Consider the following 144179-nt stretch of genomic DNA (forward strand, 5'->3'; position numbering starts at 1 on the left):
TTTAATTGAATTTATTATTTAAGTTATCACAGTATTGAGGAAAAACTTTAAGCAAAGTATAAGCAAAAAATAATAAAAACAAGATAAGACTAAACTCCACAATTTAACACTCTTATTGCACATCGTAAAATTGTTCATATTAGTTTGCTATAACAAAGGCACTGGCCTATTAAAATTGTGATTTAAAACAGACCTATTTTTTATGGTTTTATAGTTCAGTGTTTTATAATACAGGCTTCACCCTGATAAATATGAAAAAGTGATTTGGCCTTAGGAACACCTGAGAACAAACTGGAATAATCCATCTTCTGCACAAGAAAAGCAGAGAAATGTGATATGGGTGTCTGAGGGCAAAGACAAAGCGCTAGAAGTTGGTTGAGCAATAATTTCTGGTGTCAGCTCATTGAAGACAATAATAGGTGATTCAGTCTGAGTAATGAACTTATAGCACAGGTGTTGTCACCACCTGGAAGGATAACATTGATTTAATTACATCAGCCATGGATGCCAAAAGAGTGTTTGCACGAGAAATGCTTTTAGTTCTCAAACAACAGCACATCTGTTTGGAAACAACAGTCAAAATGTATTTTGTCTGCCGGCGTTAAACCAAAGTATTTTACAATGAACTCTTCAAAACACATGATGAAACCGTGCCAAGGAAATGAAGCAAAATAGTGTCTCATTTTGCATCCACTATAGAGTTTAGTTCCCTCCTGGACAACCAGCTGCATCTGTTGATGTATCTTCAAGTCACTTCATCTTGTCAGTTACATATAAAACCAGATGGAAACCACCCCGGGGACGTGGCCCTGCTAATTCAATTAGACAGGCCTCCGCCGTGGCCCCAGATATAGGCAGTCAGCGGACACCCTGAAAAATGGCAGATTCATCCCCACTGCCACCCTGAAGGCTTAGGGCCCATGATTGATCAGACATTGATTTGATTTGAAGTGAGAGTGAAGAGCACTTTCCTGGGCTCTAAGTAAGAGGTCTGAACAAGATTTCCCTTGTCAAATCGCCTGCGTCTTGTGAAGTGACTTTGGCTGTGAATAATAGGGGCTTACAGTTGTGCAATTCGAGCACGATTCAAAACACACTGCTGTGAGTTAGTCAGAACAGAAGATTGTGAAATTTTGAGAATCGTACAGCCTCCAATATCACTAGATGCTGTACAAGAATTCTGTTAATTTTCAGCCTATCTATTATATAGACGTGAAAACCCGCTGCCTTGATTTTTAAGTACAGTCAACTTGGATATTTAAGTAATTTCAACGTAAATTATTAAATTCATGGCAAAAAAAAAAAAATAGTTGAATCTTGTATAACTTATCAAAATAGGTTTAGGTATTTTCAACTTGGAGTTAAAGCCATATGACAACATGGTCTCAAAACACTGTTAAAATGTATAAAACTGTGTATTTTTGTAATGATTGCTTTCGAGGGGGTTCAAGCCTTAAATGACACTTTGTTAAATGTGAACAAACAATGCTTATATCAGGATTATATTTTGGCTATTCACAGCAATGCTCTAAGTTTTGCTGTCTGGATCCTGTCGTCAACTGGTTTTATCGGTGAAGACATCTTAGTATTAACAAGTCATAACAGGAAAAAAAGGGAAACTGTGGCGTGAAATACAATACAAAATAAACCAAGGGCCGTTACTTAGGAAAACCATTCTGGGAGTAAGATTCCCTGTCTGTCCACAGAAAAGGTTGTCTCTCCACAGTTTAGCCTGGGGGTCCTCTGTTTACCTTTCTTAAAACAAAAAGCCTCATGGGGATATCCTTTCAGTTTCAGACTTTCATACTTTAAATATACCAAGGCAGTATTATCTGTTGAAATGAGTCATTTAAATAGTGTACATTGAATATAAATGTCAACACTATAAGCAAAAGAAGCATGTGCGCATGTGTGTCTCAATGAAAAGTACATTCTTTAAATACTTGTATCTGTGAGTACTTGGCCTTGCACAGCAGTCGGGTGTCAGAATTTGGAGTTCAGACAGAAGCCAATAGTTTCATGTCAAGAGTCTCATGGTGTGACCTGTCATAGCATACAGCATATTATATTGAGGAACAAAAACAAGTCATGTTAACAGGTGCTTGTTTTTCTCCCCTTTGTCTCTCTCTCTCTCTCTCTCTCTCTCTCTCACTCTCACTTCCAGACAGAGAAAAAGTGTTTCTGCACGTCAGAGCTCTGTATACATGCAGCAGCAGTTAGTGTGAATGTCCTTGATGCATTATGGTGTTCATGTTGGTGATTCATTGTGTCCAGTACTTCATTCTTTACACAAAAATGTCCTCTCTATCTGTCTGAGATTAAAATTATTTTATAAAGATTCTAAAAATATATTTTAAAGAACATTTATTTTTAATATTTAGTTTTTTTCTAAAAACGTCCTAGTACCTTAAGTGACCTTAAGTGGATGTGTCAACTCTGCACTTCCTCTTGGCTTCCTATAAATATACAAAATCTTAGACTAAGTTAGAGGATATGATTTTTGAAGCATTTTTTTTTAACTAATGATGAGCTTCCGCTTCACTCAATCTGGACTGACTATACCTCAAATAGGACATGGGACTAATAACACAGCAGTAACCTAATAAATAATGAACATGAAATGCATTGTGGGTGCTCTGAACGCTCATTAGCAGCATGCCTATGACTCTTCCGTTCACCCATTCATGGGTTCTTATGAGCTGTCATCTGGTGCACCGTCCCTCTTATCTGAGTCAAGTCAAGCAGAATTGAGCGGACCATGTGTTTGATGTGCTCTTTCTCCTCTACTTAAGCCACTCCGGCCATATGGGTGGATTCAGAGCAGGGGACACTTGAAAGGGGGCAAAAGGAGTTGCTCCCCCTCGACCCTTCTGTCACAGATAGTCATCATGCTCTTCTGCTGAATGCACACAATGGCTCTGTTGACAGACAGGTATATCTGTAAATAAAACATATCTGCAAATAAATGTAGGTTACAACTGATTGTTTTGATTGTTTTGTTATGGAGTGGATTGTTAGGTCATTTCCCTCTGATAGAATAACAGACAACGAGAAGCTGTACCTATGCTCTTTTTAAGTGAACAATTGCTTGGGAATGTTCTGGCTTACATGGAAAGGTTTTCTCAAATATTAAATAATATGTTGCTTTGCCATGGGCCTCAAAAGGGATTGTAAATGCTAAAAATTAAGTGTTATATATTTTTTTTCTTTTGTGCAAGATTACAGTTTTTTTTTAATTGCTAAATCCCTAAACCCCATTCTCTGAACCAAATTCTTAATATAGCCTAAACCAATTTGTTGAATAAATCACTCTTTCTGTAAAACATTAAACAAGTTCAGGTGGTTAAAGCACTGTTTGAAAATCTCTTGCCCTCTTTTTTTGTAAAACTCTAAAACACATTCTCATTTGCTAAAACACATTTCGCACTGTGATCCACCTTTTCTCTTTGGCTGCAGAGATGACATGGAGAAACTCTTCCGGCTGGAACAACATGAAGACATGATGCTGAAGAAGCAGATTGAATCTCTCTCACTGACCTTGATTTGCTTCAGTTGCACAACTATTCTGAATGTACTGTAACACGCTTTTCATTTATAATTCCTTATAAACTTTTTGGCTTTTGCATTTGGGTCACTGTATTTTCACAGTATGCAAGTGTACTGTTTCACAGTATACAGACATTCAATACAATATTCAGTACAGTCCATACAATTTATGGTAAAATGTCCTTACTATACTTTTTATGTAATTGCAAAATGTATTTACTTTGTTACAAAATACTTTTGCTCTGTAACTAACTGCATGCTTTGGATGCTGTGTTCAACATTTTTGATGCAGTGTCTAATGAATGATCTGTAGTGTTTATAATTCTGACTCTCTGTGTGTATTATTGTTTTATTTAGCCAGAAGTGTCAGAGATTTTGATTTTTGGAAGATTTGGTTTTGTGTTTAAAGGGATAGTTCAATAAAAAAAAAGAAAATTCTGTCAGTTTTACTCATCCTCATGTTGTTCCAACCCCGTAAGACCTTCGTTCATCTTCGGAAAACAAATTAAGATATTTTTGATGAAATCTGAGAGCTGGATCACTCCTCTACATGCTTCTTAAGGGATTGAAACTTGTTCCCCGAAAAGTTATTAAAGACATTGTTAAAATAGTCCACGTGACTAGTGGCTCAATCCTAAGTTCATCAAGCGAGAATACTTTTTGTGCGCAAAATAAATAATTAAATAAGGACTTATAATTAGAAATAAGAACTAATAATTTCCTTCTCCCAGCAACCCAAATCTACGACCCGGAAGGTCATGACGTGCCTCTCAGTCTCAGCTGCTTAATTAATGGAGATATAGTATATGCTTCCGTTCCGTCTATCTGTATATGTGTGGAAAATTACTATGTTTATCTAATTCTTAACCATTGAGAATCATTCAACTTAAGCAATAACGTAGCTTAGACCAAATGGTATAACTGCTGTGATCTTTGTAACTACGAACTCCTATGAGAGTCTTGAAGCTGACTTCTGCTGATGAAACTGCAAACTATATTCAGTAAAACTTTTCTTTATTTTTTATTTCTTTTTTATAATTCTTAATAAGGGTCTTCATTCTTCATATCTGGTTCTGGGTCTTTGACTGTATACCCCTTACAGTTTCATGTGTTTTAGCAATTAAGAAAAACTGTAATGTTGAGTGGGATATTTAGTGGTGTTTCAGTTTCTGTTATGTTGGATTTTTAGGGGGTTACTTTTTAGGGGTTTTATGTTAAATTACTACAACTAAAAAAAACTATATAGACAGTTAAAAAAATATTAAAAATATATAAAAATATTCATGGTATAAAAATATTATATAAAATGTTATATACGTATTCAATTTTTATATATACTATATAAAAATAGTATTACGGCTATATTTATATGCTTAACCCACTTCAAGCCAAAATAACCTTGAATTTGGTTATATGTCGTTTTTTTTTTTTTTTTTTTTTTTTTTAAATAAGATATGAGTATTTTATTCCATTATGTCAGCAAAGTCAACAGTGATTACAAGGTGTTGTTACCTAGACGTCAGGGCTGTGTTTGTTGGATAGCATTAGATGTCTTTTAAATGCAAAATTATATTATAGTGATAGCTATTTCTGTTACCACTACTAAAAATGTTTTTTTTTTATTAGTTTTGTATTGCATGTATACCATGATAAATTTAATTTAAATTTATAATTTGGCATACTCAATACTTAAAGTTAAGAGCAATTAGCGTATAGTAAAAAATAAAAACCTGCAAGTTGACTTTGAATTTCTTAACTTAAAATAATGAAGTAACTGATTGCATCAGTTTATTTTGGGTTTATAGTGAAAACTGTGTGTTTTGTAATCTTATGGCACACTAACCCATGGTCAGTTTGCTTCAGTATTGCAAATTAAACCACAATTTAGTCGTTAGTGAAGGAAGGTGGAAACTTATCATGGAGAAACAGCAAACACCCTTCCCTTCAGACTCCATTTTATCCAAGAAATGCTTGTGAGACACTTATGTGGTTTGTTTTGGGCTGTGAGCCAATAATGAATATAAATTTCAAACAACACCCCAGGGGAAGTGTCACCATTTGAAAATTCATTTTACCCAACCTATTTTTTCCTTTTTCATTACCACTTCATTTTTGAAGTAAACTCGTGTCAGGACGTGTGGGCAAAGAAAATGTGTCAGTGATTTTTTTTTTCTTCTTATATGGAAACTGTAGTGCTTCCTGTTGTAAGTCAACACCAAAGACCAGGCAGGCACCCACTCAAAGCACATTCAACATGTGACTGCCTGTTCAACATGGTTTCAGTCTCAAGTGAGAGTCAACATTTCTCATTACACATAATTTATCCGAAAAGTAGTGTTTGATATTGACACCAAACTTTATGAAGAAACATCTCAAGCCTGTCTGACAAATTCTTTAGTAAATAAAGTGCCCCCTCCTCTAATTTCAAAGTGCAAAGTCATGACCTAATGCTATAAGAGGAAGAGCTTTCAGAAAGTGAATAAGTCTGCCCACACCCAAGTAGGAAGCGCAAAAAGGTGCCTTTCTTAGATAAGGCAAACCTTTGTCCTTAGAAATGTCCATTGTTCAATTATAAAACTTTCCTTACACAGTCTTTAAAAATACATTAAGACATTTCCTAAATGTTTCAATGATATGCCTTAGGCTTAGAACTGTCAAAGTGCATCTGAATCTCCAAAGTATCAATGTATCAGTGTCATGGATGCAAAAGAACACAGCCCCCAACACAGTCACACTCCTAACATTTTGATATATAAGTAACACTATCATTTTGTCATGAAAGTTGAAAAATATTCTGGACTGGAACATGATAGGCAAATCGTATATCATGCCGTTCCACTGGTTATGTTAAGGAGAGGTGGGTGAAAAATATGCAGAACACAACCAAAAAGATGTTGGAACGAGATGTTAGGCAACACCCATTCAACATGTAGATCTGCATGCTATATAACATTCCCAAATATCCCAAGGCAGAAACAAAAAGTAGCCTACCATAAAACATGATGCATGTTTTCCAGCTCACAACAATCCCTGTAGCTATTTTATTACGGATCTAAATAATGTGCCATCTGAGTAGGAGTCTTGAACCTAAAGTTAATCTTAAACAGAGATTTTAGGGACCAATTTAGTAACCTAATTCAAATGTATCTAATTAAAATGTAGCTAGCACTTTATTTTTCACTTGAAATAACTAAAAAGGATCATTATTACTTTTTTTCCTGCAAATGAATCAGTTCTACTGCAATCTTGTGATATTTACCTGATAAATCTACATTTAAGAGTAAATTTGCCTTTTAAATGTTATTAAAAACCAAACAGGATGACAAAATGCAAATCAGCCTACCTACTTGGGGTTTTCTATGTCAGATCAAAGCAGAATATAAAAAACAAAACAAAAAAAAACAACAGTCTCCACACAAACAGCTGGGTTGTAATTACTGGAAACCCCCTAGCTGAGAATTTCATGATTAATTATGTATCACTGCATATTCTCCAAAAAGCCCTATCTTATGAACCAGAGCTGATCCTTCAGCCCTCATATTATTATGTATGTGATCATTTGCAAGTGTGCCATGAATGAGTTCATGAATGGCTGCAAAACAAGCATTGTTTACTCTCTGGAGGCTTTACACATTTCACACTTTATCTCTGCTGCATTCTTTTACCTTATTTCCATGCTCATTCCCTGCTCCTTAGCTCCCTTGCCACTCTTCACACTTTATATTTGAATTCTAAACAGCACACGGATCCTTTGTATTCATGGGTACATACGGCGTATACAAACAGATTGTGTTTAGTGCTCTCAGGACAGGGTATCTTATATTTCACAGGGGGGATTCTAGCTCTGGTTTAGCGAAACACATCCTCCTGACCTGACCCTAGCTCATATAATTGAAAGAAAACAAAACATGGAGGCATTGCCAAGTTAATAATTCAGCCTGAAACGACCTGTCAAAACCTGTTATAACTTCGACAGTGGAGTTGGAAATGCTTACATTTCACATTTCTCTCATTTAACAGAAAATGATCACATAAAATGTTGCATTTACTTTGATCATTTGTTAGATTATTGACCTAAATGTATTAATACCATCTAATACACATTTACAAGATGTACATTAAATTACAGTATAATGTATATAGTAGTACTACAGCAGAATTACTGTGGCTTTGCATTTCTGATCACTTAAACAAGAATAGAGAGAAAAAAACTATGCATATCTTTGCTGAAAGATTTATATCTTCAGCGAAAAGAAAGCTTTAGGCCTTTAAGTGTCTGAACTGTAAGGTACATGATCAAGCGTTTATTGTTATAAAGTTACATGAGTTACATGATTCTTAAGAAAAAGTGCATAGAAATTCTCTCATGTCATCATCTGTCAGCGAACAACTTTTACATCTACTTGTATTTTGAGTCACTTTCATTCCATATCCATTTCTCACCAGAGGCCCTGCTGTTGATGTTTCACAACACAATGGATGGAGGAATGCCATCTGTACTGTCCACAGGGCTCTAACCCAAAGATCGGACCTAATGAGAGGACAGACATAACAACAAACAGAAGAAAAAAAAGTTGACTGCATGGATGGCAAAGATGTTAGGCCAACTCAAAGAATAAACGAATAAATCACTAAAATAAGAGTCTCATGTTTCAAAGAAATGTGATTCTGTCTGGCTCATATTTAAGTAGAGTCACAGAGAGTTTGGATCTGTCATTAAATGTTAGTCCAGGCATATGATGGAGGTGACTGTGTGACCTTCTTCTTTCATCACTCATGGTTCCTTCAACAATCACAGTTCTACACGAAACAAATTGCAAAGAGGACCAGAGGAGACCTGCCATATAGTAAATCACACTACAAAGCCTGAAGACCTTCACACTGCTCACCCAAGTAACACGATGTGATCATAAACAAAAGTGCTGGGACGTCTGGGAGGGAATTTTAGGTGGTGGGAAAGTTCACTTGACACGTCTGAATAAATGAATATGTAAGGACTAATGTAGAGTCAGATGGTCATAAGCAAAATAAACCCTGACAGGGCCTTCAGGACCCCGACACAAAACAGAGTGGCTTGTATTGGCCTTGAGGGAATCACTTTGCGATAACGACCTGCTGCCTGAACATTATCCGCCTTGTCAGACAGCTACTTAGTAAGTAAATAAATAAATTGTCATACACATTTAATTTTGATTTAAAATAATGATAATAATTAATTTAAAATAATAGTAATAATAATAAACCTTCACTGTAGTCATTAAAATGATCTATCTATCAATCTATGAACTTGTGCATTCATTTTCATATTCAAATTTCAATTTTGTTTTGATAGCCCCAAAACTCTGCTATCTTCTGTCAGGCATGAGTTAAACATGTATTAAGTTTATGTCAATAATAATTAAAGGTGCTAAACGAACCCCTTTTTATTGCCTGTGTGTGAAGGGGTTGTAATCACACATTACAATGATCCACTTGTCGGGTTTTGCCATTACCTCTGAAGGCCCGTATTCCTATGTGAAATCCATCGGATGTGACGTGTATGCGCACTCCCAAGCCTCTCTCCTTTTAATATACAGTCTCTGCAACAGCTGGGATCATGGTACTGCAGGTACTGATACTGTTAACCAGTTATCATGGTACTGCAGCGACATGCAGTCTGATAACACACGACATCTGATAACACCCAAAAAACGACCTGCCTCCGGCACAACACACACTCCAACACAAACTTAAATGTATCTGCTGAAGCTCGTCATGCCAAACGTGAACCATATCGACTTAGGACGAAAACACGAATCAACATCAGCAGAGTGTTTGAATTATGGAGAGACCTCCGCTATTTTTATTGTGATCAAATACAAGTTTTCAGATATGCTGAAATAATAAAACATATATGAGACATGAAATGAATACAAAAGACTGTTCCAAAATAACAAAAGGTAGGTGCTTCGGATGTAACTTATATTTTATGTACTAGATCTGCTGATCTACTAACTTCACTCATCCCACTACTTTGATATTGTTTAAAATACACATTTCCAGGCACGTTCAGTAGGCCTACAGTGATGCTACTTACTACGATCTTATTGTTACACTGAAATTGTTCAGTTTAGTTCACTAACCAATTTCGTTATCATATTATACATTCACCTGCGTTGACACTGCTGATTGTGAAAGACACATGAATAGTTAGTGAAATGCCTTATGCTAGATAGCACCACAAATGTTGTTATCAAGGTACGAGCATAGAGCATTAGTTCACCGTCAAGCTGATAAAAGTAGTCTATTATTGTAATGTTGCAGTGGGAGTTTACATGAGTTTCCAGCATGTTGTGTGATGCTTTCTCCGGTGTGTTTAAAGTGCGGCCTGCACGTTCCAAGAGCACGAGTGAAAATTAATTAAATTAAAAGAAAATTAATATTTTTATTTATAAAGTACATTTATGTTTTGTAGAAATCTGACATGTAAAATTCTCAGTTGCTTGTTCATTTTTACACACTCTATGTCTTTCTCTAACACTAACACAGTGCCTATTGTTCTTCCATGACAAGAATGTTCACTTTTCACTTTTCCACAAAAATAAATGTACTGTAAATACAAATATATTTATACAGCACTGATGTAGCTAATGCTGTTCAGAGTTGTGATGTTCCTCGATGTATATGTATATATATATATATATATATATATATATATAAATAGATTGATATGATTGTGACTCCTATTTATTACAGCAAAAGGCCAATTTAGCAAACACGTGTCATACATATTTATGAATTATAACATGTCTGACAGATTTTGATCACTGACTGGTTCGTTTTGCATGTGATGGCTTACAGAATGTTTAAAAGTTGTGAAGAGTTTGATAATTTATCAGTTTTGATCAACAAACTATGTGCATTTAGTCATTGTGCAAATTGTAGAAAATTGCTCAGGCTACTCTTTTTCACACATGCCAAAATGCATGCAATTTGCTTAAATCAATAAGTAATCCAATTCTGATGAACAACAAACTATGGTCAGAGATCTGAACTTATTCGTTTTGAGAGAGAAAAAAACATAATAATTTGAGAATTGAGCCAAACCGATTGAGGAAAAATTGCAATAGGGCACTGCTCACTTGGATGAGTTTTCTTTTTGTTTTTTTACTTGAATGAGAGAGCTGCCCTGCCCTGCTGAGCTCCGCCGACGTCATGACCCCGCCTTGTATAATACAAGGGGGCGTGTCAGACTTTACGGAGGACTATTTAAATGCTGCTGCAGGAGGTCCGTTGACTGAAGTGTGTGGAGAGACTTTTGCGCGATTTTCTTTGGGTGCACTCCAATTTTAACAACATGGACTTTTACGATGTAAGTTGTTTTAAGACCAATATGCTAGTCTGATATTTGATTAAATACTTAATAATAAGGCTTGGTCTGTTGTTGATGTTTATCATGTCTTGCTTGTCACGTTTTACTATTCAGAGTTTGCGTGGTTTTAAAACATTTTAAAGCAACTTTTGTTGTATTTTTAAGTTTATAAAATAGATCTGATTTTTTTATATAGCCTAGCCTATATATTTTTCATTGCTACTTTTAATGTCAACAGCATGTTGCTTAATATGTGAAATTAATCAATGTACTGTTATTTTTCTGCAGCACATCATTTTAGACAACAGCACAGACTCCGGGTCTGGGGATTTTGATGATTATGCACTTTGTGACCTTGCGTACAACAATGACTTCCCAAAGATCTTCCTCCCTACTGTATATGGGATTATATTTGTCTTGGGAATCATTGGCAATGGACTTGTGGTGCTTGTGATGGGCTTCCAGAAGAAGTCGAAGAACATGACAGACAAGTACAGATTGCACCTCTCCATCGCCGACCTCCTGTTTGTCCTCACTCTGCCCTTTTGGGCTGTGGATGCAGCCAGCGGGTGGCATTTCGGGAGATTTCTGTGTGTCACAGTCAACATGATCTACACTCTGAATTTGTACAGCAGCGTGCTGATCCTGGCCTTCATCAGCCTGGATAGATATCTGGCAGTTGTCCGTGCCACAAACAGCCAGTCCGTCAGGAAGCTCCTTGCAGAAAGGGTGATCTACCTTGGAGTTTGGCTCCCGGCGACCCTGCTCACCGTGCCCGATCTGGTCTTCGCCACGGTCCACAATACGGGCATGAATACGATCTGCCAGCTCACCTACCCACAGCAGGGGAACATGGTGTGGAAGGCTTATTTCCGCTTCCAGCACATCATCTTTGGCTTTCTGCTGCCTGGTCTGATCATCCTAACCTGTTACTGTATCATCATCTCAAAACTGTCCAAGAACTCCAAGGGACAGGCCCTGAAGAGGAAGGCGCTGAAGACGACCGTCATCCTCATCCTTTGCTTCTTCATCTGCTGGTTGCCTTACTGTGCCGGGATCCTGGTGGACACTCTGATGGCGCTGAACGTCATATCTCACAGCTGTTTCCTGGAACAGGGTCTGGAGAAATGGATCTTCTTTACTGAGGCGCTGGCGTACTTCCACTGCTGTCTCAACCCCATCCTTTATGCTTTCCTTGGAGTCAGGTTCAGTAAATCTGCCCGTAACGCTCTGAGCATCAGCAGTAGATCGAGTCACAAGATGTTGACCAAGAAAAGAGGCCATATATCATCAGTATCTACTGAGTCCGAGTCATCCAGTGTGCTGTCCAGTTAATGGACACTTTTGTACATAAAACTTTCTGACATGGATGACTAAGCTTTCTTTTTTTTTCTTTTTGAAAAAAATAGACTTTACTACACTTTTTATACATTGGAAACTTTATGTTGATAATTGTTATTATTTTCTGGTGTTTTTTATTCAGCTACTTAAATTAATGTTTTTTTTATTTTTTTTTATGTTAGTACTTTTTACTTGCAGGGCCTAAAGGCAGAGCCTTGACAAAGTCTGTATGCTTGCAAAAGATCTTATCAGGAAATATTGTGGTCTTTGTCTGATTCGGAATGCGTAGTGTAAATTATTTGTACATAGTTCATTGTTTGCCTGTGTGTGTGTGTGCTGTGCACTTAGCTTTCCTATTTCCCCATAAGCTTTCTGATATTTATTAAAATGGTAGCTCACACTGTAAAAATGTTTCAAGTGTTGTTGAGTTGTTATTTAATCATGTCTCAATTGTTGACTTCTATTTCATAATAAAACATAAAAATCACCACTTTTAATGAGGTCTGACGTAGTGTTGTCTTGCATCTCTCAAATGACACACACCCACACAAACATACACACTCCCCTCCACCCCCAATCTCTCTGTGGGGGTGGGGTTGAGCTGAAGGTCTGTCAAGTTACCAAAACAAAAGCTCCACCTGATCTCCTGCTGAACAGAATGGCTGAGGAGAGGGTCTGTAATTTTAAGAACATCTGTGTTCTTTAGTGTTTTAAGCAACTGCTGATACAAGACACCCATCAACCTACAAAGGGACCGAATTGGCTTTCCCTTGGGATTTCTTGTTGTATCAGGTAACAAGCAAAATAAGTTAATAAGGTAGTTTGAAGATGTAAAGAGTGAAATTATAAAACCTGCAGAATGCACTTTTAATTTATTATTATTATTATTTTTTTTTTTTTGCTGAGAGAAATAATTACATTTCAAATCTCACAAGTTTCAAGGCGGTTACATATTTTATCCTCCACTTGTTATTGTAACATATAATGTTTTAGCTTTGTTAAATAAATCAGCATAAATTTATGTATACCAAAAAAAAATCACTTTACATTAATGAGAATGCATAAGGATATTTTTATTGAATGAACAGAGTGCTTAATTGTCATGAAAATTGTCACAATGCAAATATCTTAAAAACTATTTTTTATATGCTAAAAGGGAAAGAAAAATACCAATTCCTAAACAATGACAAAAAATAAAAAATACAACTTTTGATGGGAATTTTACTTCTTATTCATCATATTACTGAACCAGGCACTTTTGACCTCTGTTTGCAATGCAAAGATATCAGTCATCAAGTTGTGGTCTATTGCTTCACTGTAAAACCTAACAGTTGTACTAGCTCATAACTAATGAGGTCATTACAGTCAAATGTCCTTATGCAGTTGAACAAACTATTAATTATTGAGCTCTGTTGACATTTATGCCACTTTAATTGAATAGGGCTCAAAATTTGATAGTTAATTTGTGTGGAGCACTCAAAAAGTTTAGGAGTAGTGGCATGACGTCATGACGTGGTGGGTGGGTCTTATCTCTGCCTCAGGAAAGCTGAGTCAGCCATCTTGAATTTGCCTTCATGCGGAGAAGTTTTCATGGAAGTTTTTACAGTTTAATTTGTTTTTATTCGTTTGCAATGCATTTTTTATCCCCTCACTTCAAACCAAGACCTCAGTTTTTTCATCTTTGACCTGCCGTCATTTCAGCGCCGTCTTATCAGCGCCGTCTTATCAGCCCTGATTTGGTAAGTAATGCTAACATATTTTGTTGTTGTTTTTAATTGAATTTCGATAAATAGTCTTACATTTGGAACTGGGAATACATGTATATAATATGCACAGTTAATATTTGTTGTAAATAGTATACAAAACCGAGTAATTGTAACTAAAAATGTTTGAATCTAACAACGGTGTACAGTTGGCGGGTTTCCGGAAGAACTACATTTCACATAATGCATGTTTTCCCGGGACATTGACGTAGAGGAACGACCGTGAGTTTGAATTTTCTCGTGGAGTCCGAAACGCTCCTACTGTCTATGGTCCGAAAGCATAACGTTAACTTATCCCTGCTTCCCAGTTTCTGCCGGCTGTTGTTTTCGCTGGTAATGCATGTAAAGTAACGTTTTACTTATTTGTAAGTGTCCGCGTTAAACATTAAGTATTTCACGTTGACGAGCTGTGTGTTGTGTAGCGCCAGCGTGAATCTAACAATGCTAAACAACATAATGTCAGTGTGTTATCATGAAACCAACAAGGTCTTTGTGTGTATTTTTTTCCAGGCTCGAGTGTTTGGTTGTGAGATGATCATCTAGGAATCTTTTTTAAAAGTTCAGGTAGGATGTATTATGAAATAATGTTATTAACAATTGGTTTTATTTTGTGTTTCCACTGTCATTCTTTTGCCATTTCTTTAGATGCTTTTATCACTTGAACCCTTTATTAATACTTTGTTAGTATTAATGAAACAAAACATCAATAGAAATAGCATATACACACACAACTTTGATGCTGTGCTTGTTATTAACTAACTTTTCATTTTACTAAAATTACTGTACAATGAATGTTTTTGATAGATTTGAAAATTTTGGATTTTTATCTGTAAATTTACTTTTTTAAATTTAATTTACCATTATGTATCGTTTAAAAAATGTTTTTAGAACATTGACTAATCATCTTTGTGTGCATGTTGTGTATAGATATTGGACTTGAGTGCTACAGAGAGTCAGCGTTTCACCATCAGACAGTTGGCAATAGGTGAGATTTGTAAATTGTTTACTGATATGATTTTTTTTTTTTAAAGCAGATTGAAATGAAAAGTATTCTCTATTTGATAACATTATACAGCCTGTTTTAAATTAAAGAATGACAAATAACTTTCTATTTTGACATTGGTTCTGACTCATCCCTAGTAGAATTGCCCTTGTTTTTCCTACCTGGCAACTGAAAACTTAAACTAAAAATACGTTCACAAGTCTCTCCATGTATTGCAGAGTTTCACCGAATCAACAACATTAACCTGCGGAATCAATTCTACAAGGAGCTGGACAGACACACGCCTAAACTCATCACCTTGTTCAGAGACAAGGCCACCAAGACTGTCAAGACAGTGGAGGAGCTAGCCAAACTCATGAGGATTTATGACCTTCAGGTGAATTTTAAACTTAACATGATTCAGAAACAGATTATTTACAGATTATATTCAGTCAACTATAAGAAACCATAGTGAATTGCCTGGACTGTGCCCTGAGGCTAATAGATTATTCCATGAACAACATTGTCATATAATCAGAGATAGACATCCTGACAAGATGTATTCTATCAGAAAGAGGTACCTTTAAAAGATACTTTCAGTTTCAATTTGAAGATATCAAAATAACTACTGTCTGTATTCATGAAATTTTGTTTACAAATGTTGTGTTGTGTTATTCAAGTATTTACAATAGAAAGTAATTTATTTGAAAAATGTTTTAATGAAGAAATGGTGAACCAAAAACACTGAATCTACCATTCTATAGCAAAGACCACCATCAGAATATGGAGCTATTTAACACTTTTCTTTTTTTTAATTGTTTGTTCTGCATTTGTGTAATTACTTTTGTAAGGTATAATTTTTGTCCATCTAGGAACAACGTGATGTAAATATGAGATGGGACCTCATCCTTGGTGCACTTCCTGTCTACCTGCATGAAGATTCTTTAAGTTCTTCAGGACCTGTAATGTAAGTGTACTGTCCTCACTGTCAATCCCTTTGCCTTGCTATTCGGTCAGCTTAAACGTATCTCTCCAAAAACTATAGGAAAACCAGGCGGGTATTTCAGAAAGCAGGTTATGTGAAAACTCTTGACTTATCCATTCCAGAGGGCTACTCCAGAAAGGAGGTTCAACAAACTCTAAGCCTAACCCTGAACTCTGAGTTGACTTACCCTGAGTTTTTAGTTGCAGAATAGCTGATCTGAGTTAGGTAATTCAACTCCGAGTATGTTAACTCTTGAGTTGAGCTTGTGCTTCACGAGCAGTATAAAGCCATCAATGGAGCTCTGATACTGTGATTCTCCATGGCAATCAGGAAGCATAGATTTAACTTAATCTCTGGGTCTGTTACTGTGGTAACTTACGTTGTGAACCTAAAGATTTGCTTGAAGAAACCCTGAGTCTTACGGAGCTGCCTGACAGCAGCTGTCCTTTCTTTTTCAGTCCAACCATGTTGAAGCAGAAATAATTCACATAGTTTGATTAATTTTGATGAGCTCTCACTCCCTGACAAGGACTGAACCGAACAGTAGACCGCTCTCTCATCAGTCCACAATTTATATACTTCGGCCGCACAGTGAATATCAGACTACACGTCATTGCTGATGTGCTCTCAGATCAGAACAATCGTCTTTGTTTTAGCTTTTTTTTTTTCACCAGCCGGCAGAAAAAGAGAAATAACTAATAATACTATAATAATAATATTTTAGAGTACCTAACTCAGATCAGCTATTCTGCAACTGAAAACTCAGGGTAAGTCAACGCAGAGTTCAGGGTTAGGCTTAGAGTTTGTTGAACCTCCTTTCTGGAATAGCCCCCAGGACCTGAGTTGTTATTCTTAAGTAAACTGTTATTCTCAAGTTATTATAAATGAAAAGGTAAGTATAAAGCTTTCCACAAAAAGTATGCCAACAGATAGGTGTGAAACTAACATAAGATATAAGCATATGTAAAGAAAATAGTTTAAACATGTAGCTTAGTAGTAGTCTAAGTGTCAGTAATGTTTAGAGGTCATTGGCATGATTTGTATCCTTGAGGGGCTAAGCTCATTCTTGTATTATTTGTTTTATAGTCAGGAGTTGGTCCAGACCTCACCGATACTCCAGTGGCTCTCCTGACAGTCGTAACGGATAACACTACTGATGCAGCCCTCTTCTGCCCTGAGAGCATCTGTCGTGAAGGATAAAATACTTGCAAGCTCCTTTTGTGTCTTTTTAAAAGCACATTGTTGAATAAAAAAAGTTGCTAAATTGTCACAGTGGTGTCACTTCATCTTTTCTGACATTATTAGCGGAGTAAAATTGTGTAGTTGGCTGACATCAGGATTTTAGTTTAGAGTAAATGTTGAGTGCATATCCCACTTTATGAGTAGAAAACTATAGGAAATTTAGTGCATTTCCTTATTATGAGTTTAAGAAAAGTGAAAATTGAGTATATATATCTGACATTTTATGAGTTTAAGAAAAGTGAAAATTTTGAGTGTATTTCCAACATTTTATGATTTGAAGATAATTGAAATTTTTGAGTGAATTACTCACTAATTTTAAGTTGAGAAATATCAATATTTTTAAGTTAACATTGAGATAATTTAAGGCAACATTAAATATAACTTTTAATTTAAGTAAACTTAAAACTTTTAAAAACATCACTCAAATATTTTTGTGTAATCTGTTACAAAATAATTTTTGAGTTCTGTGAACTTATCCGGGTTTACAGTGTTGATGAATAACAATTAGTTTACAGTAGCAAGTTAGCAGCCCTGAAGTACCAATTCACCATTCATGCAGAACATATTCTCACAAGGTTTGTATCATAATGACCGAACTCATGTTTAATACAGCAGGTTAAATTACCATTTCTAAAGACTCCAATGAGGTGTAAAGTACCCTGCATCAAGTCTTTAAGGTTTATGGTTATTTTTCACTGTCTGCTCTCACAGTAAGAGGCCAGTAAAAATAGAGAATTGGGTGCTGCATTTTGTTCATTTGGAAATGTCCTGGAATGGTTCTGTCATTAGAGAGCTGTTCTCAAAAGCCACGGCACACCATTAACACTCAATTGAGCTCAGCTGGACCATCTCTCCCATCTCTAAACCGCCATTTGAAAGAGACCAACCAAAAGGAGCTTCTGGAAATCTGCTGGGAAAACGCATTATCAAACCCCACTTAACTGAGAGTCAGCGAAACCTCAGTCAAGCACATCACAGGTCAAAAACAGATGTTAAGTTCATTCAAACACCCAAAACACACAGAGTCTGCTAAAATTATTATTTCAAAGGAAAATAATTATGAAGAAATAACTTTTTTTTTTTTTTTTTTTTTTTTTACAATAAATTATAAATTATTTGTTCTATAATGCAACTAAATACAACTAACAGAATTGGTTGTCTAACTCAGGAGAAAGGGTGTATTGATGTTTCTGATTGTCTGATTAACACACAGACACACACACACAAACAGGTTGCATTTTTTTTTGGGGGGGGGGGGGGGGGGGAGAACTAATGGTTTTAATACTGTACAAATAGGTTATATTTAACCATAACCTTAATACCAATCACAGAACACTTTCTGCACTTTTACATTTTCAAAACACTCAATTTAGTATGATTTATAAGCTTCTTTCCTCAAGGGGACCAAAAAAAAAAGAGAGAAGACATTTGGTCCCCATAACGTTGGGAATACGCTCGCGCACACACACAGGTTTACAGGTTTTTGGGGACTTCCAATACTGTTTTTTTTATACTGTACAAACAACAAATTCTATCCCCTTACACTAACCATATAAATATGATATCCCCTTACACAGAACACTTTCTGCGCTTTTACTTTTTCAAAACATTTAGTATGATTTGATTTACTCATGGGGACCAAAAAAGAGAGAAGAAATTTGGTTCCCATAACGTAGTCATCCAAGTACACACACACGTACAAACGAATTTTATATGGACGAACTTACGAGCTCTAAAGAAGACACAAAGAAATCACGCGCGGTTAAACCTGTAACTAGGAACCTTTTATGTGGAGACGTGTGCTACACGGATTAGCAGGGACGCTGTGAATGTGTAACAGCAAAACACTTCCACCCCTTTTCCACATGTCCTGCGTTCCCAGTGGCTGTCATTGCACATCAACACAGCTGAAATTTTAAATATTCAGCGCTTTTGTTTCACTACATCCGACCAGAGCTGAACCATGACAAAAGAAAATGTACAAGGGTGAGAATCCAATCTCATTGTTATCGTCGGATGTTTAGTAACTTATTTGTGGTCATTGCATTTAACGTTATTAGCTTGCCTTGCTGCTAGCTCAGTCTAATAGAGTTGCAGCTGATTGCATCAGCAGTTTAGAGATCTTTAACTATGACAGCTGAATAGTCTCTTTAATGGATCACAATTGGAGTTAGACAAGATACTAGAAATTCTAGATAATCTTTTTTTGCAACAGTGATGACTTTTAGCGGTGAAATATCTAGTGTAGTTGGAGATGTATAGAAGAATGACACTATTCTGCAGTCTTCAGTGTCACACGATCCGTCAGAAATAATTCTAATATACTGATTTGCTTTTCAAGAAACATTATTGCAGAAAAGTGTGAAATGAATTGATAAAAAAAGTTTTGGAACCCAACATGACCCTTTACTTTTCAGAAAACAAAGTGAAAGTCACATTTCAATTACAAAGTGAAAGTAAGAGCTGCAGTTTTAACCACAGAAATGTAACGTTAATTGAAAATGGCAAATACATTGATCATTTAATTCTAATTATTAGCAATTGAAATGTAATTATAGATGCTATGCTTTTCCTAACGCAGTGTTACCTGAACATACTGTTTATGGTTTGACATATAAACTGTCATTTGATGATTCATATGATCACAGTTGCTGTCTGGAGGGGTGTGGAGGGCATCTGAAAGCTCCACCCTTATTTTTATATCCCTGCTCTGCCCCGGGCCTTTTGTTTCTGTGTAAATACATAACCCCAAATCTGGCACAGGCCTTTAATTACTGGCAGCCTTCTCATTCTCTTCTATCTGCCCCAGTGCTTCCAATTTCCTGTGAGCAGAAATTGCAGTGATGCTTTGTTGGGCCGTCATCCGTGAATTCCCTTGAAAACTGGTCATACCTTCACTGTGGCCCTTTATGTTCTTCGCTGCATTACGTGCTAATGCATAATATTGAGGGGGGAGTGGGGTTGTTGATTGCCCACTTTGGCACGGTTAAGGCCTCAGCAGTGCCTGGGGCTGGATCATTGTTGCCTTGTTTGCAGCGGTAGTGCTTGGGAAGACATTCACAGATCCGTTTTGTTTAAACTTCTGCAGCACTGTGTGTGCACAGGCACTTGATCATGTGTTGCCTGAGGGCTGCCATGTGGTCGCCTGCCCAAATTCTGCTGTTTTGAGGGTGCTTTGTAGATCAGAGTTGGATAAAGAGCAAGACTATGCACTGGATTCATAGTTTCTTTGTTTTGTTCTGTTGTTTGGAGCAATTAGTGTAAAGAAAAAAAAGTCTGGAGGTGGAGGATGGGCTTGTCCTGCTCATGTTGTTGACCACCTGTTACTCTTGTGGTTTCAGATTAAATGGTGGCAGTCATTGCAATGCCAAATTTAACATTGAGAGAGAGGACTGAATTTAAATTTAGCAAATGAATGATTTGTAACAGGGGCATATTTGAAGTGGTTGGTCAGTCCTCTAAGCCGGTAAGCATGTGTTATATGCAGAGAGTTTAAAATGGTAATAGAGATCACAAGGGCATGTCATTTCCATTAGCCTATGCCCTGTGATCAGTTTACGTATTGTTGGGGTTTCAGTGTAATTGTGTTTGTTTTAAATGACTGTTGTACTTCTTGGTAATCCATCTCTGCCAATATTAACTAATGATAGATGGATGGAAGTCTTGGTAAATGTTGGACTCTCTTGGTTAATGGACTTGGTCAACCAAGTGTCTGAACTAACCTAATGATGACCCAGGGACTCTTGCTATAATGTCAATAAGGAAATTATTTTAAGGGTAGTTGATTTAAGTTTTATACCAATACAAATAAATATCTAAATAAGTGCTGTTTAAACAAGCTTGTTTCTTTCCATATCATTTAGTGGAAATAAGCTAGTGTGTGTTTTTTTTTTTTTTGAGTGGCCAATGTTCAGTACATGTAATAATAGTGAATGAAGTGCCCAGAAAAACCAAGATGTTTTTTTTGTGCATCAAATACAGTCATGGTCAAAATAGATGGCACCCCTGGTAAATATGATCAAAACTGGCTGTAAAAAATAAATCTGCATTGTTTATCCTTTTGATCTTTCATTCAAAAAATGTGCAAAATTCTAACCTTTCATTGACGTAAAATAATTGAAAGTGGGGTGGAAATCACATTATGAAATAAATGTTTTTCTCCAAAACACATTGGCCACAATTATTGGCACCCCTTGAATATTTTAAAATATATCTGAAGGATATTCTCATTAATATTTACCTTTTTTAGCACATCAGGGTGTCTAGGAACATGAAATTATCCAGTCGTGACTTCTTGTTTCAAAGGAGTTTAAATATGAGGAAACAAAAATGCCAAGTTCCTGTAATCATCCATCACAATGAGTAAAACCAAAGAATATAGTTCTGATGGGCATCAAAAGATTGTTGACCATCACAAAATAGAAGATGAAACTTAAAAAAGAGCTTTTTGGCAGCAAACACGCTAGATGGGTTTGGTGCACACAAGGATAAAAAGTACCGCATGTGTACAATTTAATATACCGTTGGATCTTTAATGTTGTGGGCTTATAATGGGCCGTGGTTGGATTGTCCATCAGGACAACGATCCAAAGCAAACATCAAAATCAACTCAAAAATTAGTTACGGAGCACAAAATGAAGCTTCTGCCAAGATCATCCCAGTGTCCTGCCTGATGAGTGGAGTGAACTGAAGAGATGAATCACCAATATGGATCTGGGAATCTGAAGGATCTGGAGAGAGTCTGTCTACAGCCAGTTTTGATTATATTTACCAGGGGCGCCTTCAATTTTGACCATGACTGTATATATTCTCAATTTTCTCACATTTTGTCAGCAGAAGATTGGGGTCTGGGTTTGAAAGTCTCTTATTCACACCAAGGCTGCATTTATTTAATTCAAAACACAGTAAAAAAGTCATATTTTGAGATGTCATTAAAATGTAATTTATTCCTGTGATGGCAAAGCTGAATTTTCAGCATCATTACTCCTGTGTTCAGTGTCACATGATCCTTCAGAAACCATTCTAATAAGCTGATTTGCTGCTCAAGAAACATTTATTATTATTATCAATGTTGAAAACTGTAGTGCTGCTGATTATTATTATTATTTTTTGGAAACCATAATGTTTTTTTTTTTCAGAAAACATTTATTTAAATAGCATAGTTTTATACTTATAATGCTTTACTGTTATGTCTGATTTAATGCATCCTTGCTGAATAAAAGTGTTAATTTCCTTTAAAAAATGTACATATGAACGAAATACCGGACAGTATTAAAATGAATTACCACATATTGCCATGTTTTTTGGGCATGTGAGTGCCATGTAAATATATTATATATCTCAGTCTGTTGTTACTACAGTATGGGTCAGTCATATCGCGTGACTGATATTACAGTAGACAGACATCACACTTCCTGTACTGCTATAACTGGACTACCTACACCACAGGAGCACAAGCAAACATCACTGATGAAAGTTTAATTTAGCCTCTGTTGTTTTTTTGGCCATGCTGCAACAATAGATGAAAGAAAGACACAGCAACTTAAAAAGCCAGTGTGACACTGTTGGTTGGAATGCTTCCCCCCCTCATCTATTAGAAATGGTTTCCGGAAGGAAACTTAAAGAAGGTAGATGGAAGTTTGACAGAGCTGTTTTTTTGTTTTCTTCCTGTTTCAGAGCTGGTGAGGAGGAGCAGCAGCAGGCCCAGTCCAAGAAAGGCCTGAAGAAACAGCAGAAGGAAGCAGAGAAAGCAGCGAAGAAGGCCGAAAAACAGGCCAAGCTGGTGAGGCGAGACAAACCCTGCAGTTTTCTGGGCTTCTATTGTTCTGCAAATTCCTGATCTTACAAATCTGTTTATATACTCAAATAGTCCTATGATCCGTTTCTGTATCCAGAAAATGTTTCCCCAATATTTTAAACATTCAAATCAACCATCTGTTTTGTTTGTTTTTTTTGTTTGCTGAATGTTTTATTTCACTTGAAGTGAATGCAATTTAGGCTTTAAGGTATATAAGTGCAATTCGTTCAATAATGTACAAATATATATTTTTAAAATGTATTTTATTAAAGAATTAAATAAAAAAAACCAGTTGTCTACAGAGGGATTGTAGCAAAATAAATGTACTTTTTAAATCTCTATATATATATATATATACTCACACACGCACATATATATATATATATATATATATATATATATATACTTATTTATTTAAATAATAATAGAATAATACATTTAACAAAAATAACAAAACAACATATAATAACAAGGATGTAAATAAAATTTAAAACAGTGCAAAGCACCCAAAAATACCAGTGTTCAAATATTGTAATCTTAAAGTCTTTACTAAACAGTTTTTTTTTTTTTTTTTTTTTTGGGCCATTTGTGGAATGTTTTGATGACTAATCATTAAATGAATGCATTTTTGGAATAATTTACACAGAATCCTCCACTACAAAACCTAAATTTTGTAAAAAAAAATTGTAAAAAACCTAAAACTCCACTGTACAAATAAGTGTTTTGTGAACTTGCAGAGTTTACCTTTCTACAGAATAATCAGCATATGTTTTATCTTGATGTTAGCCATTACCGAGGAGCGTCTGTTTTCCCTTTACTGTTGAAGTTTTATTGAAATCAGTTCCTTTGTTTGATTCAGGCCGCAGAGCAGCATGATGCTGATGAGGAAGTAAGTACTGTTCACTTATTCTGAATATCACATTTCTTATGTTAAAAGACATAGTTCAAATAAATAAATAAATAATATATATATATATATATATATATAAAATGAATGGGAACTTCTTTTTTGATGCACCATAAAAGTGGTCCATATGACTAATTTCTGAAACCATTAGCACTTTGTTTGAGGAACATATGCAATCATTACTCACTGAATAGTTTCATTTGTATATTTAGAGTAGACTTTTTCAGTAAATCTGTTGATCCAGTTCACAAAAGTTTCAGTCTGAAAGATTTGTTCACGAATTGATCTTGTTCTCACATTGAACTAATTGATGAACCAAGGTCAACTAATTTTGGCCTGTTATACTTATGATAGAGTGCTCATATGGACTTCTTTTATGATACTTTTATGATATTTTTGCATCTTTCCTGAAACTGAATGTTTCAGTACCCATTCAAACGTTCTCTTTTGGTGTTATACGGAAGAAAGTAAGTCAGATGGATTAATGATATGAAGTTGAATAAATGATGACAGAATTAAACAAAATTCTCTGAACTGTCCCTCTAAAATTCATTACCATCCCTGTCTTCTTTTCTCCTTTCAGGACTTTGCCAAGGATCGCTATGGGATCTCTCCTATGGTCCAATCCCAGCAGAAACTGGGTCAGTGTCCTTCTCAGTTTTTAAGTGGAGATTTAGGAGGGCATCTCAGTCCCACAGGATGTTTTTTTTCCTGTGCAAAATCAGCCATTGAATGATAATTAGGAATGTCGAGATGATATAAAGCTTTCGGGATCTCCCTGACGTCCCTTTTAGCTCTCCCTGATGTGACTCCCCTCGCTGTCACACAGTATAGTCTTGAATAACAGCATGAGATAAATCTCGGATGAAGAGTTAGGTTGACATCACTCCCAACTGTCCGGCTTCGAGTTTGTAAGCTCTGCTGCCACAGAACAAAGTCGTCTCCCACCAGCATTGCTCTCGGGCAGAGATAGACGAAGCTTTCATGTGGGTGGATTCTGGATCAGCCAAACGCCTTGAGCACTTTCACTGGGGCTAATTGGGAACGCCCTGTCTCCGCCGCCTCATAATGAAGTCAAAATGTGAGTCAGTGGAGGCAGGGTGACACTGGGTTTGTCAAAACGGAGTAGAATTCACGTGATGGTCACCTTTCAGACGGGGCTTGTTATGTTTCATATTTATTAGCCCTCCTCCCGGTGGCTTTGTAATCCGAGTGAATGTCTTTGTGGAGCTCTGTGTACAAGGGGGGAGGCCTGTCGTCTTTGATGTCTTTTTTTTCTCTCTCTCTCCTGGATGGAGGCAGACAGGGCGTTGGTGCGTGTCCAGGACCTGACACCCGAGAAGGCAGAGCAGCAGATCTGGGTCCGTGCCAGAATTCACACCAGCAGAGCTAAAGGTAAGCTCCTCCTCGCTGTTACACAAGCTCATTTGCGGCTGGAAGTGTTGCTCAATTCATTTCAACACGTGGAAGCTGCTCTTGCTAAAGCTCAAGGGTTTCATATTTGACATTACTGACATATTATTGCAATTTATAAAAACTTCAAGTCATTATCATAATGAAAGGTACAGACAATGGGGTTGAATATTAAGAACGATTTGGAACAGCATCCTGCCATACTATGCATGCTGTTAGAGTACTCATCATTTATACTGGGAAGGTTCAAAAGTCATATAATACCCTGATGATTTGTGGTGCAGTCACATTTGCTTACACAGCAAAATTATGCAATATGAAACAAAGTCATTTCAACAGGAATCCATTTGATATGGAATTTCAGACGAGGCAAGTCATTTCTTCATGCGGATTTTGCATTGGATTAAAAAAAAAAAATAATTAAATGAAATTTAAACAGGCAAGTCTGAACGACCACTGCTTAGTTAGGAAGAGTGACCTCTGAGTAAGCGGTTCTTCATTCATCGCTACACTGTTGAAAACGGAAAATGGACTTTCTTTGCTCGTAAAATGTTGTTTACATGACTGCACTTGCACTTACCAAAATATGAATGTGAATACAGTTTCTCAGAATGCACTTTCCATTCTTAGTGCGGCAAGTAAACAGGAAGTAATGTCTGCCACTATTAGGATCTCTGTATTGATTTATTCAATCAGACTGCTAAAAATGAAGGTATTTTACGCAAAATTGAATTAACAATACAAAACAACTTGATAACATGTTGTCACTCACTAGTCACTATTCACTACAATTCATTTTAAACATAGCCATTGTGTACAAACAGCACATTTTCTATACACATGAAATAACCAAATGACCTATTAAAGGGATACTCCACTTTTTTTTTGGGAAATAGGCTAGTTTTACAACTCCCTAAGAGTTTTACCGTTTTTGAATCCATTCAGCCGATTTTCTGATATTTAGAAGAATATCAGTAACCAGGCAGTTTCTGTTCCCATTGACTTCCATAGTAAGAAAAAATATATATACTATGGTAGTCAATGAGACCAGAAACTGTCTCGTTTCTCGGATTACAACTGTTTAACTCTGGGGGAGTTGTAAAATGAGTCTATTTCCCCCAAAAATTGAGTTTCCCTTTAAAATTGATAAACTTGGCACATTTCATTGGCTTGTCATGCCACAGTGGAGTGCACCCAAAATACCCTTCCACTTTGATAGTGTCAGTTTTGAACATGTTTCGTTGCATACTACTGATTGAAACTTTTATTGTTGTATACTTCTTCATATACTTTTTTTAAGTATAAAATGCATATGTAATGCACAGCATGCAGTAAGCTATATGTCATTATTCAACTTTAAATCTAGACTTATTTTATTATGTTTATTATGTTATGCACATTTGCCAAATAATAATCATGATTTACTATGACAAAAAAAATAGTTTACAGGTTTTCAGTCCTGAAATTTTCCACACCCATGATTTATTTTTTTTTTTTTACTTTATTTTTATATAACTTTTCTAAACAAAGACAAAAAGTAACATAGTCAACACAGCTTCATGAGTATTTACATGGAAATTATTAAAAAATGTGGCATGCTTTCCACACCCATGATTAACGCAGGTGATGAGGACCATAGGGGATATGGGTGCCTCCAACATGTGCCGTATCTTGCCAAATTTATATTTAGATGAATTGGCTTTATGCACAGCTGCACTACTTCCTGAACTTCAGCCAGCTCCTTGTTTCCTGTCTTCCATTATTGGACAAACTTGATTAATTCAGGTGTGCCTGAATATTGTTGTTGTGACTACTGAGGTCAGACACACTTGGATTAATCAGTTTGTCCAATAGTGGTAGATAGGAAACAAGGAGCTGGCTGAAGTTCATGAGGTAGTGCAGCTGTGCATAAAGCCAATTGCAATGGTGGTGGAGGCCTGTAAAAATAGTGGCCGTTTTCACTACAAAACTGACAAACACTTCCTGTGGTTGCATTTTTTTTTGAATAATAAATGTCTTTTAATAGAAACTGTTCAGTTTCCTCAGTTTAAGTGAAACTTTGTGGCTTCCCGTCTTTCCCACACACTCCATGTCTGATAGGGTCCACACGTACAAGTCTGGTTCAAGAGTGCAGTAATGAATAAACCATGTATTATGGCTATATCACTAACATTTCCTTCCAGGACAACTTCCATGTCAAGATTCATTTAACCTCCAGCTTCCTTCATTCTGTCAGTGTGCTCTGGGCACAACAACATCCTGATTTGCTGTGTTTTTAACTATCTGTCAGGCTCTGAACACTGTGAAGGGGACTTCAAAGAGTCTGGGTGGTCTCTGATCTTGACCTGATCCGTGTCAGCTTTACACAAATCAGAGTTTGTTCATTCTCAAGGTGTCTGATTAGCAATTTGGTGACAAGTCTGGACTACACGCATTGTGTCTTTCAAAGAGATGTCCGGTCTGTTGATACTGCTGATTGGTGCCAGTAGATTTGGTGCTTTTGTTTAACTCCTCTGACTAGCGTTGAACCAGCTTGTTCTACAATAATCGTAGTTTGTTAGAGGTGTCTTTGGCACTGTCTTAATGAGAATATTTTCATAAGTAATTGGTTAATATTTATTGTTGTTTGATTCATACTTGTAGTTCTGGTCGGAAACCATCTACTACATGAATGCGTTCGTTTTTGCAAAGACAGAAGAAACTGTATTTGCCAAAAACATATAATCTGATGTAGCAAACATGCAGAGTGAGATCCCTTTGGGGACATTATTATTATGTTGTGTTATGTTACTTTACCATTCAAATGTTTGGGGTCAGTCGCCATGGGTGCTTTTATTTGATCACAAATAATCAAAATGTTAAATTTCACAATTTAAAATAACAGTTTTCTGTTTTAATATATTTTTAAAATGTTATTTATTCCTGTGATGGCAAAGCTGAATTTTCATCATCATTGCTCCAGTCTTCAGTGTCACATGGTCCTTTCAGAAATCATTCTAATTTGCTGATTTGGAGCTCAAAGACATTTATTATTATTATCAATGTTGAAAACAGCTGTTGCTTAATATTCTTGTGGAAACTGATAGTTTTTTCAGAATTCTTCGATTAATAGAACGTTCTAAAGAACAGTATTTGAAGAGTTCAGATGCAAAAGCCTCTAAGTGCCATTTGAAATTTTCTTCTAAAATTATCATTTTTATCAAGCTTGTATATTTAAGTTCAGCAATTTCACTTAAATGGCAATGAAGATTACCTATTAATTGTCATTTAAGTGAAATTACTGAACTTAAATACACAAGCTTGATAAAAATGGTCATTTTAGAGGAAAATTTCAAATGGCATTTAGAGGCTTTTGCATCTGAACTCTTCATTTATTTTAAACAGAAATCCTTTGTAACATTATTATACGTCTTCACTGTGACTTTCGAACAATTTAATGCATCCTTCCTGAAAAAGTATTCATTTCTTTAAAAACAAAAATCCCCAAACATTTGAACAGTCGTGTTATGTGCTATTAGTAGGCTCTTTGTCCTGGACAGTAATTTTAAGGTATTTTGAGGTATGTTTACTGACAGGTTTGTTTTTCCTCTAGGGAAACAGTGCTTCTTGGTCCTGCGTCACCAGCAGTTTAGCGTGCAGGCCCTGCTCGCCGTGGGAGAACGTGCGAGCAAGCAGATGGTCAAGTTTGCAGCTAAGTGAGTATAGGCTATGTTTCCTGTCAAACAATGGTGGGAAAAGTGAAGTCCTGGCGACTCATTCCATTTTACCATGTTTAGTGGCGATCGATAAAGTTTCGCTTCAGAACAAAAGCTCCATTTATGCAGTCGGAAACAGCTTTCCCTCAACACCGTAATGGGTCGTTCCCCTTAAAAAAACAAATATTAGATACATCAGACAGACAGAGATCTACTTTAAAGTCTGGGCTGAATGAATGACTCTGGGTTCGGGGTCAAATAGAGGGTTGTGGGACAATAGGACCAACATCCAGTCACAAATACAAAAAACTTAAAAACTGAAAACTTTCGTGTCATACAATGGCACGTGAGTTGCCAGTTAGTTTCTTATTTATTATCGGCTCAGTCAGGATGCATGGAAATGTGAATGTTTCATCAGATAGTCAGCTTTCATGACTATATGGTAGACGAGTCACTTTGTTTTCAAGTCCACTTCCAGTGTTTTAAGAGGGTCAGAGAGGGTTTGCTGCTTAACCGTGTTAACATCCTCTGTTTGCTCATGCAGCATTGAATGGAGGTTAAACTCACTTTATCAGAAGGGTGTTGTGGTCTGGGGAGTTCCTTTTGCAGTTCCTTAGTCTGTTGATCTGGTTTCCCTTTGCTTGCGTTTTAATGTAATTGTTCTGGACTCAAAGGGGCCTGGTTGATATCTGTGCACTTGGTTGTTTGTTATCTAACTGAAAGATTTCAGAAATCTTAGATGAGCGTTTCCACACATCGTAAATCTTTGGAGCAGATTTTGTGTTTTGTAGAGGAACTTCCCCTCTCTGTGTGTTACGTAAATGTTCGTGGAGTAACATGGCAGTTGGAAAGTTTCAGTTAGGGGATGTTAAAGAAATAATGTAGTTGCCACATAAAATGCTATTTTCTTTTATTGTTGCCGCATGTTTGACAAGCTTTGAAGTACAGATCCCCCTAGATGATGCGTAGTGTCCCTCGTTGAAACGATCATATTTGAAACTAACTAATAGCTCTCGATCTTAATTATTAGCCATGGTGGTTAATCTTCTTCAGTAAATTTAGTTTGAAATCGAATGTTGTTTGACAAAAGCGTATGAGCTCAATCAGAGGGCAGGTCAAGCACAATGGCTCTCAGTATAATCCTCTTTTTATAACCACGTCTCTCTTCAGCCCGGTGTCCTTTCAATGCAGAGCCCATCATGGGCAGCTTAGTGTTCAGTAACCAGACTTAATCAGGACTTATGAAGAGTGTCTGTATGGAGATTGTTTGAGAGAGCCGTGTGAGCACAACTGATCCCAGAGCGATGTGGCCGCTCTCTGAGCAGCAGCTGGCAGGGACTGGCGCGTCTCATTCTCACTCTCTGGTCTCTCATTACTCCTTTGTAATGACTAGAGCTGAAGGTTGCAATCTCAATTTGTGCCGTCTGCTTCTCCAGCAGACAGTTGGCCGTCGCTTTTACGTTTGACCTTAGAGAGATGCCATGACTTACTTGCCAATCTAATATTGTTTCACTAAAAGGAGTAGGTCATCCAAAATTAAAGTGGTCAATTTCTCACTCTCATGTCATTCCAGACCGGTTTGACATTATTTTAAATTTTATGACATATCTTGAATGATATTTCAAAGTGATTGTGTCTGTCAAGCTTTAATAAATATTATGTTCCACTGAAAAAACAAAACAAAACAATGCTTAACATATTCCTTTGGAATGTGAAGAGTGTAGGTGAATGATATTATTTCCATCTTTAGGTGAATGCCCTTTTTTGCTAATATTTTTTTTTTCAGTATTTGTGGTGGTGAGAAACCTATGACCTTTTGGTTTGTGATGTAAAGAATTTAAAATACATACTGTTTAACCAGAGGAAAAGTGATGTGGTTCATCTTCACAACAGCAATGTTTGTTTGAACTGTGAAAAGGAGAACTGTGTATATCACGTGAGAAATAGTTAAAAAGAAAAAAAAAAAGAATTGCGAAGATACTGTTGCCTAACAATGTGATCTCATGAGTTTCCATGAAGGTCCATGAAGTTTTTGTTTCATGTGTGTTATTCTCAAAGTTGTTTAGACTTAAAACACTTAAAACTTATCATTAAGTCTTAAAAAAATTAAAATACAAAAAATAGAAAACTTTTTGCTTTTTGAGGGACATTCATATTAATTGTATTCTGACCAATTAGTTTTTAAAAGAGCAAGTGTTCTGTACACCATCGTTCAAAAGTTCAGGGTCAGTAAGGGGATTTATTAAAAACAGTAATAATTTTATTGTTTGAATTAATCAAAAATGCAGTAAAGACTGCTGTTCTTTGAACTTTTCTGTTGATCTAAACTTCCTGAAAATATTTATCACGGTTTTCACTTTTCACAAAAATAAACTGTTTTCAACATTGATGATAATAAGAAATGTTTCTTGAGCTGCATATCACAACAATTTCTGAAGATTCATGTGACACTGAAGTCTAGAGATAATGATGCTGAAAATTCAGCTTTGCCATCACAGGAATATATTACATTTTCACAGTATTACCATTTTTACTGCTTTTTTTTGGTAAATAAATGCAGCCTTTGGGAGCAGACTTTAAATTGGAAAAATAATAATAATACCAATCCCAAACTTTTGAATGGTAATGTGAACTCTAAAACACCCATACAACTGCATATATAATGTTTATACAAAATTTATGAATATATATATATATATACATTTGTAGTCACTTTTGGAGTGCAGTTTTTGATTTTTCAGGACACTGCGGCCTCATTTCATGTCAGCAGTCCAAATGCATTTCTCCCCTTCATCCTCATGCTGTATTTTTCTATTCACAGCCTCACAAAGGAGAGCATCATTGATGTGGAGGCGGTGGTGAAGAAGGTTGAGCAGAAGATCGAGAGCTGTTCACAGCAGGACGTTGAGCTCCATGTTGAGAGGGTAGAGACCAACGATCTATATTACTCGATTAAAAGAATACATCTGATTGTTCTCTATAAATATGAAAGTTTAATTGGAAGCAATCCTCATCATGGAATATAGGATCTATGTTTATTTTTTCACAAAGTCTACAAGCTTCTGTTGCTCATGCAGTGAAAGTGGATAGTGGATAGCTGGGACAGTTGAGGTCACTATTCACGTTCATTGTACTGAAAAAAAGCAGCTTAGACATTCTGCTAGATAAATCGTTTTTGTTGTGGACTCTTGTTTAAGCTGCAATCATAGCTTAAACTCTTTTCTGTGTCTTTGTCTTAGATCTTTGTGATCAGCCAGTCTGAGGCCAGACTTCCCCTTCAGCTAGAAGACGCTGTCAGGCCCGAGGGAGAAGGAGATGAGGTGAGAAACGGTCAAGAACAAAACCCAAGTAAAAAGCGTTAAACAGTTCTCTCAGTTCAGTGTTACGATAATCCAGTGTCCAAGTTCAGTTAGACATGTTAAGTTAAAAGAAATGCAAGTATACCGCACAGTATAAAGCCAAACTTTTTAACAGTAGTAAGTTACATTGTTGACAGTATTGGATTGTGGTTCATAGCATTCCTTGCAGTATAAAGCCCAAAGTAAAATTCGTTTTTTAGCATATGCGTACAGTCGAACACGTTGCCTTTCAAAGTATACTCTCTTTGATAGCATATGCAAACAAAACTTTTATCTTTATCCAGTGTCTGTCCGTCTTTCTCCAGAAGTTAGAACTGATAAAAATGTCTTGTATTCTTTGAAACTAAAAGTTACAGCTATCTCATAACCTCCTCACATAAGTGCATGTCAAAGCGGGCATCTGTCATTATTGCTGTCTCTGCTGTTTTGTTGTTGTTCTGTCTCTTTAGTTTAGTTTTCTAGTGTGAAACGAGATCTTGTGGAACAACTGATTAGTGCAAAACATAAGAACCCTGCTGCTGCAGGCAGTAGCGGTTCTAGGCACGGGCGAACCGGGCAGTCGCCCGGGGCGGCATCTCTTCATGTCCCATGGGGGGCGGCACGAGCAGTTAAAAAAATCCTCTGTGGTTTTCTATTTTTTATCATTTCAATTCAATTATTGGCAATGGCGCCCCTGCTTGCGGAGAAGGTGCTGTGCATAGAAGCGATATGAAGGGGGTCTCTTGATTAGTTCACGTATTGCGTCTTTTGCGCGCTTGAGGTCGTTATTTCAAATAGGCGATTAGGCGCACGGAAAGCGCGTTCATTACGCGCTCGCGGGAGGCGCGCTCATAATCTTTTCAGTATGGGAGTGCACGTGCACCCAAACACTTGGGTGTTTTTTTCTCTTCTCCGTAAAGAAATCTTTTAGCAGAGCTTCAGCAAGAGTTTTTCTGTGGTGGAAATACATTAGCTACTAAAACTTCTTTGCCATTGTGGAGAGCGCAGTGCATGGTTGTATAGCAACGACAGCCATGGGAAAATCGGACCGAATTTTACTATTAATAATAAAAGATCAGCTACTGTGCATTATAAATGTCAGGAATGTATCTTTATTGACTCATTCTTTTTATAGAGATGATTGAATGCTGAAATATGAGGTTTATATATTTTTTTAAATCTTTTGTGTTAACCTTTTTTTTAAGTTTAGTAGGTAAGATAAAAGACACTCCTTAAAAACAAATCTTTAATGTTATTAACTTGGTGAATTGATTTCATTGTGTATTAGGCTTTTTGAACAAGATTCTGTGTATGTGATCATGTTGGTCACTATATTCATGAAATGAAAATAATTTACATAATGATCAACTTTATGTGTTTTTATAGTAGCCTATAATATGCAAAGTACAGTTTTCTATTTTCTAAATAATCTCTGATTCTGTCCTTTTCTCTGACATTTTAAGAGTGACAGAGGGCTACAAAAGCTATTTTAGGTCTATAACAGTTTGGATAGTTGTTAATATGAGAGCTGTTCAAAATTATTTAAGAGATAAGTATTGTGTTGCTAAATAGGCCTAAGTGTCTCTCTGACCCTTTTACTTTTAAAAACTCCATTTCGTTACAAAGTATACTTTAACAAGTCATAACTAAAAGTGTGCCATGCACATAATTCAAGGCAATAACCAATGCGCTAATGGTTACTTCCTCCCTTTAAAGTTAGATTAATCTAGCAAAATAACTGGATTCTATTAACTGTGTTTTTCAAATGAACGGAATGTGATTTTATTTTTGGGGTGGTTTTTTTTTTTTTTTTGGTTGGTTGGTTGGTTTTATACCATGCATATGGACAATTTGCATACTGTGCACAGTATATACATGCTACACACTACAGAAATGGCTATTCATAGCTTCTGTCTTTGCCCCTCTTTCTTGACGTCAGACAGTTCATGGTGTTTATGTAGTAAGACAAAACCAGCTGCAGTTGCTGTCCAGGTGTTCTCTGCAGGGATTCCACAACGCCAGTCAGACAGAGCATCTGCCGCCTCATTACGCTTGTGTCTTATCAGCGCGGTCCGAGGATGAGTAGCCTGTTGATCAGTTTTGAGCTCCTACAGGCTTTATGAAGAAAAGATAACGATATCAATGGAGCGAGGCCAGACTCTCTGTACAAATGAAATGTGCGATAGTCTGGTGGGACCAGGCCTCCATGGAGCAGACTCTGCAAGAGAAACTATTTGAATCTAGTTTCAAATATATACACTTCTGTTCAAAACTTTTCAAATGTTTGGGTGGGTTTCTTATTTCAAAAATACAGAAAGAACAGTGATATTCTTAAACATTATAACAATTTAAAATAACTGTTTTTGGTGTTAATATATTTTATAATATAATTTATTCCCTGATGGCACAGCTGAATTTTCAGAATTATTACTCCAGTCTTCAGTGTCACATGATGCTTCAGAATTTTTTAATATGTTGATTTTGTGCTCAAGAAACACTATCATAAATAGTGATTAATATTCATATTTTCATGGAAAAGATATTTTTTTTCAGGATTCTTTGAAGAATACATCCCACAAATCTCCATCAACTCCAAGATGCTATCCTATCAATATAGGCCAACATTACTAAAGAATGCTTTCAGCACCTTTTTGAATTAATGCCACACATAATTAAGGCAGTTCTGTAGTGTTCTATGTATATATATATATATAATTGAAAATTTGTCTGGCAGAAAAAAAAAACAAAAAAAACACTGATTGTTGATATCTGATGGAAGAATCATATATATTTGGAATTACAGGATTTTGAACCATTCAGAGTTATTTAACAACAGAATTTTGAAGAAATTTTGAAGTAACCATGTCCCTTTTCTTTCAGGAGGGAAGAGCCACTGTCAATCAGGACACCAGACTGGACAACAGAGTTATTGATTTGAGGGTAAGCCAAGATTTTATATAACTACATTTTTTTATCAGTTTTATTTTTTAATAAACGTGACATAAAAATCTTAAATGAAATGATGAGTTTTTAGTAGTGGTCAATATTTGGCATTTTAAAAATATTGACATCTAGAAACTCAGATTTAACTAGTAGGAAATTACTAGTCATCTGCTCTCTGTATGATGGCAAACGTCACGTGGCGTCAGAAATAAGAGCAAAGAAATAAACGGTTTTCTGCTATGGCAGGATTAGCTCTGACATAATGAAAGACCTCCATGTCACGCGCACCCACACACCCCGTGCTTTTTTTTTTTTTTACACACCAAAGGAGATTGAAATCTGGCAGTGTTCTAGGACTGTCACAATGCGCACCTAGCTCTGAAAGAGCTGCTTTTCTTGAGAACTTCCAGAAAGTGAAGGCAGAAATCTGAGAGCGTGAGGTGGGGGAGTCAAACCACAGAACAACAGCTTTTTGCGCCTCTTTTGGTTTTCACTGCAGCCTTGTGAACACTAAAGTGATGCACACAGCTCCTTTCTCCACGCCTACAGCGAGAGACGTGTGAGGACGTCAACTGAAACCTGTGTGTTTTCACACTCTACTGATAACAGCTTTGCATATAAACTGTACAACAGCTTAGCTTTACAGACTAGTCACTAAATGTCCTGGCAACGTGTCCCCTGTTGGCAGGTTATCATGATCTGCTCTAAGAATATAGATAGACTGTCTTAATATGTTGACTCTTTGATATTTAGTTGCCGATTAATTAGAGGAAGCCCTATTGTCCTGTTTATATTACTTTTACTGCATGGTTTTGAAATCATAAATTATTACACAATAACTGTTAATTGTTATTTAAAAAACAACAACAAAAAAAAAAACATTTAATTCTTGGAGAAATATTATGGAATATTCAAATGTTTATAGTAAATCTAGATTTTCATAGTTATGTTCATCTACAATTTATTGCTATAAATGTGCTGTTAGTGAGTGCAATCTCTATTTAATGATTTTTAAAACTCCTTATTTATTAGCCAAAATTTGTAGGAACCCATTTCTAAGTTATAAGCCAAACGTTGGACGTTTTCCGAAAGGAATGCAGCATCTAAGATATCTTGATTCAAACATATTCTAAAGCAGAAAGTAACAAATTTAGGATTTTGCAAAGAGGGCGATGCCAGAGTGCATTGTGACAAACTCAGGGATGAGAGATTTCAGTTATACATATACTATACTGTTCAAAAGTTTGGGGTAAGATTTTGTTATTGTTGTTGAAAGAAATCCATATTTTATTCAACAAGGATGCAATAATTTAATTAAAAGTGACAGTAAATTCTTACCAGAAAAAATTAAATAAATATTTATATATAGTTCAGATGCAAAAGCCTCTAAATGCCATTTGAAATTTTCTTCTTTAATGATGATTTTTATCAAACTTGTAAATTTAAGTTCAGTGATTTCACTTAAATGGCAATGATAATTACCTATTAATTGTTATTTAAGTGAAATTACTGAACTTAAATATACAAGTTATTTCACAGTATTACTGTTTTACTGTATTTTTGATCAAATAGACTTATTGCTAAAATATCAATTCTTACCAACCCCAAACTTTTGAACTCTAGTGTACTTATTTTCAGTAATGAAACTGATCATTTTAATAGTTCTGTCTGATGAATAATCCGTGATCTTACGCATTGTCTGTGTTTGCTATGTTTTTCTTGTATTTATCACCCAAACAACATGTTGACTTCAAACCAAAGTTCGCCAGCCATCTTTATTAACACCCTCTTACAGTAAGAACAACTCTTATCTGCTTGAAAACCAGAAACTCTAAAACTGTTTGTTAAGTTTGCATGTCAGTATTCGATTTATCAGCAATAAAAACTGACAGTTATCGTATTATAAATTTAGCCTATTTAGCTGAAATCACACAAAAATAGCAGTTCTCAGAGACCAGTCCAGCTAATGCACAGGCAATGTTAGATTTGTCTGCAGAGTTGTTGATTTAAACTAGAAAAAAGCTGTTTTGGAAAGTTGCTGCCTATGTAGGTAGTGCGCGGCAAGGAACCTTACTTGGTTTTGGAACAGAGCTAATTTACGTCATACTTACCAGTCTAAAATCCCCCCACATACGTAACACCAGGATAGGTCTGATTAACTTAAATCTCCAAAGAAATCTTAATGTTGTACTATTATATCTTTCTTGCCTGCAAAAGCTAGTCTGTCCTAACTAAATCAAATCCAGTAAAACAAGAGGCTAGAGCCTTGAAATATTGATATAGAAGCAGATTGTTTCTCTAGGATTTATGCAAGCTCTGTAGGTCATGAAGAATCGGAAATGTGGTCCATATCACGGGTCATCAGGGAGTCATCTGATTCATGGGAAATTCATGCTGAGAACGCTTTTTCGCTCAATGCCAGAGGATTCAGGAGGTTGATTGTTTCAGAAGATGGATTTTGCAACTACTGTGTCCCTTTGGTACTCTGAAGAGGACCTCATTTATTTGTATCTCTGAACAAATTAGCAGAATATTTTACGTTGCCAGTGAGATTTTATTCTAACATTATAAAAAGAGGTCTTCTGAGATCTAGCGTTATGTTTCTTCCAGAACTTCTGCTGAAATATTTTCAAAAACTTTGAAATGTAGATGAGTCAAGGTGTCAGATTGCATAAAAAGAGAAGTGCTGCATCAGTCCCTGGCACACCCAAACAAACAGGTTATATAACATGTTTACCACTAACCCATGCGTCTTCCCTCACAGACTACGACCAGCCAGGCCATCTTCCGGCTGCAGTCCGGCGTATGTCAGCTCTTCAGAGACACGCTCATCAACAAGGGATTTGTGGAGATTCAGACCCCCAAGATCATCTCTGGTACGGCCATTTCCAAGTTCACTTCATCTCTCTGTTTAATTTTGGAGAGTCAGAGGAAGTACAAGGACAAGCACTTGAAGGACAAGTTAAAATCAAGAGCCATGTGTAAAATGTGTTCTCATGATGACTGAAAAACCTGGCCTCCAGATATTCTAAGAGATGATAGAAGAAATCATCAAGAGCCTAATGAACTGTAAAATAGTAGGAAAATAAGTACAAAATGAAAATTCACTAATTCAAATGCACTTTCTAAATAAATGCAGGTTTGGATCTATAGTGAACGATTCATCCATTCAAGTTTTTTGATCTCGTACTTTTTAATCATAATATCTTAACTCAGACTTCAGTCTTTGTTGAAACAGCAGACTTCTCTCTGGTGACGTATACCGGATTTCTCCAATCATTCAGTGTTGTTCTTCTGTCCCGCACCTTTCTTACAATCGACTGCAAGCTTGCATTCAGATCTCCCTTCATTCAGATGTCAACCGATGGATAGAAACCTAGTCCCTGCATTACATTTTTTTTTTTTTCGGTAATGGTTTTTAATCTAATGAACCTCACAGTACAGCAGAAAGGATCTTCCACCTCTTTCATTACATTATGGCTTCAACCTCACAGAGCATCTGAGATGACACCAGGCGAACAGTCTTGTCTCCGTGTTCACATTGGTGTATCTGTATTCATGATGAGTAGTACAGGTTTTATCTCTGTCCTCACACACCGAGCCTTCTGAATGATTTCCTGCTCATGGTCTCCAACTTAGTTTATTGTTCTTTCTCTGCACCTTCAGTCTCTAAAAATTTCAATTTCAAGGATTGATACTTTTTCATTTTCTTAGGTAAAAAAAGTCTGCGACACTGTCAAAACACTGGCTAAAGAAAAAGTGGTGTTTATTAAGGAGATATGCCTCCAGTCACTGATAGGGTGCCATCATGTTAGCACTCTTGAAATTGTGGGTACACCGAGTGCAATGGGATCTGCTGGGATTCATGAGCACAGTTGTCTTTGTGAAGACTTCAGGGCCTCTTTCACTTGACTTGACTCGAGATCAAATTAATTTCTTTCTCAGCTCTCACAAGCACACTTCTCCCAAAAATAAAACAAATATATCATAGAATAAGATACAAAAGGTTTCCATTTCAGATAAATGCTGACCTTTTGAACTTTTTATTCACCAAAGAACCAAGCTATATATATAAAGAGTTCAGATGCAAAAGCCTCTAAGTGACATTTGAAATTTTCTTCTAGAATGAAAATTTTATCAAGCTTGTATATTTAAGTTCAGTAATTTCACTTAAATTGTAATGAAGATTACCTATTAATTGTAATTTAAGTGAAATTACTTAACTTATATATATATATATATATATTTGTATACTGTATGTGTTTATGTGTATGTGTGTGTACAGGATACGGTCCTTAGATGCTGAAGGTCTTGTGAGCAAAAATGATGGTGCTCAACTACTTCAACAGTCTCTTAAATACGCTTCTTTTTTAGTCCACCAATGATATCAAAGTCTATGTATTACGTCAGTAAAGGTCTCAGTGGTGTTACAACACTTTCCCTCTACAAACCCCGTGTTGTGTTTGTGTGGTTTTCGCTGTTAAGGAAAACAGTTACTTTCATTTCCTCTGCACCCCGACCGGCCAATCCGAACACATCTTTGTGACGCATTTCGAATTTAAACTTTGCCGCCTTTGGTGTGATATGCCACCATCAACATCAACATTGTGTTCTTTCAGTGAAACCGCATGACTTCCGGTGTGCACACACCCAACTGTATGTGCCCTACAGAACATCATGCTCATTTACCACGTTTCCATGAGAATTATCAGCTCACGTTTGTGCACAAAATGTCACACATGACTACAGTACAAATGTTGTTTTTGTGTGTTTTTAACAGCTGCCAGTGAGGGTGGCGCAAATGTCTTCACAGTCTCCTACTTCAAAACCAGTGCGTATCTGGCCCAGTCCCCTCAGCTCTACAAGCAAATGTGCATTTGCGCTGACTTTGACAAAGTCTTCTGTGTCGGACCAGGTAAAGCATCAAAATACACCCTCCTGTCCCTTTATTTTCCCTCTATTTGCTGTTTCCATCTTTAGGTCATCTTTAAGTGGACAGTTAAGAATTATCTCAATCTCATAGACTGTGGCCTATAAAGGATCTGGCCATTTATTTTTTAGAGGTCACTTTCACCAGTATCTCCTCCCTGCCAGAATGCAGATCAGGACATACTGCAGGATAAATATACGGATTGCGCTCTTGGTGCTTTTGGCGGGCACAGAAACCCTCACTGAATAGAGCTAGAATTTCAAACACTTTTAGCAGAGCCGTTGGGCATAGGCTTCAGAATAAAACAGCTCATCAGGGACCTCTGCTGATGGGAAGTCACATTGTAGAAACTGCATAAGTGTTTTTTTTTTTTTTAAACATGGGAATAATCAAAACAAGTGCATTCCATTTTTTGGCAATAGCATTTTAATTAATGATGATCTTGTTTTTTGACAGAAATTTAAACGGCTGCATTTTACAGATGTAACTGCTACTAATATTGCTTGGCAGTTTTATTTTAGTATCATTTAAATACTATTATAGTATTATGAATATTTCTTTTGTTTCATTTTAGTAATTTTGTTTTTGTGCTTTTGTATTATTTTTTTATATTTATCTCTATCTTATCTATGTATTTTTAGTAATTACTTTTAATTTAATTAATTACAACTTAAAATGATTTTATTTGAGTTAGTCATCAAGGCAGCATTTCTAATTTTGAGTTAGTCATCAAGGCAGCATTTCTAATTTAGTTTCTTAAATATTTTCATATTAATATTTATGTTTTCTTTTATTTAAGCTTTATTTCAATTATTTCAAAACCTTTTAATAGTTTTGAAGAAACAACAGGAAGAAGAAGAAACAATAGGATTGGGTTTAAAATCATGTTCCATTCAAGTTTGCCCATTGTTTTAAATGAATTACTAAGGTTACTATGAATGTTAATCTCACAGTTATGCCTATTTTTCTTCTAGTGTTCAGGGCTGAGGATTCCAACACTCATCGCCATCTGACGGAGTTTGTTGGTCTGGATATTGAAATGGCTTTCAATTACCATTACCACGAGGTCATTGACTCCATTACTGACACCATGGTTCAGATCTTTAAAGGACTACGTGACCGGTAAAAGACTTGAGTCCTTCAACATCCCCTTAAGTTCTCAAAAGTTTTAGTGTTGTCATATTACCTTTTATGAAGAATCAAATCACATGATAATAATGTTGAGATGTCACATGAGAGTAATTAAAAGTGACGTCATTTATTCTTGTGATATAACTGAACGGGCAAACGCGTTCATGTGGTTTATAATAACAAGGATATACACTGCCATCCAGTGGTCAGACTATTAAATACATGACTTTATAACTGAAGTATTTTACTGTCATTGTGTGGCAAATGTTACATACAATTGGAAATCCAACCCAAGCAGTCTCTACATGTGGAATGCATGAATATTTTATCCAATAATCACAATCTGACCAGCACTAAGAAAAGTAATATTTGCCTACTAATGGTTTACATTTGAAAGACCTTGAGAGACGCTTTTCAATTCAATTTTGTCTCTACATTTCATGCTAGTCTCTGTTCTCTCTGTTTTAATGGTGTGTCTGCAGGTTCCAGACAGAGATCCAGACTGTGAACAAGCAGTACCCCAGTGAGCCCTTCAAGTTCCTGGAGCCCACACTGAGACTGGAGTATATGGAGGGAGTGGCCATGCTCAGAGCTGCCGGGGTGGAAATGGGCGATGAAGAAGATTTGAGGTCAGTGTGGCTTTCTTTCATAGAATTTCCCACATTGCACGTTTTATAACAGATCTATAATCTTTTCATTTTTAATTTTCTGTAATCTGTTCTTCCTCAGCACACCCAACGAAAAGCTGCTTGGTCGTCTTGTGAAGGACAAGGTAAATAGACATCATAAGTGATGAATACTTCTGTTCAAATGTTTGGGGTCGATAAGGTTTTTGAAGGAGATGTCTCGGCAACGGTGCATTTATTTGATATAAAATGCAGAAAAACAGTAATTGTGAAGTATTATTGCAATTCATAGATTTAGTAATTTTCAGCATCATTACTCCAGTCTTCAATGTCACATGACCAGGGCTTGACTAACTTATTTACTATCCAGCTACTGTGGCCAGTGTTTTTCAAAATTACTAGCCACTCAGAATTTTCACTCCCACGATTTTGACATTGATACCATGAGGAATAACTGCCATATATATATATATATTGTATATTATCTCATAATTTGGCAGCAGGTATATTAGGCTGCGGTCAATTTAAGACCTGACGCACGGATCCATTATTCTGTTACACGTTTGTTTTATTTCTCAACTGTTTGCAGTGGGGGAACTACCTATTTGATCCAGAAAAACACATTATATAAAGGCTGTAAATTGATTAGCATTTGATCGAGTGAAATAAGTATTTGATCCCCTACCAACCAGCAAGAATTCTGCCTCCCACTGATTGGTTATGTGCCCATGTGGGACAATAAATTAGTCCTGTCTCTTTAAGAAAGTAATATTAATGTCAGTGGACACCTGTCCACAGAATCTGTATCTTCCATTCCAACCACTCCACCTCAACCTGTTCCACCTATACGTGGAATATGGCCCATATAGATTAAACACACCTATGTGATTTATTTTTTATAGTATGACACTGACTTCTATGTTCTGGACAAATACCCCTTGGCAGTAAGGCCATTCTACACCATGCCTGACCCCAACAACCCGGTAAGTGTTTTAAAGCCTAAAGACATAGCTTTTTATTTACAGACTATGTGGTTCATAAAAAACCTCACGTGTTCTTCCTGCAGAAATACTCCAACTCATATGATATGTTCATGAGAGGAGAGGAGATCCTGTCTGGAGCTCAGAGAGTCCACGATGCTCAGCTGCTCACTGAAAGGGCAATGCACCACGGCATTGGTAACGCAACAGCTGTATTAGAAAGACAAGATTGCTAAGCTAAAAAACAAAGACAAGAATGCACAAAACATCTGAATGTTGGTTGACCACAATCCATTTGAATCTCAACACTTTTCAGTATTTAATCTGCTTGCTTTATTTTAAGGTGTCCTTGTTACAGTATAATTATAGATTTAAGTACCGGGCAATATGAATTAACTACATGTTCTTAATATAGGGTTAGGGTTAAGAGATCAGGGTGTGGTTTGTGGTTAGTTTCATGTAGTTATGCATAATTTATAGTTATTACTATAGAAACTATATGTAACAAGGACACTGTAGATCTTTATGGTAAATACAGACTTCTCTAATGTCTGTTTCGCTGTAGATGACTCACTTTTTGCTCCTTGTTACAGACCTGGAGAAGATCAAGGCCTACATTGACTCTTTCCGTTATGGAGCTCCTCCTCATGCTGGTGGTGGCATAGGTGACGAACATTTTTTTACTGTCGTGTAGTTTAGAAATGGTTGAATTGAACAGTCTAGTAGTTACACTACTTTTTAAAGTGTTGGTGTCATTACAATTTTGAGTTTGAAAGAAATTCATTCTATTATTCAGCAAGGTTGCGTTTTAAATTGATCAAAAGGGGACAGTAAAGACTTTGAAATGGTTTCAAAATCATTTTATTTCAAAAATATATGCTCTTTCAAACTTATTATTCATCAAAAAATCCTGAGAAAAATGTATCATGCTTTTCAGCATATTAGAATGATTTCTGAAGGTTCATGTGATTGATTTAGCTTTGCCAAAACAGGAATAAATGACATTTTAAAATATATATAGATTGTATACATACTTCACATTAATAGAGTTTTTATTGTATTTTTGATCAAGTAAGTGCAGCCTTCTTATAAAAACATTAAATAATTCTACAGACCCCAATCTTTTGGATTGTAGTGTATAGTTTCTTAAATATGTTTTAAAAATATCTCTGGCACAAGTGCATGATGTTAAATGTATGCCATCCCTTAGGTCTGGAGAGAGTGACCATGCTTTATCTCGGTCTACACAACGTACGTCAGACTTCCATGTTCCCCCGTGACCCCAAACGCCTGACCCCATAAAGATTAAAGTAGCCAGACAGCCTCTCGTTTCTCATCCCGCCTGAAATGGTACAAGCTCTGGGTCACCCAGCCATCAGGGATCTGGACGTGCCAGAATGGGGAATTGACATGATGATTAACCCACACAAATTAAGCCACTTTTATATTACTTCTCACCAGATACATAAGGATGTTAGATACATCTAATATACTTAAACCATTGAAAGAAATCACTTTTAACTGTTAAATGATGCAGATGGTATTGTGACATGCAGATCTTGTGTTATTAAAATCATACTGTAAATGTAGGGGCTTTTTTTTCTACTGATCTAAGTTTTTGAGAATTCTAAAAAAAATAAATTAAACAGAACATGCACAATAAATTAACTAAAATAGTATGTTTTTGAGTGTTTTTCTTCTTGACTATAAATGCTGTACCTATTGTTTTTTTTTTCTGTGCAAAAAAAGCTCATTAATGAATGATTCAAGTGAACAAATCATAAGCACCACCTATGGATTCCCCAAACATAGAATATTACATCACTTCCTGTATTGTAACTCCAGTGTAGACCTTTAGGGATAGTACAAAACCTATGACTTTCTTTTTTTTTTCTCTGTGGAACATAAATTAAGAAATGCTGTGGTTACTATTAACTTCCATTTTATGAAAAAAGGACAAAATTAGGTTTACTTTATATACAATTACAGGTTTTATTCATATTTGTATTCTTTTCATGTTTTGATTTTAGTTAATTTTTTTATTTTAGTCATTTTGTTATTTTGTTGTTTTACTTTTTCATTAAACTACTATTTTGGTTTAATTTATTTCCATCTTAGTTTTATTTACTTTCAGTTAGTAATTTTAGTGCTTCAACTTGAACTTATTTCATATATGTTTTTCTACTTTTCCTGCATTTTCAAAAGTCTTCATCATACAACAAAACACTACTGTTTCTCTTCATTTTATTTCCGTTCAGGTTGTAGGCTAAATATTGATAATACAATTGTCAAATCTCAGTGGAGCTGTTTTAGTACACATTCAGGCTCTTCAAAATGCAAATTAACAGGTGAAACGTTACAAAAATAAAGTGCTTATTATAAATAAAGTAACAATCAATTTTGTAAAAGTATGAGCAACCTCTGAAGAGCAACATATTACACAACACAAAATAATAACAGTAGTGTTGAAGGTCATATTTGAGATTTGTGTGATTAAAAAAGTCCAAATAAGCTCAAAGAAAGATCAGTCTCTGAAACAGAAACACTCAAATGCGTGTGTGCGTTTACTCAGAGCTCCCTGTGATGTGCAGGAGGAAGATAAATATCTGGACGATATCAACATAGAGGGAAAGGGCTCCGAAGACATATTCCTCAGGGCTGATGGCGTTCGCACGGTTTCCAATGAGCAACTGAGTGTGGTAGGCCAAAAACTAGAAAAAGGGAAGTCATCAGTTAGTATTCCCTTGTGTAAATGTACTATATTTCAACTTCCACATTACAAATGTCACATGGGTTCTGTTTCGTTTTTAACAACTGGCAAATAACTGAACAAACAGCATCAATTCCTGTTTCATAAACTCACCAAAGTAAAGACTATTGCTCCACAAGCACCATACAGCATGTGCAGCCAGGGCACCTGAGACATGGTAGAGGTATATTATCATAAAACATTACAGGTTATTTATTCATTCGATTGGATATAGGCCTGACAAAGACAAGTTTTGTAAGCAATTTGGCTATGTGTAATGTCTGCAAATGATGTAGATGTTACACTGTTTTGAAAGAATAACTTTAACCCTTAAAGCAGTGGTTCTCAAAATGTTGGATTCCAAAGCCCCCCATTGTAGAAAACAATATTCAAAGGCACCCTAGCCTGAGTTCAAAACTTATTTTAATCTACGGGCACACCGAGTTTCTGTAAATTCAAAGAGTAGCCTATCTAAATAATTGTAATTAAAATTATTAAATTTCAGATCTCCAAATGCATTACTGTAATGTGTTTGTTTTTTTAAAAAAAACTGAGGGTCAAATAAAGACCATTTTCTGTGGTAATTCACAGCATGCCACAAATGTAGACATTGAAAATAACATTATTACGTTAAAATATTCTTTTAAACCAGTGGTTCTCAAGCCATTGTCCAAAACAATTTTCGAAGGCCCCTATTTCTTCCAGCATCCAAGCCGCTTGTTTTAAAAACGTTTTCAATTACCAACAATTAGGAGCTAATGTATTCAATTAACTACAATTAATTTTGCGTTTTAAGAAGTTCTGTCAAGTTACCTTTTTTCATATAGCAATTTTGATCAAAATAACTTAATTCTGCTATAAATTAGTTCTGAAAAAACAAGTGTCATTTTTCAGCTCACATCAGTTCAGCGTTATGCGATTCCTAAAGTTCATCAATTTTGAGTTTTCAGCCATAAGCTGCTCTACAGAAGACAATAGTGTTGTTATTCAGTTTGAGTCAGTTCAATGTTGATTCAAATCAGTTCAATAACAGTGTTGCTGTTACTAAGTCAAATCAGAAGCAGCCCTGTAGAAAACAGTGATGTTATCATCCACCTCAATTCAGTTCAAGTTTTGTTCTCAATCTCATCCTTCATGGTGTTAGTACAGTCAAATCGATAATATTACTGAATATCATGTGTCCCCAACTATGCAAGCCAAAGGCGACTGTGGCAATAAACCCAAACTCCATCAGGTGACACTGACAGAAAAAGAAAAGAAAGAAAAAAATAAAATAAAAAAACCTTAGGAGAAACCAGGCTCAGTCAGGTGACCAGTTCTCCTCTGGACTGGCCAAAACTGTATGTTATAAGAACTTCCCTAAGAAGTTTGTTGAAGCTCCCTGTTTGAGAACCACTGCTTTAAACTGCAATATCATTCACAATGACTGAAAGTGTAAACCTTGCCATAACAGTCTCACTTACATACTGATAGGAGAGTACAATGGATGTGATAATGCCAGTCACCAGGACAACCACACAAAGAGCACAGAGCAGACCCGTACAGGAGGTGAAGTCAACCTGTTAAAACACACACAAAAGAGATTTCACTACAACTTGACAGCATGGCTTGTTTGAAAAACCTCAGTAGTCACAAATTGTAAAAGTTCTAGTAATAGAAATGGAGATAAAAAAAGTAAATTTGAGGAAAAAAAAAATATTGCACAGGTAAACTGTATGAACCACAGTGAAAATTGATCACATTGATCACAGGGCACATGAAAAAAATCCTTAAAAAAACTGGTTTTGTCTCAAGCAAGCATGAGACATTTACCAGTGAGCCATGAATGTTTAAAAAGAAACAGACGATCATTGTAATCAAATACAACGGGGTTATTTTACACAGCCAACAAAGTGGCATTCACTGCCGGCCAGTCGATCAGAGCCAGTCTTACCTTGGTCTGAAAACAGAAGACTGTGACGATTACACACACCATTGCTGTGATCCCCAGGGCCAGAAACACTGCTTTTGTGTCAAAATAACTGTAAATAATGCCAGATGGGAAAAAACAAAAACAAAAATTAGAGCTTATCTGGTGTTTAAAACTAACCATGCAGTGTGTGAAACTCTAATCGAACCTTGAAATTGTTCCTGTCATGTAAGACAATGCAAGGGTCTGTGGAGGACAGAAAACATGTTCCATCAATTATAATGTAGATGTTGAAGAAAGCATAGGTAAATGAAATAATCACTTACAAAAATGAACAGGAGTATTAAATTCCATGGATGACGTCTCCTAAAAATGAGGCATGGTTTCCATGATTAAATAGATATTATGGTACTTATAATGTAAATAATCAAAAAATGACTAAACTCACCTCGGGCCCTCACAGCAAACCAGCATAAGGTAAGTAACAAGATACACAGGGCTGTGAAAAACATTCCACTGTTACTTCAATATAATATTCATTTAAAAGTTTGGGGTCAGTAAGTTTAAAAGAAAAAAAATCAATACTTTAATTCAGAAAGAATATATTCAATTGATCAAAAAGGAAAGGTAAGTATTATAAAGTTAGAAACGACTAAATAAATAAATAAATGTTCTATTTTTAAACCTATTCTGCAAAAAAATCTTGAATAAGAATATATCAGTTTTCACAAAAATATTAAGCAGCACAAGTGTTTTGAACATTAAAAATAATAAGAAATGTGTCTTGAGCGTCAAATCAGCATATTAGTATTAGAATAATTTCTGAAGGATCATGTGACACTGAAGGCTGCAGTAATGATGCTGGAAATTTAGCTCTACTGTCACTGGAATATTAAAATTGAAAACAGATATTTTAAATTGTAATGATATTTGACAATATTACTGTTTTTACTATGTCTCATCAAATAAATGCAGCCGTGGTAAAAAAATAATACTGACCTCAAACTTTTGTGTAAGATATTTGTTTTGTCATTTAATTTTAGACTTGTTAAACAGGACAGTAAAATAACTCACAATGATGCCCAATAAATGGCAGGATTTTGGACCACAAAAAGACGCACAGGTTCACTGTAAGATGAGGAATATATGCAAACACACCCATTCAATTAGTATGCATAATGTTTGAAATTCACACAGCTGTTCATTGAAATTCAGTTGTTGTGTGAATTTGTTTTACTCACACAAACGCAAACACTGCAATGATTGAAGAAGTCATAAACAGCTGGGCGGCTAAAATAAGGTAAACCTGGTAAAAAAAAATAAATAAAAAAATACACACAAATCAGTTTTTCTACATGAAGCCATTGCTTATGGCATTTATAGATTCTTATAAATCTGTAGTTCAAGTTTTGGACAAACAGTTTCAATACCTTTCTAATGAAAGCATGGCGAACACTCATGCTGTCCCATATGCCAGTCGATGAGATTCCCTCTGCATCTCCTACAACAAAACAATGAATACACACACACACACACACACACACACACACACACACACACACACACGCATATCTAATGTCATATCTAACATCATACACAGTGGTCCAAATTTCTTCCACTATTGAGACACACAGGTCACATTTTAAAATGTTCTGTACCACATATATGCCGTATGAGATTTTAATAAATATAGCCTATAAGCCGTTCAGTTTCATTCATAAAGCAGACTGATGCATTTTGAGAGAGAGAGAGAGAGAGAGAGAGAGAGAGAGAGAGAGAGAGAGAGAGAGAGAGAGAGAGAGAGAGAGAGAGAGAGAGAAATGAAGAGAATAAGTGTATGTCAAAACTAAATAGTACACTGCACTATGCAACAGGTTGCTGGAATGAAACTTGAATTTTACAAACACAATACATAAATACAGTGTTGAAGTAATACATTTATGCAATAGGACTCACACGATAAATTTTATTTGATTCTTACTTAGGTTGGAGGAAAATATTGCTGGTGTTATAAAGGATGGCATTGCTGAAGGGGAGTATCCAGGCCCAGGTCCCTGCCACAGCCCTGTCTGGGGGTTTATGCCTGGCTGTCCCGGGCCCGTGTACACTAAATTCTGGGCTGGATATCCATAAGGAGGATATGGGTAGTTTCCATGATGCGTTGGGCCATAAGGCTGCTGTCTTGACTCTTCGTAACTTGGAGGGGGGTCTGACTTTGACATTGTTATCCCTGAAACACAAGACAATAATGATGCCTAGAATAACATCGAAATGTTCAGTGCAGTCCAAGAATTAACGTTATAATAGAGTTAGCAAGCATACATAAATAATACAGTAGCCTATTTTTTTCATTAAATGTTTCCTATTCAAAAGTTATCTGTTCTTAACTGTTTTGGCAGGGTGACATTAGTATAGTCGTAATAAGTGTAAATAAATGTAGTAATATTTGGCTTACCACGTTAGCTGTCACCTCAGCAACGGGACTGCAGAGAGAGAGAGAAGTCGTTCGGCTCTACGCAAATAACGCAGCGGGTGATGTTGTGAAGAGCGCGAGGTGCACAATGGACCGTTCTGATTGGCTGGAACTAAGCAACGCAACTCGGAGGAGTTGTTGCGCCGTCTCCAGTTTCCAGGGCACCTCGGCTCGCTGGACTGTGCTCAGTATCTATTTACCGAATTAGTCTTGTCATCATCTTACCAAAATACCTTATTGTGTGACCACTGTTTAGATTAAAACAACAACAACGACGACAAAAACTGGTTATAACAGTTGTTTGTGTGTTAATGCTTTAATGACAAATAATTATCAGGAGCATTTATGCTGATGTGTATGATGGCGACACGTAGACTTACTTGAAAGTATTTGGATTAAAAACCTGTTTTTTTTTTCGCCTTATCTTAAAGAAGTTCTTTTTTTTTATTTTTTTTTTATTTTCTTTTGATTATCTTCACATCACCACATTGCATTATTAAACCTTTTCGTACAAGTTCAGAAGGACTTGTCTACTGTAATGATCATCAATGTTCTTGTAGTAAAACCTATCTAACAACAGACGGCGCTAAAACTGTTCATTTGGACTCTCGTGTGAATGATTTAGGCTATTTATTAAGCGTTCAATAATAGGCTCCTTAAAAAAAAAAAAAAAAAAAAAATATATCCCATCCAAGTTTGAAAATGACTTACATTGTCAGACTGTCCACCATTCAGAATTTCAGACAGCAATAAAACATAGGAAAACAACAGAAAAATTTGTGTAATCCCTGCATGGCTCTAATATGTGGGCAAAAGTAAAATATAATAGATCTAGATCAGATTGAGATATACATTAGATTAGGAAATAAAATCCAATAGATTAGATTAGATACAATATGTCTTAATGCTTGTTTAAATCATAACATTTTCTTGATTGTAAATTAAAAAAGGAAGAAAAAAACAACAAAACATTTTCAGCATGCCATGGGAAAATTAATATTGTGAAGGGGAATTATTTTTTTATGTACAATAATGTAGATAATAATAATAATAATAATAATAATAATAATAATAATAATAATAATAATAATAATAATAATAATAATAATAATAATAATAATAAACTTATAATATGTAGGCCAAAAAATCACAAATGATATAATTTTTTATTTTTATAAATAATAATATTTAAAAAAATCAATTATGTAATTCAGATGTCTTGTTAATCTGAATATTTGTCCTTAATTATACAGAACAGTTAGGATTAGGATTACTTTTATTTTGAAAGCCTCTTTTATTTTGAATCTCTGGCACTTCAGGAACTGGAACTGTCGCGTTGTGTGATGTCTTTTGGTCATGTTGATTAACTTGGAATTGGATAGATAACATATTTTTCTTGTATTTTTTTATTATTATTTTTTTCCACGTTGATGCAATAATGTAAGGACATAAATGCATCAAAGTGTTTTTCTGAAGGAGCTTGTGTAACGTTAACTTACATCTTGCTCAGCCCTTACTCGAGTCTAAAGTCAACAATATTTTCTATAGCTTTTTGGTTTTGTCATATTTGTATATTTAAGAAGCAAGTAAGCATGCTGAAGGCTGTAATTCTTATCGGAGGTCCTCAAAAAGGTGATGTCTCTCACACTCGAACCATTGAATATTGTGTGAATGGAATAACTTGACAAATATAAAACACATATTCAAAGGACTCATACACAATTCACCTATTATAGAGTGTATGTGTATGTCTAATAGCATAATCAGTGAATAGGTATATGTTTTATTGTGTCTAGTGTTTATGTCTATAATACATAGATGAATGACTCGTTCTATAATTGGAGGTGAAGTTACATTTCATAACAAAAAAGTACTACAACAAAATGCTTTCTCATCAGTGGAATGGTAGTTGCCAAGTTTTATCATTAAACATCATTTTGAAATGACAAAAGGAAAGGATGTTATTGTTTATTCATCAACTTTGTTGAAGATAAACTGTATGGCTCTAATTACGTGCTGCTCTTCAATGTTACACGTATTTCCTCTTTTATCGATTATAAGTGATTGTTATGAAGAATTTTGAGAGTCATATTTTGATACAGCAGATACTGTCACTAGAGATGTTATGCAAAACTCCTAACATGTGTGAATATAAAATATACACTGAAAGAATGAAAGCAGAATTATTGTTGTTTAAACACACACACAGTCACACACACATGCGCACAAACTCTTTGTGTGATATTATGTTTTCCCTTAATGCATAAAATATGATTTTTGCAAAGAGAATTGTTAAAAAAAATAAAACTGTTATCATTGGACATGAAATGTAACCTAAAATAAATAAGTAATACACATAGAATGTATGATTTTGTGAATTATGTTTATTTTAAAGTATTTGTTTTAGTATTTTCCTGCTGTTCATACAGGGACCCGGTTTCGCCCTCTGTCGTTTGAGGTTCCCAAACCTCTTTTTCCAGTGGCTGGAGTGCCAATGCTGCAGCATCACATTGAGGCCTGTTCTAAGGTGTATATGCTCAGTTCATATAGCAATAAATAGATGGTTTATTGAGTCCTGTAATGCACTTGTTTAATATTTCATACATTGTTTGACCTTTTTTCTTTCTTTCTAAAGCTTCCGAATATGAAGGAGATCCTACTCATTGGCTTTTATCAGCCCAATGAAGAACTTAACAGATTTTTGTCATGTGCCCAACAAGATTACAAAATATCAATAAGGTAAGTTACTTACCGTAATTATATTATGTTTGTATTGTTGGAAAATTAGAAAAGTTCCTTTAATCAAGTCTTTGATTTATATTGTCCTAAATCTTCCTCAGATACCTTCAGGAATATGCTGCTCTGGGCACTGGAGGAGGAATTTACCATTTCAGGGATCAGATCCTGTCTGGCGGTCCAGAGGCATTTTTTGTCATGAATGCTGACGTGTGTTCAGAGTTTCCTCTGCCAGAGATGCTTGACTTCCAGAAGGAGCACGGAGACGCTTACAGTTTCATAATCCTCGGCACCACTGTAAGTAGTTCTTGTGTCTTGTATTTTTGTATCAAACTATTTACGTTTTATAATGCAGACTTTTCCTGGGCACAAGCCACAATCAAACCGGATTCTCACTTGAGTATTAGGTTGTTTTTAACTTAAGGTTTGGGAATCGATCCATGATAGTTTGTTATGATTTAGTGGTTCTTGAAAATCAAATGAATAACCTTAAATCGGATTGTTTTAGGCCAACAGAAAACAGTCCCTGAACTACGGCTGCATGGTTGAGAATGAAAAATCTGATGAGGTAATTGAGTTTTCAGTGTGGGAGTATACATTTGATATGTTGGGGATTTCAAACATTTTACTACAGTTAAGATTCAAATGATAATGAATAAAACATGTTTACATGATAACAAATAAGATCATAATTGTCTCATCATATTCCCCAGGTCTTGCATTATGTAGAGAAGCCCAGCACATTTGTGAGTGACATAATCAACTGTGGAATATACCTGTTCACTCCAGAGATATTCCAGCACATCGGAGAAGTTTTCCAGAAGAACCAACAGGACATGCTGTTGTGAGTGGGATGAATCCTGTAGGGTTCTCGAGTGAAAGTGCATGTTTACTTAATCCATTTCTTTTCCTTGGTTCTCTTCATTTGTCTTTCCCCCTCCAACTCCCCCCTGTCTTCCATCATTCTGTTTCCTGTTCCATCATCAGATATTCATATGAGGGGTAAGTTTGAACTGTAGACTGATTAGGAGCAAGTGTGATGTAGGTTTTGTAGTGAGCACACAGTATTATTTGTGAACTAGATTCATGTTAGCATGTTGTGGTGTGATGATAACGACACACACGTTTTTTATTCCATCATGAATAGGCTGTTTTTCAGGTTTGATCTCTGAAATCCACTTAGAACTGAATCCAGCAGAACCGCTGCCTGATACAAAGTTTGTTTTAATATTCTTTCATCCAAATTTAAATTGCCTCGGATTAAACTACATTTTTATTTTTCTGTTCACTTAACCAACTTCCGGTGGATGGGAATAATAATATTAACCAATAAAATTATAGCCTATCAATATCCAGTCAAACCCTAATGGTTAAAATTAATTCCTAACCTACATTATTTGTTTTATCAGCAGCCATGGTTCTGGAACAATTTGTTTTAGTGTAAAGATATAGAGTAGACAATTTCAGCAATGTCAATTGCAAGCTAGCTTTGAAAGCATTAGATCCCACCCTCCCTTCAGAGCACTCATTCCAAAGCCTCTCATCCTTAAAAACTCATAAACACACAACCAGAGGTAAGTAAGCAAAGCGTCATGAGAGTCACATGATGTTGGCTGTAGGACAGTCAGGTAGGACATCCTATTATTGCATCCAAATGCAATGATCGGATGAATATTTTTTGGAATATGTAAAAAAAAAAAAGAAAAAAAATATATATATATATATTTATTTAGACCACTTCTATTATTGATTGCCCTCAGAATGTGAAGAGCGTTTTAACCAGTATAACAAAAAGTGTTTATGAAAAATATTGCCTACAATAGCTTTAAAGCATTGTAAGTTATGAACCATGAGGTTATGCAAACTTTGATTTAAAGCAATACAATAATTGAAAATCAGACAAAAACATAAAGGTACAAGACTGTGTACTTAATAGCTTTATTCCAAATGACATACAATTAAAAACAAAAATTTTCACTATATAGAAACAACTTATTTTAAGTTTATTGCAAAACATATACAGTAGGGGTGTAAAAATATTTTGTGTCACAGTATATCACAATACAAAAATCCAACAATATGCATTGTGCATGGTGGCAATCTGTATATTGTGAATATTTCACCCAAAATAAATAAAAAAATGACTGTGTAAGAAAAAAAAAAGTGATTTATACTTCTGGAACCAGACTGTTGCACTCTACTACTTTCCTCATAAATGTGACATGTTTTCATGTTGGTTTTAACACCCTGCATGTGCACTATTTACCTTTAATTTTCATTAATTAATTCATTTATTTATTAATTTGTACCTGTTTAAATGATCCTTCTTAATTATGACTGTCCATCATAGTGTCATTTTATGTCATCCTCTGTCCTGGTGGATATTAAAAAAACAGTTTCCTGACATCACCAGAGGTTGAAATGAAGTATTTTATTTACTACTATACATTGTGTGCTGTTCTCAGAGAAGAGCAGTCCAACGGCTGGCATCGGGCAGAGGTGATCCGTCTGGAGCAGGACATCTTCACTGCACTGGCAGGACAGGGCAAGCTATATGTGTACAAAACAGACCGCTTCTGGAGCCAGATCAAATCTGCAGGGTTAGTTCTTGACATATGCTGTATCATTAGACTTATGCACTGATTATCTTCTCTGTAACCACGTTTGATAATGTTTGTATTATTATAGTTAATGCTATGCCATTGCCCTCCCCTCTGTCAGATCTGCAATCTATGCAAGCCGGTTGTATCTTAACCAGTATCACAAGACCCATCCAGAGAGGTTAGCTACCAATACAGATAGAGGGCCGAAGACCAGAGGTAAATGCTTCGTGGAAACATGAAATTTTTATGTTAGTAAAAGCTCTTCATGCGGTCCTTCTAATGTATTTTTTATTTTATTTTAGGGAATGTTTATATACATCCAACTGCCAACATTGATCCAACTGCTGTAGTAAGTGTTCTCTTATGAGAGTACTCTTGTGTTGTGTAAGCTAGCTCGAGAATACTGAAGTAAAAAATTATCCTTATAATTTTTATTCATTTAAAACGCATTTGCAGCAGCGAGCAGACCTAGGCAAGTCAGCTCACACACCTATTGACTGCTCTGCGGCAACTGCTGCAATCTGTCGAGGGACTGCTCGTGACGTTAAGCACCACTTATATTTTAGAAGGCATGACAGACACGGGCCCTGGTTTCTGCATCTCTGCTTTATAATAGCATGCACTAAGGAATCACACACAGTTAGACCCAGGTCATTATTACTAAACCATATAGGGTCTATTTTTGGAGACGACGGGGGAAACTAGTTCGTCTTTATTCTTGCAATTTTACTTAGTGATGTTAGTGGAACAGAGATTGTTGTGTGCAAAATATTTTTGGACAGTTGACTAAATAACCTGTAATTTATATAATATTGGTGTTTCTTTTCCCTTCAGTTAGGTCCGAACGTGTCCATAGGAACAGGAGTAACCATCGGCGCAGGAGTTCGTGTGAGGGAGTCCATCATCCTCCATGGTGCTACTTTACAGGTGAGTTCATGCCACTTTCTCTCCGTGTTGCTTTGTCTGGCAATCGAAACCAATGACTCATAGAAACACAATATACAGTATAATGAATGTGTCTTCTGTAGGATCACAGCTGTGTGTTGAACAGTATTGTTGGCTGGGGCAGCACTATTGGCAAATGGGCCAGAGTAGAAGGGACCCCTAGTGATCCGAATCCTAATGACCCGTATGCCAAAATTGACAGCGAGACACTTTTCAGAGATGGAAAATTAACACCCTCCATTACAATTCTAGGTAATTTTATAGGACACCATCATGAATAGATAATGTTTTTTTGCAAGTGATTTATCTAAACACATACTTCTCCCTCTGCCTCATCAGGCTGCAATGTAAATATCCCATCTGAGGTCATCATCCTCAACTCCATCGTCCTGCCACATAAAGACCTCAACAGAAGCTTCAAAAACCAGATCATTCTGTAGTTTAAATTTATGGCATTTGCGTACAAATCTACACAAAACAGATCTTTGAAATGAATCCTTAATAATGGATGAATCATCTGAAGATTCAGTAGTGTTCATGTAAAAATGTCTGGTGCTGTATTTGTGCACATGGATTTACTATCAGTGTCATTGCTACATTGCTGTCAATATGTTTCTGAAAAGACTTGTATTTTATTTGCAGCTTGTTGGCTCCCTTGTGTCAGTGAAATGCAAAAGAAAGGTGCAAAAAGGCAGTTTATTTGTGCACTCTGTTACCATTTTGTTCTGGTATTTAACGTGTCATGTAAAAAAAATAAAAATATGGTAAGAGTAGACAAATGGTAAAATCTTGTAATTGGATACAAGTCGTGTTAGTAATTGTTTTGAATAATTTATGTTTTTGTGACTGCTCTCTGTATGAAAGCACGAGCACAGTGCAAGAGTTAGACATCTGCAATAAATTACATTTTGATTAAGTCGCATAAGGTAACACATTAATTTACTGCTACCCTAGTAGAAAATCACAATGTCTGTATTTATGGTTAAAGAGCTACAAGACCATCAATTATTTTTTCTTAACCTTGAAAAGCCAAGACAAATTATTCAATTACAGAGATCACATTAATAATAGAAATACAATGCCCAAAACATTTTTAAAAGCTCCCAGAACTTTTATATTCATTCTTACTGGCTGACCTCTGAGGGCACTAATGAAGACATTGATATCCATATGGGACTTATACAAAATACACAAGACATGAATTCATATAGTTTATTTCAAATCAACATGTCACCGTGTGTTTATACCACCTTTAGATATTTTCAAGGACATTATTTTTATACATGATTATTACAAAAACATTTAAACCCTTTACAAAAACAATACATAGAGTGTACTCTCATGTTTCAAGATTCTTTCTTTCTGGACAGACTTAAATTAATAAGAAAAGTTATTTTTCCAAGATAGTATATAAAGTGATTAAAAAAAAAAAAAAAGTTTAATTTCATGTGGTAGGAAAAAACAGTTCAAGCCACCGAAGCAAAGTGTCCCAGTCCGACTCTCCGGCACACATTTATACACACACATAAATCATTTGGGGGATGTGAAGAATTTCCTTTTTCCTGGTTCATTTTTTGGTTTGCTTCTAGAAAAGAGAGAATGGAAAGCATGCAATACTACGCTCAAGACCAATAAAAATTAGAGTTGCATGAGGATTAGTAGCTTACGGGTTATTGAAAGTGCCGCCAAAGTGCTTGATCCGACCCTTGATTGAGCCACCGGATGTTGTTTTAGAATAATTACTCATCTCAGGAGAGGTCAGAGGTTTGAATATCTTATCTGAAAGACACATTCAGGAACAAAGTAAATGATTAAAGTTAAAATGTACAAACGGCATCCTAAAAAATAGAATCAGATGAGATCACGAGAACAACTTTAATGGTATGAAACTTGCAATAAGTAATCAGTTTAACTTTAACCAACTGACTTTTAACTCAACACATGGTAGATATTAATGCATATACCTCTGCTAGTGCTTGGACCGACATTGGTGATGTTGGAATCAACCACAGGAGGGACAAGTGGATCCTTCTCAGCTAGCAGGCCTTCCCAGAAATCTGAAGGAAAAGACAGTAACCGAGCCACTACCTGTTGCCAAGAAGTTAGAAAAGGTTTATTTCTTGAAAAATACGCAAATGATCACATCGTGATTTTCTAGCAACTCACTTTGGGTTGTGTGTTTGTGTCTCTCATAATGGTCATGGGAGAAGGTTCTAGCATCCCGTGACCAATGATAGTGGGGCCAAACACTCTGGACAAGTTATTCTGATCCATCTGACACAACGGACTATGCATTACCCTGAGAAGCAACATGAATGCAGTTGCAAAACAAGTATACGAAGGCATAGTTTCAGAAATATCTAAATTAGAGCATTTTACCTCTGCAAGTGCAGTATTAGGAAGGCCAGGGTGTCTCTGTTTGGCTTCGGCAGCTCTTTGATAATCTTTATTAATGTTTCTACACTCTTGTCTTCATCAGCCATCTCTGTGAGTGAAAAAAATGACTGTTTTGTCGAGCCAGCCACAGTATCGGATTGAATTAGGCTCCATTACAAGAGCAATGCATCTGATATTATAGATGAATTAAATCACTTTATCAACTTTTCTGACTTTAAGGATATCAGTTTTCACTAAGCAGGAACAAACACCTGTAGCAGCGATGCATTATGAAGGACTTTCTCTCATTTACATGCTACAACCATTCCTAGCCAAGGAAATTAGACAATGTGACTCTCCCCATGAAATCCAATCCAATTTATAATTTAAAAGGGAGGTACTTTACCCTGGAGTCATCCTGAATCTATGAGGGCTAGGGGGAAAAAAACTCTATAATAATAGCAGAAGCACCCTGGCTGCTCCTAAATCTGCCACTTACCCTTCATTCAGCAGCGGCGACTGAAATTAAAACGCTGAAAATGACAAACGCTGGTTTGGGAGATAACGTTCAACATTGATTGTTTCGGAGTCATCAGGGACTTGTTAACTATATCACAAGTAATGGGAAATAACCATCCGCCCTAAATGAATGAGGGTAGCATACGTTCTCATGCCTCAGGCATACACAAGCGCCAGACGCTTGTTATAGAATCCACCCTCTGCAAAATGGCAACCATTTTGGATAATATAATCAGACTGCTAAAAGAATACAAAATTTTCAAAGTCATATTGAGACTATTAATGTCAGGACAAGATGGGTCTCCTCGCAGTATTACTGTTTTTTACTGCATGTTCGTAATCAAATAAATGCAGCCTTGATGAGCCGAGACTTTTCAAAAAAAAAAAATCAAAACAAATCTTACCGATCCCAAACTTTTGAACAGTAGTGCATATTTAAATTGAAAATTAAATCCTTCTTGAAAATATCATTATTAAGAAAACCTACCAGAAGCTTCCATAAATGTTTTGTGAAGCTTAAATGTTATTAGAGGCTCCTTGAGTTTCCTCAGGAAGTCTTTGAGGAGTCCACAGACAGCATGAACCTCTTCTACTTTGTGGAGCATCATCAGGCCTTTGCCAGACATGTATTTCTCCCTCAGTTCCTTCACCAGTCGCTCTCCTCCCGGCACTCTGTAAATACCCCTCTACATACCACAGTCAGACAGAAAATATCAGTGAGATAGAGATAAATTTCATACATCAACTGTATACACTGTAACTGGATGTTGTAATGTACTGCAACATGATTTGAAAAGATTTGTTTCTTAAATCCAAATTAGATTCAATCATACAGTGCTATGATTCAAGCCCTGTAATTATACTTTCAGCTTGAGAAACGATCCCTGTGTTGGTGGAATTAAACACCTCTTCAAGTCCTCTTCTCTCAATTTCATGAACACACTGAACAATCAAAGAGGGAATCTGTGGATGTGTGGTAGGGGCAAAGCTCTCTAATGTTGCCTATAAAGGAGGGGGAAAAAGAAAATTTGAACATGTCATCTTTACATATGGATATGCATGTATTTACACTACTACAGTATGGAAGGTGAATACCTCATTGGGCTGAGCTGAACCATGAGCAATAGGGCTGCACTTCTCCAGACATAGTTGTTTACACTCAGGATGGCTCACCACTCGACAGTCTCTGCATTTTACGGCCATCTTCCCAAAGCGAATTCTCTTCCCACATGGTATGCATGTCTCTGGACGAATCACCTAGAAAATATAAAATGCTGACTAAGCGGTCAGTCGCAACATGCACAGTGCCATCAAACCCTGTTCACACCTGCCATTTCTTCTTTCATTACTTTTTTTATTATATTTATTATTATATTATATTATTATAGTCCCCTGTTCCTTACAATTTAAGGCTGTATTACTCAGACAGTTTAATAATAATAATTAAAAACAAAAACAACACAATAAGATGTGCAGTACAGCATGTTAAGGTCAGACTGGTGTAATCATAGGCCTTGTTATTTTTGTTTTACTTCAGCCATTTAATTTTAAACAATAGTGAACTAGAAAGAGGACATTTGGCAGACTTTCCTTATTGTACTTATATATATATATATATATATATATATATATATATATATATATATAAATACTTTGATAAATGACTCAAGAAACAGATGTAAAAACCAGGAGTAAAAGCCTTGCAACATGTACTACTGAATGTCCTCTTACTGTTTTTTGCTGGAATACATGCAGGGAAGTCTTATCCACGGTGGGCGTGAAGTGCTGAGGGACGGCCGGCTCAGGGGCGATCACCTCCATTTCAACAAGCGTTTCAGCCTCTGTGACTTCACTAGGTGCCCACACAGACGTTTGTTCTACATGAACGACTCTGGTTAGTTTGGGAAGGTTAGAATGCGTCAATGAAAGTGGCGCCTCCGAGGCTTATTTACCGTCAACAGACGGGAAATCTTCATTTCTGATCGCCCTGGATGGATGTTCTGGAGTCTCCTGGGTTATGTCTATTACCATGTGAATCTGACCTCCAGTCTCTGGGGTAGAGACAGATGCCTTCACAACCGTCGTCTCGATTTCCTTAGCACATACACAGACAAAAACACAATAAATCCATTTGAAGCCAATCATTCTTTCTGCTGGAATGCAAGACCCTTAGAGTAGCATAACAATTGGTTATCAAGCTTGTGTCCACGTTCCTGGCAACAAGGACAAATGTAGTTTCTCAGAGTGCCAAATTGCTTTGCTTCTCTCTTAGTGATCAGTGCCAGCTGAGTGGGAGTGATATGAATCCCATGGAGGGAGACAGACAGGACATGGTCCACTGCTGTTCTCACCCGTGCAGTGTAGTGGTGGGTGTGGCCAATATGATGGCAAGCAGTCGGATGAGGACTGATGAACGAACGAGCTTATGAGAAACGACACCAGACTAACCTATAGGCAGCAGCCATATCACCCTGTAGCCCAAAATTAGTTGCCCACTGAAGCCAAGTAGGGCTGAGCCTGGTTAGTACCTGGATGGGAGACATCCTGGGAAAACCTGATTGCTGGAAGAGGTGTTAGTGAGGCCAGCAGGGGGTGCTCACCCTGTGGTCTGTGTGGGTCCTAAAGCCCCAGTAAAGTGATGATGACACCATATTGTCAAAAAGCACTGTCCTTCGGATGAGACATTAAACCGAGGTTCTAAATGCGACCAACATTTGATGTGTTTGGGGAATTTGGCTAACATTTAACCTTTTAAATACATTCATTTTGATGAACGAGATTCAAAGATCCGAGTCAGTAAAGTGAGTCGAACTTCCAACTAATAATTAAATGGCAATTTAGGATTACTGAAGAATTTAACTTTCAGGATGACTCAAAGTGCCTTATCTCAAAAGTTACAAACGATGCGTAGCGGCATCAAATACTCAACATGCAGATCATTTCTGCTTAAAGTTTAAATTTTCGTGGATTGTTTTATACTGAAGCACTCTGAATTTACTTGTTCAGAATAAATGAGATGGAGAAAAAGAAATATTAGCTTTAATAAACTTTTACCAACCTTCTCCAGTGGTCTTGTCCCCAGTAGATCTCCTGAACGCCCGCTGACTCTTCCCCGTTTTGAAATCGGAGGACCGACACTTGGGCCCATTGATGAACGCTAAAAACAAGCAGTGATAAAGTGAGACACATTACGACTAGCACAAAAACTTCCCCAAAGTATGCACTTAAACACTATGTACTAAATCATGTATTCATGTAAGGATATCTTGTCGTTCAACATTGGAGTCTGATAGACAGACTGATTTTAGACAGATTTTTTGTTTTTTTGGCTAATTAAGTTTGGATCATTCAGGAATTAAAGTGTACGTTTTCTTTTACATTTTCAGTGTGTACACACTATTCAAACTATTTATACTACAAAAACGGCATAGAATAGTGCAGTAGTACGTACATATGTATGTACATTATACATACAGTACTATATATATTAACACACATAATGAGATCACTTTTATAACTTGAGAAAACTGATTCAAAGGTTTAAGGAGAGGTAATAAGGATGCATTAAATTGAACAAAAGTGACAGTAAATTCTTACATTGTTACACAATATAACTATTTAAAATAAATGCATTTTGAATGTTCTGTTCAAAGAATCCTGAAAAATATGCATCCCGGTTTCCACAAAAATATATAACAAATGATACTATGAAATGTTTCTTGAGCAGCAAATCAGCATATTACACTGATTTCTGACTGTTCATGTCACACTGAACACTGGAGTAATGATGCTGAAAATTTTGCTTTGCCATCACATGAATAAATGACATACACACACACACACACACACACACACACACACACACACACACACACACACACACACACACACACACACACACACACACACACACACACACACACACACACACACACACACACACACACGCACATATATATATATAAAGCAGCAAGTATCAAGTACTGTAAACTAGAAGCACTTACTCTTCTCTCACGAGCTCTTGACTTGAGAGGCTTAACAAAAGCTGTGCTGTCCAAGTCCTAGAAATAATACCAGTGTAATATTTTTTTAGAAACAATTGCTTTGAGCTTTTCAGTGATTTTTATGCATATTCACTTTGCTTGTGTCTGACAATAATCCTACATCATGAATACAAATGATACTAAATGTGATACTTCACCAAATCATCATCCGTTCTGTCATAACTAATGTCAGAATGCGACAGGAAGGAGGACTCATCAATCACTGATAACCTGATATGAAGACACATGATGGAAAACAGCATTTCAAAAGGGAGGGAAAAAGCGAGAACTAAATGAAGAGCATGCTGATTGTTGAGGTACCGCCGTCCTCTGTGTTGTGGGACACTGGCTCCTTTATGACTGAAGCTGGTCAGCATTGACCTCTGCTCATCATTGAGACAGGCACTTGACTTGCTGTCATGCACCAGTACGTCACATATCAACTGCATCTGCCGCTCCTGTCAAATTAATTAAAAAGGTAAGACACCATAATTATCATTAATATACTCTGGTGGAGGGTAGATATTGTTGACCATCTTTGACCACTTTGGTCATGTAATGCTGCACTGACCAACATGACAAAGAACATAACATAACATAACACTAAATAATTTCTCAACTAACCAGGCACTGGTAGTCTGCCTCAGCTTTGTAGCGCTTCTTGATCTCCACGTCTAACTGGTTTCGAGCATGTTTGAGTTTGACCTCAAGAGCAGCTCGAGCAACATCAGACTTCACTAGAAGCTCCTTCTGTTTTTTCAGCTCCAGCTCTGCATGCAGCCATTTCTTCCGGGCAGCTTCAAAGTTCTTCACCACCTCAATAAATTCTTGAAGATAAGAGACAACTGGTGAGTATTCAATATGGCGATATATATATATATATATATATATATATATATATATATATATATATATTCCGATCAAACAAGGACTATCTAAGCAAAACATGCATATTCTAAAAGCAATTGTTTCTTATAATTCTAACATAAAGATATGAAGTTGTTACAAAACAATTAACGACAAAAATGTGGGTAATTTGTGCTTTTAAAAAATAACTACTTTCCCTGTTGCTTCTAAAACCCAAAATGTTAAATAAGATGTATTGCTGGCTTTCAAAAGCACAGTAAAAACAATACACCTTACATTTTTTTCTGATGTATAAATTATGCCTCACTGTAATTGACTTCCTTCATTTTGACCTCCATGTGAAAATTACAGTAATTTCAAAATGATTATTTTTTTACCTCCAAATGATTTTAATATAGCCCTGCTGCAATGGACTGGCCATCCATTCATGGCGTTTCCCTACGACCCGAGACGCTGGAATAGGCTCCAGCATACCAGAGACATATAACAAACGGTTTGGAAAATGGATTGACGGGTGGTTTTAATATGTTCCTCTGACACAATGAATACCCAGCAGACATATTATTGAAGTTCAAAGCACTGTTTTATTATAGACTGGGCATGCAATTTTCAGAGTTGTGATTGCTATCCGAGATCAAATGGGAGATTAATTTAGCCTCAGAAAAAGTACTTTGTAGAAAAATACAATTTCTGATGGATAAAGGCTGCAGAAAATTCAGCTTTACAATCACAGGAAAAACAGAAAAAAAAAAAAACAGTCTTTTTAAAATGTAATTTTCACAGTATTACTGCATTTTTAATAAATGCAGCAGTGGTGAGCTGAGTATTCGTAAAAAACAAAAACAAATAAATAAATTAAAAAAAATGAAAATAAAAACTCTGAATTTAACTTTTGAATGTTAGAAACAGGTTTTGGGGTTTGGGGTTTTAAAAACAATGGAAAAAATCACTAGAGGACGACAGATCATCATCATCCATCAAACTCCCAATTCATGGAAAGAAAGATGGTACACCAATTTTCAATCCACTGTCAGGGATCTGAAGAGGCTTTTGGAACCAGGATTTATTTGTTTTTTGAACACCTTGCTCAAAATAGCATTCAAACCAGACTAAAAGCTAATCGCAGCATGCAAAAAACAAGTACAATATACTGTAAAAACTGCTATCTGCACAAACACACATGCTGCTGGTGGCCCACGTAAATAAACCACAAAGAAAAACCAATTATGATAGCATTAGAAATAGATAAACAATTAGGCAATCGAGCAAACTGATGCTTTTCGAATGACAGACGTATTGGACCTAGGGGACAGGTAAATAGGTTTTAATTTGAGTGCAAGGCCAAATATAATAAAATATTACAATTTGAAGAAAACTAAATAGCGCCAATAATATCTTACCGAGCTCAGAGAAAGTAGCTTCTTCTATAGCAAGCCTTTGCAAACACAGAGTGAGGACTTCTCTTACAAACTGATCCCCCATGGTCGAGTCAGCTGATGATTCCGCATCGAACTCAAACAAAGTCGCTTTAAATGCGTCACGTGATTGTAATGTCACAGTCACGGGTCACATGGATGTAGTTGCTCATGCTGCAAACTGGACTCACAAAACTGGAATAATGAGTCATGACTGGACTTGACTGGACTTCTTTTCTGAAACTCTGCGCATGGGCTATCGTTCCGGAAGTCCATCCATCAGCAAAAAAGTTCTTCATCAGTTTCATCCAAGCAACCTGGCTCTGAGACAAGAGCTTTTAATTTACTAAAGGTCCTAAAGTGGTTTGAAACGTTAATTACAGACGCCATGTGATTGCATCTGATATTTACACTGAAACGATTTCTTGCAGTGCATACATGTGTATTTTTATTATTATTTTTTTAATCTTTTTAATACAGGGTCATTTTCACCTGTTACCCACTTTAAAAATAGTCTGGTATTATTTGAGTAATTGGCAGTTTGGACGATTGTGTTTAATTGTTTTTTTTTTGTTTTTCTTCATATATATATATATATATATATATATATATATAAGAAATACACTCACCGGCCACTTTATTAGGTACACCTGTCCAACTGCTCGTTAACACTTAATTTCTAAGCAGCCAATCACATGGCGGCAACTCAGTGCATTTAGGCATGTAGACATGGTCAAGACAATCTCCTGCAGTTCAAACCGAGCATCAGTATGGGAAAGAAAGGTGATTTGAGTGACTTTGAACGTGGCATGATTGTTGGTGCCAGAAGGGCTGGTCTGAGTATTTCAGAAACTGCTAATCTACTGGGATTTTCACGCACAACCATCTCTAGGGTTTACAGAGAATGGTCCTAAAAAGAAAAAACATCCAGTGAGCGGCAGTTCTGTGGGCGGAAATGCCTTGTTGATGCCAGAGGTCAGAGGAGAATGGCCAGACTGGTTCGAGCTGATAGAAGGGCAACAGTGACTCAAATAACCACCTGTTACAACCAAGGTGGGCAGAAGAGCATCTCTGAACGCACAGTACGTCGAACTTTGAGGCAGATGGGCTACAGCAGCAGAAGACCACACCGGGTGTCACTCCTTTCAGCTAAGAACAGGAAACTGAGGCTACAATTTGCACAAGCTGAGGCTAACTGGGAAACTGAGGCTACAATTTGCACTGTGTGATGCCATCATGTCAATATGGACCAAACTCCCTGAGGAATGCTTCCAGCACCTTGTTGAATCTATGCCACGAAGAATTGAGGCAGTTCTGAAGGCAAAAGGGGGTCCAACCCGTTACTAGCATGGAGTACCTAATAAAGTGGCCGGTGAGTGTATATATATATATATATATATATATATATATATATATATATGAAGAAAAAAAAACACCTTGAAAAAACATATATATACATATATAGGCTATATATAACGTCAGTTGTACTAACTTTTAGTAATTTTAATGTTACTGTCTGAAATAAACAGCAAAAATCTACAATATCAGACCCAGATTATTAGCAATTACATTGTTTAGCTTTAGAGCATAAGAAAAAAAAATAGATTTTTAATTATTTATTTATTTTTAAATAAGATGTATTATTCTCATATTTTATGCAGTGTCATCTGTATTGGACACCAGGGGACAATACCATGAAGCCGATTTAGGTACCTAGCCAGGTATGTTTCAGTTTAGTTTGGGCCAACACTGGGTTTTAGGCACCATGAAAGAAGAAAAAAAAAAAGAAATAAAACAACAATGAGAAGTTTTTGTCATGGTAAAACCTCCAAACATTTGATATCATTGAATAGCCCTGAATGTGACTTAAAACTGTGGCGTATGATGTCAGAGAAATTCATTATGTGAAACATAATGTCCACTAGTACAGAGGACAAAAGTCTATTTCTGGGTACCAGGAGGATATAATACAATCAATATAAATCATCTTTAACCTAATGCATGTTTAAATTTAATGTTTGGATATGAATTTGAATGGAAACCTCTTTTATCGTGTCCTAACCCAAGCCCCTTATCCACTGTAGCCTGTAGAGGGCAGTCAAGGCATTTTGTGCTCGGCATCCACTGTTGTTGTACCTTCATGGGGCTGTGTGAGCTTGCTAGTGATTAGGGATGTGTTTGAGCAAAGCTTTGTTGTGTTTGCTTGACTCAACGCTGTTCACAAGAAAATGAGCTTCTCTGTGATATCATGCTCTGAGTCTCCGCTGCAAATGCTCCATTACACAAATAATGGCTTCTGCTGCTACTGGAGTCACTTTAATTTAGCACCCAAAAATCTTATTACAGTCATTTTTAACATGCCTGCTTTGAGCATAGGAGATCAAGAGCGGCGGTGTTTGGAGAGACCAAATTCAATTTTGTTGCAAATAAAAGACTTGCAACACCAGGTCTTTCTCATTGTTGATACTTTAACTGGCTTGCAAGGCCTTGGTCACTTTGTGGAATATTGCATTTGAATTTTAGTGCTTTCATGGGTTTCATATGTCGTCTCTTGCATAGCAATAAATCAGTGATGTTTTTCAGCCATGATGGCAAACATTTAGGCTTAGCAGGCTGGACTAGATTGATCTGCTTCCTATTCTTCTCATTTAATATTTAATTCAGCTAATTTGTAAGACTAGAAATATTGATAAAGATATAAATATGATAAACGTGGTTCTTTTAATCGTACTTGAATGAATATTGTTTTATTTTCATGTTATCCTCCTGTCTCTGTTTACAGCTATGGACTACTGGTGTTTCATGTTACATTTTAGGATTAATATTAAGGATTAATATACAAAATATTAACAATATTTTTATGGGGTTTTTTTCCATGTGTCTTTTATGACCTGCCTTTTTGCTGTGGATTCTGAAATGTTGTGTGTTTAGAAGAACCCCCTCCTTAATTAAAGCTAGTTCTTACTTACGACATTGATAAAAATGTAATTGTTATCGTGTGTGCTGTGTGGAATGCAAAATCTGTTTTTCTCTGAGGGCGTTGGGGTATTTGCATTGTTTAGAAACTCTAAATAATCCGTTTCTGATGGCAAATGCACATCACTTTAGAAAGCAAATGTTGTGTTAATCTGGGGAAACATGCATTTATTAAAGTACTTAATTTGTTTCATAAATGAACATGCCATGCCATTTTTTTTGTGATTCATATATTCATCTGCCGTTGTTATATAAAATACAAGATATCCTGAACATGTAGACTATTTAATTACAGTTTAATTTATAAACCAATTTTTAAAATGAATGTATTTTTTGTTTCCTGTAAAGATGAATGCTAATTTGGAAGGCACTCTACACAGCAAAGAATAAATAGATTTCTGGGGTTCTGCCCATAAACATTAAAAAAGTAATGTATTGTCTCTTGGCTAATATTAATGTTTGCGTTACAGTGCATTGGCTCATTAGGAAACTCATTGCCTTTGGCTGAGTATACACAGCTCAAATGATGAGATGCTAATCTGAGGACCAGAGACGAATGTGTTTGATACTAGTCTCTATTTAGTCAACACAGTTTTACTGAATGAGCCATTTCTCTCATTAAGTGTTTACCCAAGCAATGAGATGCGCTGACCAAAGTGAAGATGAAAGATGCATGGTGCTTCGTAGTTGGTACTTGTATAAGATTTTCACATTAAAGATTCTCAGAGCTGTTGAGTCATTGTAGTCCTCCCATAAGGGTGCCAGGGTCAAATTTGATCTCCTTCATGTCCTAAACACAGGCCATTTTTCTTAACTGTCTTTTTGTTGTAGAGTAAGAGGGAAAGCAACCAAAGGCAAAAGCTCAACACAAGCATATGAAAGCAGTCTAAATGCATTTAGATTATGACTTTGTGTCAGAATGCAGTGATGCATATTCTAAAGTGATTTCAGTAATGAGACTCAGGTTCACTTCACTGCAGGGTTTTGCTCCAACCTAATCAAACACACCTAAACAATTAAACAATTGAATTTATGAATTAATTAAACAGTCAAATGAATGAATCAGTCGAACGAACCAGCAAATGAATGAATGAATGAATGAATCGAACAAACAAATGAATGAATCAAACGAATGGATCAATCAATGGATCACATCGAATGAATGAATGAATTAAACAATCAAATAAATGCATCAATCAATCAGTCAAACAAACAAATTATCAAATCAATCAAAAGAATAAATCAATCAGTAAAGGGATCTAATGAATGGATCGAATGGATGGATGGATAGATCGGATGAACAAATGAAATCGAACAAACGAGTACATCAATGAGTACATGAGTACATCAACTGAAGGAATGAATTAATGAATCAATGAGTACATCAAATGAATGAATGAATTAATTAATGAATCAGTGGAAGAATCAACCAGTCAACCAATGAATGACTCAACCAATCAAATGAATGAATGAAATAATGAATTGACCTAAAATAATTGAATGAATAAAATAATCAGTCAAATAAATGAATGAAAAAGTAGCCTTCTTGTAAAATGAAGCTTTACGTAAACATTTATTGCTCTGACCAATTTAAAATCTTAATTTTGGCCACCCCTGAAATGGGTCGTTCTATTGACATTAAATGAGCAGTTGAATTAAATACGCTATAAAACCCCACTCGTTCAAGGACACACATTTATTGCATGGACGGAGCAAAAACATGTTTAAAATGCTTGTGCTGTGTTCAGTTGAGTGATAATATTTGCCCTTTTTTAATCCTGTTAATCTGTTTGCTGAAATGTCCACAACATTAACAACACTGGGTAAAAAAAAAAACAATAAAAAAAAAACATGTTTTCAGAATCCTATCTAGCCATAATGTATGCGATGTATATGTGTATTTGAATATTTCATGGTTAAATTCACAACTATTGAGTTGCAATTCACAAACTGTAAATAATTTCAATGAAGTTGCCCATGTCCTGTTAAGTTCATTTAGAAGGCCGAATGAACTTTCATAGTGACAGTGTGCACTTACCTGCTAAAAAAAAAAGCCTGAAATAATGCACGTAGAGAAATAAAAATACAAACCTCTGGGGGACTTAAAAAAATAAATAAATACAATGTGCCACATCCCAGGCTCTTTCTGAAACATTCAAAAGAAAAATTCCTCAAACTAATTTACATAGCAGGAATACGTAGTTGAGCTCTTAAAATCATCTGTTTGTGAAATTGTTCTGAATGTATTCTAATACCAATGTAAGCAATGGTTTCTGGCGCCAGGTACAGTAGATCTGTGAAGTTCTAATGAGGTGAGCATGGAATAAACAAGGAATATGGATGCATGACTTCTACTCCACCGGGACCCATTATCAGCACCGCTGATGCAGAAAATAGATTGAATGCTGAAAATAATACCATTGAATAATTAATCAGATGGGTTTTAAATGTGCAACAAACACACTAACTTCTCTCTAGGGAATGTGTGATTTTACAAGTGCAAGTTTAAAAGCTGAACTCGGTCTACCTCTGAAATCGGAGAGAAGCCGATAACTAGGTGGAGGAATTAGATTAAACCCCTGTTTGCAGTAGAAAGCCCTCCCAATCTGTTTATGTTTGCTCTGTGCTTTGATAAGGCAGGAACAGGTTATAGGATCCAACGCACACTGTAGAAAAGGTCAGAGTCTTGACCATCTTCCCTCCTGATTGGGTTTGTTTCAGTAAGTGCTTTATTCGATAGAGCAAATCACACTTTAAATCCAAATCTTCCGATTGGACAGTTGAGTGTCGTTTCATGCACATAAGTGGAACTAAGTAAATATTGGATTTCCAAGAGCACTTGTCCATTTGTGATCACTCATCAGTTTGGGGGTGGGGTGTTTGCTCGCTTTCGGGTTGAGCTTTCCGCGCCCGTGCAACTGGGGTATTGGTTGCCAGGTTGAGATGACAAACGGGTTGAAATTGTATATGGTGTGTGGATTGTGTGAATATAATGCATTTAATACAAGATCTAGCAACTGGTCAACATTAGACAAACATATTGGTCCGATTATACATAAAGCAGTTTGGGCCATGCAAATTACAGGAGTTTCCCAGGAGAAATAACAAACGGGAGGGGTCCGGGAGATAGGACTAAAAAACGGGAGAAACCCGGGAAAAACGGGAGTGTTGACAGGTATGGTTTATGTGAGGACTAATGTCTCTCTGACTCATTAGTCTTAGCAGGGCTTAGATGGGATAAAACCAATGCGTTTTGAAAGTGCACTTCAACATTTATCAGTATAGTTTAGTTCAGACTGCATCCCCTTGCTATTTCCACATTTAGATTCATTTTATTGTGTCTGTTCTTTATGAAATTACAAATGTCAGTGGATGACCTTTTGAGTGACATTCCGGTTTCAGATAATATCAAAGCAACTAGTTGCATTCAATGAGGCAGAAAAACTGTTAACTTTACTTTGAAGAGATGGATCACTGTGAAGTCTCTGTTAGCGGACTTGCATATACGCGAGACTTGACTAGAATCTAAGACTGTAGATATACTCAAATGTTTCCTCGGGGTCTCAGCTGGTGTTCTATTGAAATTCTATTCTATTGTATAGTGAAGGTGTTGTTTCCCTTTCATGTTTGGTATCATTTTAAATGTCTCAGTGCGATTGGTAAAATGTTCTCAATTTAATATTATTAGAAAATGTAAAACTAAGGATAATCCTGTTCATTTAAGGGGTTCTCTTCAAGATATCTGATAATCATTGCTCCTCTTTCCTGAAACCAGGTGTGATCCTTTGGGGCATGAGTAGGTTCAACAAATCCCAAAAAAAATCTTTTGCTCTATTTAAAAAAAAAAATAATAATAATAATAATAATAATACTAATAATTGACCAAATAATTTACTCACCCTCAAGCCATCCTAACTGTATATGACAAAGATGCACATCCATCCATCATTAACTTAATAGGACTCCTGTGGGTTCATGAATGCCTTCTGACATCCTAAAGAGATCCTGCCCCCTACATGCTCCCTAAAGTTAGAGTAGTCTGGGTCAGTGGCTGTGGGCAGAGGTTGATTGTGTCTGACTTCTCTCTTGCTCTGATATGATACCCTGAAGTATCTTGTTTCCCAGGGCCGAACTATATTTTCTATATATTAGAGTTTAATGTAAAATTGTATGCTCCCCTTGCGGATGGTTGCTTTGTAAGGTACTCTCTTAGGGTTGATGTAGGGTAAATAAAGTATGTAGGGCAATTACTTCCCCCTACTTCATTTACCTCCCTCCCCAACCACTGTTGGATCTTGAAGTAGGAATATACTCCTCTTTGGGTGCAGGTGATGTATAGGCCTTGCTAGTTTGACCCATGTTAAAGCCCTAGCTTCAGTGGGTCATGGAGAAGTAAATTTCTTTAAGTTGGGGTTGAGCTGCTCTCCCTCTATGTACTTTTTTTTCAACCCTTTCACATGTACGATCATACCGGTGTGATTAGAACGGTCAGTGCATGACGTCATCAACTGCAAAATTCAAACTTGCTCTCGCGCGTTGGTTGGCACTAAGCCAGAGACGGACGCACTCAGTGCTGTCATATATCACAACTATTGAGTGTTTTCAACTACATAATATTTATTTTAGGTTTAAGACATTTAAATACACATAAGTACTAGCAAAACAATGATTTTGAGTTTGTAAAATACACACTGATGTCTGTGGAAGTGGCAATAATAATCCTTTCAATTATAATAAGACGACACGTTTTATTCATATACACATTGTATAAGTAGCTTAACATTTGACCCTATTCTTCTCCCAGTTCACTGGCCACTTTTATTTCTTTATTTCAAGGATAGCCCCTTGAGATGTACAATCTCATTTTCGAGGGGGTCCTTACAATAATGACAAACAAAACAAGATGATACAGAGTAGAATATAAACGATATTTCAAACTCATAAGTACAAACACACACACTCACACACACACCCACTCACACTCCAACAATGCTCCCCTGAAACTAGCCCCCCACCCCTCACCATCCAATAATGCACAAATTATTACACAAGATATGATAAAATAAATAAATGAATGAATTAATAAAAGTGGAGGAATTGACTTTGTAAATCCATGAGATTTTCTTGCTTTTAAGATGGTTTATGTGTATAGATAGTATGTGGATTTTATCTTATTTAAATGCAGCTGTGAGCTTTTATTGCAGATACAAATAGACAAGACAGACATGACAGATTTTAAAGCAAAGCTATTCCATTACTAACAATCACCCTAATGTTCCCCAAAGGTAAAGTTTTAATTCTGGATCTGTATAATGGCATTCTTGGCAGAGAACGGTATGTTTTGAGTTATTTGACAATGGTGCGGTTCTTGAACAGAGCCACCCTTTGCTACTGTTCACTTAGACTGTCAAATGACTTTCAAGCATGGAATGAATCGGACATATCATTGGAGATTTTATTAGTTATTTTCATTTTTTATTCTAGCCTACTAGGAACTGTCTTGATAGCCTAAAACAACCTCTGTAAAATCAGGTGCAAGTCCGACAAGTCAGTGAACAGGGAGAGAAACTTCTGGATCAGATGAATGTAAATCTTGACTGAATGGAGGACAAGTCTCAATCCACATTATGTGATTGAAGATGATGTCAGCTTCCCTTATGGCATACACTTGCTTTAGTTTTGGAGTTGAGTTCCCATGACTTTTGAAAATCAGTATTGACTCATCATTCTGCCAAGTATTGACTGCAAAGTTGTCAAACAAAGACATTTAATACAGAACACTGTATTATCAGCAATTCATGCAGCCTACCTTAAATGTGCGATACGTAAAACCTTGACAGAAAAGGCTGTAGTTTAAAGGGTTAGTTCACCCAAAAATGAAAAATGGGTCATTAATTACTCACCCTCATGTCATTCAAATCCTGTGAGACTTTCATTCATCTTTTCAATGAAATCTGAGAGCTTCCAGTCCCTCATAGACAGCCTATACACAACTACCACTTTCAAGAGCACCACGACACATCCGCGTGCAACGTATGACGCATGCGTTGTGCAGAGGCTGTTGCGTGAACGCGCTTTAGATATTTTTATTATTTTGCAAATAAAGTGGTAAATTACATTATCTTGTGCAAATAAAGCGCTCGGTTGGCTTTTCTTGAGCAGCAAATCAGCATATTATAATGATTTCTGAAGAATTGCTGAAGTGGACACTAAAGACATTAATGTTGAAAATTAAGCTTTGCCATCACAGGAATAAATTAGGCATCAAAATATAAAACAGTTATTTTAAATTGTAATACTATTTCAGTATTGTTGTTTTACTGTATTTTTCATCAAATAATTGCAGCCTGAGTGTTTGGTTTTCCACCAGTCTCTCCTTGCCCTGTAGGTCTCTTTTTAAATGTTTGCGTTACGGTACATTTGCGTCATCAATGCGATAATATGCTGCAGATGTTTACCATAGTAACCAGGAAAAACTCAAGGAGGATGTGCAAGGAGGATGTGTACTGCTGCAACCTTAACCGTTGTGATTGTAACCTTCGTGTAACTCACTAACTCGTGAGTGCCACAACCAAAAATGCACCTCCTCGCCATCTTTCCTTTCACACGCTGTCAATGGTCACAAACACACAGGCAGCCAACCGTCTACTCTCAGTTGGAGGGACGTGGTTACAGATGTTAAGCAGACACCAAAACCGTCAAACCTACGTCATTAGGGAAGGTCCTCCAATGCAGAGGGGAGGGTTTTTATTTTTATTTTTTAATTCGATTAAAGATTATGAAGCCCAAAAATTTAAAGCAACACAGAACGGTGCACTTGTTCACTTGCATTATACCCATAGTGAAGATTAAAAAACATTTGGTTAACAGAATAATATTGTTATTTTCCAACATACTAGTACTGTGTTTGACCCCCTTTTGCCTTCGGAACTGCCTCTACGTGGCATTGATTCAACAAGGTGCCGAAAGCATTCTTTAGAAATGTTGGCCGACATTGATTGGGTAGCATCCTGAAGGTGATGGAGATTTGTGGGATGCACATCCAGGGCACGAAGCTCCCGTTCCACCACATCCCAAAGATGCTCTATTGGGTTGAGATTTGGTGACTTTGGGGCCATTTTAGTACAGTGAACTCATTTTCATGTTCAAGAAACCAATTTGAAATGATTCGAGCTTTGTGACATGGTGCATTATCCTGCTGGAAATAGCCATCAGAGGATGGGTACATGGTGGCCATAAAGTGATGGACATAGTCAGAAACAAATGATGATGTGTACTTCAACAGTGTTGGCAAATTCTTTACAAGGAAAAGGAATGTTCCCTTTCGAAAGGGAATTCAAACTGTGTCGAATGATTCTTTTGGGAACGCCTCAGGCGTGACAGGTGTCTGAAATCACAATCAAATCACGTCAGTCACATTCACAGACCGTGAATCATTAATGTGAATGATTAAAATGCGACCTGGAAGTATAAAAGGGCGCCTTGCAAACATGCCAATATCGCTTTCGGGACTGTTGTGTGTTTAACCGCTTTGAAATGATAATTCAGATGTGTAGACCCGTGCTCAAAATATCTGAAGCCGGGTGACACACACAAACTGTGCGTTTTTCTGCCTGAGAAGGAAGAGGGAACTGCATATATAAATTGTGAGCATTCTTTTCTTTGTGAGCGCTCTGCTCTCGCCTGTCCCTTCTTCTTGATAATGGGGAAAGCTACACCAGCTTAGAAATCAGTAACTTGTGTAAAAGTTGTGCGAGTGGATCACTGCACAAAGGGATCTCTCTTTACAACGTCAGACACATAACAGTAATTAAAATGATTATTAAGACTAACCCATTTGCTTGACTGCGTTATCAAATAGCTTATGTGTTGCTAATGTTACACAAACCATATACTAGTTTGGCATCTCAGAGTCAGCTGCCTTCTAAAAAAAAAATCAGGGTCCTTAGAAACGCTTTGAACATCATTTGAACATCAGTAAATAAATGCATTTTATCATACCTGTACATCATATACATACTTCACCCACTGCTAAATATAAAATTTTCCATAGGAAAAATATACCGGTATGGCTTCTTTTGAGACTCCCCTGCTTCACAGCATAGTAATGGTGTGCTAAAGCCCGCCCCCCTCGTGACAGGATTGGTTACAAGGTAGTTTGTGACATCAGAAACACCAGTGATTTCAAACTGCGTTTTTGAGACGGTTTTTGGTTCGCTGGACAAATATTCAGCAATGGTGTTGACTTATGAATTTGCACATGATAGGTCTGAAAGCATGTTGAAAACACCGCATAGACATATAAACAACATTAAAAACTTGATTTCCACCACTCTTTTTTTGAGTTACTTCCACAAACTAGTTGCTTTCAAACTAATGGCAGATCACGTGAATTTTTATTTCAATGCAGTTTCTGCTGCTTAAAAGCAGCTTTCTTACCAAACTTATACTTACGTCAAGTAGACTGATCTGAACACACCAAAAACTGCAGTTGGGTCTGCCTGTATTGTAATCCTGTTATTAGTCTGGATTCCGCAATGCTGTATTTAACCGAATGTGTTATTTTCCTCCATCCTTTGTGTTTTGGTCTAGCGCTTGTTGGGGATTGCAGCAGAGTAGCACTGTCAAAGGTAAAACATCATTTTGTCACTGAAGACTGACAAAGGCCTATTAATTAGTGGAGTTTCATTAATCCAGGCATTTAATTATTCCAGGAGCATGATTTGTGAGCTTATCTAGAGAGATAAGGAGTTAAATATGATGATAGTTCTGCTTATCCCTGCTATGGGTAATTGTAATTACTATAGTATAGTGTAATAGGAACATTGGCAAATTGTCTCAGATTAAAAAATCATTATCGTTCTCCAATGAACATGCAGCCTGGTCTCCTGGTTTATTATGAAAACAATGTAGCAATTTGGCATACACTGAGACAGCAGATTATAGCTAGCAATTAAGATTCATTCTTTCATGACAGTGTTTATTCGTAACTGGCATAATGTCATGGGCTGTCAACAGCGTGACAAGGGCTTCTTATGAATCTGACACAGGTATAAATGACTCCATATCCTGGCTCTTTACCACTGGGCAAAAGCTCTAATTAAATGTCCTTGAATTCCTGCACTGATTCAAACATACGGCCTACATTATTCTTTCTGCGGGCAGTTATTCATGGATCATGCTCTTTCAAATATTGGTGTTTATATATATATATATATATATATATATATATATATATATATATATATAGTATTTCTATTTTATTTATATTTTTCTTTATTTTTTATATAATCGATAACGATAATAATCGTTAGTTGCAGACCTAATGCGAAGTAGAAGGGGAAATTCACCTTAATGGATTGGCCATACTGCAGGATCCACTGCAATGTAGCTGGAGTTTGTCTAGAATGAGAGTGGTTTGGTGGAGCAGCAATTAGAATCAGCTTTGATTTTCTTTCAGGCTGCATGATGAAAGCTGGCACTTTTAAACAATCATATCTCAAAGCCATTTCTAAGGTCCATGACCTGCTGCTCAAGTTACTGATGCAGTTACTGTAATGCAAACAATTATTTGGGTAACATGCTTTTATGTTTTTGTTCATCTTACTGTTATTATTAGATTTTTGTTGTTTTAGCATTGTCTACAGTTCACTTGTGGGTCAATAAAACTTTTATTTATATTATTTGGGTTAATTCACCCCTAGAGTCACAAGTCCTTAAATTTAACGGTACTGTCATAAATACCACTCACGCAGAGTTTGACATGACATGTTACATTAGTATACAATAGTACATTGTTTTTAATTTGTCGTATATAATATGTGTTGTTAGTGGTGAGAATTTTCACGCAATTAAATACATAGATCTGATTATTATCCCCATGAACTTTAATGGTCCAGAAGTTCTAGGTTCTAATCCCTACTAGTTGTATAGTTTATTTTCCTTATCACAACCAATTGTTTATTAGTGGTTGTATTTCAAGCAGGGACACATTTTTTTTTTTTTTTGTGCATTAGGTTTTGTGATTTCACCATAACAAATATAGAGAGTCTCTCAGTCTCCACAATAGATTGAAGCGCGTCCATGTGTGCGAAAATAGGATGGTTCACATCACAATCACAACACAAACGTCCGTGTGCTCGTCTGATTCAGAGATTTCCTCCAGGAGAAATTGCCATCGTTGAAATTATCTGCAGCAGATGTCTGTATCCATAGCGCACAGTGAGAGCACAGGCACCAGCAGTCCGCCCAGCTCGAGCCAGTCTGACCGGCAGCCGCCGCTTGTTCCTCCATCAGCCTCAGCTGCTCTTCACTATATTGTGGCTCGTAACGATAGCCAGGAACATCTTATTCGAGCAGATTCCGATTTCAAAATCCTCTTCTTCCATATCATGTTTAGTTTCTTCCGTCATCTCCACAGCGCTTGTTAGCTTAGCTTCCAAACAAGATGGCTGATATTTATTTCAGTATCTGGAAGTGAAGTCCCACCCACTGATCTGTAATAGGCCTGTAGGGTGAGTCCCACACCCTGGAATAATGAGGAGCTAAAGTTTGTAGTCTATACACTTTTCAATGAAACACGAAATGAAGATTTTTACGTCATAATAAGCAGGAAGTAAAACACTTAAATCCTTATTTCTGGGTTTCTAAAGAAACAAAGCTTAATGAAAATGGTTGAAGTGTCCCTTTTACTGTTAATTTCGGATTGCAGATGCTACATTGTGTTTTGTCCTGTGTAACAAATACATTTTTGACCATCAGTGGCTGGTTGCAGTAACTGCTTTGACTGACAAGTTAGTCGTCTAATTCTTTTTCTTCATGACTGGTCATAACTTTTAAAGTCAGATTGGTCAATTTTTATTCCAAAAACTAAAACCAATTGCCCCTTTGTTAATTGCTAGTTGGTCAGACTAGTTTTTGGACACAGACTTAACAGTGACATGTTTACTCTTTGGTGAGTCAAGTGACTCTTTGGCCTCTGATCTGACTCGACCTACAAATTCTATGTTTGACCCTATCTAAAGTATTTTAAAAAGACAGACAAGGAAAAAATTGCAGCCTCTATTCTACTGGGTCTAGTCAGTGTTGTCAATTTTCCAGAGAAGATTGGGATCAATTCCACTATGTGTGCTATTCTGACTTTAGCACGGCTCCCATTAGATGTTTACTTCACCTCAAATCATAGAGGAGATAAGTGTGTCCACAACTGTCAAATGATTTAGCACCTGAGAGTAAGAAAGCTGCAGCATTCTGAAACAATCACAGCAGTGAAAATGGAAGCAGATTGGGCCCGCTGTGGTCTGATTGATTCGTCTCGGACGAGGGTAAAATAAAAGTTCCTTGTGTGAAGATTTTAAAAGATGAACCCTTTATGGGTCACGTTGTGAAAACACGCCTACTTTACTCAACAACTCACTGCAGCTTGATCTTTTATTTTCACGTTTGTGTTTCAGTAAAAATTGGGTTAAACTTATCTCGCTATCTATATGCAATTCTCTACTAAAATTTCTTGAAAACCTCTTAACCTCTTTTCACGGGTTGCATTTAGGCAAATTTTATTGAAAATCAAAATGGAGCATGTTGAATTAGAAATTAGCACTTGAAATGTATTATTTTAAATGTAATATTGAATAACACTATGGTTAAAATGTTCATAATCATTAAAATGCAATAAGTTTTCTCAACCTTTCCTTTTGGTGACACAAACCAAGAACCAATACAATTAACCAGTAATGTCATGGCAACAGAAACCTAAACCTAAAAAAATTGCATTTAGAAACCTAAATTTGCATCCAGGTCTGTCTTTTCTTTTTGTATTATCTATTTGATCTACATAATGTATTTTTACTGGATACAAGATTTTTTTCTATCCAGTAGGGATGCAACAATACAGTTAGCCCACGGTTCAATACATACTGGTTATAAATAATTGTAAATCATTCAAAACAAATGTCATGATCACTAGATTTTATACAGTCATTACTATAATGATTTTGTAAATGGTGGTCAGCAACCAAATATTGATAATGTGGAAGTTGCTGCCTTTTGCCTTGGTGTGACTTCTCACTTTTTGCAGACAATACAAAGGCAGTGGCAATACAGTTACTTCAAAATATGGGTCAGCCCAGCCCCTGAGCTCCTGGACACGCCCATACTTGATGACGCACTGAGGCCACTGAGGCTGGGCCTCCCCTAACAATAGAGCACATTCGCATCAGTTCGCCGCTCAATCGCAAGTTACTGTCAGTAATTAGTTATCACAGCCTACAGTTTGCTAGCTAGCTATGCCTTCGACATGGAAATGCGTAGGCAACTACCTGGATGCGATCCTAAAAAATTCCTGACATTTCCTAAATACAATTACATCAAGAGAGGTGGATTAATTTTTTTTGAACAGCCACCTTGATGGAGAGCTGAGGATCGCTGCCAACACCCACCTCTGTAGTGATAATTTTACACAGGATAGTTTTATAAACTTTCGTCAGAGACAACTGGGATTCACTGATAATCCGCTGTTGCTGGTGAATGGGGCCGAACTGACTATCTCCCACCTCGGCAGCAGTCCCGAAAGCAGCAGGGATGGGTCTTTCTCAAAGAGACAATATAGCCTATAAAAATTAAATGTAATGATATAATGAATGAATTTTATTTTATTTAAAATGATTGACTAATTCAAAGAACAAAAATGTTATATACTGTAGGCCTAAAGGCGCACACATTCATTTCGACTGTCTGTTCCTGTCAATCATACACGAGGAGTTAACCAATTATACGGCATGAGGGAGGGAAAAAAAAAAGAGAGACTGCATCCGGACCCATGTGAAAACAAGGATAATATCGAAAGGACATTACATGTAGTCATTTTCCGTTGAAAATTATTATGTTGGTCATAGTTCCAAAAACAATAATCTGTGATTCTGAATGACAGTATCCACACCGGCGTGGTGACTGATAGCCTCACAGTCTCCTCAAACATTGTGTTCATCCGCTTTGTGCCGTGTCGAGGGTGTCAAAGTACAATTCACGTGAAGTTGATAATTCCACAAATTTCTGCAGTTGCAGAGTTTGATATGGCGACAAAGAGGAAAAACCGCAGACTGCAGCTTTAAAAGTATCTTTGTTAGAAATTGTGCATCATACATGTCTTGTATTGTCTACCACCATACACTTGACAACAGTCCTAAGTGGTTTTAAATATCTGAATGGATTTACAAAAAATAATAAGAAGAATGCAAAAAAAAAAAAAAAAACATTTTCTCTTGTGGTCTCGACTTTAGGACCCTATTGTATGTGTTCTTGGAAGTGCCAGGTATAGAGAGACCTGAAGTGCTCTGGCTGTCCTTAAATCTATGCCAGTGAGAGTGACATCATCCTCGCCATCTTCCTGTGTGAGAGGTGGCCGGAGGGCCCCCAGTTTCAGACTTCAAGAAGAATTATTGTCATCTTAGCATGATCGTGCCACAGGGTGAAATCTGTAAAGATGCATATTGGTGCATGTACAAGTATGAATCTAAACTGATTGAAATGCCTGCTTTCATCATCTTTCCTACGCATTCTACAACTTTTCACTGGTGCTATTTAACAAATACTGCATGCGAACAAATAGCTCTGTCCTTTTGAGCTCAGCATGTTTCGAAGAAGCCTGTCAATCACACTATTGATCAGGAAACATCTGTACCAGATATCTATCTATACAGGATGTGTGCAAGAGGCGCTATACACTTTGTAGTTTAGGGGAAAGACCATTGAAACTGTAGCTGCTGGAAGGGAAATTACAACTATTATAATTAAGTATATATATATATATATATATATATATATATATATATATTCATCCCTGATTGGTCTTAACCCCAGTGACGGGTAGGTTTAGGGGTGGGGTTAGGGGTAGGCCATCGTCCCTGATTGGTCTTAACCCCAGTGACGGGTAGTTTTAGGGGTGGGGTTAGGGGTAGGCCATCGTCCCTGATTGGTCTTAACCCCAGTGACGGGTAGTTTTAGGGGCAGGGTTAGGGGTAGGCCATCGTGGGGTCCGGATCCCACCATATACCATTTAGGAACTAAAGTCATCCCTGATTGGTCTCAACCCCAGTGACAGGTAGGTTTAGGGGCAGGGTTAGGGGTAGGCCATCGTGTGGTCCGGATCCCACCATATACCATTTAGGAACTAAAGTCATCCCTGATTGGTCTTAACCCCAGTGACGGGTAGGTTTAGGGGCGGGGTTAGGGGTTGGCCATCATCCCTGATTGGTCTTAACCCCAGTGACGGGTAGGTTTAGGGGCAGGGTTAAGGGTAGGCCATCGTGGGGTCCGGATAACAGGAAAGTACCTTTTTTATTATTATTTATGTGTCATAAACGGTTGAATCAGATCTGCTGGTAAATTTACTGCAGTTAACAGAAATTATGTGTGCATCCCATATAATAAAGCAAGTCTATATTAGTAAGTCCATATAATTCTAGCAAGTCTTCGTACAGACATTATTGCAATGGCAGCTGTATCATACGGGCGATGAGAAGACATTCTCTGACAATCACACCCTACAAAAGCTGGTATAAACTCACACTTCAGATCTGGGAGCATGGAATCCAAAGCTTCTTCCAGCCAAACATGGGCTCCATCAGATACTCTCTCTCTGGATGTCCAACCTCGTGGGATCACTGGGCTTCCTTCTACATTAAAGTTTTAGCTCTATTACTTTTTATTTCCAATAGCAGCATGTCACTCAACTAGATGAGGAGACCAGAAGCGAGATTAACTTTCCTGCAGTTTCACTGTGCAACATGAACCCAGCCCAGCTGTCCACTCTTAAACCCTGTGATATATAACACATTGGAGGGATTTGGGGCCTACCTGTGGACACCGTCCTCACTTACAGCTAAACAGGTGACGCGTACGTGCCGCAACTCAACATCACAGAGCCGAAGTGCGACGTGCAGTTTTGACTGGCAGGAGTTGAATGATCGAGACTCTCGCCGCCTCTGGGACATGGTGAAATCTTGTCGTGTTCAAGGGCAGCACTGCACCCTTGAAGACTCTGAATCTGTGAGTAATCCCTGACACTTGCCTTTGAACTTTAATCCATTCAGCTCCCTGAATGTAGCTGTGGGCCAGTGTTGTCTACGAGAGGTGTCTAGGAACCTCCTTATTTGCATATAAACTTTCCTCAACTGAAGAATCAAATTTAGCAAATAGGTTATGACGAGAATAGATTAAGATGAGTTTTTTTTTCTGTAGGTAGTTCATCTGCCGACATCTGAGGCCTTTGCACAAGTACTGTGAAATTAAAATATAACCACGACGAGAACGTCTTGTCTTTTTCACTCTCTCTACACTTCAAAGCTTGAAACAGATTCTTTTTGAAGTTGCTTTCCTTTTCAGGTGCACTAAAGTTTTTTGACTAACTGTCTTTGTAAAACAGAGGGTTGAAAAAATAAATTTGAGATAAGTAAAGTGTATGTCATTTTTTTATAGTTTTTATATAGTTTTGAATGTGTAAATTGAATTAACTGATACAGAATAATAAACTGCGATTTGTGTGCCATAACCTCTCAGAGAGTGAACAGTCAGCTCATTTCCTTTTATTTGCTACTTCAATATATGTACACTGCCGTTCAAAAGTTTGGGGTCGGTAAATCTCTAATGTAGCCTGGCATGCCAGACCTACATCAGGATATTAGGTCTGGGAACTCACCATTGACAGGACTCAATACAAGGGGCGGGATAAATGGTTGTCTTTCAAATTCCCTCTCCACGCAATAGGATAGAGCTACAAACAACCAGAGCATCGAAAAATCTTCACATAGAACACATCTTCCTTTTAAAAAAATGACTCAAGTGCCATTCTTTGTTCATGTTTCAAAGAAAAGCTCAACTTTAAATCATCCAGAGTCACGGGCAAAGCCGAATCGAAAGACAGCTGTTCGTCAGCACTAGCAGTCATTCTTTGCTTTCAAGTAGCAGTGAACCGTCAGATCTCTGTGGTCATTATGTTAAGCCCGCCCACCGACTCTATACACGATGGGATTGGCCTGACTAGAGATTGTTTTTTCCAATTTGAAAGTCAACGGAGAGTTGCTAGACTACACTAGCTGCAAAGGTTAGCGAGTCTAGATTTACAGGCTATCTCTAAGGTTATTAAAACACTAAAACATTACTGACCCGATACTTTTGAATGGTAGTGTATTTTACTACTATTACTATAGTAGCAGGCAGGTTTTGCCTCTTAGGCCATGAGCAATTTTTGTTTTGCTTGTAAAGTAAATAGTAGAGATGCACTGATTGATCGGCTGGTGACCGGAATTGGCTGATTTTCAAGTGATCGGCCATGATCGGCGACCGGACAGTCAGTCTAACATATGGTGATTTTATGCTGGTCAAATGCACTTGGGCGCCGCATGATTAACATCGCGCAACATCAGCATCACAGGTGCACACCGGACACACATGTAGGAAAACCTTGTGAATTACGGCCGTTTCACACCGCAAACGTGAGCAGCGCGTATTATTTCCGGTTAATCAATGAGTGCATTTACACCGGGAGCAGGATGAGCGGTGAAGCACGGGTTTCGGCGCAGAGTCTATTTCTGCTGCACTGCTCACGCTCAATTAAAGTGAAAGCACACTTTTGATGGACAAAATAAATGCGATTTTACACAAAAGTGCCCAAAGTGAAGCCGTCGATGCCTTGAGATGCCTTAGGAAACTTGCAAAATTTCACATCGACACAGACGTATGCTGAGTTCGTTTTATTTCGCTTTTATTGAATCTTTTATGTCTTTTTCCATAGTGGTGTGGTATGGAAGTCTGTCAGTGAAGAACAGAAACTCCCTAAACCAAATTGTAAGATGGGCGAGTAGAATAATTGGAGTAAATCAAAGGAACCTAGGAAATGTATACACAGATCAGCTGTATCGGAAAGCAAGTGCTGTCTTGAGTGATCAGTCGCATCCCCTAAGGAATGATTTTAAGTTACTTCCGTCTGGTCGCCGTTTTGCGGCTTTGAGATGGAAAACAAGACGATATAAGAATACACTGTAAAAAATTTCTTGTCAAATTAACAGCAACTTACTGGCAACAATTATCCAGTACTTGCTGTATTTCATTTAACAGTAAAATTACCGTAACACTAACAACAGTACTGTTAAGCATACTGTAAATTAAATAACATTATTTTACTGTAATTTCTTACCATATTAAACTACAGTATTACACTGTTAATTTTTAATAATACTGTATAGTATGTAATGTTATTGTATTTATTTTATAGTCCTACTGTGTAACCTGTAGAAAATCCGTAGAAATATTATTTTAACTGTTAATGGGAAATAGAAAAAAGAACAATTGAAGATTTAACTGCATAAGGTTTATTGTGTATTTTCAAACACATTAGCGCATTTATAATATACATTTAAATACATTAATACAATTAAATACATTAATAATAAAAATATAATAATAATATAATACAATAAAAATCATGCATGACAATCATGAACAATTATGCATAAATACATGCAAAAAAAATTTTAGGTAAAATAGAAAAGATTAAAGGGGTGCTATCTGATCAATCTATTAGAAAGATAGTTCATAACAACTCATCCACCCACTCCCTGCTGGGGTAAAACAGCTTAAACTAGTCTAAGATTGTCTATTAAAGGGTTTTTGGCTGCTTTCTATCTAAGGGACCAGATTTGCAGGGCTGGGAGACACATATAAACTAGCTTTGACAAGTAAACCACCAATCCAGATGAGTATTACAAAATGACAAGTTATCCAGTGTCCTTTAAAAAAAAAAAACTAAACACAACAACCTCATCATGCACATGTGCCATGAAAAACTTGCATTACGGTATTAATAATCATTTATATGCAGACTTATGTTCTAACTTTTGCAATAGGAAGTTTTCTATCCAAGCTTTTATGCAATTAAACCTTAAACTGTACAACAACGTTTATTTTCACACAACAATTCTTAACAACTTGCAGATAGACAAAATTCACAGATGGATAATAATCTGTTTAAAATGTTCTCAGTGGGTCAGTGCTGGACCAAGGTATAGTAGTAGTAGTTAGATAAATAGAATAGTTAAATTAGATTAGATTTACAATTCATCGGTCGTCAAGATGGATATGGGGTCTTCTTAATATGCACAGCTCACACCTGTGGAAAAGGAGAACAGACAAGACAGTTAAAATACAGTACGTTTTTGTTGTTGTTGTTTTGGCTAAACAGCAAAAACAGACAAAATTATGTCTAAAATGTAATTCACTTAATACTAAAATCTTGTTGGACTGTTGTTTAAAATTAATTGTTAAAGTATGTTCATTATGTCCTCAGTTGTATGCTGTGTAATATAATGCAATGCTATACTGTTCAGTGTTGTGCATATGTTTATGCCACAAGAGGGCACTAAAGTATAGGCTATGGAGGATGCGTTTGTATTATTATTATGTTTGTCCAAGTTGATTTACCGTAGTTAAGAGGATCATATTACTGAGAGAATCTTCATTAGAGACTGATGTGTCAACAGCTGAAATAAATATGCCAAGAACGGCTAAAGATAACTCATCTCTATCGTCCACTCTTTTCTTTTGAATGCAACGCAAGCTGAAACATAACTCAACATCAATTCATTTACGATCACGTGAAAACGTAGGTTAAATCTTGCTTGTGTGATACATGACTTAATATTTTGGACAAAAATACACCTGGGCGCTTTCCGTGGTCCATCAGTTATCACTGAGGTAACGTTAACGTTAAATGGCAGAACGCCAGGTCAGGATTTACACGAAAAAAAAGCGTGAAAAAATCAATAAGAGGAATTGACACTTTAATTTTATAACAATAAATCCGAATCCTAACCTTGGATATCCGATTTCAGGATATCGATTTTCAATTCCTAACCCCTATAAGTTAGCTATAAAATAATGAACGTGCGCTTTCACCGACTTAACGTGGTAAATAACAAAATGATTAGACCATTTTGACCTTATAAGAGGTTACATATGAAATATATGTTAATAAAATCACATATTTAATCAAGTAAGTTAGGCTATCAAGATGAAAGAAATCCGCGTCTGACTTATAGGCTTATAGAACATTCCGCGGCCAGTTCTTTCTAACGTTAATCTGTTAACGTACGTAACTCATATGGTTTGCATAAAAATATGAATTACTAACCAGATATGTAGGCCTATGGCGAAAACGTTGCCGACAGCGACGCGATGCACGGCCTGCGCGTTCTTACAGAGAGAAGGGAACTGAAGAGTTCTTCATAAAATGGCAGCTGGTTGTGGTTATTTTTCGCGGTCATTTCGTACTAATGTATTTGAATTTACAGTAACATGCCCCAAATGGCTACATTGAAGAGTAGCCTATCATATACATATTATATTAAAATGTCTAGAATAGATTAAATTGAATGTATAAATCGTGGTCAGCTATTCTAAAAAACTTTAAAGTTATTAGCTAGAATCCGTACACATTATAAGAATTATTACTTACCAGATGAAGAAGTTGCAGGTCGGCAGAAAAGACAGCAGCACCACTGACACGACAGAGAAACTCTTCCAAAGTCAAATATGCTCTCATGCACACCCCACTGACATAAATTATGTCATAAATTATGACTGTTAATGGTCAACCAGTGCTACATTTTTATTTTAAATGTAAGAATAACATTAGTAGGCTAGCAATTTTACCCGTGGAACTGTGTGTGGTGTTTTTCGCGGTCAATTTGCACTGCTGTATTTAGATTAACAGTAACTGATAATTTCCCAGAATGCATTGAAATTCTACAGTAACATACTGTCAACTGTGTGCACAGTACATAACTGTTGAAAAAACAATTTAATACTGTGAAAACAACTAAATCTACTGTAACTTACTGTACATAGATTATACAGTAAGAAACTGTTGAGAAAAACAGTATAATCCTGTGAAAACAACAGAAATCATTTACAGTGTACTTTTGTTCCAGCTGCAATTGAATTGCTAAATGATAAGAGAGTCGTTTTTAGCACTTGACAGTTAATATGGATAACGTATGTGTCAAGGCGCAGTTTGTCATGAAGTCTAGTTGTCCATTTGTTCATTTGTACGTGAAATATTTGTATTGTATGTTTTATGTGGATGACCGAATACTTTTTTATCTGTAATACAATTTTACCTGCGGGTACGAAATAAAAACTACCTACCTACCTACCTACCCAAAATGCACAGAATTTGCATCTGGTGTGTTTTAAGAAGAACTAGAGTATATGTCAGAAAAGAAAATTCATTTTCTTTTTGAAATGAACAATTGATTTATTTAAGTTGGATATTGGATGTGAAAAGAAGGACATGGTTCTTCCATAACACTGCACTTTAGATGTGTGTGAAATTAATGTGTGTGAAAATAAATATTTGTGTGCTGTAAAGTGGTTAGAAAAAAGGAAATCGGCAATCGGCACAAATCGGTATCGGCAGGTCAAATTGACTTGTCAATATTAATTAATGAATAATTTCTTCAAATGAATGTGTAATAAGTTTATACTAGTTACATTAATAATTTTTGAATACATGCATGATCACTATAAAGTGTAGAATATCCCATACAGAAGTGGCAATACTCTAAAATTGTTAACCTATACAGAGAGACACAAGTGGAAGGGCTTTATTTGAGATCTGGGGTTGTCTGTGTAATGAATTTAATTAAGCTCTGTTGTTTTTTGTAAAGGTCAGTGTATTTTACAAAGTACAGTGATTAATATTACAGCTGAAAGAATCAATTCTGCACTTGGATTGCAGTTGTGTGAATGATGAGTTTATTAAACTGAGATCTCTGATGTCTAATTGACAGCGTAATATGATCTATTGGAGAAAATGTATGGCAGTATGTAATTATAGACAGATGTTACATGAAGATTTTTTTTTTTTTTTTTTTTTTTTTTTTACTGCTGTGCTAACAGAGATGTTGAAATCTTGGATCAAACCCAATAGATGAACAAAGTGAAACAGATTGGGTGCAATCAGTGTAAAAACATCTTAAAATAGCCTTGTTATTAAAATGTCACAAACATCAGGACATTCCCATGAGGGAGGTTAGGACAAGGACAGCTGCACAGACTAAATAAATATATAATATGCTAACTGCTCAATCACTGGGATACATGATACGGAAAAATAAGACATTAAACACATTGGGGGAACTCAGTAAGAATGATAGCACTGTTTGTTTTCACATGCTCTTTGTGTTGTTTTAGCAATTCACTATGGAAATTTTGATTTTTTTTTTTTTAATTGTCCTTTGAAGAATAATTGCTTATATGATCACTATAACAGAGATACAGGTAAATGATCAATATAAAACGTTCATAGAATGTTCATCTCTCTCTCTTGCATTGAGCATGGTATGATTTTTTTTTTCTTTTTTTTCAATGCTAAAATACCAGAAAAATGTGGTGAAAATTAAGTGGTTTCGTAGTTCATCAAAAGCAGATTTTGTTAAAGTGAGCATTGTGTTTACAACATGAGCATGTGCCAGAATGTCACATGGTCAAATGTAAACACTTTTACATAATGCTGAACTAAAAGTAATTTAACATACCAAGGTCCAAGTATCCTAATGGTACACTGATCACAATAATGGGGATTTCACATTTAGAGCAATTCAAACTAAAGACAGCTAAAACTCTAACTCTAAATGAACAACTTTTACACCCACACTTGCTTTTAATAATTGTTTATGGAAACACTGTTTAAACTTATTTTAAGCATCCTGTCTTGAGACATTATGAGGCGTAATTAGTTATATCCAAAGAAAATCTAGTATTGTATTTGTGTTCGCTTTACATCAGTTGTTTATCTAAACTGTTCGTTAACAGCAGGTATAATCACTTATGGATAATCATCACTTGTAAAGGAAAAAAAAAAAAAAGAATCATGGTCTCAAAAGTGTGAAATATTTTTTTATAATACATGTCTGTGTAAAAGTGTCATCTCTTTGTTGCTTAGTTTCAAAAACTCCCACTCATTGACTGTAAAATACTTCTCACAGAGAAGTATTTAGCATTTGATACCGACTTCACAAAGACAAATGTTACAACCCGGTCTCATCCCAAATCGTCATATAACTGACGTTTTGGGACGTCTTTTGACCATACGTCAATATTCGCCTTTTTAGGGCCCCCTTAAACGTCGGTAGATGAGGTTATGGGATCCTAACTCTACCCCATACCTAAACTTAACCCTAAACCTAACCCGTCACCTAACTGACGTTAAAGGTAAAGCGTCAGTTGTATGACGGCCCGGGATCGCCATCTACCGACGTTTAAGGGGGCCCTAAAAAGGCGGATATTGACGTATGGTCAAAATACGTCCCAAAACGTCAGTTATATGACGATTTGGGATGAGACTGTGTTACAACGTACCTACATTTATATATTAGTGAATAAGCAGCCTATTTTGTATCCACTTGGAGTTTTGGTTTGTTGTGCCCAGGATGAACAGACGAGGCAAAACATGTTGATGTGTCCTGTGGGGATACATTTGTTTTGTCTGACCCATGGCCTCATGCAAGAGTAATTGGTCTCTAGATTATTTATTGTCATGCTGCAATACATCTGGCAAGACTATTTGGCATATGATGATTTTTTTATTATTATTATTTATTTATTTATTTATTTTATGTACAAAGATGTTCAAGCAGCATATTAGACAAGATACAAACAACTTTCATTAATACTTTATTTTCTGGATACTGTCAGTAACTCAAGCTCTATGCAAAGGCAAAGGTCACTTATGGGTCTTGGTAGCTAATTTAGCTTCACCAAGCAAAAAAAAAAAAAAAGAAAAGAAAAGAAAAAAAAGAGTGACATTCAGCTAGAGGGTACAGTGATACTCCTCAAATGATCAATTACTTTAATTTGGGGGACAAAAACAGTTTCCTCATCTGTCTCAGTTTTCCGTCTATGTCTCTTATTATTTCCTGTGTTTGTATATGTATTTCTTAAAAACTTTTCACTAATAGCTGATAAAGACAAAAGCACCATTAAGGTGCGGTCAAATTTACTGGTGCTCAGCGAAAATTCACATGTGAAATCTTGTCATTTCAATAGGAATCCCAGAGCTCTGAAGTTTTATATGAAATTTCACTAATGTGACTTCAAGTACATGTGTCATAAATTGTCCATATTACATGTGATTAAGTTTCAAGTTTTCTGAACCTGTACGATAGCTCTGTCGTGACAACTCTCTGGCAATTGATATAGAGTTTGGCATTGGTAATTGATATAAAAATGTTGATATGTTTGGTTTTGACAGAACGCTATATGCAAAAACGGCGCTATACTACGCACATGGCACCCTTTATCGTTAATATAACACGCGAACCCAAGACGTCATAAATCCTTTAGCGTGAATATGACACGCACACCCTACCCCACACCTAAACTTAGCCCTCACAGCGCGTGTTATATTAACAATAACGGGTGCCATGTGCGTAGTATAGCACCGTTTTTGCATATAGCGTTCCATATGACGTTAAAGGATGAGAATGCGTTGGAATATATCTGCTATGCTGCTGCTGCTGCTTCTGTTGGTACTGCTGCTGGCACTGGCGTACATGAATTACCCATAGCAGATCTATACAGGTGGAGCTGGAGAAGGTGGAGGTTTCCTGAAAGCGCTCTGCATTTGCTAACAGAAAATGCTGACCAAGTATGTGAAGGTTGAACATTGGAGAACTCATGAAACAAATCAGTCCAATTTGCAAAAAATCTTTCACACTAATTTCTGATCTGATGATCTCACTCAAAAAATTATTTCTTAATGAATTTGACATTCATTTTCTTATTAAAATGGCAAAGAAAGCTATATGGTGCTCAGAATTTTCATTAATGACACAAACAATTGACTAATTTCTCTTTCACCCATGGTTACACTGGTCAGTACAATAACTAAGCCGGTACAGTAGGTTAACATTATTATTTATTTTTATTTTTAAGCAGAGTAAGATTAACCTTACCTGTTCTGTGCAGAAATCATGAATAGATCCCCGTCAACATGCAGCTCTGTGTGCAATATCAGTTAATATGCAACATCCTGACTCCTGTCAGTATGTATTTGTGTCTCCTAGATGTAAAGCAGATATGAAAGAGGTTACGTGGTCACAGCTATTTAGAGTTTTGAAGAGATAACTGATACTGGTTTCATAAGCGTAACACGCAGGGCAGGTCTGCCATCTCGCTTTAAAACCCTCTATTTTTTGTGTATTATGAACTGGTAAATAAAAGAAAGATGAATAAATTCGAGATGTTGTCATGCAGGGAAACATTCCTATTACTTGCTCCGCAAGTATCCATGGCAACCCTAATTCTGCAGGTACCGACCATTCGTGGCTGGTAATTGCTTCAAACGGATGCATACTTTTACCAAATTAACCTTTATCAAAACCTTGAGACATATTAATCTTCTGTTTTGTCTCCATTAGTGTGACTCTGCAAAGTCATTCTGATTTATGGAGGTGTCAGGCGGGTGGCTCCAGACATCATCTCACGAAACAGGCCCCTGAATGTCATCATTTCATCCTCTCGGTTCCAGAACAAATGTCCCTCTGTGACAGCTCCTGAGCTATTGATGTGAGATCACTTTAGAATCCCCTGACGTGGCGCCCGTTTTGTTTTATTTTCAGGACATTTGTTCCTCTTTGTGTCAGGCTAAAAATATTTCTCCGTTATTGGAAATTAAACCACTGAGATTCGCTTTATCAAAGAGATTGAGCTGGGCTAGAGTGATCTGTCTTGTTTTGTTTGGTTTACTCGAATTGTGTTGTTCTGTGCTTTGGTTTTCTCTCAGTTCAGGATTTAAAGGGATAGGTCATCCATGAATTACATTTATCATTACAAACCCATTTATATTTTTTTCTATAAAGTATATATATATATATATATATACGTATATTAGGGGTGTGACCAGATCTCGTGCCACGAGATCTCGCGAGACAAAAACATGACGAGATTTCCCGTTGAGTGAAAAGCTGTCTCGCAATATCGCCATGACTGAGCGTGAGGGTGAGATTACAATAGAATATTCCATCCACCGCTACACTCTCACATTCGCCTAAACTATCGTTTTGCTGTTTATATAAAAAAATAAAAAACATTATAAATGAATGTAAAAGTCTGCGCTGCTTATCCAACACGAGTTGCCGTTGCAATCTTTGCAGCACGAATCACAGTTCACTGTTCGCTTGACGATGGCGGAGGATTTGTTGCGCAACATTGAACTAAATTCACAGTGTAATGTGCTTTTTCCTCCAAGCAGGTTCTATACATGGTAACTGGAGTGCTTAAGCTTCAAAAAGATCAATCAATTGATTAAAAAAATATCTAAATCACAAGAACAATCATATTGCTTGAGATTTTACTCTTTTTCAGTCAATAATGACCTAAATTTTGTTCGGTTTGTCCAACAAGCTATCCGCATGACTTCTTTTATGTAACTGCCATACTTCTTGTCATCTGGTAACTTGACAGCTCTAGTCCTCATTCACTTTATTCACTTCACTTCATTAAATGGAAAAGGGTTGCCTGGATATTTTTTCATAAACTCACCATTTGTTTTTTCACGAAGTGTTTTGGAATGTCATGGGGGTGAGTAAATGATTTTCATTTTGCTGTGAACATTTCCTTTAAGCTTTATACATAGTTAAATAAATGTTTTCTAAATGCTTATATGCAAAGATTCTTTTTCCCCATACTCTGCAATGCATACAGTACGTATTTTCCCTAAAATATCATTTATTTTTCGTTTTGTGTGGCTTCGCTAATGGCAATTTGCGGGTTTGACAATAATTTCTGACAGACCGTAAAAGAAATGAACACATCAATAATTGTTCTCCAATTGAGGTCGATTATAGACGGGGGTTAAAACCACTAATTAAAATGCTACTAAGTACTATATCATGATTGTTTTTACTCTAATTTAACATCATTAGCATAAGAATGCTTAGATAAAACTACAATTATCTAATCAACCAATCACATGGTAGTTGCTTCAATACATTTATGGATTTGGTCAAGACAATCTCCTGAACTCCAAACTGAATGTCAGAATGGGAAAGAAAAGGTGATTTAAGCAATTTTGAGCGTGGCATGGTTGTTGGTGCCAGACGGGCCGGTCTTAGTATTTCACAATCTACTCAGTTACTGGGATTTTCATGCACAACCATTTCTTGGGTTTACAAAGAATGGTGTGAAAAGTGAAAAACATCCAGTATGCAGCAGTCCTGTGAGCAAAAATGCCTTGTTGATGCAAGAGGTCAGAGGAGAATGGGCCGACTGATTCAAGCTGATAGAAGAGCAACTTTGACTGAAATAACCACTCGTTGCAACCGAGGCAGCAAAGCATTTGTGAAGCCACAAACTTGGAAAGCTCTTGCAAATGCACAGATTGTTTTTGCTGAGGATTAATTGAAGAAAGTGTCTGTTCCCTGACTAGTGAAACAGCTGGGTCAGCCTGCGCTCTTTGACATTAGACGTCAATGACATTGGAAATCACTTCAGAAAGCATTTCCTGTAAACGCCTGTACTGGCAGTGTGCGCATAGCTTAGGCTCTGGATCCTCAGATTATCTGTATGTGCAAGCCGTATGCACCGAAAGCTTCAGCTGCCAATTTTGCTTTATCAAAACACCATTTTGTCAGCTTCTGATGTGCAATTACTTCTTTCTGGCACATATCTCTCTCTCTCCCCCCCCCCCCTCTCTCTCTCTCTCTCTCTCTCCATCTCTTTATTTTCTCATATATGCGCTGGCCTTTACGCCACTCAAAAAAAAAAAAAAAACCCTCTGCGGCTGCTGTTTTATGTAAAATTTCAATATTTTATGGTTGATTAAGCAATTGAAAAGGAACCATTGTATATCGATGTTAATTCCCAAGACCTTTGTTAATGAAAAAGCTGTTAAGGTGTTTAATATGTAAGAATATATCAGTTGGTCATAATCACAAAATAAAGACAAGGACATGTCTTGCTCTGAAAGTGTTTATTTTGCAATAATGTCCTGCTGAATTTATCTTGCTTATTAGATTACCACACACAACTAATTAGTTAATTAAATACATAGACATGAAATATTGATTTAAGTTGAAAATACATTACCATGAAAAAGTCAGGCATCCATAAGTGATTTTTTCTTCTAGAAAGGAAGTAATATTACTAAAAAATTAGGCATTCATTTGATATTTATGTTTCAAAAGATTTGTAGAAAAACTGTTCTTTTGAACTGTCTGTTCATCAAAGAATAGTGAAAAAAATTATCACGATTTCGACAAAAATAGTAAGCTGTTTTCAACATTGACATTCAACTTCAGTGTGGCACTGAAGACTGAAGTAATAGCTGCTGAACAATCAGCTTTGTCATCACAGGAATGAATTACAATTTATTTGGCTCAAAGTGGCTCAAGTTGCATTAATATAAAACAGGAGCGAGTCCATAGAGTAATAACATGAAAGTAGCACCAGTTTCAATTACCTGAGCGGTCTGATGTGACCTGATCCAGCAAAATGAGTCACAGTGACCCGAAAAAAAAATAATAAAAATAAATAGATTTTGGTATTAATGGAAAAAGGGCACCATAAGCTTTTTTGCCCGTTTTTTTTTTTTTTTTTTTTTGATATCTTTCAAAATCCATTGCATTTACAGGGATAAACTATTTATTTTACAGCTTATTAATATATATATATATATATATATATATATATATATAAATGTGATTTAACCAGGCTGAAGCTCAAATTATTTTAAAGTTTTTTTTAATAAATAGTTAAAAAAGTCACTTTTACAAAAAGTCACTAAAATCAGAAAAATTTAACAGAGGAGAAATTCACTTTTCATATGGATTAGCCTACATACGAAGAGAGCAGTCTGTTTTCCTTCGTTTTGAATGGTTCTGTTCAAAAGTAGACATTTCAATATGTACATTATTTCTCAGGTCTGTGAGGCAAGTAGGATACCTTATACGGCGAGTTTCGGTTCATTTATGAGACGAGCTTCAGTTCACGCACCTCCGTGTCGTGATTAGCCTATCCGTTGTCTTCAATATTTACTTCTTATTTATTAAATCCAGGTAATTGGTTGATGAAACATTGATTAAAATTAAGATATAATTAATACAAAACGAAATTCACTTTAAAGAAAGACTTTGTGCTTGTTTGAGGATAGCTCTGTGAAAGTTTTAGTGCTGCTTCCAGAGAACAGTCACATCCGTAACATTGTTTTTTTTTTTCCTCATGAATGCGAACACGGAAAATAAAATAAAATGAAGATTTTATGTTCTGGTTAGATCCAACCCTTCTTCATCCGTGGTAGGATTACTTTTGGTTTGTGCAGTGTAATTCACATAGGCCTATTTACGTATAATATATATATATATATATATATATATATGATTATCTGGGAATTTTTGACTAAAAATGTCACGTCCATAATGCTGAAATTGCCCAATTTTAAATAATTTATCCTCAACTAGTTTTGTGGTGTAGGTCTACGTATTAAGACCGTATAATGCTAACTTCAAATAATACTAATAGTAATTTAAAGATGTGGTAGCATTGAATCTGGACGAGAAGGATAACTCTGGGAGTTGGAGGGGTGAGTCGTGATTTTGTCTTCTCACACTGTGACAAAAGGTTCGTGGATCTGAGTGTCACGATTTCGGTTTTATATTGCATATCGTTACAGCCTTAAATGTATTCTCCTTGCAGATAAATATACTCACACAGCTTAGGTTAGAAGCCTCCAGTGAGTTCAACACTTTGAGTTAAACTTTTCAGGGGATACCCGGGAAATGCTCAGAGGTGATGAGGGGAGTCGAGAAAAGCAATGTTTATTTCCAGCGAATTTAGTAAATCTTTCTCAACTCAACATATTTCGCTCCAAACAATGGCTATTAAGAAATATTTTACTGCTGAATCATGCGATTTGATCAATCTGAATCAAGTTTTCCAGACAGACGTAATCAGAAAACACACCTCATATTTAGAACACAATTACACAAGCGCCTCAAGCCAATTACGGGCACTCAATCACTATTTACGTGTCTCTTTGAGTAATTACAATGAAATCTCGACCTCTGATCATTAACAACATCACATTATGTGTGTTTGTCCCAGATGTGCTATTATTATGAGAGGTCTGCTTTCATAATAATAGAGAGTCTCCCCGTCTTTGGTTTTGACCCCAGAGCAGTTTGTTGAAGCAAGAGGTGTCGAGAGGGGATTTAATTTGCTGAAATGACTGGCTAATAGTGTTTAATGAGCTGTGTTTTGGCATGATGATGTATTCCGGAACTTGTCTGCGATGAGAGGTGACGTGACACCACCCATCTACAATCGGAGAGTGCATGTGCGCATTTGTGTGTGTGTGTGTACATCTGGTCCTGTCATTTTTAATAGAGGCTGACTTGCAGGGCTCCATAATGCTCTTGGAGCTCCCGTAGCTGCTGGAGAAGTGGGACTTGCCTCACATCACAAACTTAACATATCAGTACTAAAGAAAAAGCTTTTAATGCATGTCTGAGATGCCAGTCATGAACCCGAGCCACTGAAAATGAGAGACTGTGGCGTCATTGGACCAGAAAATGGCATCTCAGCACTGTACAATGAGCATGGCAAGCTTCTGAAGGGCTCACAGAGATTGGGTCGCATTAATCCTCAGAATTTTTATATGAACTTGAAATATTGCACTGTGACTTTCATTGTTTTCGCCTTTTGTGGAGTTGTTGCAATTTTTTTCTTTAAGTTAACAAGCAATAGTTTAACTCTCATTATTTCTCTGGTGAGTGATACGATTTGAAACAAGTGAGAACTAAATATAATAAATATCAAGTTAAAAAAAAAAAAAAACAGTTTTCGACTGAAAGAAGAAAGTCCTATTACCTGGCTTTAAAGGTGAGTAAATTCTGAGATAATTTTTTTTTTTTTTTTTTTTTGGGTGAACTATACTTTTCTATACTTTTTAGTACTTTTAAGTACTAAAATTACTAAAACTAAAACTGAAATAAAAATATTTGTATTTGCAAGAGCTCACCAAAATCAACAGTTGAAGACTGGAAAAATGTTGCCTGGTCTGATGAGTCTCGATTTCTGTTGAGAAATTCAGATGGTAGAGTCAGAATTTGGTGTAAACAGAATGAGAACATGCAATATCTTGTTTACATCCATTGTTGGTATCAACATTCGGTGCAACATTTTGAGTAAATTATGGGATTCTGAACTGACTTGTATTACAGTACATACAGTTGGTTTGGTCACATCGAAATAAGTGTGAACAATTTTGAGTCGCGTGTAAACGATGACAACTGTGTTGTAGTTGTGTTTAATTTTCCGCTACCTGTGTTTAGCATTTTTTTAACATAAGTGCATCACAGTGCAAAACAGTGTTTTAGTGAGTGAGATTATGTTTAGAGTTTTGAAAAAAGAGTGCATGAGATTTGCAAACAGTGTTTTAACCACCTGAACTTGTTTGATATTTTACAGAAAGAGTGATTAATTTGACAAATTGGTTTAGGGTATTTGGTTCAGAGAATGGGGTTTAGTGTTTTAGCAATTCAGAAAACTGTAAAATGAACATTTTTATGGAGTAACCATTTTATAAAAGCATATACTGTAAAACCATTTTATACTCCGCTCCGCATTGTGACTAACACCAGTTAGCTGTTCTAAATTCACAGGAAATCACGGCTTTGTGGGGCTTATTGCTTTAATAATTTTTTTGGGGTGAAATATCCCTTCAAAATAAGCGTAAAACTTTGCCCCAATAGAAATGTGAATAGCCCGCAGATATGTTTGTGGACAATAACAACAACAAAAACATTTTTTTTTTTTTTTGGTGAAGATTAAAGTTCAACCTTTCATATAAAATCTACCTTCATCATTATATAGTTGACCTAACCTTTACCATATGACAGTGTGGTTTCATTGTGTTTTCCCGAAAGCTGTTACAAAAATGTGTCATTGTTAGAATTTTAGTTTGGTGAATATAATGGACATGTATGATGATAATAAAAGCGTCATTTAAGACATTTCCAAATTAGATGTTTTAAAACAATATCCGAAACCACTGCTATAGGAAAAAAGACCCCACACATTGAGCACTTCTAGATATAGCCCTTCTGACAACTACCCTGTGTGCCAAATACTGTTGCCTTCTTAGCATATTAAATAAATATGGTTCAAAATTATCAGCACAACATGCATGGAAATTAATTAGCTGGACCGTGATGCGCAGCTTATTTAATAAGTTAATATCATGTTATCAACACTGAGGTTTAAATACACTGGCTACAGCACACAAGAGTAAACACACTAGAAAGGCAACTCTGTAATGGCAGACTTATCATCTGTCTGGCAGTCTGTTTCATTTACATCTGTACAAAATTGATTTTGAAGACATTTATTAAGTTTGCTGAAGCATCTTTTCGCTCCTGAAGATAACGCGCACACGCTTTTATTAATAGGTGTTTGGTCTTTTTGCCTCAAAGCCTGTCATCACCTGTCCACCCCAGGAGCTTAAACAAGCCTTTGAAAATATTTTCATACAGCTGTTATGCTCATAATGATAAACCCTGAGGAAGTGGGCCCGATTCTCTTGCTCTTCCTCTATCCATCTCTTTCTCTCTGGATTTATGACCTTGTTGTTTAGCAGATAATATACATATGGCTGTTTAAGTAAACCTGAGAAATGATCGCCGTAAGACCTGTGTAATCTCCCAAAGCATATCTTTTTTTCCCCCTGACCTCTCCCTGTACCTTATCTTTGGAAAGTGGAAAATGTCTTATATAAATAAATGAAAGTTATGCAATATTATTTTTTGCAATACATATTTCAACAAAAAGGTTAAAAAAATGTAGGCACCAGAACCGCTTAAGAAGTTAATATGTTATGTGTGTTAACAATTATCTTAAAGAATTTCCTAGAAACTGGTTGCAAATAATTCCATCTTGCTTAAAAAATTCAAATTCTTTGGAATAACTGAATAAACTGAGTATTTAAAGAATACCTCGCTTTGGTATAGGAGGTACGGACTACTAAAATGTTCTGGTTATGTCTGTATGTTGTGTCATATTTTCATTTGTAAAAATGTTCCCTTCATAAATTAAATTATTCTAGGTCACCACATGCAATGTTTTCCATAGTGATGTTTATGCTAAGTAGCAGTTAGTAGTGGTACTGGTTACCAGGTTATTATTATTATTAGAATTTACTGGTAGCTGATCCATTGTAGGAGGACAATATTCGAAATATAATCATCCAGTGGGATTTACATTTAGCCATTCATCAGATGCTTTTATTCATAGTGGTAACCCATGTACAGTAAAGATGTTACCTACGCGGTTTATCAAATAAGAGCCAGTAATACTGACAGGACCGCAATTCAAAGTTTCAAGAGTACGCTGGAGTACTGTAGTAGGGAACATTGAGCAGAAGAAACAGTTGAATGTACTGGTAAAAGAGAATCAATCAGTCAGTCAGTCAGTCAGTCAGTCAGTCAGTCAATCAATCACACAATCACTCACTCCTCACTTACTCCTCACTCACTCACTCACTACTACTCAGTCACTTACTCACACGTTTCAAGAGTAAGCTTGACTACTGTTGTAGAAAACATTGAGCAGAAGAAACAGTTGAAGTAAAAGAGGATCAATCAATCAATCAATCAGTACCGGTAAAAGAGAATCAATTATGTCAATAAATCAGTCAGTCAGTCAGTCAGTCAGTCAGTCAGTCAGTCAGTCAGTCAACCAATCGACCACACAGTCACTCACTCACTCCTTACTTACTCCTCACTTACTCAGTCACTAACTCACTACTCACTCACTCTCTCACTCCGTCACTTACTCAGTCCCTCACCCAGTCACTTACTCAGTCACCGACTCACTCACTCACTAACTCACTCACTACTCAGCCAGTCATCTCTGTCACTTAGTCAGTCAGTCACTCACTCACTACTCAGCCACTCATTCCCCTACCCACTCACTACTCAGTCACTCACTCACTCCCTCACTACTCAGTCAGCCAGTCAGTCAGTCAGTCAGTCAGTCACTCACATCTTTATATGAAAAGGATTGTTTGTAGAAGTCCTCACTATTATAGCTTCTAAAGTGTGTTTGTGCCGTTCCTCCAGGTCCACTTATGAAATTAATATTTTATGCATCTACAATTATCTTAATTGTCTGCAATCTGCTTGCGATTGGTTCTTTCTTGCCTTTAAAAGTCATGAAAAATGTATTTGTCTGAACATTAAAACCAAGAACATGAAGTGCACAAAATCTCTAGTAAATTGATATGCTGAAATCAACGTGAAGAGAGTGTAGCCGTATTCTGTAGATGAATCAAACATCATAAAAGCAGCATATGTGTGTGTGGGTGTGTGAGCCTGGATGCAGTGGCTGTGCTTGATGGCTCTAGTCTCAACCCTTGTTTTAGCAGGGCTGTCTGTTGAACCATGACTCTGCTAATGACATATATTGCTGCTGGTTTTTGCCCTGTAATTCCAGCTGATGGACGGTAATGACGCTAAGAGACTCCATCAGTGCTGTGCCAGGGTTATCTGTATGGATCCTGTCTGGCAGCCCACACCATTATCGGCCTGGCTGTCATCATTAACACCGATACGGAGATGCACTGCGGTTCAGCTCCCGCCCAGACGCAACAGCTAGACTGAATTATGCAGCCCATGCGGGCCACACTACAAACTGCAACACTCCCAACGGTGAGCTCATAACATGCAAACCGAGTGCTGGGCTTCTGCATTCTCTGCATGCAAGCAAAAAAAAAAAAACAAACAAAAAAAAAAAAATCTGTGCATCCAGAGTGGGAGAGAGGGTCAAGGGGTCAGAGAGAGAGCGGAAATGAGGACATAGGGAGTGTTTTTTATTGATCAACTGGGAGTGGATGAGGAGGAGAGCTTATGTTTATGGATAAGTGGTAGTTAATTTGCTATGGCTAATCTTTGGTATATCCAGATATTTGACTGTTGACATAAATTCTGGTCCACTTTGCCAATAATCAGCCATTTAATCAGGAAGGGGCTCTAAAGTGATCAATCACAGTTGATTTTTAGGTAATGTTTAGAGAAAGGTTAATCTGTATTTAAATGTAATTCTGGTAGAATATATTAAAGTTTATAAAAACAACATTTAAATATAATATAGATATATTCATTTTTAATGTGTATGTATGTATGTGTATATATATATATATATATATATATATGTGTATGTTTGTGTATATATATATATATATATATATATATATATATATATGAATGATATATATAATATACAAACTATATTTATTATAATGAATATTTTCATACTTTTACATTTGTTTTTATATAAAACGACACTCGGTTACTAATGTAACCTTGGTTCTCTTTAGAAGAGGGAATGAGTGTTCAACGAGTGCACAGAGCAGAGCTAGGCGAGGCAACTTGTCCGCCTATTGGATGCTCTGTTGCAAATGCTGCAACCTATCTGTGGACTGATCATGACATGAGCACCAATGAGGGCGCGGCACCCTTGCGCATCAAGTCTGCCGAAATAGGCGTGGCTTTTCTCTTTTTAAGCTGAGTCCAGATAGGGTGTTCCTTGGTTTTTCATACTGAAGCGAACCAGAACGGCACTAGCGCGGAGGGGTTACGCAACACTCGTTCACTCTTCTAGAGAGATCCAAGGTTACGTTAACCGAGTGTTGTTCTCTTACGAGAGTACTCTTGTGTTGCGTAAGCTATGCTACAGGATATATATATATATATATATATATATATATATATATATATATATATATATATATATATATATATATATATATATATTTGTGGAAATTTAGGTGATGTTTATTGGCACTTAAATATGCTTTTGGACAGTGCCACTTAAAAAAAATCGTTTAGGAAATCAGTTAATAATGTGTCAATTTATTTAACTTTTTTGTTTACATAAATTAAATAGTTTTAAATGTCAATTTATTTGTCAATTTGAAAAGTGATTTGTTTATTTGCATATTTGTTTCTGAATTTTAAATTAATAAATGTAATCTTCATTGTATTTTTAAGTGCCTGCCATTCATAGTCCCCCATAGATAAACAAATGGTGTTCATAAACCAGGTGTTTTAGCTAACCTTCGATATGAAACATTGATGGACACATCATACGATGGCTGCCTGGTACCATGTACTGTTTTCAGGCAGAAGAAAAACGGAACCTTGACACCTAAAAAAGGCTAAAGCCAGCCAATCAGATTGCAGCTGGTAATTTTGAGAAAGCCCTTGTCTTTTAGGAATTTAAACATTTGCGATGGAGTGCTTGGGGTTGTGCGGCTCAGAGATCTGCTTTGATGAGGGTGGCTGCCACATCGGGCTTCATGCTCAAGTCGTCAGCCCCAGAGCAAAAGACCGGGTGCACACGTGGCCCATGTCAGCGCACCTGAACCATGACTCTTAAAGACACAAAGAGGCCTGTAGTCTACAGTGAATAACACCTGCTCTTCCCTTGTCAGGTCAAAGCGCTGATGCTGTAGTGTATGCCTGTGAGCCACTGTCATCGGTTTGTTGTGGATAATTAATTCATCTTATGTGTGCTGCTCTGTATCATAGAAATTTCACTTCGCTGTAAGCTACATACAAGTCAACAAATCTAAAATTAAATTCTGTTATGCATAGTTGAATAAGCATTTATGAGCAATTCCAGTTTGTCAGCAGTACTGAATGCAAGAGAGTGGAACAATGAATGATTCGTGGAGGCCCATCAGAGAGGTCAAAGAGTAGGGCATCAAAGGAGGGAGGTAGAGGGCAGGGAACTGTTGTGTCCAGTGAATTTGGGCCATCGATAGACGACCATGCTGAACTTCCGAACAAATCTTTCTGACTTTTCCACAGCTGAAGAACTGCTTTATCTGATCCATATTACTTTGAACTTGCCCACATAATGTCTTATGAAAACCACAAATTCAACAATTAATTTCAATTGTGCTGTGATCCACAAATCTCTTGGAGAAACACTGAATTATGATAATTGTTTTATAATTATTTGAATCAATTATTTCTTGTCAGCATGCCAGTAACCACGTGTCTTTGTCTGTTATTGATTCTCATGGAAGATTCTCAGAGATGCAGTATCATTGAATCATGCTCTCGTGAATATCTGCGATTGAATCTTACAAGCTACCAACCATAAATATCACACCTCTTGCTCATCCGTATTCACTCTTTGCTCTGTCTTGCCACATCTAATCTCATCTTCACCAAAACAATTTTGTTTTCCTCGTACGTGCCAGAGTTATTCCAGGCACTGATCCAGGCCGCTGATCTTCTTGGATCTACTAGATGTGCGAGATATGGATATGAAACCAGTCTGAAGCATCATCTGGCCCTGAGAGTCTCTGACTCTCGTTTGGTGGGAATGTGGGTCTGTGGGTGCATTCTATAGTCAGAGGTTATTTCAGACTCCCACAGAAACCGCAGGAGCTCAGGCTCCCCTCGGCCCTCTCGGCCAAACAGATGGACTGGCAAATTTTCCTGCCTCGTTTCAAATAGCCAGACTGCTTCAAGCTGAGTACGAAACTTAATTATGCTTGTTTGCTGTTTGTTATTGCTTAGGCTCTATGAAATGGATGCTTATATTTTATCTTTCCATTTTTTTTTATTTTTTTTCATTTGGCTTTTAGTTTTTGATTTGATGTTCAGGGGAATGTGGTTTGTTTGTGTTTTGCTGTGTGGTTGTAGGATGCATTAGGTGGAATTAAATTGAACTTCCACTGAAAAACATGTCTCCCCCTCCCTTGTCTCCGTCACTGCAGAACAGATAATTGAATGTGCAGTTCATGGTCAGAATACGCAGAGGTCCAAGCTATTTATTTGTGTCCATTTATTGTGTGCTTGTTGGATCTTGCAGATGTGGTTTATTGTACGTAGCTTACTTTGGTCCGATGCATGTACACGCGTTGCCATCATATTTTCTGGTAAAATAAAATGGCATTGTGCTTGACCTCTCTTATGCTGTGTTTGACATTATTATCGCTATTATTATTTTCAACTGATGAGCGAATGTTGATGAATTGATGATTTGTGAATTGCTGTAGACAATCACAGACAGCAGTGTACCTCATCTTAAATGCTGTTAAATACACAATTATGTTGCTATTATTTTGCAATCATCCTAATGTGGAACATGAAAGCATTAATTTGCATTATAGGGTTAGTTCACCCAAAAATGAAAATTATGTCATTAATGAATCACCCTCATGTCATTCCAAGCTCTTAAGACCTCTGTTCATCTTCGAAACACAGTTTAATTTTAGATATAGTCCGAGAGCTTCCTGTCCCTCCACTGAAAATGTGTGTACGCTATACTGTCCTTGACCAGAAAGGAAATAAAGACATCATCAAAGTAGTCCTTGTGACATCAGCGGGTTAGTTCGAATATTTTGAAGCATCGAAAATGCATTTTGGTCCGAATATAATAAAAACTACTTATTGCAGCATTGCATTGTTCTTATGGTTCTGTTGTCAAGACACTCATGACATAAGACGCTGCTGACGTGCTATCAGTGCACCCGAGCTTCGATTACAGTCTGAGGGAGACGCATGCTGTAAACAAAACAATCTTCGCAAACATGTCTAAGGATTTTTTTGCCCAACCATATTTATTTGAACCCCAATACACGGACGCACCAGACACATGCCAGCAATGTCTTATGTCATCAGCGTCACTGCGAACTCGTGAACGCGGATTGACAACAGAACCGGAAGAGTAAAGCTGAATAAAGTCTTAGTTTTTGTTATTCTTTTGGACCAAAATGTATTTTCGATGCTTCAAAACATTCTAACCAACCCAGTGATGGCACATAGACTACTTTGATAATGTCTTTATTTCCTTTCTGGATAAGGACAGTATACCATGTATACATTTTCAATGGAGGGACAGAAGGCTGGGTGAGTCATTGATCATATAATTTTTGGGTGAACTGACCCTTTAAAACGGTAAGGCTAGACTGTGTTTTCCGTTATACTTTTCCCTGTGCCTAGAGTCTATGGTAAAACTATTTGTGTTTTTTTATTTTGTTTGTTTGTGTTCTGCTTTTTTTTCAGTGCTAATTGATTTTCTGAAGAGTATTTTCTTATACAAACTAATGAAAACAGGCCCTGTTTACACCTGGTGTTAGCATCTTTCTCAAGTAATCTGATCACAAGTTGTCAGCTGAGATGCAGGTAGCTGTTTATTAATGTGGGGCACGAATGAATGCAATTAAAGTGTCTCTGATTGCGGCACTAAATGCACTACTTACTGCATTGCATGTTGCTAGGGAAAGGTTTAGTATGTGTTAATAATATGTTCTCCAGTCTTGCGCTTTAATTTTCAACTGCTCAGACACCATTCAAAGGTTTGAAGTTGATAAGAGGTTTGATTTTCAGTCTCATGCTGGCCATTGACCAAGGCTGTTTATTTGAACAAAACACAGTAAAGAGTAATATTGCAGTAATACGGTGATACAATTTAAAATATTTTTTTTCTAATTTAATATGTTTTTAAAATGTAAGTTATCCCTGTGATGAAAAGCAAATGTTTCAGTAGCCATTATACCAGTCTTCAGTGTCACATGATCCTTCAGAAATCGTTCTAATATGCTGATTTGCTATTTGCTTGAATATGGGCATCCCCTTCAAATGTGAATGAACTTTGTGAAGTTTGTGAGAAACTACACAGAACTTGTGAGCCACTGCGAAAACAGAGATTGTGAAAGGTTACAATCGCCATTTCGTGTGCACAGTGTCAATTTACATTTGTTCAAAGCTTTCATCTGCAAAAATAAATAATGAATATCATGATGAAACGTCAGTATCTGATTCAACCACTAAGGTACTGCAGTAATGACATTGATTGAAATGACTGCTCTGCACAAAGAAAAAAAAGATCACTTTGTGTCACACACTCACTGGATTTCGCTGGCTTACGTGTGCTCAATAAGATTAAGTGCTATCGAATCATCTGTGTGATTGCACTGAAATGTCAAACTCCTTTAACTCTAGATTAAGACGTCAGCGCAGTGACACGAGAACGCTCTTTTAGTGCACTGAGCATCTGCGACAAGACCTCTAAGGGAGTAATTTGCCACAGGTGCATTATTTTACCTTTTCCCCGTTTCTGACAGAAGAAGTAATTCAGTTCAGGACAGGTCCATCCACCATCACTGCTGCAATTCTTCCTCTGATAATGAGGGTCTCAGTGTTTGTGTTGGCACTCTGCATACTGTACTTACCTGACTTCTGTCACCTTCACGTGTTTACATGGCACCCCTTGCCTGTCACCTCATGTCTGTAATTGCTGCCTTTTTTACTGTCATCACTCATTTCTATCCAACTGATGTCCAGTTTCTCATTACATTCATGCATCCTGCCATTCCCGCATTGTCTTGTTCCTCTAAACTTGGTGGTCACCACTAACCAGGTGATGTTCTCCAATGGGGTCCAGTTGAACAGTTAATCAAAAAGACGGCTGGACCTAATGAAGTGGCTTTAATAAATGCATTTAGGTGTGCACTGTTATTGAAATTCTAACTGATATGGATAGACCAATAATTATTTGTTATTTGATATATTCATTACGTTACAAGAGTTCAGTATGATATTTGAAAAGTAATATTGTGAATTATTATTGCAATTTAAAACGCTCTATTTTAATATATTGTATAAACAAGAAATTGAGAGCTACTGTTTTTCGGAAACGGAGAGAAACAATTCTCGCAGCCGATGGTTACTATCCTCCTTTGTTAAAAAAAAAAGGTTTGCCATTTAGTCAATTTATCGATTATGTAGAATGTGTTTCGGAGGAAAGTTTTGAGTAACAATCTTTTATCGTGTTTAGTCAATTTAAAGCTTGGGGATTTCCAGTTTGGATTCAATCAGCATACAATAAGGCTAAAGAATCAAATAGGCAACAATAATTGAATTATGTTCACAGGAAATAATTTTAGATCAATTGCGTTACTTTTAATAAGCTGTTTTATCAAATTAAGGACATCATAAAAAAATATTACAATACCTTTCTTTCCCATTCTGACATTCAGTTTGGAGTTTAGGAGATTGTCTTGACCAGCACCACACCCCTAAATGCATTGAAGCAACTGCCATATGATTGGTTGATTAGCTAATTGCATTAATTAACACAGGGCAGCAGTGGCTCAGTGGAAACGAAGCATATGGGTAGCAATATTCAGTTTGAAATATAAATGTGCAAAATGACAATGCAATATGTAAAAAATTACATTTTAGCCTACATTACCATTCTACATTCTATCATTCATACACTAGTTTTAATATGCATATTGAAACGCTTTATAAGTTGCAAAATTAAAATGAAAATGCATTACAGAAATGATTAGATATGTGTAACATGTTCAAGCAAAAACTGTGGCAAAACGATCATTTGAAAGTTATTTTTCTTAATTGCATTTACACTCACAGTCAAGACAATTGCAATTGCATTTTCATGAAATGTACCGCAGTGAATGTAGTAAAATTGAATGTGCATATTGAAAATGCATTCCAGGTAATATAACTCGTAACATAGCCATAACATGTTATGTTTACCTGTTGCTCATGACGTTCCAATGCCAACAGGGGGAAATGGCAGCTCTCGTGTGAAGCAGACGCAACATTGTTCAACTTCTGCTAAGATATGTCTCTTTTTTGCAACAAAAATGCGGGGATAATGAAGTCATGCAAGGCCCGCATATTTTGCACGTTTTTTTCTGGAGGGACTGAATAAATGCAGTCCATTCACCATTAATGAGAAATTGAACTGGTGTTCCTAATAATCCTTTAGGTGAGTGTATCTCTCTCTGCCAGCTATTGTGAGCAAGTATTTAGAAGCATTTGGTCTATAGTATGTTGCTAAGTGACAAGGAACAGTTGAACTTTGGAAATATGAGAGAAATTCGAGAATTTATTTATTTATTTATTTATTTTTTGAGCTGCTATATATTTGGAAAAAGCGAAAAAAGGAGTTCAAGCTTTACAGCAAGCCATGCCAGTGATTTATTAGAGGTGCCAGATACTTAATAATTACTTAAATGCACATACACATAGATCATGTTTACTGTATTTGTGTCAGAGACAGCGATGGAAAGGAAATGATACGTGATTGATGGTAGGAAGTGCAGGGCAGACCCGGAGGGGGAGGGCAGAGCAAGGTCTAACTTATAAATACATCAATCAGAGCCCTTGCAGCAGAAGTTAGAGATGTACTTGTGGACTAGAGAGGGAAAGCGTCCACCAGGCCTCTAATAGTATACCTCATGAAGATGTTAACATGCTGCTGCTGTGGTATGTGTCAAGCACCACGTCCAATGTACGATTATGCTGTGGCTGCCTTATCAGAGTCCAGTATTGGTGGATAACAAGTACATATGTGACTAAAATGATAAATGTTTTAGCTTTCGTCCTATTCTGGTACTTCCAGTATCCATCTTATAAAGGCAGGCAGAGTCCTAAAATGAATGCTGTTCCAGTAGATGGCAAAGTTATGCTGCCTTGAAATAACTTGTTTGGCTAAAATCTAGGGAAGTTTTGCAAGTATGTGTCGTGGGTAACTCAGTACCAATGCACCCAGTATTTATGTTTCAGACGCAGTTTTCTGAATCAGTGCCTAAATTTAGTGCAACATGGTTGTTATTTATTTATTTATTTATTTCAACAGTTATTTAATTACGGATTTGAGCATATGTGTTTGAGTAAAAATTATTTATTGAACTTGAGTATCTTTTTGGCTACTTCGTACTTTTGGGGGTATCAAGGATATTAGATTAGTTTAACTTTTACTCTATACTTGACTACATTTTTGAATAAGTACTCTTAACTCAATATATTTGTGATGAGTAATGTAATTACTTGTTACATTTTGTGGCACTTAACTTGTTCTGCAGCAGAAAAGAAGTGATATTGCCATCTACACGGCATTGAAGGTACCATATCTTGTGCTTACTCAAACTTGTCAACCAGGCTGCTTTACTTGAATGTTGTATTAGCATTAACAGGTTGTGAATCACAGGTGTTTCGTATGAAATGAGGACCTGACTGCAGGCTGAAACCAGCATGTCCAGTGCAAGTGTCCACTGATATTTATCTGTTTTATGAAAGATACTTTTCTGAAGGATATTGGCGTACTTATGACCTTTTTGACCATTTGAGCTTAACTGAGACTTGTAGACATTAAAGATGCTATTGTGTTGTTGACCTTGATTTATTACAATGTTGAGGTGTTCTGGTTTTTTCCTATCTTAGAAAACAAATGTGTGTGCTCTCCTGACAAATCAACTGTTTATTTTTTTTCACGGCATGTCTCAGGTGTTGAGGACTAGTGCATCTTTGAGCCTATACGAGTGTACCAAAGAACTGTTCAAATCAGATAATCTAAGTCTTTTACTCAAGTTGTTTTGGAATTTGTGACTTGTAATGGAGTCATTTACGCTGTGTAGGGTTACACATTTATTAAAATGTTTAATTTAGGTTCCAATACAATAGTATATCAACTGAGGAAGTTTAGTGTGAATTTTGTAACTAGGTAAAATATTTATAACAAACCTGCCTGTTCCTGTCTGTCTTGATCTTTCTATTGCAAGTTAAATTGAAACAATCACATTTTGTTTTAAATGGTTCTTTGAGTTCCTGTCTCAGCGTTTGGAGACTATCACCTTTTGTCATTAAATAGTCCAGCTGATTAGTTAAGTTTCTATGCATTCGAATCACCTTTTGTTTTAAATGGTTCTGGAGCCCCTGGCTGTTTGAATAGTTATGCTGATTTGATTAGGCATACTCAAAACCTGTATACTTCATTTACATGCTTTTTCTCAGAGTGTCTCAATCTCTATGTAACCCATCCCCCTTGTAAGTTATATGAACAGTCTGTATTTTAGTTTAGTCAGACTAAGCTAAAGATTTTGGACAAAGCAGATTACAGCAATGCAACAGCAATAAAGAACCCTGCTTAAAAAGACACATCCAAGTCTCCTGGTTAAATAAAGTAAAATTAAATTGTTGATAACAATTTGTGGGGAATATAAAGATACTTGTGAACGTATTTATAACTGGAAATATAACAGAGATATTCTCAATGGCATCAACATCAGACTTGTGAATCATGTTGTAGAGCAAAAACTGTTGCTGGCGTGTTGACAGTGCTGATCACATTTACGTTATAAATCTCACAAAGGAAACTTGCAATAATAATTCATTTGTAAATTCAAGGAATACCCAGGGGTCCTGTGCAAAGAAAGAGTTTCCTCGCTTGCATGTTTGCCATCCTAATTTATTTAGGTGGAGCATGCAGCAATTCATGAGAAATTGCCTTCTATTTACAAACAGTGATATTTCTTAAACTAATTGGGTTACCTGGAGATGTCATATTACTTTTTTATTTAGGGGCATAAAATATCTGGTTTTTATGCTTCTGTTGAGTTTTGTACTGAGTGCGTTTGTTTCTATAGAAAAACACTGAAAGTTTTCCCTTTTTTTGAAGCACATTTTCCTGTTTCTTTATGAGGTTTAGCAGGTGTGAGAAAGTGGAGGAGGAGGAGGAGGGGCAGCTGCAGGAGATGTTCAAAATGTGCAAATGAACATTCATGTTTTAATTAATTTTAAAGTTCAAATGGCGTGAAATTGAATGTGATTGTTGCCCAAGTAAATATGCCTAATTAGGATATAAGGACCGCCAGTTAAAAATGAGATAACCTCTTTTTGCAGGTGTGCATCATCTGGATTGAATATAATTGTGAGTGACAGAACTTTATGGTGTTATTTGCACAGATATATATATATTTTTATTTATTACTTTAACCCTGTGGTACAATATTACATTGTAGGTTTGTCATTTACACCAGCACTATTATTGAACCAGTTTTCGTATTTGATCCTGAGCCTTCAAAAACATTTTGTTTTTTTAGTACTGACCCGTTATCTCTACCTGTGACGCAAGCCAGATAACGTTTGTAAAACAGACGATATCTGCACTGCCAGATATGCAAACGTGTTCTTATGCAGACTTAATGAGAGTTATGCAGATCAGAACACATACTTTTCTAAATCTTCTGCATTGCAGTTCAAATATTGTTTTGTTTACTGACGTCATGAAGGCAGTGCAGCAGATCAAATGGAAGAACTTGGTAACGGTGTAAAGAAGGATCTGTCATTGTATGATGAATGTGCCTGTCAGAAAGGACAATTTGATCATGTTCACTGGCTCTAGTTTCAATCTCACTGATTACATCATGGCATATGGTTCAGATCAGAACGTGTGTTTGTGGAATAGTTACTATCCTGCACTGTTGATTTTTTTTTTTTCTGAAAATTCTTGATAAGATTTTAATCTTAACCGTTCTATTTCATCAGAAACTATCTTGAAACAGGGCTGTAAGTGTAAAATACCGATCTTGTCCTTTAACGTACGGTCTCAGACAGCCTAATTGTGGCAGAAATTCCTCACATCCCCAATTACTGAATAGCACCAAAAAGACTTTTAGAGAGTTCTAGTCCTTTTTGAGAGCCATTTTAGTAGCTATACATGCAGACTTGTTTTTCCAGGCAGGCCCATTATTTTCTGTTCTGCATAATACAACTTTAGTGCAACATCATTTTGCATAAAAGGTGCTTTTTATGAGTACATTTGAGGGTCATTTATTTGCATTTATATTTACATTTATATTCTTGTCACTTGTCAGACTTTGTTTTATTACTGTAATGTGTTTCTATTTTCACCCAACACATTTAAGGCCCGTGATCAGCATTCATCTCAGAAATAACACTAAACATTTGAAAATGACCTTGTCTGGTAAACTGTCTATGTGAGGTTTTAGTTTGGAAACACTTCAAGTCCTGAAAGATTTGGCCACCATACAAGATCCCGGGGCGTGACAGCTCCTCTAATGTGGCTTTTAAGTTCTACTTTATAATGAACACAGTGTGCTGTTTTGGGAAACAGGCACAACATAAATAATGTAAAATGAAAGTTATGACGATCCTAACAGCGTGTTGCAGTGCTATTGGGAAAATGATAGCGTTGGAACATTTCCCCCAGCAGCATGTTGGTCTCTACACAGCATTAATGGTATCTGTATCCACATGTCTTTGTAATCCAATGCTTCTCTTTTCCTGTGCTTTATGTTGAAGCGTGATGTTAATGTTGTTTATGTTTTATTTATGTTTCTCCAAATATACTGTAAGCCCCAACGGATGCTGTCTTGTGCATCTATGTGAACATCACATAAACCAGAGAAGATGTGACTGTGTTCACATGAGTGATGATATTCTATTCAAAATAACAAACATTACTGATTGATTATTTTGCACTCCTGAAATAAATTAAGAAATGAATGTCACTGCAACCTATTTTTATCTATATGTGCGTATATCGAATATCAAATAGCGAAGTCTTTAATCTTTCTAATAAGGCTCAGTTTGTCAACTGTCAAGTAAGAGTGTCATAACAACAATAATCTGGGGCTGTCAGCAATCTTTGAACCTAAAGGGGTTAATGTTGTGGGACAGTTTTTCTGTTGGAGGTCCTGGACATTCAGAGGATTCTAGCACATGCACAACAGATAAAAATGCATCTAGCACAACAGATAAAAAATTGAAACCGGACCGCTTATGCAGAATGTGTTGGCTTAGAAATCTACCGCCCAAGGTTGGATCTTCCATCAGGACAATGATCCAAAACAAACATCAAAAATTTGTCACTGAACAAAAGTGAAGCTTCTGCTATGGCAGGCTCGGTTCCTAGACCTGAACCCTATAGAAAATGAGCGGGCTGAACTGAAGAGAATAAGAAGCATCATGGATCTGGGAATCTGAAGGATCTTGAGAGATTCTATGGAGGAATAGTCTCTGATCTCTTGTCACGTGTTCTCCAAACTCATTAGGCATTATTGAAGAAGACTCAAAGCTGTTACATTTATTGTTTTGTTGTTTTGTTTCCAAATGCATGTTGACACCGAAAATACCAGATCATGAGCAGTGCTTCACTTTGAAACATGCAGCAGATACATTTATTTAATTAAACCACATCCTTTTCAATTTGATATTCACACTTCCACAATTTACCTTTTAAAAGACCTGTATCTGGTTTAATAAAACATGCTGCGTTAACTGTCATATTTGAGTAAAAAGGATCAAATGTATTTAGGACAATTTGAATTTGACAAGATAGGATAAAACACCCTTTATGCTGTTAACAGAACAGCTTGGGTGCTTCCATAGAACAACCTTGCCAGTGTGTTCTCTCTATCTTTATTTTAATGTTCTTTGTGTGCTTTTTGTCTGTGTTTTATGTGTGTTGTGTTTTGTATTGTTTTTCTAGCCAAGATGGAAATTCATCAGGGACGTTCAAAGCCTAAACACTTAATTATCTTTTAGCAACTGAGGAAAAAAGGGGAAAACACAATTTTTATTTCCAGTTATCCCACCATTGTACTATTCAGACAGTATTGATATTTGTTTAAACACCAGTTAAAGCACTGCTTAAACACGCATTCCAACCAGTTAATAGTTCTCAGTTGGTTTGTGACTATTTTCCTTTTTGTTTTATTAGTTAGGAGTGAATTAAATGAGGGAATAAAAATGTCACGCATCCTACCCTAAAACACTTTCCCATTCCCAACCCCCCTTTTTGATACATTTAGCTATGAATCAAGCCTGTTTTTTGCGAAATTTGAATGCTCTCAAAACCTAGGAAGCCAGATGCTCTTAACCTTTTGCCCCTTCAGAAATCAAACGTAAGAGAAAATGTTTTTGTTAATGACAGAATCAGAGAAGTTAAAATGGAGTGCTCTTTTATGCAGAAGGCAGGTGCTTAACCCATCAGAAGCCCCATTCTTGATGGTCTGTTCAGGTCAGATGGCTTTCTGCTTAATGCATCTATTGGCATTCATCACACTTTTCAACTCGACTATGCCTTAAGTTAGCACACAATCACATGGCAATCACGCACTTTAACATGAACCAAGTGAATGACAGACGCATGAGATCTGCTTGCTGTAATAAGGAATTCAACTTCATCCTAAGATACAGAACTCTAAATTAATAATAATAAAATAAATAATAATAATAATAATAATAAAATACATCCTTGTATCCAAAAAACCTGGTGAAAAACCCACTACTATACTTTTAATGAAGTGTTTTTCTTGCTTCTGTGTGATTTGTTGTTGCCTGCAAACTTAAACGTGCAGCATCTGAATGAGGGGGTATTAGTTCAGCTTATCTTTCACTCCTTTATCTGTGAAATTATTCAATTAGGTTGATCTCCATAACAGAAACATCAGTTCTGATTAGACGTTACAGTTTTTCAGAGCCTTGTGAAGTGAAGTGAGAATCGCAATATGACATTTTTTAAATGCTGATATAATATGAATAGACCCTCGGGGAAGATGTGCATGTGGAAAAGTGCTTTTCTTAATTTCTGCTCCCCTGACAGTATTCACAGCTACTGCCCCTTCACACGATTGTTTTTAGCACCTGATGGGCTGGTTAAATCCATTGTCACTGACATATTATGAGGGAAGAAATCAATTATTATTTAAATAGACACTGCTTGCAATAACCAGGGATCAATGAAGGACAAGCATTGCAAAGCAGGTGCTGTTTGCTAAATGGAGAAGCTCTGGCTTTAGTACAAGGACAAACTCAATTTCTGGAAACTAACGTCTGGACTGTTACATGACTCAAGGTCTGTTGTAAAAGTTGTTGTACGTTAAAGAGAGCACCCAAAGCAAATGTTCCATCTTTCCGTCTTTCTATCCATCTTTATATCATTCAATTGTTACATCTATCTTATCATCTATTGTTCTTCTTCCATCATTCTATCTTTCTATTTATATAGTTTTGTCTATCTTTCTATCTATCTATAATTTTGGCTTTATATCTCTCTATCTATCTATCTTTCTGTCATTTTGTCTAGCTTTCTATCTATTATTTTGTCTCTCCATCTATCTGTCGTTTTATCTATTATTTTGTCTCTTTCATCTACCGATCGTTCTCTTTCCATCTGTCTCTTTTCATCTATTGTTCATCTTTTTTCTATCTATTGTTTCCATGTCTATAATTTAGCTTTCTATCATGCTGTCTATATATCATTTATCTTTTGTTTCTATCTATAGTTGTATAGTCTTTCCATCAATCTATTTTCCATCCATCCATCATCCATTATTAAATCTTCCCATCTATCAATAGTTGCATTTTTCTTTCCATCCATCCATCCATCCATCCATTTTTGCACCATTATATCTTGCCATTTTTCCATATTTGTAAAATTCCATCTTGCTATTTTTCCATATTGTATTTGTCTTTCCATCTATCTATTTATCCATCTTTCCATCCATCATCCATTATTAAATATTTCCATCTATCAATAGTTGCATTTTTCTTTCCATCCATCCATCCATTTTTGTACCATTCTATCTAGCTATCTTTCCATCTACTCTAATCAATCCATCATCCATCCATCCATCCAATCTTTTCATCTATCTATATTTATCCATCCATCCATCCATCCATTTCTTCCTTCCTAAACTTGAGCAAGCTCAGGAAGTTGACATGTCATGTAAGAAGTTTAATACTGGCTAAAAGCAACTTACAGTACACTTCTAACAGTGACAGTCTCTCTGTAGTCTCTCTCAAGTTCCGTGCTCAAGGGCACTAACGTAATAGTTCGTTCCTTGTGGCTATTAAACCAGCAGCCTTCTGATTACAAGCCCCAAGCTGAAACAGTCACGCCCCCCAGTGAATTAACTCATTATTATCACCACCCACCAATTCAAAAAGTGCTCTCCTCAAGAACACACCTCAGTGATCCATGACAGAAGTCCTAATGTTCCACATCATGTGTGTTCAGCACTTTGTTAACTGTGATTTATGATGTTGTCTGCCTCGTGTTGACTAAGATGCACTAATAATATCCTTAGTTTCTGCTTTAGTAAGACGTTAATGTTCATGAGCATCACATTTTTTTATGTATAGCAATTTTTCCTATGAGAGAAGCATTTTTTAATATGGTCCAACATTTTTGCTTGCTCGGCATGTTAGTTCCTCTCTGCTTGATTTATACAGGTACTTTCTTCCTCACATCATCCTGCCTGAAGATGACAAGGTCATCTTTGATATTGTGCAGAGTGCAGACATAGGTTTCGATCGTATACGCATCAGCAGAGACGTGGCTATGCGGATATTAGTTATTAGATATTAGGGTTTTACTGTGAAAAGAAACGAAAGATGGGAAAATAGCTGGCAAATTTAACCTAACTCCAGCACTTTGGGTCAGTGCCGAGGTGTCAGAGGCTATAGACGAGACGGCAGACGTGTTGTTGACAGATACAGTATAGGCACTGATGGAGAATGAGACCCATAGGCTCCGGTTGATTGTTTCCGGCTCTTTCCACACTCCCCTAAGCACAACACGGACTACATTTCCATTATTTATCAGTCAATTTTGACAACATGTTGTGAATTCCTTAAGTCTTCCATTTCCTTCGCTTTGGTTTAGATTTGTATTTGTTTGTATATGAACATGAAAAACAGTTTTCCTTTCAGCCCTCATTCGCGCTAGGCTTTCACAGGTGCGTGTTTGATGATAAAATTGCATGAGGGTTTTTTTCAGGGATAAGTGCACCTCTGGGTTGCGGGGAAGTGCAGTGGCAGAGAAATTACACTCCTCTTCAGCACATGGCTTTTATACACTCTTTTGCTCGGAAGAAAACACAGCGCACATAGCTTCACATGCAGTCGTGTTTATAAAAAGCGATATCACATTTTGTCCTGAGTGTGACATTCAACAAACTCAGATCTTCCAAACATTGCACAGATAAAGGCTGGAAACTTAAATTAGCCAAATTGTGTTGAAACAAAACACTCTTTTTACCAGTAATTGTAACACAGAAGATTACACTCTTACAGTCTCCCGGATCAGAATGAATGAGCCGCAGCCACATGATTTACTCTTCAGAGGGTTTCCACAAACACACACACACACACACACACACACACAGACACGCCTGCCTATCAACCTGTCTGAACTGTCAATCAAAGTGTAAGACGGGTCTTTGATTAGATTTGAAATGCAAAACAGCACGAGAATGTGGCTGATGAGCCAGCGCCTTCACCTTATTTTGCGTAGACCTTCCTGCATCAACAGCAACTTATCAGATTTTCTTGAACACTCACCTGCCCGTTCAATGCTGATCTCTGTTGGGGAGGAACCCTCAGCTCCTTCTCCTCTTCCAATTAGAATGCAGCCAGTAATGCAATTAATTACCCCGTCCAAATGAGCTCTGCCATACAGGGGGTCTTCGCTCTCTCTCTGGTGCTAAATTAAGAGACGAGAGGAAATAAACTTCATCGCGTGTGATTCATGCCTCAGATCCCGTATTCTACCTTGAAATTGTACTGTGGCTTCCCAAGATATATTCACTAATTTTTAGATAAGTGGTTAAACTATTAATCAAGCTTTGTACAGTGTACATACGCTAACCTACTAAACAACGCATTCTCACCCCATGGCGTCACCTTTGACCATGCTTCAATATTTGACGTTTTAGGCGCCCTTTAGCGTCACTTACATGACGCGATCCTACTGCGTCATCTAACTGACGCTAAAGGAAAGCGTCAGTTAGAGGACGCGGTTAGGTTTAGGTGTGGGGTGGGGGTAGGGTACACGCGATAGGGCGTCATCTTACTGACGCTAAAGGGCGCCTAAAACGTCAGATATTGAAGCATGTCAGTTAAGTGACGCCTTGGGGGTGAGAATGGGCTGTACTAAACCTTCACATAACAGCTGTCAGAGGTTCTGTTGGTCCCCCATATTACACAAAGCTAAATTGTTGCTGGAAATCTACACTATTTTTGAAACAGCAAAAAAAATTGAGTTAGTAGGATTTTTGTTGCTTCAGCTTAGATCAAATGCTATATACATGAGAGCAAACAGGACTTGAGAGAGGCTCCGAGAGAGAGCGATGCAGAAAGGGAAAGGTGTATGTTTACCTGCTACTGCTGGGTCTGAGCTTGTAAACCACATTGAAAAGCAGCAGGTAGACAGTCAGAGAAAACAGGACACATGACGCACCCTGCATAGGAATGAGGCTCTGAAGCTATTAAGGTGATGATACTATAAATCAGAGTTAATGGGGCAGGTTGCAAGAGGATCTATATGCTGTAGACCTTAGGGCTTCCCTTAATGTTCAGACAATTAAAGCATTTCTTGGTTTGTGTAGGATTTTCATTTGCAAATGAAGGTAGGGTTATGTATAGAATTTTTTTTTTTGCTGATATGTCTCTATTAATTGCTAGTCCTTTCTGTGCTTCTTTGTAGCATTTTATTTTTATTAATAACCAAAGGCACGTGCCACCGATCAGATTTCTGAGACAAATTTGTTTTGAATACAGCTTCTCTCTCTCTCTCTCTCTCTCTCTCTCTGAGGATTGTGGGTAGCGCGTGAGAGTGTTTGCACTAGAGCACGTTGTTTTTCGGCGTTCTCTGTTTTTCTATTTTTCTCTTTTTAATTATTAAACTGAAGTAAAATAAATAAATAAATTGCAGCGCGCTGACTACGGTCAGCGCATTTTTGCGCGCGCAGGTATGGAGTTAGGCAGTGAATTTTCCCGTTTGACCCTCGACCATGGTTGCAAGTGTACACCGGATGACTCTACGTCCATTGAGGATGTACTGATAGCGATCGGCGAACAGGTCGGTGGTTTAAACATTAAATCTGCCTCAAGGATGAATAGAGCACTTGTTATCTTTCTTAAGGAAGTTTCAATGGTCGATGAACTGTTAGAGAAAGGACTTATTGTTAATAATACATTCTTGCCGGTAATGCCTTTGTCAAATCCTTCTAAGAAAGTTGTACTCTCAAACGTACCACCGTTTATAAAAGAAGGAACTTTGAAAGGAATTCTTGAGCGCTACGGAAAATTAACTGCTCCAATTAAGATGATTCCGTTGGGTCTTAAAAATCCAAACTTTAAACATGTCATGTCTTTCCGACGTTTCACCTACATGATACCTAATTCACAAAATGAGCCGCTCAATCTGGTGCTAAAAATAGCAGTTGATGGTAAAGATTATACAATCTTTATCACTTCAGATAATTTGCGCTGTTTTTTATGTGGTGAACATGGACACCAGAAACAGACATGTCCCAAACAACAGAACGTTAACATCTTGGCAGATTCACAAATAATTGTTCCGGAGGAAAATGCAGGTGTTCAGGAGAATGCGGGCGTTAAGGGGAAAAATGCGGACGATAAAGAAAAAAACGCGGCTGTTCAGGAGAATGCGGCCGATAAGGGGAAAAATGCGGTCGCAGAAAACAACGCGGCCGTTTGCGAGGTAGACGAAGTTGCTGAGAGAAATGTAGAGATGAATAGTGAAAACACTGGAGATGGCATAGGTTCTACAAGTGTTAATGCTGTAGGGGAACAAAATGAAAGTACAGAATCACAAAAAGTTACTTCTCAGGTCAAAAACAGAGATGAAGCTCAAATGATGGAGTATGTAGAAACAATTTGCAAAAATGATGAAAAATCAGAAGTAAATGAAAGTTGTAGTCAGTCATTTACAGCCAGCTCTAGTGGCGCCAGGTCTGAAAGTGATTCAGATGAATGTGAGACTGAGAGTGTAGGGAGTTTTTTTATGGGAGACATTGACTCTCAAACAGGCACATCAGAATTGAGTGGCTGTGAAATAAAAATCTATTCTACAAAAGAGATTAGTGCTTTCCTTGACGAAACAAAAGGTGTACGGAACCCACAATTTGAATTGTTTTTTCCAGATTTAAGAAGTTTTTTAGCATCTTGTAGAGATGTCATGATAAATACAACCATTGAAGAGTTTAGCAGACAAAAACGTTATCGTCTCAAAAAAATTATGACTAAAGTAAAGAAGATGATTTGTCAAGATACGAAAAAAAAATAGTCATTAGGAGTTCCGAGAAAGACAGTGTTGTATAAATATCACCCGCTGGTTTAAGATATTATGACATCCTTAAATATCGGATCGTTAAATGTGAATGGATGTCGAAATAAAGAAAAAAGAAATGCACTTTTCAAATTTTTGGCTTTTAAAAAGTCAAGTGTGATTTTTTTACAAGAAACACACACAGATGGTTTTAACCAGGCAGAATGGCTAAGTGAATGGAGAGGACAGGTATTTCTTAGCCATGGTTCCAGTGTAAGTGCTGGAGTCGCTGTTCTCATATCGGAAAGCGTTCAGGGTAATGCTTCCAATATGATCGAAATTATTCCTGGAAGAATGCAGCGGGTGGATATTATTTTGCAAGGTCTGTCTTTTTCTTTTATTAATATATATGCGCCTAATGTTGGGTATGAACGAGTTTTATTTTTTAAGAAATTACAGGACGCAATGTCTAGTATTCCTTGTGATAACTTGATCATTGTGGCTGGGGATTTCAATTGTACTCTTGATAATACAGTTGATAGGAATCATGACGAACCGCATCCTAATTCTGCTGAAGCTCTTAAGAAAGTGGTTAATTTTTATTCTCTTGTAGATGTGTGGAGACAATCTTTCCCCAAAAGTAGGCAGTATACATGGCTGAAGGTTAATTCCAATACAATATCGGGCGCTAGATTAGATCGAATATATGTTCAGAAATGTCGAAGAGAAAACTTTTATGATTGTAATATTGTTCCTAATCCAATTTCTGATCATTTCTTTGTCTCTGTTGTAGTTACAACATCGAGTAATACTTTTAAATCTTATTGGCGTTTTAATAATACTCTGTTACGAGATCGCACGTTTGTGCATTTATTTGCTTTCTTTTGGAGAGCTTGGAGAGAGAGAAAGACAGAGTTTAAGTCCCTGAGTCAGTGGTGGGATATCGGAAAAATCCATATACAGTCTTTTTGCCAACAGTATGTAAGAAATAATACAAAAGAAATTCAGAAGAAAATCGAACACTTGGAACAAGAAATAATGAGATTGAACAGCTCCATAAGTGAAAGCACTGGAACAAGTGCAGATTTGCTGGAACAACATACTTTTCTTCTGAAAAATTTGCATGAAGAAAGAGATCATGGCATAATGGCACAAAAAAGATTTACTCAGCTTAACAGCATGGACTCTTCAACAACATTCTTTTTCGCTTTGGAGAAAAAAGTTCGAGAAAATAAGCTAATTACTCATCTAAAACTGTCTGATGGAAGAGAAACAACTGAAAAGAGAGAAATTACCTCACAAGTTTTGTCTTTTTATGAAGAACTGTATAGTGCTGAAACTTGTGATTCTGAAGCAACAGATTATTTTCTTACTGAAATTCCAAAACTGAATGAAGATGAGAAGACACAATTAGAAAAACCACTTTCATTTGAAGAGTTGAGTGAGGCTGCTATACAGCAGTCTGTGGGACGATCTCCAGGACTGGATGGACTGACTTCCGAGTTTTACAAGGCTTTGTGGTCATTGATTGGACCAGATCTGCATTCTGTGTTTCTTGAATGTGAAAAATCAAGAATCCTTCCTCTCAGTTGTAGAAGAGCAATAATTACGTTACTGCCAAAGAAAGGAGATCTAGGACTTTTGAAGAACTGGCGGCCTATCTCCCTTTTAGGGATAGATTATAAGATACTTTCAAAAGCATTAACAAACCGCCTGAAAAATGTTATGGTTTCAATAATCTATAAAGACCAGTCTTATTGTATCCCAAGACGTTCTATCTTTGATAACCTTTTTCTTGTACGAGATCTGTTGCAGTTTACTGAGATTTATGGGCTTGATGTTGGTCTTTTATCACTTGACCAGGAAAAGGCGTTCGACAGAGTCGACCACGAATACCTTTTTAATGCCTTAGCAGCCTTCGGATTTGGAGATCATTTCATCTCATGGATCAAGATCCTTTACACTGATGTTTTTAGTATGATGAAGATAAACGGAACACTAACAAGAACTTTTCCTGTGCGCAGAGGTGTAAGACAAGGATGCAGCCTCTCAGGACTCCTATACGCAATATCTATCGAACCTTTATTGAGAGTTCTAAGAGAAAAACTGCAAGGTATTTCAGTCCTCAACCCCAATATATCGGACACTACTGTAGTAAGGCTTATTGCTTATGCTGATGACATTACAGTCATAATAAGATCCCAAGAAGACATTTTCCAATTGAGCAAGTGTCTGGACTGGTTTCAAAAAGCATCTTCAGCGAAGGTAAATTGGAACAAAACGGAAGCATTACTTTGTGGTCAGTGGAAGGAAGAAGCTCCACCTCATCTTCCACAACAGTGCCACTGGAACACAGAGGGATTGAAGATCCTTGGAATCTGTTTTGGCACTCAGCAGTATATGACAAGGAATTGGGATGGAGTGGTTGAAAAGATATTGGGACGATTGAAGAGGTGGAATTGGATTCAGCCACAGTTATCATGTAGAGGCAGAGTTTTAGTGATAAACAATTTAGCTGCTTCAATGTTGTGGCATCGACTAACTGTTTTAGACCCTCCTGCTGGACTTTTACAGTTACTCCAGAAACATTTTGTGAATTTTTTTTGGGGAGGACATCATTGGGTCCATTCAGGCATACTGAGTTTACCTGTGTTTGAGGGTGGTCAGGGTCTCATTGATCTAACTGCTAAATGGAAAGCTATGAGATTACAATCAGCTCAAAAACTGCTGTATGACATTGATCCACAACCGTGGATTATGTATGGTTTAGCAGTGTTAAGAGCGGTTAGTAAAATTGGACTTGATAGACAATTATTCCTCATTTCTAACAATGCAATCAAAGGGTTTGGTATAAAAGGATTCTACCAGTCTGTATTAAGAGCATGGAGTATGTTTAAGATGGAAAGAGAGGATCATTTTGGTCTTGAAGAACCGCTCTTTCATAATCCATGGTTATGCCATCCGTCTAACTTGCCAAGTACTGAAATTAACACTTTTATTTCATCTGGTGTGTCAAAAGTGGCAGATTTAGTTGACACAGAACATAGTACATGGCTTTGTGCACAAGAAATAACCAAACAAATGGGTAGGAAGTCAGAAAGAATAGTGCAGAATGTTTTAAGCAAGTTAAAATCGTCATTTCCTACATCATTTAATAAGTTTCTTGAAAACTTTTTTGTTGATGGATTAAACCAAAGTTCTTTTCCTGAATTATTTGTAACACCATATAATTGGCAGGATAATGGACAAATGAGACAACTTCTTTCCTTTAAAGAACTTCTGCATGTTTCTTTTTCAGACAGTAGTAAGCAGCTTTTGTATACAGCTTGTGTGAAGTCAAGATTTTGTGAACAACTTAAGAATAAGACAGATACAAAATGGAGGAGTTATTTATCTGCTCCTGATGTGCAATTACCTTCATGGCGTTTGTTTTATAAAAGTCCATTGCCAAAACGATCAGGAGATTTACAGTGGCGTATCTTGCACTGTGCATTAGCAACAAAAACTTTTTTGTTCAAGTGCAACCTTAGTACATCTTCTGTTTGTAAATTTTGCAATGTATCGGATACTGTGTTTCACATTTTTTTCGATTGTTACAAAATTTTACCTCTTTTGAATATTTTAGAAAATATATTTGAAGGTTTTGGTTGGAATTTTTCAAAAACAGTATTTATTTTTGGGTCTAAATATATTAAGTCTCAAAGTGAGTCCTGCACCTTTTCCAATTTTTTGATTGGTCAAGCAAAGTTAACTATTTGGAAAGCATATAAACTTGAAAATGAAGATAAAAGGATCAATATGGTAGAATTGTTCAAAGCTTTGGTAGAATCCAGAGTTAAAATAGAGTATGAATTTTATAAAATGAATAATGATATGCACATTTTTAAGAGAAAGTGGTGTATAAATGTTAATTTTATTTTTGTGAATGATGATGATAAATTAGTGTTTCAGTGGTAATGCTGAAATTTGAAGGAATTAATATTGTTATTTATTACTCATTGTTATTAATTATGAAAATGTGATTATTGTATAACATGAATAGAGAATAAAAAGAGTTAAACATCTCTCTCTCTCTCTCTCTCTCTCTCTCTCTCTCTCTCTCTCTCTCTCTCTCTCTCTCTCTCTCTCTCTCTCTCTCTCTCTCTCTCTCTCTCTCTCTCTCTCTCTCTATATATATATATATATATGAAGAGTTCAGATGCAAAAGCCTCTAAATGCCATTTGAAATTTTCTTCTTTAATGATGATTTTTTTTATCAAACTTGTATATTTAAGTTCAGTAATTTCACTTAAATGGCAATGATAATTACCTATTAATTGTTATTTAATTACTGAACTTAAATATACAAGTTTGATAAAAATCACCATTAAAGAAGAAAATTTCAAATGGCATTTAGAGGCTTTTGCATCTGAACTCTTCATATATATATATATATATATATATATTCATTATGATTATTGTTGGTACAAAATGAATATTGCCCCACAGTTGTTGCCAATTGTTGCATTTTGGAATCCAAATGGTCATTTAGCCTATTCTGTGAGATCTGTGCAGAACAAATATTAGTTTTGGGGTGGTGTGGTTGGGGAACGTTTTGGGAAAAAAAACAGAAGACTTTTAGCTTGTAATGATATATATGTTATAAGTCCATTTAAATGACCACCTTTTGTGGAAATGACTTTTACCAATCTGCCGAACTTAGCCCATTATTACTATTATTATATTACTATGGTGTTTTGTTTTTTGTTTTTTGTTTTTTAATAGTAGTTTTTGTATACAATCATATGCATGTATAGGTTTAGTTTTTGTAAAAAAAAAAAAAAAAATTAGAAGAAAAAAAAGATTAGGGAAAGCAATAACTGTTTCCCACATATGGCATGTAGCTCTAATGTCAAATGTAAATGAGCTCATCGTTGTGATGTCATAACCATGACAGTTCTAAAATTACGTATTTTTGCAGATTATTTTCCAGAAATGGTCTGATTGAACTTGAACTTTGTTGTGAATTTGAAATCCTTCATAGTACACTAAACACTCTTATTTCAAACAGCAAAGAAAAAATATATTTTGTGTGACATTGACCCATTTAAATAAGCTACAGGGGTATTTCTAGCAGTTTAAAAAAACACAAGCGTTGCGTTTCATTCATTGTAAGAATAACAAGCCTGCTCATGACAATACCTCTCACACACTGAAGGGACACTCAGAGAAAGCATGTTTCCCTTTCATGCTCACTTGACGATGTTGGGGCTCTAGCAGTTGTGATAATGGGGTAAAAGCATGTACAAAGTCTTTAAGTGCTCCATACGTTCAGAGAGAGTCAACAGAGTGTGCTTGGACTACAGAAGTACACTAAGCTCCTCTCTCCACATCTGAACCCCACACCTGGAGCTCAGAGACGTGGGCGTAGATTGGAGGATGCAGAGGGACGCTGTGGTGGTTCTTTCTCAGGTGTGTGTTTGGCTGAGGAGTCGCTGTAACATAAACAGCTGGGAAAAGGTTAATCCTCTCAAAGAGGAAGCTAAAATGTGTGTATATATACAGCTGCCATTTCCACAGGCTTAACCAGCTCACAAGTGCTCGCTTTCATTGTCTAATATGAGTCTCACAGTGAATAATGATACTGTGTGGAGAACTGGTCTCATACTGAACCACTAAGAGCATGATATTCTGCATGTTTAACGAGTTTTTTTAATGTTAAGATGTCGTGTGATGGGGAGTTTTTTAAGAAATTATGTGCTAACAAAGCCATCGTAACATTTATGTAAAGGTACAACCTTGTGAATATATTTATTATTTTATTACGTGTCCTTTAGATGGTGACAACTGAACCCTTGAAAATAAATGATATAAATTAGATCTACATAGATTGTGGATAAAATGTTGTGTATATGTGTGATTATGTGAAATGATATTAGTAATATGATTTATTTTATTTTTTACTTATAACAGAATATCTATTTAGCAACTGTTTTCCAACTATTTATGAAAGTATTTAAACTATGAAAGTTGGCATAGTTTGTCCCATTTATTGTGGGTCAAAGTTTGTTTGTGTGTTTGTGACATGATAAAATAGGTAGTAGCACAAGCAAATGACTGCCTGCTGAGCATTTCTGCTTGCCGCACCTCCGACGGTGCCATTTCGGGTAGCTGCAGGGTCATCAGCCGGGAGCCACCCTTCATTGATGTTTCGCTCCATTAATCCCGGAACATCTCACGGTGGTGTTAATTATTGATAATAATTATTGATTTGCATTTTTTAAATATATTTATTAATGTCTAGTCTACTTAATTGTCCATATATTTGTTTTGAAAGTTGGCAACTCTGCAGGAATCTTCCATATCTATTATAATTTCCTGTGTTTTATGTGTTTATTGTTTAAACGTACAGTATGCGATTTTTGGCCACCAGGGGTCACTCGTTTAAAATAATAACAAAAGACGTACTTTGATGAAAGAGCGTGGGCTCACGGGAGTTGTTGTCTCTGTCAATGACAATCAGCTCAGCTCATGACATGACATCATCGTTTCACAAAATATACGGATATACGGCATCTCTCTGTAGATTTAGCTTGTCAAGAAGCTTTAAATGCAACCCCAATGTTTACCTGTGTCATGCTTCTCCTATCCCAAAACCTTCTCGGGTCATATTTTTCAGGTACGCTTGAGCTTTAGCTTGAGCTGGCTGTAGCAGCAGAACTTGCAGGCAAAGCGTAATCGTGGTCCATAACTATTATACAGACGAATATAAATATTAATATTACGCTACTTCAATGAATGACCTATTTTAGAACATTTTTCATATATAGAACGCACCGGATTATAAAGCACATAAGATACTGCAGTCAAACGTTTGACTGGTTTGTGTTATGCATCCACTATGTGCTAAAGGCTAAAGGGAATGTAGTGAGTGCGCGGCGCCGGAGGTGAGGCGTTTATTTAGTAAGCATGAGCGCGCTGAAGCGGGCACGTACATTCACAGCCTGACTCATATGAGTATTCAATGTGCGCGGCTCGCTAACAGCAACAGTTGGCTGTTTTGAATGAGACGACACGGTTACTGTGAACGGGGAGCGCTTTATGCGCGAGCAGCACCGGGGACAGTGTGTCTGTTAAGAGTGAGCGCTCGTGAGCGGGCACGTGATTTACACACATAAAAATACGTACTACTTTTTTATTTCGTCATTTTCTTTGCTTTATTGGCGGTAGTCCAGTGTTCCTCTTTGTGTTTGGCGGTTTCGCCGGGTTCCGCAAGGAAGTTAGAGAAAATAGAGGAGTCAAAGGTTATATGACGCCATAGACGGGCGACGAAACGGAAATAAAGAAATGTCCCGTGTCTTCGAATTAAACTGTAAATTTCTCCGTATTTGAAATTTGGTGAAAACTGTCGGGATAATGTAAGTACATATCTAACAGAAATATATAACATATTTTTGCTATTTTTAATGCAGAAAAAATACATATTGTGGCTTTAAGGTTTTGGTGCATCCTTATGTGTACCGTCATGCCTTCATAACATCAACATAACATTTGAAAAATGTCTTGAGGTAACATTTTCCTGTTTAGACCTTAAAGAACTTGCGTTTACTTGCTTAATGTTACTAATTCTGAAGTATTTTATTGAATATTCAGTTCATTAAGACATGACGGTTCTTTCTGCTACACAGCCCATTTAAGGACTTTTCCAATGTCAGTAATTATCCATAAGCCTTTATCTTCTATTTAGACAGTCATTAGTGTTGATTTGGCTGTACTTATTGGGGCATTTATTTAGAGTTAATCTGCTAATGATTTCCAATGTTATTATTTAGACTATGTGTAAGTGCATGCATGAACTTTCTAGGAAAGACTAACTGGAAGTGTGGAACTGGAAGAGAGAATCAGCATCACTATCACTGGGTAAAATTCTTGGAAATAACAGTTCAAATTCATTTTTTGTTTTGTTTTTAGTATTACCGTCTTTAAGATTTTGGTTAGTGCAGATCTCTGCTAAAACAAACCAGCCTTAGCTGGTTTTAGCATAAAGTCGGCAATAGTGTTTCCTTCCATATTGTTATACTGTCCAAGTGAAACGGCTTCATGAACAAGAAAACGTGTAGAGAGGGATAATGATTTATCATTTAACGACACTAAGCTCTTGCGATCACATCCGAAACACAACTTGTTTTGTTATATATATGACTTTGATTTTCTAGCAGTTTTTGATTACATGCATGTTAAATGTTATGTAAAAGTTTAAAAATTAGTGCTATATATTTTACATTTTCATAAACTTCTATAATTATTTGTTTTATGCCATTTTTTATGACTTTTCTTTCACTTTTATAACTTCAACAGTCATGTGTCCTCCTTAAAAAGAGACCAAACTTAAGTCTGTTCTCCAAAGCATTTTTCAAAAGCAGAAAAATGCCACCAAACACCAGCTGGGAGATTAACTAAAACCAGCAAACCAGTTTAGGCTGGTTTAAGATTTTTTTTTTTTTTTTTTTTTTTTTTTTTTCCAGCAAGGACGACAGCGACATACTATTTCTTCCTCCCGTCTCAGTCTTTCCTTCTCTCACCTTCACAGTGGCTGGGTCAAGGGCTGTGGGTGTCAGAGTGAATTAATAGGGAATGTGGAGAAGAGTGACGCTGAGCTGATCTCTGTGATGACGATGCCTTATTGCTTTCCATGAACACTGCGGCTTCATGCATATTTATGAGCGGAAATTTCGGTTTAACAACAGCCCTGTCTGCACACACCTTATTTCAGGACTAATGCTTGTTTCAGTGCACCGCCAGGATCCTGACAATGAGCTTTATACCCTTTATATTAACTGTGAACGAAATCTCAGAGAAATGGCAGTGGCGTTCTGACCCAGCTGCTGCAAGGCATAAATAAAAAACCTTAACAGAACAGAACCTGTATGTATAAATCTTCCCCACTGCAGTTTTTGTTGATGTCAGCAATTTACACTCGCGCCATTGCTGCTTGACCACCAGTTGAGTAAATGTGGAGTAATTGGTTGAACAGATCAATTTGTGACGCTACACTTGTATGTGTTAAATATTAATAGCCATCAATTCCCATGGAAAATGCAGGCTTGGATTTTAAAGGGCAGCTCTCACATGGTCGTTTAGTTGATTAATAATGGCTTCTAATGCAGCTCCATCATCTTGTGAAGAGTCACCTATCTATCCATATATCAAGCATATGAGCCTGATTCTACTGCTATTGTACTCAAAAGCTTTACCAAGCAGCTGAGAACTAGATAATTCATTCATTTTCTCTCTTGTTTTATGGCTGTGTTGATAGATTTCAATATTGCAGAGAGCCCGGCAAGGTCAGAAAGTCACGGATCAGCACTAGTTTTGCTCCAAAGTCAAACTATTGACCAAGTCTGGTCACCTTTGTTGATCATTCTGACCAAGAACTGCCGACCTTAACAAGAAGAATAATTGCTTTAAAGGCTTTAATGGAATGTTTTGGGGTGGGTTCATTTTTATGATACTAAAGTTATATAGGATTTCTTATTTATTTAGGATGTTTGAGGATTCCTCTGTGTTACTTTTACCCAATCGTATATACAGTATGTGTCTATTAACAGTGGCAGTCAGTGATACACATTATCATCACCAAGTAATTAGGCTTAAATTGTTAAAAATTGTACAAAACCTTGCATATTTATAATTTTTCATATCACAGCATAACAAATTAATAACTTCAATATACAGTACAACTATACTGTAAGTATATCCGATTTTATTCACACACATAAATCCACACAATTACAATACTATATAGAAAATATAGTCTGCTTGATTGTAGTGGCCGACCGATAAAAAAAAAAAAATTGCAGATTAAAAAAAAAAATGCAGATTAAAAGAAATTAGAAAACAAATCTTTAAAATAAACGTGCTTACATTTATATTTAGACATAAACATAAACATGCTTATGCTTATATTTAGATGCCACATAAAATAAAGTAATTGCAAAAAAAAAAAATATGAATAAAGTGAAGAAAGTGGAAAGAGAAATGTGGAAAAGTGGAAAGGAAAGAAAGTGAAAATGTGAATAAAGGAAGTAAACACTGCAACACTCAGTAATCATTTTTTTTTTTTTTTAAATAAAGACTGGTCTAATTTTACATACAGCACACAGTGAAAACAATAGAATATGACACAGTGGGCAACTGGATATAGCACAGCATATTTTAAAATGAAGGATTTAAAGTTGAAGCTGATCTTCTGTTTGCATTCACTCGCTTCGCACGGACCATCACTCGCAGTTTAGGCAGGTTACAAATGCACACTTCACAAGATGGGGGTCCAATATAATTTTGGACTCCTTTGACTTTCATTGTATGGGCACGTTCTTTAAAATATCTTATTTTGTGTTCCACAGTCATACAGGGTTTGGAACAACATGAGTGTGAATTTGAGGGTGAACCGTCCTTTTAATTAATGTTGATTTAAATAACTTGAAAAAATATTACATATGTAAAAAATTACAATTGCAATTAATAGGTATTATTCATAGTTTATGCATTTCTGTATCATGAACTAACAAGTCTTAACAAATTGTACCTAATACAAGAAGTATTACCACTTTGTTTCCTGGTAGACCAAGAGTGTATATTTTACATGTGTTTTTTAAATGTGTCTGTAATGTCTATTTCATGAATGGTAGCTGACTAGAGTCCCAGCAATGTCAATAAAGATCAGGCACTTCCATTCTTCTGTGCTGCCCGCAGCGTCAGTAATCATATCAGGGGACTGATGTGGCTGTTTCTCAAGGCTGTGTCTTGTTTTCCAGCTGCTCCGAACACTACACACGCCATCACGCTAGAGCCGAGCTTTGACCTCCTTCCCATAGCGCTATAACCTCGGGCTCCTGGAGGTCTCTCGTCCCCGAAGAGGAGCATGGAGGTGTATTTAGTCAACCCTCGCTGCACACACATTTTAAAATGTCTCATAAATCTTCTCTCCCAGAGCCAGGTCTCCCGGCTAAGTGTATTTGATTTGTCAAATATTAAAATTAATTTAGGGTCACACGGCAGAAGCACGAGGTGCCCCCCTTCTGCTTGCTCGGTTTTCACCACAGGGATGCAATCCGTTAAATACATTAAAAACCTAATCTGGGCACCAAAGTGGGAATAAATCATTCTGCCAGTGCTGTTTAAGGACTGTCTGATTATTCTACGCTCTGACTCCAAGCCAGGACATTATTTAAAGGCTGTGCCTGGGGAAATAGCCTCCAATGTGTTGCTCATTGATAACTAAACATTTGTTTTTACCGAACGATTCCACAGTGAGTATAAGACAACAGCCATAATGATAAAATTACTCCATGTGTGATAATGAAGTCAGAAGCTACAAATGCTGCAGGTGTGCGGGTTGTGCTGTGCTTTTCATGACGTTCACAGGTGTACCTGCTGTTGGTATTATATTATGGGATACAGCAGCGTTGAGTTTATAACCTTTATTGTATTTGTTTTGGTCTCCTTGTTTTTTCCACTGAAAATGAAATTCAACAAAAATACTATTTAGCATTTTCAGAGAACCTGTTAAAATGTCCATAGCATCTTATACGATGTTTTGCAGTTACTCTTTCCAAATTGTTTGTTTTGCACACTGCATCGAAAAATCAGCATGAAATATTGCAACAATATTTTCTTCCCTATTGTGAGGTATATCTCCGTGAAATGGCTTCTCGAACAAGAAAAAAATATAGGGAGGGACTTGATTTTGATATGGGGAATTGAGAAAAGAAGAGTTTAGATAAAAGAATAGACGTCGCTACATGCGGATGTTGATTAAAGTTACTTGATTAAAGAAATTATGAGGGCACATTATTTATTTATTTTATTATTATTTTTTTTTTCAAATAATGATGTGCACGGATAAATCATTTACAATAAATAGTGCAATATTCCATGAGAATTGTCTATAAGAATTAAAAAGATAATAATTAGAAGAAATGTCAATGTGGATTTCATGGCGAGTAACAGATCCAGAAATAAAGTCAAGAAAGGGCTGAAATCTGCTACCTTCTATGCAATGGCCACAGTGTTTTTTTTTTTTTTTTTTTTTTTTATCAATCTGATGGTGTTGTGCTACTTTGTATCACCTGGTAGAATAATTTCCCCCAGGACCTCAACAGGTTATGCCCTCTCAAACACAGTATCACAATATCTTCTTATTAATAATTTAGCTTTTACAGCTATTTTTTTATAGCTGTGTTTGCTTCTATTAAAGTTAAATTGTGATAGTCTGTTTGTACATATTTTAAGCTATAGGTTAGCAGTATATTAAGCTAGCAGGCTGAGCTGGGTAGTTGGATAATGGTATGTAAAGTAAGTTAGAATGCTAATATTGCAATCTGAGAAAAACAGAGTGAGAAATATTATTGTGATCGTTTATGATATGGTATGTGAAATAACATGAAAAACATCTTTTTAGGATCTCTAACCATACACAGAATCGAGTATCCATTCTTTCAGCCATTAGAATCAGTTTAGAGTCTAAAGGAGGTATAATTCTGCCAGGGGATACAATTTGACAAAACAGCTAAAGAAAATGTAGTAAAGTGCTTCCACTGGGTCTGAATTTGACAAAGTTTCCAGGGTTCACTGCTTAAAATCTTTAAATGGCTATGATCACATCAATTGACATGCTTTAGAATTTGTTTAGATGAAAGCCATGTTTTTTGTTTTGTTTTTGTTTTACATCTCTCCGTCCATTAACTGCCTTGAACTGAATGATTGTGAGGTGTTGCTCCCTGAAAAGAACAACCATAATTTCTTTATTTTCTTTCCACTTTCTTGTTTGTTACCCAAGGCTATGCTGAATGAGCTTTCCTGAAGTCTCCTAATATAATTTACCATTTATGGCCTTTGAGGTGCTGGACAACAATAGCTGATATGTTTTGAGATTGGATAGAAAAGTAACCTAGGAAACAGCAGAGCCATTCTTGCTGCAATTTTGCCCTAAACCTATTATAAGCCATCGCAGATTGTGATATTGATGATTAAACATGATCAATCAGCAATAAAGGCAGAATTGAAGTGAAGTGCACACATTACCTCTTTCTTTTTCAACGGGCCTCTTCTGTTTGACACTTGCTATTTAAAACACAGCAGACATAATGGCAAGTGTGTTTTATGGAAATTTGGAAAATAATTAAGAGCAGGGCTTTCAATGGTCTCCTCATAAATAATGTTAATTCGCCTCTAAATGTGCCCTGCCGGTTGTGCTTGCTCTGCACAATCTAGGAGGCAGAGAAGGCTGAGCGTTCTCCCTGGTCTCAGGTACACTCCTGAGTCCCATAAATTGACAAGCTTGGGAGACATCACAGAATAAATGGGTGGCATGAATGAGGAATGCTCCCCGTTAAAGCAACACCAAGGAACTTTTTTCTCTGCCGTCGCCCTACAGGTTGGAAGAGGAATTGTCCATCACCACTGTCGTAAATAATTTAGCCTACCGCAGCATACTGTCGCACGTGCACGCTCGCTGTTTATCCAGCACCGGCTTTGGAATCAACAATGGCCACAGACAATTTGAGGAAGTGGTGGGTGAAGTGACGTATGCCGAAAAGCCGTCGAATTTTGTAGTTCTTTTTGTACTCTGGTTACTACCCGAAACCCAAAGCGATACAGACCATGTCAGGCTATGGCAGAAGTGTCATTTCAACTATTGTAAGTCTATCATAGTATTGAGTAGCACTATCATAGTGTTACTTTAATAATCTGAGCTCTTTCGGCCAGGGCAGCGAGTAGATTTGATTAATTTAACACAGTCTCATCCCAAAAAGTCATATAACTGACGTTTTGGGACGTATTTTGACCATACGTCAATATCCGCCTTTTTAGGGCCCCCTTAAACGTCGGTAGATGGCGATCATACAACTGACGCTTTACCTTTAACGTCAGTTAGGTGACGGGTTAGGTTTAGGGTTAGGTTTAGGTATGGGGTAGAGTTAGGATCCCATAACCTCATCTACCGACGTTTAAGGGGGCCCTAAAAAGGCGAATATTGACGTATGGTCAAAAGACGTCCCAAAACGTCAGTTATATGACGTCTTGGGATGAGACCGGGTTGATTAATTAGCATGTGTCAAATTTGGCATTCCAAAGTATTCTTTATCTTTGACTCAAACTAAAAAAATAAATAAATTAAAAAATAAACAATCTTTACTTATTGGGTATAGAGCCTCTAACATACTTGAATAAGAGCATTGAGAGGATGCAAGTGTTTTAGCCATTGCTATACATTATTTGCCTTATAGCAAGGTTTTTAAACTGTTTTTAAATTTTTACTGCATACAGTGTTATTAAAAATTGTTTAATAGAGTCTGTTTTTTTTTGTGTTTTTCAGCAAGGATGCATTACATTGATCAAAAGTAACAGTAAAGGCATCTGTAATGTTACAGAACGGTGTTTGGGGTCCGAAAAAAAAAAAATACTGGCCAATATGCATTTTTTTTTTTATCGCCAATATTTACCGAGTAGGGTGCCAATGACTGAAATAATGCAGATAAAATACAATGTCTGTTATTAGCTATTGACTAGACTCTCAGTGTATTTTAAAATTAATATATTTTGGATTTTGCCTATATATCGGCCAACCACTATAAATAAAGTTTCTGTGTGCATTCGATTGAAGCACATATATGCATTACAGCAGCTTCTAATGTACTTGCAATGCTGCTTTAGCTTCCTTTCTTATCTGTCCAAACCTTTTCAGAGGCCGAAAAACAGGTGTGCCTTAACCGTTTCCAGTCTTTTTAAAGTGCACTGGTATCTCTAAGAGCCAGGTCAATCGCAAACTGGATCAGGCAGGGGAATGTCAATGGGTCTGAATGCATTTGGGCAAGACTTAAATAAAATGTTTTGCTTTGGAAATTGTGCATGCCTCGTTTTGCTGTTTTTGTTTCTTGTATTAATCACTGTCAGGTGTCTCGCTGCACACTCTCTCCCCACATCCCATGATTCCAGCAACATGGCAGCAGTCACGGAGGATTAGGCCTCCAGCTAAAGAAATGCTGTAATGTCTAATTTCTTCCCCAGAGAGCTGGTTCCGCAGCGGGGCCTGTGACGGATGGGGGTGATGTCTCTGCCCTAGATATCAGGGACTGGGTCCCCTTTGATATTGCCTGACTTGTTGAGCTCTCTGAATGATGAAGCCAAGGTCATTCCCACACAGTCGACAGACTTCTCTTGAGTATTATGATTACACAAAATCTTTGTGACTTGAGGTAATGATAAACAGTGCATTGATTGGGTAAGTGTGATGAGGGGGTTGAGAAACAAGAGAACTGATGGATTAGCTGCTTTCATCCCATAAACTCTTCAGGATCAATAGGTGCAATGAAATTGGTCTAAAATGATTTGTCTGTCATCAAATCCAGAGCTGAAAATTAAAATGCTGACTAGCTTTGGTATGTCAGATACATGTGATCCAAAGTAATTAGATTCATGGTTATGTTTTCTCAGTGCTTCTATGTGGCATATCTGACTAGTATTCAGTTAGTTTTGCAAAGGGAGATGAGGATGCATTGTTAAAGGGTTAGTTCACCGAAAAATGAAAATTCTGTTGTTGTTCCAACCCCATCGGAACACAAATATTGTTTGATCACTCCTCCACAGGCTTCTTAAGGCATCAAAACTGGCTGGACCAAAATTTATGAAAGAAATTGTTAAAATATTCCGAGTGACTACAGTGGCTCAATCTTAAATTTACCAAGCTACGAGAATACTTTTTGTGCGCAAAACACAAACAAAAATAACGACTTTATTCAACTATTTATTTCCTTCTCTGTGGGCCGTGAGATTTCACATAATGAAACTACGCAAAGCTTCTGTGTTGCACGTCACACGCAGGCACACTATTGGCTGATGCTGGTCATGTGTGTGATGCGTGTGACATACAACCTAGAAGTTTTGCGTAGTTTCACTACGTGAAATCTCGAAGCCAACAGAGAAGGAAATGAACAGTTGAATAAAGTCGTTATTTTTGTTTGTTTCTTGTGCACAAAAAATATTCTCGTCTTTTGTTTCTTTCTCGTTCTTGATTTGTGTTCCAAAGATGAACGAAAGTCTTACGGGTTGGAACAACGTGAGGGTGAGTAATTACAGACAGAATTTTCATTTTTGGGTGAACTAACCCTTTAACTAACCTGAAGAGTCTGTTGGTTTATTTGTATAGTTTGCATAGTAATTACAGTTATTAAGTTCCTGTGTACAGTATATTGCGTTTTGTGGTAGGTAGTATGCCATATGGAACCGTTGCCATATGAACCTACTTTAACGAAGACAGTTGGACTCGACAGCCTTAATCAAACGGGTTGGCGTGTATGGTTGGGTTGCGGAGAGATTGTGAGATTGTGGTTGGGTCACGTGAACTACGAGGAAGGAGCACCCCAGCTGCAGGAGGGATGTAAAGGTCAGTAAGCTAGGCTGAGTTGAGTGGGGGACAGAGGGAGGTGACTCTGGGATGCCAGAGTCACTGTCGAGCCCTCTTGAAGTGTCGTGGGCTAGTGTTGCCCACTTGAAAACCCTAGAGATGTCCCCTACTCGGCTCAATCCAGACAGTTGTTGTGCTGGTCCACTGGGGAGACCACACTGTACTTGCAGCCGTTACACTGCAATTACACTGCAGACAGACGGACAGAAGGAGATTCACATCACCATATGGAAAGAAGTGTAAATGGATGAAGAAGCATAGGTTACTGTCAAGCTAGGTCTTAGTTTGTGCTTATCTTGGCGAAACCCGAGTACAAACCAGCATGAAGTTTTAACATCTACTCTCGTGTAATGGAAATCATAACTTTATTTCTTAAAAAACCTCAGGGGAGTGTACAGTAAACAGATTGATTTAGCCAAGCATGAGAACAATTTTTCCCCTAGACAGTCTGCGTTTTTTAATTTGTGTTTTTAATTGAGTAGTTTTATGTGTTGACCCTAGAGAATGGAATCAATTGGACTATTAAGGTTAGTCAATAACATAAAATGCAGTGGAGTTTATTTTATCAAATGAGTTGAATGGCACTAGTCAATTTGCATGCACACCCTGATGCTAAAAACTTCATGAACTACTGTCCCTTCAACTTCAACTGACATTGTAAACAAACCAAATGTAAGTTTAATCATGACTTAAAGTGTTAAGTATAATCGACTTTTTACTTAAAGGTACATTATGTAACTTTCTTTGCTCAAAATTAACAAAGTGTAAATACTCTATATAGTCAAGTCAATACAGTATAGTCAATACATCATCAATTCTTCTTGTGGGAAATTTACCCACAAGTTAATCCACATGTGATCACATTGCATCACCTTGGACGTTGGAGTTTTCCCTCTTTTCCACCAATAAAATTATGCTAATTTCATGATTTCAGTATTCTGTGAACCTAAAAGGTTCTGTCATAAAATGTTATATATATATATATATATATATATATATATATATATATATATATATATATCGACTTTGGTGATATATCGTTTGACCACTAACTGTAAGCTGTCATACAGAATGTTAATAACATACTGTACGTTTCAACGTCCATGCAATGTATGTGCGACAACTACACTTTTTATGCAAATACCTCCAATTACAAATGAGATCATTGAGCATAATGATCAAAACATTGTTGCATAATGATCAAAACATTGTTACATTGTCAAGATATCTGTTTTTATGTACGTAGTATTAAATTAGATTTATCTTAATAACACTACTTTACAAGAAGCCAAATGTGTTTTACTTTGCATAGGAACAATTACACCATGGTTGTCCTCACCCTCCTTACGTTATCAGAATCTGTTTGTTGTCAGAGACTTTGGGAATTGCTTGCAGGCTAGAGACTCCATACCCTGTCATCATGTAGCCATTTTAAAGCCCTTGTTCCTCTGAGAGGGCCACCTCTCTTTACCTGTCACCGTGTATTCAAGTGGAAACAGGTGTCTCATTCCATATGCCCTGTGCCTTCCTTTTATATATTTATTTTATTGTGTTCGCCTGATGGCTTCTCTTTACAAATTGAGTTATTCTTTGCTCCACGTGTGCTCTTCAAGTGCTTGACAGCTCTCTGCAGGGCCTGGGAGATGCCTCTCACGTGAAGAATGGAGAAAATGTATTCTCGTGTTGACAGTTGTTCTCTCTGGGCCAGTCTTCATTACATATTCCCATCAGAGATGGATATGTCTAGAAAAATGACTTCAAGGTTTGGTTGGTATACGGATGATGCCTTGGTGGATGTTTGTGAATGATCAGGTTCATTTCTCATAATTAGAAAGTGAACCCTAGAAAGACAGCACACTGTCAAATTTAATTACTGCATCAGCTTATTTGGTCAAATGTGTTGTCAGTTATCACAAGTTAACTTGATGGCCAACTAATGTGAATAGAAGTCTTCTAGTTGTAACTTAGCTTGGATGACCTGCACCCTGTTCTTATTAAGAATAATTGGTTAAATTACACATTAAACACAGTGTGTCACACACAGTGTCCACAATAAATAAAAGGAATAAAAAAAAAAAGTTTTTGTTTATGTTGCATTCATATGGTAAAAAAAGAAAAAACGATTTTATTGAAAGTATACATCAAACATGTAATGTGGCATAACCATCAAGAAAAAAAGTAATAGCCTAAATCATAAATAAAAGTAATATTTGTATTAAACCTTGAAAATGTGAGTTCACATCTCTTATATTCAAATAAAATTTAAAAGGTAGCTTCTTACATATATCATGAATTAATTTATCATAAAAAATGTTTTACATTAGCACTCAACAAGTTGTATCTGTTTTAACTATTTATTGATGGTTTTATCTGTTAACATTAGTTAATGTATTAACATGATCTAAACATGAGCAATACATTTTTAATGTTAGATAATAAAAAAAACAGCTGTTCATATTTTGTTCATGTTAGTTCACAGTGCATTAACTAATTTCAACAATTACATTTGATTTTAATCATGAATTTGTAAATGCAGAAATTAACAAACTAAGATTAATAAATAGTGTAACAAATGTATTGCTCATTCTTAGTTCATGTTAACAAAAATAGTTAATTAATGTATAATGAAATCATTAAGTGTATTTTAAAATAACAAAAACTGTTTGTTTTTTTATTTTGTCTAGAATTTCATAATTTTAATGTGCCTTTTTGTCTTCATTGTTGTATCAAAATATTTGTAAAGTTTTTGACTCGATGTCCCCCAAAACTTGAAGGAATTATGAAAATAAAATTAAAATATGTATTTTTAAATAAATTAAAGACATGCTTAATCATAGATGTGTTTGTTGTGAGAATTGCATTTTTATGCATTTTTATTATAAATGAATAAATCAGAAAAATATGTCACATCCTTGACACACACACACACACACACACACAGAGAGAGAGAGAGAGAGAGAGAGAGAGAGAGAGAGAGAGAGAGAGAGAGAGAGAGAGAGAGAGAGAGAGAGAGAGAGAATGCTGAGGGATGAATCAAAGATGTTCAGAATGGTAAGAGTCTTGCTCAAGTATAAAGTAATAAAGTACAGCTTTAGCCAAAAGCTCTTCGAAGTTCATTGTCATTGTGATTTTTATGGTATTGCTCACACACTTCTCACAGATATAAAGTCTTACAGCACCATATAACAGAGTATAAAACAGCTTGACCTTTAATTGCAAAACTTTCAAGACGAGAAATCATCCTTTTAGTGAAGCTGACATTTTTAAATACCGGGTGTCCTTCTGAATTGCTTTTTGTGGCCATTGCCCTGCTGCCTGGTCTGACTGTATCAGTCCATTAGTTCAGAACCGTAAGCATTGGCGCTCGCTCATGACAGGACCATAGAAGTAAACAATGCTGAGGGGTTTTAGTGTCACCCATGTATGTAGAGGACAAAACCGTTACCCGGGGCTCGTGACCGAGCCTATCAGTCAGAGTGGAGATGGAAAGCACCGATAAAGATGGTAGTCTCCCCTGGCCCTATGTTTGTGTACCCTGGACAATAAATCAATAGTGGTGGCTTCGGAGGCTGTTTTACAGTCAGGGCACCTCTCGGCTTAAATGTTTGTCTGTTTTAGTCAATGACACTTCTCTGCAAACTATTACCCACCGGGAATGAAGAACAAATGCGAAACAAATAAACTAGGCAGCAACCCATTGCCATTGTTTGCGCTTACAGATGAAATCCTGATAGCGTGGAAATTTTCTTTATGCGGCGTCAAAGAAAAATCTATCACAGCCAGGATCCAGGCCATTATAATACTGCCTCTGAGGAAATATTGCATCTCTCTCTGGCTTGTTTTATCCTGATCTGTTTTGTACGCCCATCATCAGATGGATCTGAAGGCAGCTCAAGAAAGCCATTGCTTTCTTTGTGCCGTGATAAAGGAGGATTTCCTGACCGCTATGTATAGGAGGTTATCGCTGCATGTGTAATACCTTCCAAACTGTCGAGCAACAACATCCAAAATAACACCGCTGCTCATCCTAAAAACAAAAAGATTGAATTTACCTCTCTAAATCAGCACAATGCTGATGTGATCATAATTCTATTACAACCTCATTTTTATGATATAGTTCATTGACATTTTTATGGATACCCAGGGTAATTCTTCCAGAAGAAATGCTTTTATGGTAAAGACGTGAATTGAAAAAATTAGTGACCCTGTGTATGTGTGAATGGCAAAAAAAAGGCTTTCTCACTCCAATCAAACAATGCATGCAATTGTTTGCTTGTTAAACTGACTGCTCAAGCTGAAAAGTGTCCCGCAGTTCCCGTGTTCTCTTGGAGCAAATACAACGTTATACTGGCAATTGTTAACCTTTTTCTTCAGTCAGCCACATTAGATTCAATTGGATTCAATTGTATTCTCGCTTAATGTGCCCTATACAAACCAAAATGCTCCAGTAGCTTTTAAGCAAATTATTTTTGCTTGTGGAGCTTCCGAAACAATGCTTCTTGTTCCTGACAAAAGATCACATTTGTCAGTTCACTGTTTGAGAGTTGCAATAAAAACAAAAAAGGAAAAGAGAGTTTGAAGTTTACTAGAACAGACATGCTACAGCTTCACATCGCTCAGACGATTTTAGGCAGGATGGAAATAGAAAAGAAAGCTGCCGCTCTCTCTTTGTAAATGTTTCTTTGTTCCCCCATCCCCCCATTACCACCATAAATCTGAACCCCTCTGCTTGTCTCTCAAGGGATTTCTCCAATCATGGACGGGTGTATCTTCCCATTTAAGCAGGGCATCCTGTGAGATTAGGATTGGCTTTTGCACACACAAAACAGTGCAAAGTTAACTGGCTTGTCAATCAACGTCTTTCATTGCTACTTTCAATACTAAGTATTTTATTTTCTGGAATTTGTTCTGAGGGCTTTTGCATGTATCACATTTATTTAGGTTAGGTTGTCGTTTGTGTTGCAAATGCAAATAAAATGCAAATAACCAATTTAAACTTTACTGACTCCATTGCCCTTTTCCCAAACCAATTGAGCTTCCTCCATATGCAGCATTTTAAGGCACCATAGCCTCCCTCTAGACGTGAAAGTTGTTCTGAAAGTTAGGCATCTTAATTTCTCTGCCTCACAAGACTGGAAAGTTTCATCTTATTTATCCTTTGTGGAGAAGGCAAACCCAGAATGCATTGTTTTGAGCTCAGTGAAAAAAGTAAATCCATCATGGTGAATTAGGGAGAAAAATGTTATATTGTAAAAGCTGAATGCACTTATAAATTGATTATTATCCCAAAAAACGTTTCACAAAACAAAGAAACTCATGCAGGTTTGGAATGACATGAGTGTAAGTAAATAATGACAGAATTTGCATGAACTATGCCTGTATTATTTGTGTGTAACTGCAACCCTAGCCCAAATATGAGATACAAATGCACTTTCTAAAGCAACCATGGCATTTTAGCTGCTTCCACTTGCTTTAGTGCTCTTTTATCATGACGCGTGTTTCACAGGACTCGTAGCGGAGCGCTAAATTGTTGTATCAATGCCACTAGTGTTCATTTCACCTGGAAACTGCAGTGAATTGTAAGGTACATACACTTATGGGGTTAGCAAATGAGTGCATTAGCAACATGCTAATGCCAAACTCTTTGACTTGATTTATTTTATCATGCAAATGAAGTCCATTCTGGCGTGATGAGCATTCAAAATCAGTCATGAGGTTCTGTGAAGTTTCTGTCTTAGAAATCTGCCTATGTAGACGCTAGGTAGGATAGCACCTCACTGGGTTTTAACTCAGAGCTCATGTCACACTGTCTGGCTACTTTGACACTGAGCAGGAGATGAGTAAACCGAGAAAACTACTAACATGAGAGATTGCTCCTCTGCAGGAGATTGATTGATTGGCCATTCACAGGATCTCTTGTGTCCTTCAGACCTGAGCAGGGAAGGACAGGCTGTAAAATACAGAGATAGGCTCTAGGCTGCCATGCTCTACCTATATAAAAAAAGTTCTGTATATGTATACGAGTCACTGTATATGAGCCCATGTGTGAGCCCAACTGCACAGGGCCTCACGCCACTAGGTGGGCCTCGTAATCCAGCCGGGTTTCCAAAAAAAAATTAAAAAAAATAAAATAAAATAATTCTGATTGGTTGATTTTTTTGACGTACTAATTTC

At 36.6% G+C, this 144179-nt stretch overlaps 5 protein-coding genes and 1 pseudogene across 9 annotated transcripts; 4 read left to right on the forward strand and 2 right to left on the reverse strand.

Moving 5' to 3' along the window:
• Positions 1–10806: 10806 nt before the first annotated feature.
• Positions 10807–12735, forward strand: cxcr4b (C-X-C motif chemokine receptor 4b). Its single transcript, XM_039655951.2, has 2 exons — positions 10807–10897; positions 11186–12735. The coding sequence occupies exons 1-2, from the start codon at positions 10883–10885 to the stop codon at positions 12230–12232; spliced, it is 1062 nt and encodes a 353-aa protein (XP_039511885.2). The 5' UTR covers positions 10807–10882; the 3' UTR covers positions 12233–12735.
• A 161-nt stretch (positions 12736–12896) lies between these two features.
• LOC148978362 (uncharacterized) lies at positions 12897–17353 on the forward strand (annotated as a pseudogene). The gene is made up of 5 exons (XR_016169411.1): positions 12897–12911; positions 14929–14986; positions 15223–15380; positions 15856–15950; positions 17055–17353. The product of XR_016169411.1 is annotated as an uncharacterized LOC148978362 (transcript).
• Positions 17354–19036: 1683 nt separating this feature from the next.
• Positions 19037–44649, forward strand: dars1 (aspartyl-tRNA synthetase 1). Its single transcript, XM_039655787.2, has 18 exons — positions 19037–19196; positions 22887–22992; positions 23867–23896; positions 24498–24555; positions 25217–25309; positions 28920–29022; positions 31844–31946; positions 32262–32342; positions 35241–35300; positions 38068–38179; positions 40084–40218; positions 41208–41355; positions 41847–41993; positions 42094–42136; positions 42893–42973; positions 43057–43168; positions 43564–43635; positions 44181–44649. Exons 1-18 carry the CDS (start codon positions 19174–19176, stop codon positions 44270–44272), a joined length of 1599 nt encoding a protein of 532 aa, XP_039511721.2. The 5' UTR covers positions 19037–19173; the 3' UTR covers positions 44273–44649.
• A 548-nt stretch (positions 44650–45197) lies between these two features.
• On the reverse strand, positions 45198–50171 carry LOC120466748 (protein lifeguard 3). Its single transcript, XM_039655338.2, has 12 exons — positions 50084–50171; positions 49610–49858; positions 49059–49129; positions 48870–48934; positions 48703–48756; positions 48077–48127; positions 47955–47994; positions 47837–47874; positions 47653–47740; positions 47183–47278; positions 45834–45887; positions 45198–45681 (listed from the first exon to the last, which is right to left on the reverse strand). Exons 2-12 carry the CDS (start codon positions 49848–49850, stop codon positions 45535–45537), a joined length of 945 nt encoding a protein of 314 aa, XP_039511272.1. The 5' UTR covers positions 49851–49858; positions 50084–50171; the 3' UTR covers positions 45198–45534.
• Positions 50172–51413: 1242 nt separating this feature from the next.
• Positions 51414–57145, forward strand: gmppaa (GDP-mannose pyrophosphorylase Aa). Of its 2 annotated transcripts, XM_039655784.2 has the most exons (13): positions 51414–51733; positions 52531–52628; positions 52737–52840; positions 52942–53134; positions 53346–53405; positions 53551–53681; positions 53825–53839; positions 55303–55437; positions 55559–55656; positions 55743–55789; positions 56275–56367; positions 56469–56637; positions 56725–57145. In XM_039655784.2, the coding sequence occupies exons 1-13, from the start codon at positions 51694–51696 to the stop codon at positions 56823–56825; spliced, it is 1284 nt and encodes a 427-aa protein (XP_039511718.2). In that variant the 5' UTR covers positions 51414–51693; the 3' UTR covers positions 56826–57145. The 2 variants fall into 2 exon arrangements, with proteins under 2 accessions (XP_039511718.2, XP_039511719.2); XM_039655785.2 differs by lacking the exon at positions 53825–53839.
• Positions 57146–57806: 661 nt separating this feature from the next.
• LOC120467035 (rac GTPase-activating protein 1) lies at positions 57807–65873 on the reverse strand. 3 transcript variants are annotated; one of them, XM_039655783.2, is made up of 16 exons: positions 65591–65870; positions 63948–64150; positions 63645–63781; positions 63482–63554; positions 63285–63341; positions 62339–62437; positions 61233–61374; positions 61012–61157; positions 60376–60537; positions 60187–60282; positions 59768–59966; positions 58765–58870; positions 58552–58684; positions 58350–58473; positions 58053–58164; positions 57807–57970 (listed from the first exon to the last, which is right to left on the reverse strand). In XM_039655783.2, the coding sequence occupies exons 1-16, from the start codon at positions 65670–65672 to the stop codon at positions 57916–57918; spliced, it is 1926 nt and encodes a 641-aa protein (XP_039511717.1). In that variant the 5' UTR covers positions 65673–65870; the 3' UTR covers positions 57807–57915. The 3 variants fall into 3 exon arrangements, 2 of the variants coding, with proteins under 2 accessions (XP_039511717.1, XP_088989428.1); XM_089133302.1 differs by having other exon boundaries at positions 63482–63781; positions 65591–65871; XR_016169302.1 differs by lacking the exons at positions 58552–58684; positions 58765–58870 and having other exon boundaries at positions 58350–58469; positions 59764–59966; positions 63482–63781; positions 65591–65873.
• Positions 65874–144179: the final 78306 nt, after the last annotated feature.

This window comes from Pimephales promelas, chromosome 7 (genome assembly GCF_988280905.1).
Source record: "Pimephales promelas chromosome 7, fPimPro1.hap1.1, whole genome shotgun sequence".
NCBI lineage: Eukaryota > Metazoa > Chordata > Actinopteri > Cypriniformes > Leuciscidae > Pimephales > Pimephales promelas.

Excerpts from the sequence above, each read along its gene's own strand:
- gmppaa (XM_039655784.2), top strand. The coding sequence starts at position 51,694 with ATGCTGAAGGCTGTAATTCTTATCGGAGGTCCTCAAAAAG. Across the intron at positions 55,438-55,558 it reads AGCCAGATCAAATCTGCAGG|ATCTGCAATCTATGCAAGCC; the intron begins GTTAGTTCTTGA and ends CCCCTCTGTCAG. Across the intron at positions 55,790-56,274 it reads ACATTGATCCAACTGCTGTA|TTAGGTCCGAACGTGTCCAT; the intron begins GTAAGTGTTCTC and ends TTTTCCCTTCAG.
- dars1 (XM_039655787.2), top strand. The coding sequence starts at position 19,174 with ATGACAAAAGAAAATGTACAAGG. Across the intron at positions 22,993-23,866 it reads CCGAAAAACAGGCCAAGCTG|GCCGCAGAGCAGCATGATGC; the intron begins GTGAGGCGAGAC and ends TGTTTGATTCAG. Across the intron at positions 41,356-41,846 it reads TTTAAAGGACTACGTGACCG|GTTCCAGACAGAGATCCAGA; the intron begins GTAAAAGACTTG and ends GTGTGTCTGCAG.
- LOC120466748 (XM_039655338.2), bottom strand. The coding sequence starts at position 49,850 with ATGTCAAAGTCAGACCCCCCTCCAAGTTACGAAGAGTCAAGACAGCAG. Across the intron at positions 47,995-48,076 it reads GTTTGCTGTGAGGGCCCGAG|GAGACGTCATCCATGGAATT; the intron begins GTGAGTTTAGTC and ends CCTCATTTTTAG. Across the intron at positions 47,279-47,652 it reads TCTTCTGTTTTCAGACCAAG|GTTGACTTCACCTCCTGTAC; the intron begins GTAAGACTGGCT and ends GTGTTTTAACAG.
- LOC120467035 (XM_089133302.1), bottom strand. The coding sequence starts at position 65,672 with ATGGGGGATCAGTTTGTAAGAGAAGTCCTCACTCTGTGTTTGCAAAGG. Across the intron at positions 62,438-63,284 it reads CAAGAGCTCGTGAGAGAAGA|CGTTCATCAATGGGCCCAAG; the intron begins GTAAGTGCTTCT and ends GCTTGTTTTTAG. Across the intron at positions 61,158-61,232 it reads AGATTTCCCGTCTGTTGACG|AACAAACGTCTGTGTGGGCA; the intron begins GTAAATAAGCCT and ends TCGTTCATGTAG.